Genomic DNA, 108,337 nt, shown 5'->3' with positions numbered 1-108,337 from the left:
TAAAATATTCTTCCATCAATGTAATTCCACCTCTTTTGTTATAGAATTGACCACAATACCACATGAATCACGTGTAATATTTTCAATTCAATAAAATAATATTGAATGAAGGTGAAATAATGGTGACTTTCTTACCCCTCCAGTGATAGGAGGGACACCCCCCGTTTCTTACACCGTGAAAAAAAAAATAACACTGATTTTTTAGCTTTTAACTCCACCAAAGAAAAAAAAAACACGCGCACACTCACAAAGTATTTGCCTCCAAATTAATAAACTTTGACAAATTTGATCATTAGATTTCATTTGTGTTTGGTCAAACATAATAATGTTAAGTGGAGTAGCAATTTTATCTTTACTTAAAACAATTTTCCAATACATATCATCGTAATGGATCAAATAAAATTTCTTTCGATGAACACTACTATTGTCGTTATAGTAATTGCTTACATTCTACAAAGGGAATACAAGAGAATAAAAAATACTTCGTATATACTTTATTGTTAAAGGCCCGATTCAACCAATTTAAACTTATGAACCGCTAAAAGCTACCTAAAAGCTACTCAAAAGCTCGCGCCGAACACGCCTTATGTTAAAGGACCAAGTCAACCAAAAGTTTAAGTTGATGGTTGAGATATAGGAATACGATTTATACTCTATCATTAATACGAGTATATGAGAGTGAAACAACGATATACGGTGAAACTGATATGATAGTGTACATTGTAGCTCATGGTCGAAGTGCGCAACCCACAGATGATGAATTATTGATTTATATATTCAATCTGCAAATTTAAGTAATATTTCTTGTAGTAAACTAATAATGCATAGCAAAAATGGAATATCCTACTGCGTATTCCATTTCTATTTATTTTTTGACGTATTTACAAACGGCTACTAATCGCCGCTTGCCAAATGGATACTCCAAACTTTATTTGGGCTCTCTAGGTTATTTCCAAAGGTCATTTGCCACGTAGGAGGCAGTTTGGACACCTCACTTTCGACCAATCTTTATCCTCCACATCATTTGGATATCTCTTAGGTTTATTGTATGGAAAGGTTAATTTTAAAAGAATTTCCACACATATATATATATATATATATATATTTATATATATATATATATATTTCTAAATTTTAATAATAAAATTCAAAAATGATTTAAAGGTTAAAAATTTCACTAAGTTTAGAAAAAATAAGTTTTTATAAGAGTTCATAGGGTTTGTTGAATCCCATTGTAACCCACTTATGAGTGTCCCACATTGGAGAAAGAGGAGAGAAGATTTCACTTTATAAGGTAGAGGAGTACCTCCTACTATTGCCAATTGGTTTTAGTATGGAAGCTTCAAAACCTTGTTTGTGGACCTAACTTTCCTCCTCCTTGTTCGGGTTGCCCAGGCCCATTTCATATTGTTTCGAAATTTAACATGGTATCAGAGCTCGGGTTGCGGGTCTCTTCTAAACTGAGTATTTAATCGCTACTGGATAAGGATTTACCTCGACAGGATGTCCAGCCCCTAAGAGGATTATTGATCTGGCCTTATCCAGTTAGTTCTGAAGTTCTAAGGACACTCATAAGTGAGGGGGAGTGTTGAATCCCATTGTAACCCACTTATGAGTGTCCCACATTGGAGAAAGAGGAGAGAAGATTTCACTTTATAAGGTAGAGGAGTACCTCCTACTATTGTCAATTGGTTTTAGTATATTTATTTACCGGCTATCATGAAAAGTATACCTGAATATATGAATTTTCATGATAGGTGATCTATGCTTGAACAAACAAACAAACCAAACAAGTTTTGTTGTCCTAGCAGTAAGACAGCCCCTGATTGCTCATTAAAATGGAGAAGGGGATTGGGAATATATGCCCTCTATTCCCATCAAAATAATCCCAAGGGGGGGTTGGTATTATGATATGGGAATGGGAAATGGTGGTAAAATGACTATTTTTCCATTAATGAAAAGAAAGAAGGAAAGGTTTTGGCAAGGACATTTTTGTAATATTGTTATTTAATCCCTACATATTCCCACTCAACAACCAAACAAAGACTTGGGTTTATTTTTATGAATTCCCATCAACTATTCCCAATCCCCATCCTACCCTCTAATCTCCAAACTCCCATTTCCACATGCCAAACGCCCCATACAAGTATGTTTTCAAGTACGGTCTTGAATTAAAATTAATTAAAAAAAGTTATACTTTTTATCATGTTTGATGATTTTTATCTTGCATAAATTTTTATATATGGCCGGCCACATAGTGTGACCACTTCACATAATAATCACCTATAACTATATAAGGCAATTGATTGTAGTGGACAAATGGGGTTACTTGTTTCTAAATTACTTGATTTTAGTTGTATAATGAATTTGAGTTACTTTTATGGATAACATGGAATTAGGGCCTGTTCTCTTCAGCTTACTTTCAATTTAGTTCAGTGTAGCTCCGATAAGTTTTGTTTAGTTCAGTTTAGTTCAGCTCTTATCTTAATTTCCTTCTCTCATAAAATATTCAGTTCAGTTCAGTTTAGCTCCAATAAGTTTAGTTTAATTCAGCTCAGCACCAATAAGTTCAGTTCAATCAATCAAAACAAGCCCTTACTCTTATGAAAAATTTAGATTACTTATAAATATAAATGAAGACTACTCTTAAACCAATGTGGCCACACCATGTGGCTAGGCATATACAAAACTTACCCTCTTGGTATTAATAATTTTCACCTTTAACGTATTGATTTTAATTTTCACCTTAACGTATTTTTCATTTTTTTTCTTAAAAAAATGCACCTTAACGTATATAATTTTTTTTAAAAAAATAGTATCTCAACGTATATAATAATGATAGCTTAATAAATGATTTCAATATCAGGTAATTAGAGTGCGACGGTCACATGTCAATTATAATATGTACACAATTAGCTTTCGTGATCATTCCACTTAGTTCATAACATCCAAATAAGCAACATTCAAGAATATTCATTACTCCCTCCGTATATGAAGAATATTTAGTAAAATGTTGATTTAATTGTCACGCGGTCGTACAATGATCAACATATATAGCAGTAATAGAAATTGCACTATTGGTCGATCGATTACATGGTTCTATGGTCCACTACATTGAAGTGGTCCAAAAACATCAACTCTAAAGAAGCTTTATTAGTGTAATTGTAAATGTTGTTGGGGGATATGCCCTATACTTTTGTGTTGTGGGATCATCCAAAGAAAGTGACCCAAATGACTTGGGACATTTTGTTAACCAACTCATAAAACTCGAGATGTATCTGGCTCCTAAATGCTAGGGTTTTGTCACTACCACACACATAGCTAGCAAAAACAGGATATTGAATTATTGACTTAATATCATTTTTATTTTATTTTTTATTTTAACAAAGTGACACCTTTTGTGAAAGAGTAATTGTTCTCATCTTATCCACGTTATGGTTTCATTCTCAACCATACATGGAAGCTTTCATCATTCAATTGAATGCATCTCATGGAATGAGCAACTTAAACAATGTGCTTGTGATCTCTTGTGCACTTTATCCAATCCACTTTTTCTTTTACTCCTTTTTTTTTATTAAGGAAGAACATAGTGGTCCTAGATTTGTTTTTGTTTTGTAGGTATGATGTATGTGAGTGATATTTGATATGTATTGCTAGTACATGGTTTCCATCCATACATGTGCTTAGGTTTTATCATGGAACAAAATATTACTAAGGCATGACCGTACCCCCGGAAAAATAATTAGACTATGTTGTACATATAACGCATTTGAATTATAGATACACTAATTAATTGAACATTCTACTTGTCCCTTAGCTGTAGATGAGTTACGTTATAATAGCGCAAATTCTATGCTACTCCTGGAGTACCGTGTGCATGGTACTTCAGGGGTATGAAATTTATGTTATTTTAATATGAACTTTCTGTTATTTAAATTTATGTATATGTTATTTTAAAATAAGTATATGTTATTTTATATTTGCAAGTTGTTTATGTTTTTTCAACATTGATCCTTTTGCTGTACTCCAAATTTATAAAATTCATGTTATTTTGATGTGAACCTCTTATTATTTCAATTTTTATATATGTTATTTTTTAAATAAATACATGTTATTTTAATAAATGCATGTATTTTTTTTTTTTTATACATGATGTTAAAGTAAATAAGTGAATAACATATTATTTTAGCAAAATAACACAAGGTTTTAAGCAAAATAACATAACACTTATGCAAAATAACTCAAGTATATTGGTTATGGAGTAGTGGAGTACCGTGATCCATGAGTATCTAATACTAAGGGCCTGTTCATATTTACTTAATTTCAGTTCAGTTCAGTTCAGCTCCAATCAGTTCAATTCAGTTCAGTTCAGCTCCAATCAATTCAGTTCAGTTTAGTTCAGCTCTTAATTTCCCTCTCTCATAAAATATTCATTTCAGTTCAGTTCAGTTCCAATCAGTTCAGTTCAGCTCCAATCAGTTTAGTTCAGTTTAGTTCAGTAAATATGAACAAACCCTAATTGTTATAATAGTCTTTTTAATATTAGCACGTGAATGAGCAATAATGACTTAGCTTGCCAAATTAGTAGAGAGAGTTTATGTTTATAGTTCATACTCCTATAAACATAATTTTATGAAGTTTCTTCTAAAAGAAAGGAACTTTGTTGAGTTTTCTTCTAAAAGAGAGGAATTTTGTTGAGTTATAAGTACCAAAGTTTTATTTTAAAACTGTTTCGATTGGTTATCTGATGACATTTATATGCCAATTGATTAGTCACACACGTGTAGACCACTTAATTTTGAAACTCTATAAAGAAAACTAAATTCACAAACTACAAGGAAATAACAAAGAGATAACTCCCCAAAAGGCCAAAAGCTGGTCAATTACCCTATTAATCATCTGATACATCTTATAGCAAATCAATTAAATAGAGTAGCTAATCAATTGTACGATACTTTTCTACAAATAAATCAACAATACAATATACTCCGTATACAACTTTAAAATCGTACAATTAATCTAAATAAGTACTTGTACATAATTACCGCGATACTTTCCTAAACAAGAGGTTTAGAGACAAAAACCCTAGGAGTTACAATCACCTACCTCGATAGATGTTAAACAATTGTGATTAAGGAGGTGGATTCACGTGGCTTAATTTAGACTCTACTCCATTAGTCACAAATTACAATATTCTAACCCATAATTGTAGTAGTCAATTAAGTAAAAGAAGAGGGAAACATGCGAAAAACATTAGTTTAATCATACCAAAATTTGACTATATTATCTTATTTTTTTAAAAAATATTGACCAAAATTAATTCAATAGTAATTAATTACACTAATTAATCTAGCTAATTTAATGCCTTTTCTAGTGGATCAGTTCTAAAGCATAATCCACGTCAGCTCCTCATCGGATTGGGTCACCACTACGACGCCGTTAAAATCCTTTTTCTTTAGAACAGCATTACAGTTAGAGAGAGAAAATAAATAAATTATCAAAATCTTCACAAAAAAGGAAATTAAAAAAAACTCATTTCCTTTTTTTTTTCTTTATATTATCACCTAAATCTGAATCATTTCTTAATATAATCACAATTATTAAGAGGAATTAAGATTGATATAAAAGGGAAGAAGAAGAGAGAGAATTTTTGTTTATTTAATTCGTTTTTTTGTTTTTCCGATTTTCTCTCTCTAACATTTCAGAGCGAAATCGGAGGAGAGAGAAAGAGGAAAAGGGAAATGGTGATGGAAGATAACGAGAGTAGTTGCAACAGTAGCAGGGCGGCAGCAACGGCGGCGGCGGAAACGACGTCGTCGGCGTCTGCTACGGCGGCGCAAAATTCAAGGCAGCAACGCCAGAAACTTGAGGTGTACAATGAGGTTCTTCGAAGGTTGAAGGAATCGAACAATCCAGAATCTTCTCCTCCTTCTTTCGACGACGAACTTTGGGCTCACTTTCATCGTCTTCCTGCTAGGTTTTTTTATTATAATTTTTATTATTTTTTTGGTTAATTATGTGTAATTTTTTAGGAATTTTTATTGATTTTGATTTTTGGTGGAAAAATGTAGATATGCGTTGGATGTAAATGTTGAGAGAGCAGAAGATGTTTTACTGCACAAAAAATTATTGCATCTTGCTCATGATCCAGCGAATAGACCTGCATTTGACGTGCGATTAGTTCAGGTTAGTTTTATTATGGCCAATTTCACGAATTCAATTATATTTATCTCGGATTAATTTAGTGTCTTAATGTTTGCATAATTGCACAAATTTTTGGTAATTTTATTGATTTTAATCGTGCTGTATGTGAATTATGATTATCATATGAATGATTTTTGAAATTTTAGGTTTACTATTTTGTGAAGATGTTTTCGGAATCCAGATTATTGTAGGTTGATGTTAGGTCTAGTTGTTGGTGTTAGAAAATTTGTTGTTGATTTTAGAGATGATCAGCATTATCGTATGTTTTCTTTGACGACTGTTTCAGTGAGTTTAGTATTGTAAATTTGAGGATCTTTCACGGTTTTATGTATATTTTATTATCAAGTGGGTGATGTTATTGTTAAAAAATTAAGATCCATATTCGTGTGCTTTCTATGCATGACTGGTTGTTTGTTGTTTTGGAACATGAATGTAAGCATTGATGAATTGCATCATTGGTATTTTAGATGCCGAGGAACAATTTGAGAAACTCGAATGAATTTTGTTCACTGACTTGTATGAATCATGGTTATTCATTGAGTCTGTTATTCCTTGGAAATTTGCATGCATTGATGGATTATGCTTTGATTAGGTTGCTACTGTTTCTGATGGGAATTCAGAAGATAAGGATCAAGAATCATCTCCTTCAATTCGAAAAAGGTGTGTGTTATTATGTTTTTGCTTTAGTTAGGCCTTCGGCCTTCCATTATGTCAATCTTGCTCATTGCATTGCTGATGTAACTTCCATTCCTTTTTTAAAAATTGTTTGTAGTCATCCACCACCTGCATTTGGCTCATCACCTAATCTCGAGGCCCTTGCGCTTGAAGGACACAAACCACATGATGATGAGGAAGATGATGATGATGCAAATGCTACTTCAAAGCTGTTTCGGTAAATGCTAGACGTAATTTCACCTCATTGTGTACACTTTTGTGAATATTTATTCCATGTCTAGGGAATTATCCTTTGGAGATCCTCTGGGGAGATTTCTTCTCTCAAGTTTCTCTCTCTTTTGTGTAGATACTGCTTGACTTTAAACTATGTTCTCTGGGAGGCACTTCTAGTTATAGAGCAATGTTATCGAAATGAATTTTCAGGCAGAGTATCATTGAAAGGTTGATCTTACCTGCAAAATGGCTCTATCCAGACTACTGTAATATGACACTTGCTCAAAGGAGGAGATGTCAACTGTATATGATCAAGAAAATCTTGATAGACTAAAAGGATTTCTGCTATTAAGATGAGTAGACGACACTTTGTTCTGGCAGTCATATTGGGACCCTTCTTTTTTCCTTCAATATGTAGGGCTTGAAAAGCTATTGCTGGATGATATTCATCCAGTTTGTAAGGATGTTATAATGCTGTCATCCTTATCCATTTGATATCTAATTGTGTGTAGTAGAGTTCATGTATTGCATAATTGCTCCTTTAGCACTTATACTTGTTGTTGCTGTTCCTTTTACATTCTTTTTCATATTGTACATTGATACTCACCGGTTAAGCTGATGACTTTGCAGGCCCATGCATGAGATCACCTTTTCCACAGACGACAAACCAAAACTTCTTAGTCAGGTTGGTCTTTCACGTGTTTAATTGCACAGGCATGAGATTATTGAGTTACACAATAATGATAGTCCCTTATGGCCAAATTTTAGTCCCAAAATGTTCACCCCATTTGCTTTTTCCAACAACCATTAATATTAATTTTTTACCAAAATTCCCTCCAATTTGCAACAATATTTGTGCATATTTAAGTTTCCCATGTAAATTTTGTTTTCCCATGTACTTTTATTACTTTATCCCTCCACTTTTTTACATCCCCAATGTCAATTTACTTTTCCAATGTACTTTTACTAATCTATTTGTGTTTATTAATTCCCGTGAAAAATGTCCATAAGGAACTATCAAAAGGGGACGGAGGGAGTATTATATTATCCATTAAAACATATGGTGATGTTAGATCATAATTTTGTTTTGTTTTGTGATCTCAATAACTGTGGCAGGTGTGATTATTTCCTTAAGGCTTATACTATGGAATATGTTTCTCAAAAATTTATGTCTATGTTATTTGGTGTGTTCTAATCATACACAACATTAAGATTTGAATGAAAAGGGGACGGAGGGAGGGGACGGAGGGAGTATTATATTATCCATTAAAACATATGGTGATGTTAGATCATAATTTTGTTTTGTTTTGTGATCTCAATAACTGTGGCAGGTGTGATTATTTCCTTAAGGCTTATACTATGGAATATGTTTCTCAAAAATTTATGTCTCTGTTATTTGGTGTGTTCTAATCATACACAACATTAAGATTTGAATGAGTTTTAATCATTGCAGTTAACATCGCTACTGGCCGACGTTGGGTTGAATATTCAGGAAGCACATGCCTTTTCTACCACAGATGGTTACTCTTTAGATGTTTTTGTTGTTGATGGTTGGCCATATGAGGTACTTTCATCTATATCTTTGTATTCATACAGTAAAGCTAGCCTTGGTTATGGACATTTTAGTCATCTTTGTTTATCACTTTTTGAAGAGGGGACGGGGAGGGAGATATGTGTTGTTTTGTATGTGAATCCTTGATTAGTGTTCTTGTAAAATTATTTTATGGACAATAGTTGTGACTTTATGTGTGAAATTCATGGTGGGATTCTTATTCTATCACTTATTTTTTTATCGGTTATTGTCATATCTTGTTTTAAAAAGCTAGCATCTATGTGAAATGTGAATGATATAAAGTGAGGTCCTCCAGTAATAATGTTTGTATCATTTCACATGTGTCTATGTGAAACTGTGAATGACATAAAATGAGGTTCTTTTGATTGAAGGAGAGTGTCATGTGATGGATGCAACATGCAATGTAATACGAACCATTTTTGATAGATCAGTATAGATGTGTAGTTATCTATCTTAGCTTACTGTCAATTTGAAAAATAAAAGCTTGACCTTGCAGCTGTTTGAGGTATTGTTATTTAATTATGGTTCTTCAATAAAAAAAGCACCCGCAGTGCGCAAGGCTCTTAAAATTGATTGTGTTTGGAGAGTGTCAAGGGCAGATTTTTGGAATTTGGAGTGCCTGCTCCATTAATCTTGTGCTGAACATTAATATTCTATCACTGAATGTTACCAATGTGGCAATGTTGTACTCTTAACATTCAGTAATAGGAATTACATTCAGTAATAGGAATTATACAGTGTTAGGCCTGTTTATTTTACTCATATTATTACAATTTTGTCACCATTTTTATAAAACCTTATGATTAATGATACCATAACTCTTAATGAGTACCTCATGGTATTCTAGAATACATGGGCTGCCTTCTTCCACTCATTTTACTTTGTGTCCCTTGACCCAAGCTGAACTTTGTTATCTTTTGGGATGTGTTATATGAGATGCTTTTCTAATTAGCTCAAAATTTGACATTATCATCTTCGTATTCGATTTTCTAGGAGACACTGAGGCTCAGGTCTGCTTTGGAAAAAGAACTTAAACGAATTGAGGTAATTGTATTGCTTTTATACTTCTTCATATCTTGTACAGTCTAGCTGTTGATAGCTTGATAAGGTGACATGCTTCAGGTCTATACTACTTTTCTTCATGCTATTGATGACCATTTTGAAACCTTGAAATTCTTGACATTTGTATATGTCAAAATTCTTGACCTTTGTATATGTCAAAATTCTCACCCAATAACCACCACTCCACCAGTTTACAGCCCAATCTTGGTTATTTTCTAGTTTCCAAATCAGTTTATCAGATTGTAGTTCTGATTTTCTTCTCAGTTGAAAGAACATAGGTCTCAGACTTGTAAAAAAAGGGGTTGTCTAATGTTTGTGGAAAACGACTATTTTTTGTTTTGTTGTTCTTTTTAACAATAGGGTGCTTTCTGGCTTTGCAGAATTCATCTTGGCGCAGTCAACAATCATCATCTCCTATGGATGAGCACGTGCAGTTCCCAAACGAAGCTAGTGAAGATAACGTGGTGACACCAAATGATCACGTGGCTATACCAAATGATGGAACTGATGTTTGGGAAATTGATCCTAGACTTTTAAAATTTGAGAATAAAGTTGCTGCTGGATCATATGGTGATTTGTAAGTTAGAATTTTTTGTTGGTTGTAACAATTCATTTTTTGCATTGTCTATTATAGTTGCTTACTTGTTATTTATTTGTATAGGTATAAAGGTACTTACTGCAGTCAGGATGTTGCAATTAAGGTTTTGAAGCCTGAGCGTCTTAATACAGATTTGCAGAAAGAGTTTGGTCAGGAAGTGTATATTATGAGGTGATTTTTTGGGATTGTGCTTCTGACTTGTTTATACTTTTTTATGTACGACATTTAACCTCATTTTATGCTTGTAATGATGAGGGTTTGTTGAGTTCTTTTATTTGACTTTGCTGATTGTTAGAGTTCTGATATCTTGTTTGTAATCTGCTTAAAATTGTAGTGGCCTGAGCCTACGTTGCCTTGGATAGTTGAACTTAGTATTGATTCTTGACTTGGCTCTGGTGAAAGATGTTTTCCGTTATCTATGCATGTTCTGTAGATGAAATGAAGTGTTTAATTTTGGCTGTCTTCCTAGATTTCCTTCTCACTATATTTGAGCAGAATTTTGTGTCCTGGTGCAGGAAAGTTCGCCATAAAAATGTTGTTCAGTTTATTGGTGCTTGTACAAAACCTCCAAGTTTATGCATTGTCACAGGTAACATGTTAACATATCTTGTGCTTTACTCTGTAACCTTAAATCTGGGAATTTGTGCTATAGAAGCTTTTTTAGTTCCCATGTAAAAGCTGTACCTATTTAGCATTGTGAAAAGATGGTTAAAAATTATCGGTAGAGTTTGTAGCAGATTACTAGGTCTGCCTCATAAATTATCATAATGATATACGTGGCTTTTTGGCTGTGTATTGTATTATATTTTCCACTTTTCTTATAATTCAATTATTTGTGTCAAAGCTTGAATATATTCTTTTTCCTTGGTTTTATGCTCAGAATTTATGTCGGGTGGAAGTGTTTATGATTATTTGCACAAGCATAAGGGAACATTCAAGCTTCCATCTCTTCTGAAAGTAGCAATTGATGTTTCCAAAGGAATGAACTATTTGCATCAGAATCATATCATCCACAGGGATTTGAAGGCTGCCAATCTTTTGTTGGATGAAAATGAGGTATTTACTGTGTGTGTGTGTGTGTGTGCGCGCGCGTGTGTTTTGTTTTTTTGTTTTTTTTTTTAATATATAAAATACAAATGTTTACAGTTACAGTATTAGTAATGATCCTTTATGTGTACTTATTTTGGCTAGCAAATGTTAGTATTGAATTTCTTTGATCCTGTAACTTAGGTTTTAAGTAGTTCTTGCATCTAAATTAATTATCCCAGTTCTATTTTGTACTTGAACACACCCCCATTAGAAAATTTCTTTTGTTGCTTTAATTGTAATACTAGTTTGAAGTTGGTAATAGCTACCAGCTGATAGGAGTGTATTTAGTGCCAAGACTGCCAACTACGGATTGTACTGTTTGTAATAAGCTTAATTTGACTTTTTTCTTTGTTTATTTGATTAAACTAAATCTTAACTTACTAGTCCTTCCTGGAACTATGAAATTATGAATGCATGTGTGATTATATTATGCACGAGTACCCATTATTTTATCAGCTGATTTTTTCCTAGTTAGCATCATTTTTTGAGTGCTCTACCTAACCAGAAATGCAGTTCCCCATTAAAAGTGCATGAAATTTGAGGAGGACGAGCTGTGCTCTTAGTTAAGATTCAAGATCTGATTATTTTCACTTTGACAGCAAGCTTTTTCAAAAAATGGCATAAAATTATAAGAAAAGAGTGTAGGTCTGCTCTGAGTTGAGATATTTAGAGCAGAATGTTACGCTCTGAATATTAAGTTTTATTCTTAAATATGCTAGACTGAAATTTCTATGGAGTGTTTGATTTGGCTGTTTGGATCCCTGTGATAGCTATTGACTGTTTCTGTGTAGCGGTGGTTCTACTTGGTGCGAGTTATGATGTGCATTTAATTCTCATTTTTGCTGCTATGTTTTGAATTGCAAACTCTGCTCTGGAATTATATTGCTTGTGAGTTATTTGTGAGTTATTTGTTCCTCCACCATGGAATTGCCACTTTTAAAACTGCATGACCGTGACTCACGTTGCATTTGCTTCGTTGTTCGCCTTAAATAGGAAAATTCTAAGATTAATGGCTTTTCTTACTACTACTTTTGCTAGGTGTGGCGTCTGGCATACGTTAATCTAGTGAGCGAATGCTAGATTGCCTGACAATTACAAGTGCTGCTTGTGGAGGACACCTTGGATGTGCATAGGGTTAAAGATACTGACTTTGGAGCGCTGTGTATACTTAGCTTTGGTTCATGATAAGGGCCATTAGTGATCGTTTCATGTAGCCAGAAGGTGCTATGCCTTGAAGTATATGCATCTACATAGTAATTACGAGGTTAATGAATCTAAGCAGATAACATTATCGTGGAGTAATATGGACCTGAACTTCAACCCAACCCTAGTTTGGCTTGTGGGAGAGGGTAAATGAATGATGACATTTTATTTTTGTCATGCTAGTATTTGCATAGAGTATAATTTATTTTTCTCCCTTTTAATAAATGTGACCTATATGTGAGTTGCGAGGTTGTAACTACTAATTAGACCTGCTTCTAATGTGATACGAAGTATACTTTTTGAGCCCTATAGTTTTATCTTGATATGTAATACTTGTTCAGTTTATGGTAATTTCACTTGCTATTACTTGCACTGGTTTGCACTTGTCTTTTGTTCAGAGTCTACTTCTATGCATTCATTGGTGTTTTTCCTTTTTATGGCATGTGAGCATTATTTAGACTGTAATTTATATCTAAAATATCTGTGTCGCAGGTAGTAAAGGTTGCAGATTTTGGTGTGGCTAGAGTAAAGGCTCAAACTGGTGTTATGACAGCTGAAACTGGAACTTACCGGTGGATGGCTCCAGAGGTTTGTCTCTGTCTTTGGACAGTATGTGCACTAAAAGTTGTTTGAATTACATTTATACCCTTTTTTTTTTTTTTTTTTTTTTTGTTGTGTGTGTGGGGGGGGGGGGGGGGGTGGTGTTGGTTGGGAAGTCATATATAATATCAATGATAATGCTTAAAGAGGTCAATTGCGCCGCTATGGATAGAGATCAAATTTTCAGTTTTTCTTGCAGCCTAGCCTATGTTAAGCTTATGATATACTTCTCCTGTTTTTATTTTAGTTGCACCATTTCTATTTGGTACACCTCGTATAATTTACGAGAAAAAGTAGGGGCATGTGAAGGGTACTGTAAAAAAAAGAAAATTACATGAATTAAGGCAATTGGTCATTTTATTGATAAAACTGTGTTTCTTATGTTCAGTTTTTTTGTTATTTTTGCATTGTTTTAACTTCTATTTTTATTGAAGGTTATTGAACACAAGCCTTATGATCACAAAGCTGATGTCTTCAGTTTTGCTATTGTACTGTGGGAGTTACTGACGGGGAAGGTGTGCATTCTGCATTTCTTCTTCTTGTTTTTGTTGAATTATAAAACACTAAATCCATTTCATTTTCCTGCTTGAGTGAAATTTAACAATGTTTTTTGCGCAGCTTCCATATGAATACCTAACCCCATTACAAGCAGCTGTTGGAGTAGTGCAGAAGGTAAACATAACTTTAACTATCATTTTAAGCATACAATAAGGGGTAAAAAGTTATCTGATATGCCACACCATTGTTTTTTTTTTCTTTGTACAATCCTCTGCTTTTCTAAGTTTTCAGTTTCATGCAACTTTTAGAAGTTGGAAAACCTGGTTAAGATTGTCTGGTAATTGTGATCAGGGATTAAGACCTACTATGCCAAAGAACTGTCATCCTAAACTTGTCGAGCTGCTTGAAAGATGCTGGCAGCAAGATCCTCGGACGAGACCTGACTTTTCTGAGATCATACCAATTCTGCAGCAGATAGCCAAAGAGGTAGAATTGCTTTCTCGTAGCAATTGATAAAGTATAGCTGCACACTTGCACTTGAAGCAATGACTTCACTTGAAAGACCACTCATAGAGTCATATGCTATATTTATTAATCCTTGCAATTTTTTTTGGTTGGACTGATCTGGATCATAATATATTAATTACTATAAAAAATTATCTTCCTTAACATACGGCAAAAAGTTAGTTAAGAGGCCGTGTTTAGAAAAGGAAAAGGAGAGGATGGAAAAGAAGAGAGGAAAATGCAAAAGAGTTCTGATGCCAGTAATTTTGAATATGGGAAAGCTCAGACTACAACTGAATTGATGCTGTTAGTGGTTGCTAGTGTACCACCTTTTTTTGGACTCTCCTGTCTAAATTGGCTGTATTGGAACAGGTTGCAAGTGCCGAAGGTCAGAAAGACAAACATGGTGGTGGCGGATTCTTCTCAGCTCTCAGAAGAGGTCATCACTAAATTACAGCAAGTTTTTCTGCTGCATTGAGTGTTTAACTCCTCTGTACTAATTTCTAATTGCCTAGGTCATTCTGCATATGCTTTTTGCCCATCTTATAGTGTACAGTGATTTGTCAATACGGAATATACAACTACTCTAGGGTTGCTTTTATGTCACTTAAGAAGTAAACCATATTCTTTATACTATCGCCCACACCTCATGCGTTTGTGTCCTGTCTGCAATCTGCATCCATAGAGAAGGGGCATAATGAGTTAGCTTTTTGTAACTTGGTTAAACCTTTTACGGCCAGATGAAGAAATGACAAATTACTGAAATTTTCTATTAATGATGACCATTCCAGTTTTCTATTTTTAGCTTTCAACATTTTGGTACTCTGTATATGATACTTGGTATATTTCCTGTAGATACATAGAATCTGAACGCATAATGTGTAACTCATAGAATATGAACCTGACTATTACTGTGAGGTGACCGAATGAAAAATAATTGGCATGGTTGTGGTTTATTGTAGCCCAAGGATATCCTAATTATTTTACGTTATTTCTCTTTTAAGATTAGCCGAGTTTAGAGGTAAGCTGAACTTGAAAAATTCAAAATCTTGAAAGCTCGCGACTCTGTTAGGGTAGAAGCTCGAGCATGTATTACTGTCTAAGCTTTGCAACCCAAGTTAGATCTCGGCTCAGCTCGGATCACCAATATATACACCTAATGACCTAAATGCCTACTCCGTAATAATCGATTTCGTACTCTCACATGAGCCGAGCCTGTTTTTTCTACAATGGTAAATAACTCCGAAGAAAATGACGGACAAAATCTTGGTAGTCATTGTCTTTATTGCCGCTCTTTGTCAAGGTCAACTACAGATTCACGTGATATGTCATGTTTTTGTTCAACACCCTCTGCTTTTTCCCGCCAAATAAATGAAAAAAACAATGATTCACCAAAAAACCGTTAGTATCATACTCAGCCCGCCAACTATTTCCTCTCCTTCACATGTAACACTCTGCTTTTACCCCTACACATTAAGGCATAATTTAGATTTAGCTAGGTAGATTCAGTTCATTCAACATGTGGAGCTCGTCTAGTATTGTTGGTCAAGCTGTAAAGTGATCCACCTATCACATATACATAAATACACGAAAACTTAAAGAATTAGACGTAAATAATTAAATGCAATATGACTCAAATTGTATATTCATATGCATGATATATACGAAGTTTATATATATTTTTTCTTGTTTCTACTAATTACTGTAGATCGAGCTAAATAATTACCTTTATGTAAGTATGATAAGTACATATAAAGCAGGAAAAACACGATAGCAATGTACTACAAAAAAAAAAAAAAAAAGGTGTAAATAACAATTAGACAAGCACTGATTTTGGAATCAGTTTCAAATTACTAATGCTAGCTGCCTAGCTGGTTGACTTAGTTCTACAGTAATTATTCATTTACTGTTAATCTCTTCTTTTTTTGGTGCAAATTATACAGCTAATTCTTATTATGTTAAAATTCAAATAAAGTATTGGTACAGAAAATAATTAAACTATTAATATATATAAATCTTTTAGATTATCTCTTAATTTCCTTTCTTATTACCCAGAAAACTCAAGAATCTCATGCATTTCTTATTTTCTTTACATAAACATAGAAATCAGCCTACAACCATATTTCCCCAATCACAAATTACAAATATCCCAAATACAAAAATAAAAACACCTAAATTCCTAAAATCTTGATCTTTTTTAATTTCACCTATATTTTTCCCAAATTTAGCAAACACAATCTATCTTACCTGTCCTTTGAAATTTTAACCCACTTGTATTTTGTTGTAATTATAGGTATAGAATTTGTTTTCTAAAAATGGAGTTTTCCTTAAGAAAATCAATATCCTTCCCTTTCAAACGCCATAGCTGTCAAAACATCTTCTCTTCTTCTTCTTCTTCTTCACCCTCCATTTGTGAACACCACCCCATCCTCCCTCATCATCATCACCGCCTCGACGAACACGATGATTGTTCAGGCCATGATCCTATGACCTCTACCCCTCCAGGGGACCACCAAGTCATCGTTAAAGTCGACTCCTCCGACGACATACAAAGCAATACAACTTTTAATAATGGTAATATTACCTCTTTGTATCATAAGAAAGGTGAAGAGAATAAAATTGGACGTCCTCCCTTTTCCACCATGGCAGAATTTTCCTTCAGACAAGCAGCGGTGGACGACCCCACGTTGTCGCCTTCGGATTCATTGATAGGCAAGTTCTTAGAGCAAGAGCAGGAGCTACAAGGGCTGCAACGACATAACATGTCCGGAGAATTGTCGGTAGATATCGACATAGACGACGTAGACATGGAAGATCATCATCAACGACGCCAACAACAACAACAACAACACCAACAACAATATATGAATTCACACCATGATAATAATCATAGTATTCGTCGACAAGTATTACAAGGTTTGCCACCTTTGCCTCCTGATTGTTTATCGAGGCAGAGTTTGAGTTATCGAAGCGATATTCTAAGTCCGGATATTGTTAATGGTAATGGTAATGGTAAATTAGCCCAAATGTTGAACACCCGTAGTAATAGTATTAGTAGTAATAATAACATTGATGCTGCGTCGAGGGAGACACGTGTTTCGTTCCAAGAGTCGTTTAATCCGGACAACCACCCGAACATGATAAGGCAATCTTCATCCGAGATTGATGATGATGACGACGACAATGATGATGATGCCTCCTCCTCGAAGGCGGGTGATCATGGGAATAACCATCATGAGGTGTATGATGAAGAAATTGGGTCAACGACAAGAGTTATGGGGGGTGGTGGGGTGAGTGTTCATAGGAGGAGATCTAGAAATTCGAATAAAAATTCTAACAATGCTAATTTAAAGGAAAGGGAGATGATGAACAATGCTAATAGTTGTAGTAATCATGATAGAGGGGATGATTTGAATGAGGTTATAAGGTGTACCTCCAATTCTTCGTCGAGGAAGATGAGTAGTACGGTTTCCATAGCTAAGACGAGGTCTAGGCTTATGGATCCTCCTCCTACTCCATTTGATCAAAGGTCCGCCTCAGGGGTTATACCAAAGTCGGGCCAGATCTTTAACAACAACAGCAACAGCAACCACCACAACAATAATAATAAGTCGGGTTTGCTTGGGAAATCGTCGATGGGTGATGAGGAGGAGGAGGATCCTTTCTTGGATGATGACCTTCCTGAGGAGTTTAAAAGAGGACAAATTAGTACATTACTAATTCTTGAATGGGTAAGTCTTGTTATTTTGATAGGTTCTTTAGTTTGTAGCCTTGTTATTCCTGTTTTAAGGCATAAATCTATATGGAAGCTAAAGTTGTGGAAATGGGAAGTTTTTGGGCTTTCACTCATTTCTGGAAGGTTGGTTTCGGGTTGGGTGATTAAAGTTCTTGTGTTCTTCATCGAGAGGAATTTCTTGCTTAGAAAGCGAGTTTTGTACTTTGTGTATGGTTTGAAGAAGGCGGTCCAAAATGTTATCTGGTTAGGACTTCTTATCTTAACTTGGCATTGCATTTTCGACAATAAAGTCGAGACTCAGGCTACGAGTAAGCCTCTTAAGATTGTCACAAAACTCTTGGTCATATGTGAAGGGGGTGCTGTTCTATGGCTATTAAAGACCTTAATGGTTAAGGTTTGTGCATCGACGTTCCATGTGAACGCGTTCTTTGATAGGATCCAAGAGTCATTGTTCAATCAATTTGTGATCGAGACACTTTCAGCCCCTCCTTTGTTCGACTTAAGAAGTGCTCGAGAAGAGGAGGAGAGGGCATTGGCTGAGGTACAAATGCTCCAAAATGCAGGGATCAATATTCCACTTGACCTTAAAGCATCTGTTCTCGAAAGAAGTAAGAGTGCAACCGTAGGTTTGCAGCATCTATATAGCCAGAACAGTAAGACTCTCGGGACAAGTACCGTGTCACAACCCATCAAGAGTCCCGTGAGACAAAGTGTAGGCCTTTCAGGGCCAATTGGTAGGAAGTATCACGACGAAGGAATACCAATTGATCGGTTGCATAGGCTAAACCAAAAGAATGTGTCCGCTTGGAATATGAAGAGATTGATTAGAATTGTAAGACACGGATTTTTGACTACATTAGATGAACGTATAGAGAATACTAACACGACTCATGAAGACGAGTCCACGACACAAATTAGGAGCGAGGTTGAGGCTAAAGCCGCGGCAAAGAAAATATTCCGCAATGTTGCTAGACCAAGGTCTAGGTAAGTACCATAACAAGTTGCTATAAATTTCTAGTGTTCTTTACATTTTCTTTACATTAGTTAATTGGTTCCTCATTACTTGTCACTTTTATTAATTAGTTCCCCCTTTAACAAAATCACGAACTAAATAGTACCTTATTGAGATATTATCATATATTTAGAATATTTAGATTTATTTCCATATGTTTATCTTTATTCTATTTTAGTTAATTACCTAAGATCCTACGTTATCTTGTGATACGAGGACTAGGAGTTGTATTGATTATATATTCCCAATTGCGATTAATGAGGGGGCAAGCGATTATCTTTCTAATTCTTCATACCTTGATGTAGTATTAGTTCCCCCTTTAATAAAATCACGAACTAAATAGTACCTTGATGTAGTCCACATCAATGTACAGTAGCTTAGTTTAGTTAGTTAAAATCTTACCTCGGTTTGTATATGAATGTAATTTCAGGTACATATATATGAATGACCTTATGCGATTTATGCAAGAAGACGAGGCATTTAAGACAATGAGTCTATTTGAAGGAGCTTCTGAAGCTGGAAGAATAAGCAAGTCGGCATTGAAGAATTGGGTGGTATGAACACTCACTAATAAAACCCCTTGTCAATTAAAATTAATTTCATTATACGTCCTTACAATCAACTTCATTTACAGGTTAATGCATTTCGTGAACGAAGAGCACTTGCTTTAACTCTTAGTGACACGAAAACAGCGGTTAACAAGCTACACAAGATGGTGGATGTTTTAGTCAGCATAATCATAATTCTAATTGCTGTAATTTTGCTTAACATCATACCTTCAAAGTCCATCTTATTCCTAAGCTCTCAGCTTGTTGTTGTGGCTTTTGTTTTTGGTAACACTTGTAAGAACGTCTTTGAGTCTATCATCTTCTTGTTTGTTATACACCCTTTCGATGTTGGTGATCGTTGTGAGATCGATGGAGTTCAGGTACATAACAAACACTAGAAATATATCAACTTAATTGCATAATTTTCATGCATTATTATTTTTAATTTACTTCGATTTCATCTTGCAGATGGTTGTGGAGGAGATGAACATTTTAACCACAGTTTTCTTAAGATACGACAACCAGAAGATCATATATCCAAACTACATTCTTATATCGAAGCCCATTCATAACTACTATCGTAGTCCTGATATGGGAGATGCTGTTGAGTTTTGCCTTCATGTTGCTACTCCTCCAGAGAGAGTTGCACTTATTAGGCAAAGAATAAATAGGTAAATAAAACTTGTTACTCGCATTGAATAGAATTTGTTTTTGTACTAGTTTATAATCTACCTTACAACTTACAAGTACGCTAATTATGCTTATAAATTTATGTATGTGCAGCTATATCGTGAACAAGAAGGAACATTGGTATCCAGACCCGATGATAGTTGTGAAAGACGCGGAAAATTTGTACATGTTGAGGATAGCAGTATGGGTGACACATAGAATGAACCATCAAGACATGGGAGAAAGATGGGTAAGACGCGCACAATTGATAGAAGAATGTGTAAAGATATTCAGAGAGCTGGATATTGAGTATCGCGTTTATCCTATGAATGTTAATGTTAATTCCATGCCGCCTGTTTTCTTCCCTCCCTCTAACATGGGTGCCGATCCTTTTATTGCTGAAGGAGCTAAGGAGGTTGCTCATCATTGAAGATCATAAAATTAGTGGCACATAATTTTGGTTAAACTTATTTTGTGCTATCTTAGGAAATGATTAATTGATGATTAAATGAATCCAAATCTCTTGTTGTAATCTATTTAATCCTATGTCTTCTTGTACTTAATTTTTGCCTTTGCCTTTCTTGTATACTTCTCTTCATTCATAATTAGATTACGAGTATTAGTGCATACTTTTATTTTTTTTGTAGTTTTATATTCTATGGAATGATTTATTAAGGGCAGATCAATCTCATGTATTGGATACCACCTTTAAGATTTTAACCAACTAATCTAGTTGACATTCACATCCACATTATCTAACACTAAGCCATTTTTTTTTTGTACTACCTCCTTTAATTATTATGTGCAACTTTGGAATATTTTATATCTCACAAATAATACCCCAAAGTTGCACATAATAATTAACGAAAGTGGTATATATTTTTTTGAATGCATCGGGTTAACTTTTACCATTTTGAAAAATTTACGCATTGATATTTATGCCTTATGGTGGTTAAAGTGTTCGCACTTGGATACAAAATGAAATTAGGGCATGTTCTCTTTAGCTTAAGTTCAGTTCAATTCAGCTCCAATTTATTCAGTTGAGTTCAGGAAATCAGAATAAACCCTTACTCATTGTACTCGGAGTACTATATTGAATTAAAAAGAGGGAAAAACACAGAGCGCGACACACATTCGAAACAAAGAGGGAAAAAATAATTAAAAAGAAAATCAAAACACTTCATCGTCTTCATCAGTGTCTCTGACACTAGAGCTACAGAAGAGAGAGAAAAAGCGACGCCATGGCCAGCATCTCAAGCTTGGTACACGAACTCCGTGAAAGATTCGCATCTTCATCTTCAACACCTTCCAACAACAAGCAAGACGACGTCGCTTTGGAAACCAGATTCCGCTCCGTTCTCCCTAATCTCCTCAACGCCTACGTCATCGCTTCTCCTTCAGGTTCACTTTCTCTCTCCTCGATAATCCAAATTTTACCAGAAATTAAGCATCAATTTGACCTAGGTTTTTGAATTTTATCAGAAATTTTGATGAATATTCTTCTTGATTTTAATGGTGCAGCAAATGAGAGAGAAGTAATTGCAGTATTAAAGTTGTTAAATCATACGGCCAAGAATTTTCCTGGCGTTTTCTACAACGGAAAATCGAATGCAATTTTGCCGGTTATTGGCCGCCTCTTGCCGTTCTTTGCCGAGCCGACGTTTCGGTACCGAGAATTTCAATATCTTTTGTTTAATTAGTTGTTTGAATTCAATATATTGAATGCTATTTTTGGATATTTTGATTAGAAGATTGTTAGTTGGCCGTTATTTACTGTTTGTTGTGGATATAGTAGTGGTTGAACTAGGTCATTAGATGTTTAACATTTTTTCTCAATGTGCTGATGAGTTTGATTGATTTTTGAGCTGTAAGTCAAGGAATCGTTGCGAATGCTGAAAAATAGGGTTATGTATTGTTTAATTGAAGCTTGGAATTTAACTACAAGTATTTATTATTTGATGAGTTATAACTGTATAAATTAAGACTTTTATAAGGATTGATACTTTTATAGTACTGACTTAAAAATTATTTAGATGCAATCAGAGGAGATATATCTATGTGTATGGTGTCAAATGACCTCAGCTCTCAGGTGTGCCAATGTGGGATGATTATGTAATATGATTATGTAATGTTAGTTGCTAATATGAGCGAAATGTCAGATGCTGGTTTTTGTCTTTGAGTAAATGGACTTGTCTATTACGAAGCAATAATTTTCTTGTTCATTTCCCTACTGTTGTGCTGTGGCGTAGATCCATATTTGCTCATTGCTCTGCCTGTTGGAGAACTAATAAGAACTACACAGGGATCGACATGGAGTGATTCTTGAAACCATTGGCTCTCTTCTAGCATTGCTTCGAAGTGGGGATCAAGATGCATATCGACAGTTTTTCCTAGATGCCATGTTATTAATAGAAGGTATATAGACAGTGTGATTCTGTTTTTTTTGTTTGATGATTATTTTACTCTTTCTTTAGTTTAGCATGGATGATTGCATGCCAAAAAGAAAATCAGTGGTTACTGATTTGCAGAATTTGAAAGTTGGACATCTGTACTATGGGCCTCAATTTGCTCGTTGGGTTTCAAAGATTTTATTTACCCTGTGTTGGAATGCAATGTTCCTAGTATGAAGAATGAGTATGGGAGCGTAAGTCTTTACTCTTCACTTTAACTTGTCTAACACTGATTATAGAGAACAGAAGCATGCAAATCATATCATCATGACATATCTGGAATGTGGTTTGAGAAGGTTAAACTAATTGGAAACTGTTAATTGTGCCTTTATTCCAAGACCCTTTGTATATGAGTTAGGTTTCCTCTTTTGATTCTTCCTCACTAGTCATATTGGATACACGTCCAAGTCAAATTAGGCTGGCATCTGTCTATCTCCAACTCTAAACAAATAAAGAAGTTGTTGGGGTTAGTAGGTTTAAGTGGGGATGATATTGTGGGGTTTTGGGAAAGAGGGGAGATGTTGTAACCTAAAACAAAATAGTAGGAAGCTAGGAACACAGAAAGATAAAAAAAAAAATAAAAAAAAATAAAGGAGAGATTGAAAAGGAAGAACAAAAAATAGATAGAGGGAGCACTTTATGGGTATGCTGTTTTTCTGTTGCTTCTTTCTGAATATGTTAAGGAACTTTTCTTCTGCTTAAATTACCCTTCCCATCCAATACACATAGGCTTATATTGTAAAGTAATACAACTTTTATTGAGGTTGTGGGTACTAGTTATGTTCCCCACATGCTAACATATTCAAGGCATCGGAAGAAAACTATTTTGTAGAGGCCATTCGTGCCAATTTTACGAGTCTCTTCCATTTTCTAAATTAGGTTTTTTGTGTTACAGATCTTGGGTATGTAGGATCATTACACTACCGCAAATCAAGCATTATAGAATCTGCTCAAGTGTCTCTTAAATGCTTTTCAAAGTCATTTACCGAAATCTATAATGGTGGAGCATTACTTGGTGATCTCCCAGAATGTAGCAAGCCTGGTGATGGGTATGGTATTTTAGTGGATCTCATGTTAAAGGAGAGGTGGAAATTATTTTCTACTTGGATTATTTGGCTCCTAAGTAAATGCTTGACAGAGGGAACTCTTTATGTGGAAGGACTTGTGACATCTTCTTTCGTTTTGGCTGTGTGCTCCATGTTAAGCTATGAAGATGCTGATTTGCATATGGTTGGTGGCACCTTCATTTATTTGACATTTGTTCACTTTTCCCTTTTTTGAAATTGGATTAATTTATTCATGATCTCATTCTAGTATGGCTATTTATCATGTTTTATGGTAGGCATGTTTTGATTTTGCTCGGATTGCTGGAATGGGGATGAACTATGAGATTGTTCCATATGAGAAACTAATTTTTTCCATAATAATCATATTAAGTGAAGCTGATGGAAACCTTCCTGTGTTCAGGTATGATTTTTCGCATGAAGTTGGAAAAATTAGTCTCTAGCTTCCTTAAGATTGATTTGTCAAAATATTTGTAGAAGTGGGCATTAGTTTTAAAGTTTTTGCTTTATTTTTAATTGTTTCCTCATGGAATCCTGTAAAATTTTTGCTCTTTGTTAATTTAGGTGTTGCTCCCTTGAATTCCTATAATTATGAAAAAAAAGATCCTTCCAGCCACTTGTTATCATATAGGAAGTTCTTTCATGATTGACTAGGACGTGAAAAAGGTTATATCATAATAGACACTGTCAGTATGATTGAATCTTATGCCAATATTTTAATTATTTGAAACTTCTGTTCCTCTTTGAAGTTTTGTTATTAATGAAACAAACATAGTAGTCACTGACTGACCTGTCCAGGCCAGGATGTCAGTGATTTTCTCGCAACATATGACTAAATCTTAGAATTATGATATAGTTTCTTTATTGTTCAAATATTAAAAATATCTACACAGCTACACTACTTGCCTTGACCTATCTTCCCTTGAATACACCTGTTCCTGTGACCTGTTTCATATTATAGATGGTTGACAACTCTCATAGTCTCCCAGAAGATTCCGGGGTTCCTTTCCATAGCAATACTTTTTGTAAATATCAGTATTAAAGGAGTCAGGTGTAAATTCAGGTTATAAAGTAAATTTAAAATATTTTTTTTATTTCTTGTGCATGTAAAGCACAGAGGGAAAATGCACCGCTCGACTTGGAGAATTTGATTGTGTGTGAATACAAAATATCTATTCTGCTGGTTATTTATGACAGTTCAATGGATGTGAAGGATCAAATGCCTCAGTACTTGAGATTAGCTGTTGAGGATAGTAGAATACTTGAGAAACGAGGGGACATATATTTGTGCAAACCTCACCTTCACCCTATGTTACTTTGACGCCTTAACCTACCTAAAAAATTGCGTGTCGTGTAGATGACACTTGGGTACTTCATTTTTAACTAAAAAATTGTCTTTTTTCTGCAAAATGGCAAAGTCCAACACTTGGACACCCATATCCGAGTAGACACTTAATCCTTGTCTGAGTAACATATAGGTGCCATCACCTATTACCCACTTAAGTCTCATTTGTGTATGTGCCTCTTTCCTGGCTAATGGTTGTTCTTTATATGCCTGATGCAAAAATGCAATATCCTAGAGCCCAAAATTACCTTTAACAAATAGCATCATTCTTAAATGGTCTTCAATTCTGATATAAGCATATCAAGTGTATTTTTGTTCTTTTGCCTTAGAAATATGTTGTTTTTTCCTTGCAGCAACATGGCTTTTGACTCCACTATAGGTAGCTGTCTTGATGTTCTGCATTCCAGGTGTCCTGCTGACATTGTTAGATCAACAGCTGCTGAATTAGTTATTGTGTTCTTTAATTCTCTTCCAAAAACAAAGAGTTCCGAGTTACAGGTCAAGATTAACCCCCTTTTTTCCAAATTTATTTTTTTCCTCTATTTTTTTTTAATTTTTTTTTTCCCCCCATGAAAGACAAATTGTAAAATATTCTGACTTATACACGGCCTCTTGGTTTGAAAATTATTGTTTGTATGTTGCTTGACAGGCTGCCCTGTGTAGTGCATATATCCGAGTCTGTAGAATTTGTCATCCTCGTGTCTGGAAGCCAAAATCTCTACTAAATATGATTTGTTCCTCAAGTATATGCTTAATGCTACAAGATTGCTTTGAAGTGGCTATTTCTATTCTTGGTCCTGATAGGGTTGGGGGAGGCACCGTTAGTGATACTACGAGTCGTCATTTAGCAGCATGTGACAATAGATCAGATAGGTTCAGAGTAGAGTGTAAAAGACCAGCAGAGGATTTAGAAACTTTTAAGATAAAGCGCCAGAAGACAAATGGAGAAGAGATCACATCTGACTTTGTTGGGAAGAGAGAGGATGGGTGTTTTCAGCTGAATTTAGAGACAAACGAAGAGTACACTTCTGATATGTGCACATCACTTCTTTCAGCTGTTGAATCTCTGAAACCTTCATGTCTTCTTACAAAGTCTACCAGAGATGAACTTGCTCTAGCAACTCTTAGCATGTTTTGTACAGTCTTCTGCAAATACCCAAACACCAATATATCAGCAAGAATTTTTGAGCTGATATATTTGTGGATCCCATGGATTTTGCAGCAGGTATGAAGTAGGATGAAGTTAGGTCTTGTCTCACCATTGGTTGCTACTTCTTGGTATCAATATTCCCGAGTCTGATACAATGTCTCTCATGTAGGCAAATCAAGAGAACTCTATCCGATTTGACTTGTCAAGCTATTTTGAAGCATTACACAAAACATTGTTATTGCCAAGTAAGAAAAAAATGTACTTCTCCGTTCTTTTTTTACTTTGTCTGTATCATTTATCACGCTCGCCAATGCATAACTTTAGCCTTCAATAGCTAAAAATTTGATATTATGATAGTTTTTATAGAGACGGGATTCTAGAAAGATCTCACATGAATATGTTTTTCCTTGCATATAACTCACAAAAGACAGTCAATGGAGGGGATATGAATAGTGTAAAAGTCAAAGTAGGTCAAGTAAAAAAGAACTGAGGAAGTACTATCTTTGTGGAGGAAATTTAAGAGAATGCTCTTCCTGTTAGAATATTAAGCTCTAAATGACGATAATAATCAAAGCTGTTTGCTTTTTTTTTGAAGATTTCAATCTGCACATGGACGTTTAATCTCATGTCAATCTCATGCTTGTTCTGTATGCATTGCTTGGCTGAATCTTTTATTTATTTATTTATTTATAATAATTTGGGTTTTTTTATACATACATACTTTATAATCTATCTATGATTCTATGATATATAAAACTTACCTCTATAGTTTCATGGTTAGGTAATGTAGATACATCAATTGTTTACTCAATATCCTCGTAAGAACTGATGATCATTGCTCTTTTTGAATCCTTGTTTGTGAAGTTGGCGGTAGTTTGCTGTAATGCTAGTCATCTATAGTCGTGTGACATCTAAATGAAACATAATTTTTATAGTATCTTGTTCTTTCTCTGTCTACGGACTACAGATGCTTTTTCCAAGTAGTCTTGTGCATTATGTTTCCTTGAATTTGTCACTCTAAATTCAGTTTGCTTTTAACAATATTTTCTTGACTTGTGATGTTTTTGGTAACTTAATATCTAGGTCCCTTTCCTGGAAATGTGAAACACTTTTGCAGTGACAGTGGTAACATGGATCTTATATTTTCTGTGCTTAAGCTTCCATGGACTCACTATCTCGAGGTTGTCAAAACCCAGCAGCCATGGAGAACTAAATGCCTTTCTATTCAAATCTTGTCTCTGATTGGTCCCAAGTTAGAATTTCAACTTGATGTTTTGAATTTGGGGCTTCATGATGCGGTTGAAGAAGTCAGGATGGAAGCTGTCATGTCTATGCCAGTTATTGTCATGTCATCTGGTTTTTGTGCACTCTCATCTATTTTAACATGGCTCAAGTAAGTGAAGTATGTTTTGTGCTTGCATATGATCTGAAACTGGATGTTGTCTCATACAGCACTGATGATTGCCTTTTATGTTTCCTCTTTTTCTTTTATTTTTTTTAATTCACTCTTCATGTAACATATGCTACCTACACTTGAACAAAGCATACTGATGTCACTAATAAAAATTGTCCTAATGTCCACTGTGGATTGTAGCTACAATTGAGTCTGCTTTTGTAGACCTTATATTTAATGAAATGCTAATATTGCTACTGTTTGCTATTTGTTTCTCAATTTGTAGGTATCTTGGGAAAGAGGTGCGTGAGAATGTCAGAAAAGTAATTCCTTTTTCTTTAGGCTATTTGTCATGCCTGACAGAATTTTGTCATAATTTTGATGGTAGAAGTGCACATGGTTGCAAAATTTCTTTTCATAGTGATGAAAAGCAGAATCTGATGCTGGATTCTCTATTTCAAGGATTTTGGTGTGCAAAGTGTGATAAAAAGGTTGTGCATGCTGATGCTCGGAATTCATTTATCATGCATGTTGCGGATGATTTATGCTTAAAGGACACTGCTACGTGGGACTTTAGCTACATACATTCATTGTTCTTCAACTTTCTTTTTGATGAGTCTTCAGAAGAGGTCCAAGTTTCCTGTGTAGCAATATTTCACCGAATCATCATGCATGCAGAGAGAAAAGTTCTTCTAGAAACAAGAGCCCAATGGATTAAATGTATTGAATTCCTGCTTCTCCATAAAAAGAGGTCTTTGAGGGAAGCATTCTGCTCTCAGCTCAGATTCTTTTTGGATGATAATATTTTATTTTGTCTGTTTCCGGAGATGGAGATGCCAAATGCAAGTAAAAGGCAAATGTTTTTTGATAAAATAGTAAAAGCACTTGCAACAACTGAAGACCCCCAAATTGTTGAAACTTTATTGGAGTCAGCTGCTGAGATTATGATGGCAGTGGATATAAACTGTCAGCTTTTCTTGGCTTCGCTGATTTTGCTAGTTGACAAACTTGACAATCCCCATCTGACTGTTAGAGTGACTGCTGCAAGGTTAATTGATCGGTCTTGCTATTTTCATCTTCAAGGAGGAGTTGAACTAGTCCTTTCAAAGTTCATTCATATTCGAAATGAGTTATTTGAGTATCTTTGCCTAAGGCTTGTAAGCCGGTCAGAAATGGTGAGGGAATTTGCCGAGGCTGTTCATGGTATTGAAACCAAGAAGCTGGTCCTCAAAATGATTCCGGTTGTTCTCCCAAAGCTTGTTGTAGCCCAGAAGAATGACGATCAATCAGTTGCCATTTTGCATGAGCTTGCCAACTACTTGGACACAAATATGGTGAATATGATTGTTCGTTGGCTACCAAAAGTGCTGGCTTACGCTCTTCAGCAATCTGATGGAAAAGAATTGCTCTCTGTTTTGCAATTTTACCACGAGCAAATAGAATCAGACAAGCAACAATTATTTGCTGCTTCATTACCTGATTTATTGGAGGAATTAGTATGCTTTGTGGATGGAAATGACCCAGAAGAGATTAGCCAAAAGTATGTGGTTTAGTTGTGGCTCGTAAATCTTGGTGGATGCCTCCTTTATATGATTCCAATCTATGGCTATTAAGATCTGTCTTACTTGTAGTCAAGTACTTGTATCGGACTCCGGTGCTTGTTCAGTCAGACTCTACAATTTTGTAAAATTTGCACTTGTTTTCGGCTTAAAGTGAATGTTCATAGTGTCTATACCCATGTCAGAGTGTCGTGGATCTGATACAAGTACTTGAGGTGAAATGTCCGAGTAACACAGGTTTCTTTGTGTGAGGCTTCACATGCAATTCTAGTGTAGTACAAGATGTTGTGTCTATATATATCCTTAGCTTTTTTCTTCACATTCTAGAAGCAGTTCTTCTCATAATTTAGTGTCACAGAAATATAATATAAACTATACTGTATTATTCATGTTCATCTTTATTTCATTGTGTAACTTTCTTATATTTGTTGACAGGTTGGGAAGAGTACCACAAATGATAAAAGAGGTTGCAAAAACTTTGACGGGAAGTGAAGATCTTCCTAGCTTCTTGAAGAATTATTATGTTGTCATTCTCAAAAGAATTGATACAAAAATGCTCCAGGCAAAGGAAATCTCTTGGCAGAAGCAAGCCATTAAAAGAATAGAATTGCTGATTAGATTGATGGGTCCTCACCTTAGTACCTATGTGCCAAAACTTATGGTGCTTCTCATGCATGCGATTGAGAAGGAATCCCTGCGTGGTGAAGGTCTCGCTGTGTTACATTTCTTTATCAAGCAGCTGGCAATGCTGTCACCATCTAGTGCCAAGCATGTCATATTTCAAGTTTTTTCGGCTCTAATTCCCTTTTTGGAGAAAGAAAAAGATAAGCCATCTATGCATTTGGATAAAATTGTTGATGTTATAGAAGAGCTTGTGTGTGAAAATAAGGATATACTAAAGCAGCACATTCGTGAATTTCCTCTGTTGCCCAGCATTCCTGCGTTAATAAAGGTAAATCAAGTGATACAAGAAGCACGAGGGTCAATGACTTTGAAGGATCAATTGCGAGATGCTGCTGATGGCCTGAATCATGAAAACTTAAATGTAAGGTATATGGTTGCTTGTGAACTAAGCAAACTACTGAACCTTAGGAATGAGGATGTAGCAGCAACAATTGGCACAGAAATGGGTTTAGATATTACTGTTTTAAGCTCTCTGATCACTTCTTTATTGAGAGGATGTTCTGAAGAATCACGGACTTCAGTTGGGCAGAGGTTAAAAATGGTATGTGCAGACTGTCTTGGCGCTCTAGGTGCTGTTGATCCTGCCAAGGTAAAGGCAGCACCATGTCAAAGATTCAAAATTCAGTGCTCTGATGATGATTTGATCTTTGAACTGATTCATAAGCACCTTGCCAGGGCATTCAGAGCTGCCCCTGATGCTAACATTCAAGATGCTGCTGCGTTTGCAATTCAGGAGCTGCTAAAAATTGCTGGATGCAATGCTGTGGCCTCTTTGTCACAGATACTGAAGGTTGGTGTACTGGGGTCTAAGGGCTCTAATGATTGTCAAGTGATGAGTGAAAGGGGTCAACAATTGTGGGACCGATTTTCTGACTATGTGAAGGAGATCATAGCCCCATGCTTAATTTCACGATTTCAACTTTCCGATGCATCAGAATCTTCCTCTTCTGGTGCTATATATCAACCTTCTTTGTCATTCAGAAATTGGATATTTCGTTGGATTAAAAAACTGATTGTGGACGCTACTGGATCTCGTGCAAGCATTTTCAAGGCTTGTCGTGAAATAATGCGCCATGATATGCAAACAGCAACATATTTGCTACCTTATTTAGTTCTTGATGTTGTTTGCCATGGTTCAGAGGCAGCCCGCTCTGGTATAACAGGAGAGATATTGTCTGTCCTTGATGCAGCTGCCTCAGAGAATAGTGGGGCTGCAGTTCTTGTAATTGGTGGTGGTCAAGGGGAGATTTGTATCCAAGCTGTGTTTACTCTGCTTGATAATATGGGACAATGGGTTGATGATGTGGGTCAAGAAATAGCACTTTCCCACTCTCCATTTGTTTCTTCTAAAGAAGCTTCCAAGCAAAGCAACACAACTAGTAACTCTGCAACTGATAGAGATAAACTTCGTGCACAATGCAAATATGTCTCTGAGCTTTTGGATGCAATTCCAAAGGTGACCTTAGCAAGGGCATCCTTTAGGTGCCAGGCTTATGCTAGATCATTGATGTACTTTGAATCGCATGTTCGGGTAAAATCAGGTTCGTTTAACCCAGCAGCTGAGAGGAGTGGCATCTTTGAGGATGAAGACATTTCATTCCTGATGGAAATCTATAGTGGTATGGATGAACCTGATGGTTTATCAGGGTTGGCTAGCTTAAGAAAGTCAGTAAGTTTACAGGATCAGCTGCTAATAAACAAAAAAGCTGGAAACTGGGCAGAGGTCCTGACTTCTTGTGAACAAGCTTTGCAGATGGAATCTACCTCAGTTCAAAGGCATTCAGATGTTCTCAATTGCTTACTTAATATGTGCCATCTTCAGACAATGGTTACCCATGTGGATGGCCTAATATCTAGAATTCCTCAATATAGGAAAACATGGTGCATGCAAGGGGTGCAGGCTGCATGGAGACTTGGCAAATGGGACCTAATGGATGAGTATCTAGATGGAGCTAATAAAGAAGGCCTACTTTGTAGCATTTCTGACAGCAATGCTTCGTTTGACATGGATGTTGCTAAAATTCTTCAGGCAATTATGCAGAAAGATCGATTTGTGGTTGATGAGAAAATTGCTTTATCAAAGCAAGCTCTTATTGCTCCATTAGCTGCTGCTGGCATGGACTCATATGCACGGGCTTATCCATTTATTGTAAAACTTCATCTTTTGAGAGAGCTAGAAAACTTTCGTGATCTACTCGGTTCCCATTCTTTCTTGGAAAAACCTTTTCATCTTGGACACCCAGAGTTTTTGAAGGTTATAGAGAACTGGGAGAATAGGCTAAAATTCACACAACCATCTCTCTGGGCAAGGGAACCACTTTTAGCTTTCAGGAGACTTGTTTTTGGTGCCAGTAAAATGGGTGCTCAAGTTGGAGACTGCTGGCTTCAATATGCTAAGCTCTGTCGCTCTGCTGGTCATTATGAGACAGCTAATCGAGCTATTCTTGAGGCGAATTCTTCTGGCGCACCTAATGTCCACATTGAAAAAGCCAAGCTTCTATGGAGCATGAAGCGGTCTGAGGGTGCAATTGCTGAATTGCAGCAGTCTCTCTTAAACATGCCTATAGAAGTTGTTGGGTCTGCTGCAATATCATCTATTACTAGCCTTGCCTTGATTCCACCAAATCCACAACCCTTGCATGGTGATACTCAAGCTCAAAATGAGAATCGTGATATAGGAAAGACCCTTCTCTTATACTCAAGATGGATCCATTATACTGGACAAAAGCAGAAAGAAGACGTAATGAGTCTTTATTCTAGGGTGAGGGAATTACAACCTAAGTGGGAGAAAGGTTACTTCTATGTTGCTAAATATTGTGATGAAGTTCTTGTTGATGCTAGAAAACGTCAGGTGGAAAATGTTGATACTAATCCTAGGATACCTCCTGCTTCTGCTATCATCTCAAATAATTCGAATACTGAGAAGCCTTGGTGGGTTTATCTTCCTGAAGCACTTTTATTTTACGCTAAAGGCCTTCACAGAGGTCATAAGAATCTTTTCCAAGCCCTCCCAAGATTGTTGACCCTTTGGTTTGACTTTGGAAGTGTATATCATCAGAGTGGGTCATCAAATAAAGATCTAAAAAATGTCCAGGGGAAGGTTGTATATGTGAATTCTCAAATTTCATTTAACATAGTTTAATGCTTGGTAATCTTTTTTTGACAGCACTATTACTGAATTACACAGGTAATGAGTATTATGCGAGGCTGTTTGAAAGACTTGCCAACTTATCAGTGGCTGGCTGTTCTGCCACAGTTAGTTTCTAGAATCTGCCACCAAAATGAAGAGATTGTTCGATTGGTCAAACACATCATTACTTCTGTTCTCCGGCAGTATCCTCAGCAAGCTATATGGCTCATGGCGGCTGTTTCTAAATCTGCTGTTCCTTCAAGGAAACAAGCAGCTACAGAGATCTTGCAAGCTGCGCGCAAGGGGCCCAGTCCAGACAGTCGTCGCAATGAATTTTTTTCTCAGTTTACCAGTTTGATTGATCATTTGATTAGGTTGTGCTTTCATGCCAGCCAATCAAAAGTGAAAACTATCAATATCTTAACTGAATTTAGTTCCCTGAAGAGAATGATGCCTCTAGGAATCATAATGCCTATTCAGCAGTCTCTCACAGTTAACTTGCCTACTTGTGAGTCAACCTTGACAGACTCATCTAATATCTTTTCAGCTACTGATCTTCCAACAATAGCTGGAATAGCAGATGAAGCTGAAATACTTTCATCTCTTCAACGTCCCAAAAAAGTAAGTACTTGCACATTCCACTTTCATTCCAGACTATGCTTGCTTTAGTTGATAAATATGATATTATGATGGTATATATATTGTTTCCACATTTAAGTGAGGCTGCATCAATCTCTCTGCCATCATTTTAACATGACCCAAATATGACATCAAATGCTTGAAAATTGGATATTTCAAATTCTGCAGATTATTTGCTCTCTAGATGCGTCTTTGTGTGGCTTGATTGTTTTGTGAAATTAGAGCCGTTGAAAAAAAAAAAAAATTAATGGTTGTGGTAATGCAGTCACGGCTGCAGTAACAGTAGCATAGGTGGCATATCCTAGGCTTAGGTGTCCATATTAGTGTCAATTTTTAAATTGAGATTATTTTGTTTAAAATTATTTTAGATCTATGTTTTCTCTTATTTTGTTTTAAATTTTTAATAATATTAGGAAAATGCTTTTGATTCTCTTATTTTTTTTCAACTATTTTTTGGAGAAATAATAGATTCTTATTTGTTTATAAGGATTTTTAATGATATACTATCTGTAAGTGCCCTCTATATTCCCAGAACCTTAAGCTGAAAGTTTATATTATATGATTGAAATCACCCATTAAATATCTGAAAGTTTATACTACTCTATCTACTCTGAAATCTGACTTCCGATTTAAGAGCTCATTATGTGAATAGATTGCATTGAGCTTAGCCAGTTGTTAATCACTTGGCATAACATTTCAACCTTTGCCTTATTAATGAAATGCTCATAAAGACTTGATCAGATACTAGATTTTATAATAAATTTGCTTGTGCAGGTTGTTCTTGTTGGAAGTGATGGCATTGAGCGTGCGTTTCTTTGTAAACCCAAAGATGATCTACGAAAGGATGCTCGTATGATGGAATTTAATGCTATGATTAATCGTTTACTGTCAAAATGTGCTGAAAGCCGTCGAAGAAAACTATATATTCGCACTTTTGCCGTAATTCCCTTAACTGAGGATTGTGGTATGGTGGAATGGGTGCCTCACACTCGTGGCCTTCGGCACATTCTTCAGGATATCTATATAACATGTGGCAAATTTGACAGGCAGAAGACAAATCCTCAGATTAAGCGATTGTATGATCAATCCCAAGGGAGAATGCCAGAAGATGAGATGTTGAAGACCAAAATACTTCCTATGTTTCCCCCTGTTTTCCACAAATGGTTTTTAACTACATTTGCCGAGCCAGCTGCCTGGTTCAGAGCCAGAGTTGCTTATGCACATACTACTGCAGTGTGGTCCATGGTTGGTCACATTGTAGGCCTTGGGGATCGACATGGGGAAAACATCCTTTTTGATTCTACTACAGGGGATTGTGTGCATGTTGATTTTAGTTGCTTATTTGACAAAGGTCTGCTGTTGGAGAAACCAGAGCTTGTGCCTTTCAGGTTGACCCAGGTGAGTGGAGTGCATGGTATTTGCATGTTTGTAAGAAAGTTATGTCCTGTAGTCTTTAGTGCCTTTACTGCTTTGGTGTTACCTTAATTTATTTTACTCTACTCTCATCATCTTATTGGTAATATGGTATCAAAAAAAGGATCTCCCTTGTTAAGCCTTTTGATTTCTTGATCTGAAATTTCATGGATGGTTTATGACCGGGTGACAAGTTGATGCTCTAATTTAAGCTACTTCGTGGTGAATGCAGAATATGATTGATGGATTGGGAATCACTGGATACGAGGGCGTGTTTCTCAAGGTGTGTGAGATCACTCTTTCGGTGCTCAGAACTCACAGGGAGACACTAATGAGTGTTCTTGAAACATTTATCCATGATCCTCTTGTAGAGTGGACTAAATCTCATAAATCAAGTGGAGTGGAAGTTCAAAATCCCCATGCCCAGGTTTGATAGCTTCTTCTGCGTACTCAATCTTACCTCTGTTTAGTACTATGGTATTGTGTTAAAGCTGGTTCAGCTGTTTATGTAAAATAAATTGGTATTGAAAAATCTAATCTCCTGTAGCAATAATATACTCACCCCACAGGCCCACACTAGAAAGGGAGAGAAATTGACCAGGGTCACCTTATGCATCAAAATAGCTACCTCAATATACAAATCACCGTTCTCCATTAATCCGTGATACTCCTTTTACTCTGGCCATCCATAGGATTTGGGACCTCATCCCAAGGTTGATGAAGGTTGCTAAAAACCCATTCATGTCTTCCTTCCTTGGCCTTTTCTTTGATAGCACTGTATGCAAAATTGAAGTTAGGTTTGGCTTGAGCATCTATATGTGGTTTGTTGGTCTTGAATGAATATAATTGTCTTTTACATGAAGAAATTGTTGGTTTGTCTCATCAAGGTCACTTCTTCTTGATATTGCCGACAGACATTTGCTCTTCATTTCCCCTTCTCATCATTCTCTAAAAGTTATTTAAAATAAAATAAAATAAAATAAGAAAAACTAAATTTTAAATAAGGCTTAGTTTTGGAAGTATGCGTTTGCCGCTAAGTACGTGAAAGAAAGAAGGGGTCGGGCAAAGGATGAATTCTTTTTGTTCAAATCAATAAATCAACCTGTTTTTCACAAGGGAGCCCCAGTTAATCTCTCAAGTTAATCTCCTCTTACAACTTTATGCATATTATTCTGTGCCACTTTACATTTTTACTTTTACTATTTAAAAAATAAAAGTAAAACAATATATTTTTTAGAGGAGATATATTCTGTGCCACTTGAATTTTCCCGTTTTCACGTAATACTATAACTGTATCAGTGGGTGGGATAAACTCAAATCAATATTAAAGGTGCAAATATTACTAATCTGATGCAAAAATCTTGTGCAATTCATGCTGTTCCTAGAAGTTAGCATCTTAATTATGCAAGAGCTAAGAAAAGGTAAGTTGAATTGAGACTAAGGAGGAATTTGTTCCTTGATGATTGTTTATTGTGAGAAGGGAAAAACTTACGGCTGTTGACATATGTAATCTCATACAGAGATAATGGGCAATATGACAACTCAGACATTTAGAAAAGTTAGTAGCACACGAGCAAGAAGACTGAGTGCTTTTATTTACTATGCTTTCCTAATTCTTCTCAGAGTGCTGTCATGCAATAACTATATTGTGTTCTGATGTGTTTCAGTGAAGTGTCTGCTATCCAAATAAAAAGAGAGTAATGTTAGCTTCAGTAAGACAGTAATTATCAAGTGAAGATAACCTTTAAAAAGTAACAGGCTATCAGCAAACTAATACCCTTACTGAATTGCATGTTTGTTAATTGCAGCGAGCTATTAGTAACATTGAAGCAAGGTTGCAAGGAATTGTTGTTGGGGTTGCAGCAGCACCATCTTTACCTTTAGCTGTGGAGGGGCAAGCTCGTCGGTTGATTGCTGAGGCAGTTTCTCACAAAAACCTTGGGAAAATGTACATTTGGTGGATGCCTTGGTTTTAATTGCAGTTTCTCTTGAGTCTACTGATCCTTGAGGTATTTTAGCTGAACTTTTTTTTCTTTTAATTATAATACTTATACTCCTACTAAACATAATTATTGCTCATGCTTTCTATTTAGAATGCCCAGACATATGTATGACCTGCTTTTATGCAACATTAACATTTGATCACTACCCCGGGCCGGCTTTTCTCGAGTTGTGGGGTGCCAAATATCCAACCTCATTCTTCTGCTTGTATGCTATTAACAACTATATGTGCCTGCCTGTATCCTTAGAAAATACTGTGTATGGTTCATGTTTGAGATTGGTAGATTTTTACAGGAACTATTACCAACTTGTTTGGATAATTCCTGGGACTCATTTTGCTGCGGGTAATAGTGACAAAAATTTGTGCCTGCTGGAATTATATGAATTGGTGTTAGTGTTACGATGAAGTACAAATTATGGGTTTTGTGCAAGACTCATTATTGCAAAAGAATGCACTACTTTTAAAGGTGGACAGTTATGCCTAGTTAAGTGTCTCTTTGATTAAGCATATGAGATATCTTCTGTTCATCATATACTGTGTAAGTAGATTATCGACACAAAGTAATGTATCTTTAGTGATTTTCAGGTTTAGTACAAGTTTGGAGCTTGATATTGGTTTGAGTAATGATGCTATCTTTCTCATCATTAGCTACAAAAAAGTATATGACGTGTATTGGTGCCTCCAAAGTCTTCCTGGATACTTATAAGCAATCAAATCTGAAATCACAAAAGTTTAGGGCTCCATGTTTCATTTATCACTGCTGCTAAAGGCCCAGAGCAACATTGCATTTCATGTTTATTTGAAACTGAGGTAAAACCTACTAAAATCCTTGTGCTTAAGGCATATTATCAAAATTGGTCTTCTCATGAAGTTGCCATTGAAAGTGAGATTTGACCTTTTATTTACCAACTAATGCAGGTGTAACCCTAGTCGGGACAATAGTTTCGACATCTATCCCTTAATCTTGGCGGATACTCCGATGAGCTGTTCATGAATTGTACATATCTTATTGCAGTCATTTATCACATGCTATACCTGAAGACTGTTGTATTGTAGGGGAAAAAACTATGGTAAGTTTTTATGCTAATTCTGACAATTTTTGGCTTGAAAGCAGCCAAGAAATTAGCATTCCATATTATTGATCTTAGCACCCAAGTAAATCTGGGTGCCACATTCAGTCTCTCTAGAAGCTCCCTCCCTAATATTAATGGAGGGGAAGGAGTTGAAGGTGGTTACACTTTGCACATTGATGATGTATATGTAAACAAAAGACAAAGTAATTAGCTGGAGTTTAAATTCTTAACTTTTATAAATGATGATGTAAATTTTGGATATTATATGGCTTAAATAACTCAAATTTTGTCTTCATTGCTCAAGAAAATATTTTATTTTTGACACTTTTATTTTTCTAGAAAATATTTTTTGTGGGCCCCAAAAAGGGAAAATACAGGAAAAATGGCAGTAATTGGAAAAATATGAAAATTTGCTGAAACAGTCCAGAAGATGGGGAAATAAGAGGGGGATGGGTTTAGAACAGTTTTTACATCCCATATTTCCCTTATTGTGCTTTTTTCGAGGTTCAGGACCGGGATCGAGACCGAGAATATTGTGATTGACCCCAAAATGGGGTGATCGTGGGACAGTTTGGATTGTTAGTGATTGTTTACATGAGATAAGATATGATACTTACATTACAAACATGAATAGTTTGTTCAAATATATCAATTTACTCAACAGAATACATCACACATCATATCAATCAACACATATGAAAATAGTAATAATAAATAGTCACTATTGTCAAATCAACACACACATGGGAATAGTAAAAATGAATAGTCACTATTGTCAAATCAATCATCATATCATATAATGTGTTTACTTTCATTACTATTGTCAAATCACATCACTATTATGGTTATATCACATTACTATTTTACTCATATTACATCACTTATATAGCATAATTATACTTTTATGACATCATTATAGTCAAGTCACATCATTTCAATACACTTATATAACATAACATCATTATATATATATATATATATATATATATATATATATATATATATATATATATATAAACTCACATCACATTATTACACTTATATGACATTACTACATTTCAAGAATTTCAAAATAGAGTCAAAACTCATTCTTGGTATTTCATTGACATATATATCGGTGTCTTATGGATTCAAACCTCCTTATATGACCTTAGGAGTCATCCAACAAATTCAGTTCATTTTTTAAAAAAATTCAAAAATAGATCCGAAATCGTGTATTAACCTTCAATTTTGGGCAATTTTCCACTTATCTTGACCCAAAATTAAAAATTTCCGAAATGCTTAACATGGACCCTAATACACCTCGGGAATCTATTTGGGTAGGTGCATCCATCCAATATGCCTTTAAACAATCAATTTACCTGTTTCAAACTTGTAGCGATTTTGTAAGCTCAAGTCTACCACGGACATTTATGACAACATATAACGGTCATATACGGTTCCAAAAGTCATTACATGACCCTAAGATGAATCCCCTTGCGTCTCAAGATTTTACGCCACCAGACCCCTTAACCTCAAAAATTCCTCAAAAATTCCTCAAAAAACGTGGAATATAGCCTTCAATTTTAGAATGACCTTTTTTCGCCCGGAAAGAAAAATTGTTGACATGTTAAGCATGGTCCCTGATACCCTCCGGAAGTCCGATTGGGTGGGTGGAACCATCCAATTTGCCTTAAAATGGTCAATTTCCCCGTTCCAAACTTGCACTTATTTCGTAAACTGAAGCCTACCACGGACATTTTTGACAACATATATTGGTCATATATAGTTCCAAACTTCATTATATGACCCTAAGATGTTTGCCCTAGGGTCTCAAGACTTTTCGCCAACAGGCCCCATCACATCAAATATTTCCTCAAAAAGCCTGGACTTCAATTTTGGAATTTTTTTACCTTTTCCTTACCCTTTTAAGAACCAGAAGTTGTGTTACTATTTGAAATCTACAGTGTGCTTCCGTTTATACCCTCAAGCTATTTTTTTATTTTCGAAAATGCCCATCATGCTTGATTTCAGCACTTTGTCTTCTTGGTCTTGTTTCAGTCCTGCTTTTTCCCCTTTTCATGCTTCACCATTCAATTCTTCGATTTTCTTTCTCTCTCCTTTGAACCCGTCTTTCTCACTATCACTCCATCAGATGGAGTCCATCTTTCCTTTCTCACTTCATTTTCTCTCTCTTCATTCTCCAATCTGCTCTCATGAAAGAATGTTGAATTTTGCTTCAACATGAAAGACCTCATCACCAAGCATAGAGATTTCAATTCTGAATAGCAAAAGGTTTGCCTGATCGCTGCCATCTGTTGTATTCATCTGCGGTTCTAATTAAGAAGAGTGGCAAAAACAATTTCTCTCGTTACCTCCTTAATATTTTTCTTCCAGGTTAGATTGCTCTTTTGTATTATTTTTGGCAAGTATATTCATGTGAGTAGTTATAAGTTTCACTTTTACCTCTTGAAATTATATGACATTTTTTGGGAAGTTGAAGATTTGTACAGATTTTCTATTTTATTTTGTGAATTTTCTGCTTAATTGCTGGTTTTGTGCGAAATCCGTCGAATCGGATGGAAGTCTGGTGAACGAAGAGATCTTCCAATTGGGAAGTTGAATCGCTGATGTCGGGGGTAATGAACCCGAACCCTTTCCAGCCATTGAACCGCTTGATTGTGTGAACTTGAATACTTTGTTGGTAAAGCTGGATTTTTTTTTTTTTTTTTTTAAAAAAGGAAATTGCTATTGCTGCTGGCCGAAAAAGTGGACTGAGTCCTCTATTCTTGACAATTGAAACTTGAGTCCCCTGGTGTCGTCGAATAGCTCGTCAAAGACATCGGGGTATATGTCAGTTGATAGAGTATTGTACCATAAACCTATACAAATATGGCCAGCTTCATTTTGTACAAGTTTCTCGTTCAAAATATTCCCTCATTTTGACCAGTTCAATTATTCTGGTGATGGTATGACTTTTGTTATGGCTCAAGATGATAAATTTCTTTTAAATATTAGCCGTGGTGCTTATCGCTTCCCACTCTAATCCTAAATTTTGACTTTGTGGCGAAGAGATTTAGTTTAATTTCATATTAAGTACTGTTTAATCTGTTGATTCTAAACTATTTATAGTATAATTGGTCAGTACGTACTAATTTAAAGAGCATCCATCAAATTCTTGAAGGAATGGTGCTACTACCATACATGGACAGCTACACTGATGTTCATGCTATGTCAGATTATGACTAAAACTCATCTAAGCAATTACCCTGGCTAGGATTCAAGGCTGTGTTTTTATCCTTCAGTTGGGTGATCATCTGAATGAACCTCTAAACAATTGTCATATATAGCAGCAATGCCGGATACACTTTTCCTCATGAAATCTCGCTATACACTATCTTCTTGTGTTTCCTTGTATATTTTTCCCCTTTTTGATTGTTTGAACTTTGCAATGATTAACTTATTAGTAAGTGGTCACCCTCTCTGTTGATAAGTTATTAGATGTTTGAATACAAGGGCATATTTATAGTTTACTTTTGGAAAATGCTATTTAAGAATTCCATTGTTTTGTCAGATGATCAGAAAAAGGTTGAACATTTGTTGGGGTTAGAAGGTGCAAAAGAAAGACTACACCTATTTAAAGCAAATTTAATGGAAGAGGGTTCTTTTGATTCTGCTATTTCTGGTTGTCATGGTGTTTTTCATACTGCTTCTCCGGTTCCTTTTGCTGTCGATGATCCCCAGGTTTTTTTTGTTTCTTCTGAATTTTCTTATTGCCTGTTTACTTAATTTAATTATTAGTATCCGTGCCAAGAGGATATGTTGCGAACATTGAAAAAAAAAACTCGGAGTAAGTATCAATATTAATGATGGAATGTTACAGTGTTAGGATTCTTAGAAGACTTAAAACAATGAGCAAGTTAGAAAATACTCGATAGAGGGATTATTTGCTATTTTTGGTAAGTGGGTAACGATGAGACTCGAACTTGCGAAGTATGTCATAATTTGATTTTTTTTTTTTTTAAACTGATCATAACCTAGCTCTAAATCGTGATTAATTTGATGTTTTTCCTGAAATAATATATGCATATTCATGCTTTCTGGCTAATGGAATCTGCTTTATGTTCCCTGTTTCTATTGTTTTGATTGGACCTTTGCTTGAAATTCGATTAAGCATCAGCGTTCTATAAGGTTTACTTTCTGCTCATATGTGTTTCATGAACTTTCAATGTAATTTTATAGAAATGAATGGGTGAACTATTTGTTTTAAATGATTAATGCTTATCAAATTATATTTAATTTGGCCAGTTGATGTAAAGATGCTATATTGAATTTGACAGTTGGGTGAAATTGGTATTTAGTAGGATCAATTCATATTGCAGAACAAAAAGGTTACAAATTTTTGCCAAAATCTGTAATATTTTGATTGATTATAGAGTTATTGTTAATATGTAATGATTTGGGAAGTTCATGTATTATGGAAGATGAAGGATTAAGAGCTGATGATTCTTACAAGAGAAATGGGTGCCTAGGGTGCAAGCCCTTTGATTTTTTTTGGATTTTAAGGGAGCTAAAGGATCTATTAATGGAGATGATCCTTCTGCATTTGATTAAAGGTAAACATGCTATTTTATTCTATCAATGGAGATGATCCTTGTATCTTTCTACATAAAATCATGCTATTTGATTATTTTTATTACTCTGGTGTTGGCTATTCATATGTTTGTTTCCGATGTTGGGTATATCGCTTTCTGTTATCGTTTTTTAGGTCTAATTAATTGTCTTGAAACCCGGATAGGAAAAGCTATGGAGGTACGATTTTATTTTTCGTGCCCTTTTCCTATAATTTGGGTTATAATGTGAGATTAATTGGGTTATGTTTGTGGGATGAACTGGGTTATTTTTCTTGCCTTAAAAAAGAGATATTTGGGATAAAAAAAAATACTACTATTGAAATCAATTATAAAATCAGAAAGTCATGTTTAACCGCATGGATTAGATTATATTACCCATTGCTGCATTTATAACCTACTATATTACTCAATTGTGCTGCATACTTTATTTGGGCATGCTGTTGCCTAGCATGGCTATCATGGATCTCGTTGGAATGATTTTTTAGTTGCTGTTATTGTTTGGTACAGACTTGATGCATGGATTTCTATTGACAATGCAGTTTTTGTAGTTTGGAATGTAAGCTCTTCAGTTTCACTGTTTCTAGATTCTGCTGCTTCAAATTTAATAGATTTGAGTACTATGATGAAATCATTAGCTTGCTTAATTATTTGATGTCATTTCTTGATTGCTATGCCTGTGATTTGAACATGATTTGAAACATATGATCCCTGGGATCTTTTCTCATGTGTGTTCTCATTCTATGGAGTTCTCTATCAAATACTTATTCCTTTTATGTTCTTGTCAGAGATCTCCTTAAGCAAGTGATTTTGAAATTGTCCCGTTTTGTCTAGGCGGTCGTTATAGCACAGAGAAGGACCCTTTTCCTTTGAGCTGATGTGACAATAGAATGTGTGTCATTTTCTCTCTTGTGAAATATATCTTCAATGATCCTGAACATATAACGTTCGTGGCTGAACTATGGCGTGTGTTTTAAATTTTTAATAAACAAAGATAACATCCCTAACAGTTTATTTATGAAACTTGGACTTATGTGGTGAAACATGGGTCTCATTTCCATAAATTCTGTTTGACACATATAAGTATATAACTATTTATAATAAAGTGTGCAATAAGGTAATGATGTAAGACAGGTTTTTTAAAAAATAATTCAAAACTTGTTTATCTCTTCGTAGAAGCATATTTTTATGTTTTATTGGAATTAGTTTCTTATGGAACTTGGATATCCCCAAATTCCTATTTATTTGCTTGCAGCAAACAAGGTTTATTTAGATGCTATTCTTCATGTCAAGTTGCCGCTTTTTTGATGTTGATATACCAGACCTGGTTGATTGTAGTCACTGTAGATGTACTTTTAAAAAATAGCGGTGTTACAACTTCTCTAGGGTGAATGAGTTGGTTCAAAAAAAGAATTCTATAGTTTACATGTTGTTAAGTAGAATGACTTTTAGCTTTGGAAAGCTAAGGCAGCTAAAAGAAATAGCCAGTGTTAAATAAATAAGCCTTTGAAGTTGATGTGAATAATCCTACAACCATATTGAATGGGACCAAATGCTTTAATTAGAATTGTTAATTTTCATATGTGCTCTCTTGATTCCTCATTTATGATGGAAGCAAGGTGCGTTCAAATATGTGAAAGGTGTACATCAGAAGATGAACTTCTGAACTTAATTGTGATGCTGAGCCTTAAAATAAAATAATCAGTGCCTTCCAAATGCATTGCTGTGTTTAACACGTATTGTAGATTGCAAATATATATAATTACAAAAGCCTACAAGCTCTTTTTGTTGTAATTTTTTTTTAAAAAAAATTGTAGATGCTTTTGGTGCATTGAGGATTGAATATCATGTACTCAGCAACTATGGATGAAAGGGACACCCAAGATGTGGCTCCCATTAGTCAAGCAGCGGATATTCGAGCCCAAAATAAAGAAATTGAAAATTTGGTGGAGAGCTACAATGTATTGGAACCACGGGAGAGGGTTGCTAATCTACAGGTTTAATTTTATTCTTTAAATTTTGCATATTATTTTCCTTAATTTAGCTTTATTGTTATGTGACATTATGAATCATTGTTTGATTTTATACTGTTAGAATCTTTTTAGTTTGATGTTTTAAAGTCTTTTGTAGTGATTCACATGAATTGTAGTGATTCTCATTCACTGGGGAAAACAAAATCTATTCATATAATTCAATTAAGGTGTCTAATAAACTTGTATCCATGGTCTAAGGCTTAGTTGTTGGGGTGAGGATCTTAAATGACTGAGAAACCGAATAAACTTCACTTATATATCTCATATGCAGCTGCATATTTTGATGTATGTAGTATCCTCTGGTCTGAAATGTTGTTCTCTGGTTTGTTAAACCATATTGAGTTGTAGCAATCTAGCATAGTTTTGCTCTGTTTCACTATAAGCATATGCAAATTGTTTAGATGTATGTATATATAAAAATTATTGTTTTGTTTTTTTTATTCCTATTAAATTTCTCTCTATTTATGTTGTCCCACCTAATGAAGCTTAAACACTTCTCCGTCCCCGAAAGAACGACCCATTTGGCCTACCTTTAGTCCTAAAAAGAATGACCCATTAGCATTAAAATACCCACCAATTTGCAACAATATTTTTGCAAAATTAGCTTCCCCATATAATTTTTTTTTTACATATACTTTTATTACTATCTCTCTTTACTTTTTTGTAAATCCCATTTAAATTTATCTTTCCAATATACTTTTACTCCTTTTATTTAACTTTATTAATACCCGCGAAATCAACCTAAAAGAGTCGTTCTTTCGGGGACGGAGGGAGTATGTAATCAAGGAGTAGGAAAACAATACTTTTTAAAAAGATTTTAAATAATTTTATTAAACCATATAAGTCGAGTATTAAAATATAAAGGATGATGGAAAAAGGTGAGACCAAATTATACCCACCAAATTATCCATACATTGGGGAGTCGAGAGAGGGCGTGCCAAGAGAGAAGAGGGCATACCGGGAAATGAAAGGGGCCGAGAGAGAGAGAGGGGGGGTGGGGGGGCAGGAGACAAAGTGAGAAAAACAAGGGCTGGGAATGAGTTGGAAGAAGAGGGAGAGGGAGAGAGAGAGAGAGAGAGAGAGAGAGAGAGAGAGAGGGGGAAGAGGGGGAAGGTGAGGGAGAGAGAGAAAAAATAGGGGCATGGATGGGAGAGAGCGAGAGAGGACCATGGATAGAGGCATGCATCGAGAAAGAAGAACCCAAGATTGAGAAGGGCAGGATTCCGGGAAAGAGATATCGGAAGAGAGAAAATGGGTCAGGAGCACTATTACCAAATTCGTGGTTCGCTTCGATACGTGGTACGGGTACGAGTTAATGGTTCGTGGCTTGGTCGATTTGGGGTTTGCTAGATTTTTGTATATAAAGTATTTTTTTCATATAAAAAATAAATAATGCAGTCTTTATTTATTAATAGTTTTTCTATAAAAAAAATTAAAATTCAACAAGTATAAAAGGGATAGCTAGAAAAGGTGGCGATCAGAATAATTAAAAAAATAAAATTACTTAATTGACCGGTCAAGTTATGTACTTGCCACATGTTTTTCTCTCTCCTCACCACACCCTTCACTTTAATCGTTTCCTAACTCTGTTTTCCCTAGCCATTTTCAACATCATTCTCCACCACTTCACATCGGAATTTTCAATGCCTTTTAGAGGATAGAATAGAGACAAAGGATTAGAAAGAAAGAAAGAGACCAAGAGAAATAGTATGTGGCCATGGGCTAATAAAGGAATGAATGAGTGATATGGGAACAATTTTGACCTATAATTTTCATAGGCATTAAAATGAGAGGCAAAATAGAAAGGAAGGAAGAGATGAGAAACAATTCGAGATACTGAGTGTTTAATTGTTGAAGAGACTTAGAAGCTATGGAGGAAGAAAATGGGAAAAAAAAAGGGATAAGAAATAAAACAGGTAAAATTGCGAGTGGTTTAAAGTAAGGAAAAAGGAATGAAAACTGTTTAGGGGACCATCTTTAGTATGTAATCAAGGAGTAGGTTAACAATACTTTTCAAAAATAATTTAAATAAGGTGAGACCAAATTATACCCACCAAATTATCCATACATTATTGGGAAGTCAAGAGAGGGAGTGCTAGGAGAGAAGAGGGCATACCGGGAAAGGAAAGGGGCCGAGAGAGAGAGGGGGGGTGGGGGGGGCAGGAGACAAAGTGAGAAAAACAAGGGCTGGGAATGAGTTGGAAGAAGAGGGAGAGGGAGGGAGAGAGAGAAAGAGAGAGAGAAGGGAAGAGGAGGAAGGTGAGGGGGAGAGAGAAAAAATAGGGACATGAGAGAGAGCGAGAGAGGACCATGGATGGAGGCATGCATCGAGAAAGAAGAACCCAAGTTAGAGAAGGGCCGAGATTCCGGGAAAGAGAGAGGGGATCGAGAGAGAGAAAAAGGGTCAGGAGCACTATTACCAGATTCGTGGTTCGCTTCGATACGTGGTACGGGTACGAGTTAATGGTACGTGGCTTGGTCGACTTGGGGTTTGCTAGATTTTTTTATATAAAGTATTTTTTCATATAAAAAATAAATAATGTAGTCTTTATTTATTAATAGTTTTTGTATTAAAAAAAAATTAAAATTCAACAAGTATAAAGGGGATAGCTAGAAAGATGGCGATCAGAATAATTAAAAAAATAAAATTACTTATTGACCGATCAAGTTATGTACTTGCCACATGTTTTTCTCTCTCCTCACCACACCCTTCACTTTTAATCGTTTTCTAACTCTGTTTTCCCTAGCCATTTTCAACATCATTCTCCACCACTTCACATCGGAATTTTAAATGCCTTTTTAGAGGATAGAATAGAGACAAAGGATTAGGAAGAAAGAAAGAGACCTAGAGAAATAGTATGGGGCCATGGGCTAATAAAGGAATGAATGAGTAATATTGGAACAATTTTGACCTATAATTTTCATAGGCATTAAAATGAGAGGCAACAGAGGAAGGAAGAGATGAGAAACAATTCGAGATACCATTTTGAGTGTTTAATTGTTGAAGAGACTTAGAAGCTATGGAGGAAGAAAATGGGAAAAAAAAATGGGATATGAAATAAAACAGGTAAAATTGCGAGTGGTTTAAAGGAAGGAAAAAGGAATGAAAACTGTTTAGAGGACCATCTTTAGTATGTAATCAAGGAGTAGGTAAACAATATTTTTCAAAAAGATTTTTAATAATTATGTAAAACCATATATGTCAAGTATTAAAATATAAAAGATGGTGTAACAAGGTGAGACCAGATTATACCCACCAAATTATCTCAAGAGAGGGCATGCCAGGGGAGGGTATTCTAAAATTGAAAAATCATAAAAGGTGAGTGAAAAGCTGAAGAGATAGGTAGTTTAGAGGATAGAGAGATAGAGGGAAGAAAAAAAAAAGAGAACCTTTAACCGATTAGTTTGAAGTATAGGACAACTACAAGCAAGTAGGAAGATACTTCCTTAAAATTTACATAGCCTTTTAAATTAATGTCGAGGAGAGCAAGGTCATTGAGAAGCATGCTGCTGAGCAGTGCCTGTTGGCCGAGGACTGTGACCAACCTGACTATGTCTAATTGGTCAAAGCTCTGTGTGCTGAGCACAACGTTAACTTGCTTAATGTTCCAAGCGCCAAGACCCTAGGCGAGTGGGCTGGTGTAAGTTACTCTACTATTGAATTTCTTTATGTTAATTTTCATTTGTTGACCTTATTTTGTTGTTTGGATGGATAATGGGATTATTGTTTGCAACTCACACATGCTTTACAAGTGTTAAAATTTCTGATTGAGCGTTGTTATTTGATGTCAGAGATATCTTTCATCTTTAGATTAGCTAGCAGTTAATTTGGATATCATCCAAGCATAGATTTCTTCTTTTATATACCACAACTTTGTTGAGTTTTTGAGAAATATGCACAATGATGACCTTTCAATAAAGCTCATTTATGCTAATTTTTTTCCAATACTTCTGCAGCTTTGCAAGATTTATTCAGAGGGGAAAGCAAGGAAAGTTGTCGGCTGTTCATGCGTAGTAGTTAAGGTAGAGATCCCTTGTATTGTCTTTGTTGGTTGCTTGAAGAGATACATCTTTTTTGTGGGCTAACCATTTTTTTTTGCTTGCTGTTTCAGGACTTGTGCAGCAGCACATCAAGTCTCACTAAATCGCTCACATATGAGATTCCTTATCAGTTAGAGGGCTTTAGCTCTGTAGTAATTTTTGTTTTGGAGTTGTGATTTGACCAATTTTACATAGTCAGGTTGTTGTGCAGGTTTTTTTTTTTTTGAAGGTACATGAGCTGTAAATGTGATTATGTGAAATGATATCTGAGCACAGTGCTGGAAGACAGAGAAATTAGGGGTTAATATTATCAATATTAATGTAACTAGGAAAAACTTGTATTTTATTTTATATATATATAAAAAAAAAGCATTCATTGTATTTTATTATTTTTATTTTTATAAAATACGACGCTTAAATACCGAGCCCATATCCGTTTTTTAATAGAAAATCAAATAATGCAACATTATTAATAATTAAATAAAGCGAGTGTATCTAATTTACTTAGAATTCAAAGTACGTCGATAACAACACAACTCTTAGATATTAAAAAATTAAATAAAACGAGTATACCAAATCTACTTAGAATTCAAAGTAGTTACATTCGATAACAAAGCAGTTCTTATCCACAACCATTTTTTATAATAAGTAAAGCGAATTTAAATAACAAATTTATTAAACCCTGGATTTATTTACATCCAATTTTTGATGATTGGGCTATCGCGCGCGTGCGCGCGATGGCACAACTAGTTTCCTCCAAAAATAAAAATTGCTGAGATGTTAACCATGGTCCCAAATACCCTGTCCAACTGGGTGGGTGGAACTATCCGATTTGCCTTAAAACGGTTAATTTACCCGTTCCAAATTTGCACCTATTTCGCGAACTAGATCCTACCACGGACATTTTTGACAACATATAATGGTAATATATGGTTCCAAACGTCATTATATGACCTTAAAATGTATCCCCTAGGGTCTCAATAGTTTTCGCCAACGGACCTTGTCACATCAAAAATGCCTAAAAAAACGTGGATTATAGCCTTCATATTTTGGAATTTTTTGACCTTTTTTGGTCCGAAAATAAAAATTGCTGAGATGTTTACCATGCTCCCTAATACCCTACAAGAGTCCAACTGGGTGGGTGGAACCATCCAATTTGCCTTAAAACGGTCAATTTACCCGTTCCAAACTTGCACTTATTTCGTGAACTGAAGCCTACCACGAACATTTTTGACAACATATAATGGTCATATATGGTTCAAAACGTCATTATATGACCCTAAGATGTATCCCCTAGGGTGTCAAGACTTTTCGCCAACGGGCTCCGTTAAATCAAAAATTCCTCAAAAAGCGTGGATTATAGCCTTCAAATTTTGGAATTTTTAGACCTTTTTTCGCCCGAAAATAAAATTTGTCGAGATGTTTAGCATGGTCCCTAATACCCTATGAGAGTCCAACTGGGTGGGTGGAACCATTCGATTTACCTTAAAACGATCAATTTTCCCGTTCCAAACTTGCACTTATTTTGTGAACTAAAGCCTACCACGGACATTTTTGACAACATATAATGGTCATATATGGTTTCAAACGTCATTATATGACGCTAAAATGTATTTCCTAGAGTCTCAAGACTTTTCACCAACGGGCTCCATCACATCAAAAATTTCTCAAAAAACGTGAATTATAGCCTTCAGTTTTGGAATTTTTTGACCTTTTTTCGCCCAGAAATAAAAATTGTCGAGGTGTTTACCATGGTCCCTAATACCCTCCAGGAGTCCAACTGGGTGGGTGGAACCAACCAATTTGCCTTAAAACAATCAATTTACCCGTTCCAAACTTGTACCTATTTCGTGAACTGAAATCTATCACAGACATTTTTGACAACGTATAATGGTCATATATGGTTCCAAACGTCATTATATGACCCTAAGATGTAATCCCCTAGGGTCTCAAGATTTTTCGAGGACGGACCCGTCACATCAAATGTTCCTCAAAAAGCGTGAATTATAGCCTTCAAATTTTGGAATTTTTTGACCTTTTTTCGCCCGGAAATAAAAATTGCCGAGATATTTAGCATGATCCCTAATACCCTCCGAGAGTCTAACTGAGTGGGTGGAACCATCCGATTTGCCTTAAAACGGTCAATTTACTCGTTCCAAACTTGCACTAATTTCGTGAACTGAAGCCTATCACGGACATTTTTGTCAACATATAATGGTCGTATATGGTTACAAATGCCATTATATGACCCTAAGATGTATCCCCTAGGGTCTCAAGACTTTTCGCCAATGGGCTCCGTCACATCAAAAATACCTCAAAAAGCATGGATTATAGCCTTGAAATTTGGAATTTTTTGACATTTTTTCGCCCGGAGTAAAAAATTGCCGAGATGTTTCGCATGGTCCCAAATACCCTCCGGGAATCCAATTGGGTGGGTGGAACCATCCAATTTACCTTAAAACGGTCAATTTACCCGTTACAAACCTGCACCTATTTCGTGCGCTGAAGCCTACCACATACATTTTTGACAATATATAATGGTCATATATTGTTTCAAACGTCATTATATGACCCCAAGATGTATCCCCTAGGGCATCAAACTTTTTGCCAACGAGCCCAGTCACATCAAAAATTTCCTTAAAAAGCGTGGATTGTAGCCTTCAATTTTGGAATTGTTTTGTCCTTTTTTCGCCCCGAATTAAAAATTGCTGAGATGTTTACCATGATCCCTAATAACTTCCGGGAGTTCAACTGGGTGGGCAGAACCATCCAATTTGCCTTAAAACAATTAATTTATCCGTTCCAAACTTGCACCTATTTCGTGAACTGAAACCTACCACAGACATTTTTGACAACATATAATAGTCATAAATGGTTCCAAATGTCATTATATGACCCTAAGATGTATCCCCTAGGGTCTCAATACTTTTCGCCGACGGGCCCGTCACATCAAAAATTCCTCAAAAAATGTGGATTATTGCCTACAATTTTGGTATTTTTAAACCTTTTTTCGCCCGCAAATAAAAATTGCTGAGATGTTTACCATGGTCCCTAATACCCTCCGAGAGTCAAACTGGGTGGGTGGAACCATCCAATTTGCCTAAAAACGATCATTTTACCCGTTCCAAACTTGCACTTATTTCGTGAACTGAAGCCTACCACGAACATTTTTGACAACATATTATGGTCATGTATGGTTTAAAACGTCATTATATGACCCTAAGATGTATCCCCTAGGTTCTCAAGACTTTTCGCCAACGGGCTCCGTTAATTTAAAAATTCCTCAAAAAGGGCGGATTATAGCCTTCAAATTTTGGAATTTTTTGACCTTTTTTCGCCCGAAAATAAAAATTGCCGAGATGTTTAGCATGGTTCCTAATACCCTCCGAGAGTCCAATTGGGTGGGTGGAACCATCCGATTTGCCATAAAACGGTCAATTTACCCGTTCCAAACTTGCACTTATTTCGTTAACTAAAGCCTATCACGGACAGTTTTAACAACATATAATGGTCATACATGGTTCAAAACGTCATTATATAACCCTAAGATGTATCCCTTAGGGTCTCAAGACTTTTTGCCAACAGTGTCCGTCACAATAAAAAAAAAAAAAAAAAAAGGAATTGCACACTTTATAGTGGTACTTTAAAGTTTAAACCAAAGTTGCACCTATAGGTTGTGAATTTGTGATGGCATAAGAATTGTACTGCCAAGCTCTAGAAACCCCTTTTTCAGTTTTAATTCTCAACAAGATCCACCTTGATCATCTTCATCTTCATCTTCATCTTCATCTTCTTCTTTATATAATTGCAGGAATTGAATTTTTATCCCTAATTTTCATATATAATCAATTAAATTTCTCTAATTATTGGAATTAATTTTGGAATTGGAATAATATATCAAATTAAAGATGGGTGTGAAGAGGCCGAGAAGTGGTCATGACAAAGCAATTTTGGATGTTTGGCGAAGAGAGGTCGGACAACTCTCTTCTAGAAGCTTCGCTCATCGTCTCACCGCTTCTGAGGTTACTTTCCTAAACCCTAATTCTTCTGCTGTTGATTAATCTTTTATAATGCATTGATTAATTTAATATTTAGTTTTTTTTTTTTATTTTTTATTTTTTTATTAATTTGGCTTTAATTTTCAATGATTGTGTCTCAATTAAATTATAGTAGTGATTATGTTGGCTTGATCACTGGTTGATGCATTGACATTGTTAAAGTTACAAATTTGGTTAATTGGAACATAGTTATTGTAGAATCTGATGTATTGAGTATATTCAGATTGCAAACATTGCGGTTCTAAGGTAAGATCATGAGAATCGGTGTGTTTTCGAGTTCGTTCATCTGCCTTTGTAAAGGAATTGATGCATTATACAATGTGATTTTGTAACCAATGTAGGATATTGCTTAAACTTATGTAGTAAAATGTTGTTTGATAAAGTTTCTTTGTTGCATTTTTCAGTTTATATGTACTTCGTATATATTTGTTGGATTTATAGTTATGTTCCAATTAGATTAGCTGCATTAAAACTGTGGTTCTGGTCCAGGATTTTGTCCTCAGACTTGATATTTTGAGGAAGTTGGTGAAGCATAGAGGCTGTGTTAATACAGTGAGCTTCAACGCGTCTGGTGAAATTCTCGTGTCTGGTTCTGACGACAGGAGAGTTATACTATGGGATTGGGAAGTTGGCAATGCCAAACTCTCATTTCATTCTGGTCATAGTAATAATGTGTTTCAAGCTAAATTTATGCCTTTCAGTGAGGATTTCAGCATTGTTACTTGCGCAGCAGATGGCCAGGTATTTTTCTCCCCAAACTCTTAAAGAAGGTGAGTGTACATTAAATTTTTGTAAATCGGGAGTGAAGGTACTCTGATAAAATGTAATTGTTACCTATATTTTATTGACAAAGTTGCTCTTATTACAAAAAAAATTACCCCTTAAAAATCTCTCCTAATCGAATATAGTCATATTACCCTTTAAAATCACTTCTAATGTATCAAAGATTATCAAAGCAAGCTAAAGTCACCCCAAATATGGTTAAAAGTTACCTTAATATATAGCATTGAACGGTAATATTATTGTTTACACCTGAGGCACACAAAAGGTTATGATTTCCCTTGGGGTTAGTTTTGGGGGTGCTTTATTTTTTAAATGTTGTTTGTGAAGCTAATAAGATTATTTGTTGGTTTTCTTTTTTTTTTTTTAAGGATTTGGTTTGCAATGAGCCGAATGAGGCTGATCTTTGTAGTTCACTAATTTAATCTGGGGAATTTGGCTTTGCTTTCCTGCTTATACCTTGTGCTTTAGACATTCGACGTTAGCAATTTGTTTACTTATTTGCAATAAACTTATGCTTTCAGGTTAGACATGCACAAATTCTTGAAGGTGGGCGTGTAGAGACCTCTTTGCTTGGTAGGCATCAAGGCCGAGCTCATAAGTTGGCTATTGAACCTGGAAGTCCTCACATTTTTTATACTTGCGGTGAAGATGGAATGGTTCAGCATGTACTTTACTCCATCTCTTCCTTTGACTTTTGTCTTTCTCCCCGCTCCCACCCCCACGCCCCACCCTTGCAAAAGAATGTTTTAAGATTTAATACACTTGTTACTGCACAGGCACTAAGCACATTTAAAAACAATGAGTAAACTATCAGAGGTGCAGCATAGAATGTAAAGTTAGTTTCCTGGCAATGCTTATATATTTGGAAGTTACAAAAGTCCTACATACTTTTCTTGGCTGTCCAGATATTTATCACCTCTTTTTTTTGTACTGCTGCCCTCAGTAGAATCTCACTAGAATTCTGTCCCTTTCTATCACATCTTTTTGTGTGTGTGTGTGTGTGTGTTGGGGGGGGGGGGGGGGGAGTAGTTAAGCGTTTGTAGTGTAAGTGCAGTTTAAACATCAAGGATTTAATGTTGTGGTCAACTTCCTGTACAGTGCACAGCTTGTATAACCTTCACATTTTTCATTTAGGCCGTAGTCACCTTTCATTAAGGGCTTTTAGGAATCGTAACTAGCCATGCTGCTCTAATGATTGCCTTCACCAACACTGAATCTTTTATTTCTATGTTGATGCAGTTTGACCTGAGAACTAAAGCTTCTACAGAACTTTTTACCTGCCACTCACATACTAAGTGGGGGAGTGACTCTACAATAGTGCAACTAAACACTATTGCAATTGACCCTAGGAGTCCTAATCTGTTTGCAGTTGGAGGGTCTGATGAGTATACTCGGATTTATGATATTCGAAGATATAAGTGGGATGGTTCAACTGATTTTGACCAACCCATGAACTTCTATTGTCCTGAGCATCTGGTTGGTAATGTGCAAGTAGGGATTACAGGTCTGGCATATTCTGATCAAAGTGAGCTTCTTGTGTCCTATAATCACGAGCATATATATCTCTTCGCTAAAGATATGGGATGGGGACCAAATCCTCATCCTGCTCCATCATCTCCTGATTCAACATGCAGTGATACTGATGAACCTGGCCATAATGACTCTTCAGAGGCAGCTACATCCGTCATGGATACAGAAAAAAAGCCTGCTCCCCTAGTATTCAAGGGCCACCATAATCGTGATACAGTCAAGGGTGTGAGTTTCTTTGGGCCGAAAAGCGAGTATGTGGTAAGTGGATCTGATTGTGGCCGGATATTTATCTGGAGAAAGAAAGATGGAGAGCTCATTCGTGTCATGGAAGCTGATAAGCACGTGGTTAACTGCATTGAGGCACATCCACATACTGCAGTTCTTGCCAGTAGTGGAATTGAGAGTGACATCAAAATATGGACTCCAAAGGCAGAAGAGAGAGCTGCTTTGCCTGCCAACATAGACGAGGTATTTCCTCTCTTCGATTCTTTGAATGTTAATATCATTGTGGTCTTGTGGAGTAAATTCATTTTTGTACATTAGCTCTCAATTTAATAAGCTTAAGATTGGGACGTGCTACTCTAATGCTCAACACCAAATAACTTAGTGCTGCTCCAGAGTTGTACATAAAAAAATCTAACCAAAAAAAGGAATCATGTGCTTGTATGTGTTGTTTTTATTACTTAAAGTCTTACTCCCTCTGTTCCTTTTCTAAGGTTAAGTTTGGGTTTTTCACAGATATTAGAAAAATGCTTTGGGAGTAGGTAAAATGGAAATGTTTTGGTAAATGGGAGTATCTGCTTTGGGAGTAACATTGTAGTAAATAAGAATAGTTGCTTTGGGATTTTGTAAATATTATGGTAAATGAGAAAAATTACATTGGAAGTAGGTAAATATGAGGGTAAATATGTTAAGTTATTACTTAAAATAGATCGTAACCAAAGAAAGGGAGCACTCTGAACTTGAAAAGTAACTATAGAAAAGGAACGGAGAGAGTAGTTGCTACAGTCTATTTGAAAATGCTGGAATTACAATTTTTAAAAAATTATTCTAATTGGTTTCCTTTTTGGTATTTTTCGAGATGATTTACGTAGATGTCCTTATTTTCGCCACAGTTGATGCACTGCTCCTTTAAAAACTACTCCGATTGGGTCTTTTCTACTTTAACTAGTATTACCATGGCCACGGTGTTTTTGTTTTGCTCTCAATCAGAAAAAGAACATTGACATACTTCATGTGATGCTGAGAAAAAAATTTCAAATAAGATTTCTTACTCCATTCCCAAAAATAGTGTCATATGCTTTTTGCACTTGTGTTTTAGGAAGGTGAATATATATAAAACAAGAGGTGAGATTTGGTTGAATTAAAGTGAATAAAGTAGAAGATAAGTGGTGTTTGGTAAATTATAGGTAAATTAAAATATATAGGGGGCGGGGGGTGAGAAATGATACTTCTATTGGGGAGATTTCTTTTGAATGAGATGAGACTTTTATTTTGGGATGGGAGTATTTTTAACATTGTACTTTTTACTTTTGAGTAACTGATGGTTATTGCATTTTTTTTATGAAAAACGTAAATGGAAATAGCCTTTGTTAGTTACAAGGTACAGTTGTGTACAAAATGACCCTAATTACCCTGCTAGTGACTCAGTGAGAGTCTTGTTAACAACATTGTGGTAATGTCAGATAAGTGGCGGAGGTAGTCTAATTAGTCTCTGCATTGCTTTTCTGAAAAGGTCTTGATAAGTGATCGATCTTATATCTTTGAGTTTGGTGATTCCGATGATGATGATGATGATTCATCTGATGATGATGATGATGATGACGACGTTGGCGAATCTGAAGATGATGGCGAAATGTATGATGAGGTTAATTATTGTTATTATGAAGATGATACTGATGACGACGATGAGGATGATGATGATGATGATGAAGATGACGATGACATTGATGAAATTAATATGGATGATGATAGAAATATTGACAAAGATGATAGTTTAAATGATGGTAATAATGATACTAATGACAATAATTTCTAATCCATTTCCAGTTGAGGCCAAGGCAAAGGGACTGGATGTATCATGTGACTTCGCCTCAGGAGCTGCTTTTGCAATTAGTTTCACTGGAAAATCGCCTATCAAGACCAGAGCAAAGCGGTAATTCTGGTTCAGGACAGGATTTCATGGAACTCATACTGTCACTGAGCAGGCGCAATGGTGATTCATCTGATGATGGAGGAGATCATGACAGTGGCCCTGAAGATTTCTTCAGCTGATTCTACTTGATATTGCAGGGTCATCTTCCCTTTCTTGGAAACAGATTTTTAACTTAAGTTGTAAATATTGACATAGCGAATTATTGTCAATTACTTCTTGTAATTGTTTAAAAGATTTATCAACTATCACTTTTTTTTAAAAAAAAAATAAAATTGTATCTTTAGCTTTTGCTCCTCTGATGTGTATATATATAACTTTTCTTTTCCTGATTTTTCGCTTGCATTCTGATAAGGGTTTCAGGTCACTCGCATAGTCGCATTGTTTGCATGGGTTTATTAAATGGGAACAACCCCTTAAACCAAGCTTGCATTTTCAAGTTATGATAAATTGTATAGAGTAATTTTTAGCCACATTCCTCTGAAGAAATACTCCCTTGGCATAACGGCATCTTCTGGATATTGCAATCAGGTTATTAACAATCTTTATTTCAGTCTTTAGCTATTTTGTACGGAAATGATGAAACATTGGTGGTTTTGGAGAAGAATGTTTTCTTAGCTCTTGGCGTTTGGCAAGTTAAATAACACATTGGTGGTTTTGGAGAAGAATGTTTTCTTGGTGATTCACAAGTTAAAGAACTAATGATTTAAAGCAGTTATAAGTTATAACAGAAGCGACTTTTTGGAGCAGAAAAATCAATTGCTTTACATTCCAATCCAGATAATTTTTCCCAATATTACAGGTGCGAACTATAAGCAGCACTCAATGAACTAAAGCTAAATCAATGCAACCTCTTGCTTGCGAATGTCGACTATAGCACTCTGACATCATGGAAAAATGGAATCAGGAGACAGCACTGAGTGCTGGTCCACCATCTAAAATTGGCAAACATCATTTGAGCCTTTGAGGTCTTCAAAATTTTATGCAGCCAAAGATCTGCACAGATTACAAAGCAATTAGTCACTTTACGACCAATATCTTTTCCAATCAGTTGGTATCATGAAGAGTTACATCAAACCTTTCACGGGTAGGTATGACTTTTACTGCTTTCCCAATGATTCACACGACCTATCAAAAATGCTCTGCCATGACCATAGGACAGGACTCCATTCTTGTCATTAGTTACTGGTTACCCCCTTGGGTATTCAAAGACGAGACCTTCTGCTACACTTCTTGCCCTGGCATGTCCGAAAAGCTTGCTCACAATAGCAAGGGCAAAGTCAGTTGCAGTAATTAGTCCCTTGGACGTAATTAGCTTCCCATCAATCACTACCTTGGCACCACCAACCATTTCGATTTTTCGCTCGTCTAATAAGGAGGGATGAGCAGCTACTTTCTTGTCCTATTCACCATCGAGTAATTACCATCTCTTAGCATAATACGAAGTAATAAATAAATAAAAACACTACCCCTTTTTTTTTTTTTTTTTCTCTTTTTCACCAATGCAGCAGACAGATGTAAAAGCACATACCAGGTCAGAAAGAACTAGCTCTTACCTTGAGCAGCCCATGTTTATGCAGGAGTGTCAGAGAGGAGCATATTGCTCCATACATTCTGCCGGCAGATTTCTGTTCTTTAAGTAGCTTCTTAAGAACCTTTGACTTACTTAGCCTCTTAACCCCATTAAGGCCACCCTGTAAATACAAAAACCGTTGTACAAAGTATTAGGGAGGTCAGAAACAAGTTAATTTCTTCTTGTAAAAGATAATGAACTGATCCCCACCACCCCCCCACCCCTTCCCAAAAAAAAAAAAAAAAAAAAAATAAAATAAAAAATCCCAAAGAAAAGGGAAAAAAGAGGCTGCATTCAAAACAACAGGTCATAGACTTCTAAGTTTGAATGGTTCACTTCTTCCCAGCTCCCAACCTTTACTTCCCTCGAATGAGCCAGTCTTCTTAAGTCAGCCAACTATAAGAGAAGAAATTATGCATTACCCACCCTAATATTGTTATCATTCAGGTTTCATTTGCCGACTGATATATTAAAACACCTGCATGCACTTGCCAATTGCCATAGCCAATTGTGCAACTTATGCCCCTGATATCGTATAGCTCTTTTATAGTTTTATTCACTTTTCAGTCACACACACCTGCTACTGATATCAAACTCATTTTCTAACCACAAAACAAGAGTCTTGACAATTCAAGAAATGTAGTATTCTATTGAAGTTGAGAATAAAGGAAACAGCTCTCACCGGAAGAACAATCAAGTCATAAATGGACTCAGCAGCTACATCAATTAGCTTGTCTGCAATAATATTGGTTCCATGAGATGCCAGAATTTGCAGTGACTTTTCAACTGAAGCAACCACAACATTAACTTTTGCTCTTCTAAGAATGTCAACTATGGTCACAACCTCTGTTTCATCAGATCCATTTGCCACTGGAATGAGTACCTTTGTGGCATATGACATTAATCAGTGAAGGCATTTCCAGAAGGAAAAAAAAAAAAAGAGCAAATACAAGTGAATTCTGCTATGTAAAGGTCAAGACTACCAAAGGTGAAAGGCCATCAACAATTATAGAATATGCGAACTTTGTGTAATCAAGGACACCCAAATTCTGCTTGATTATCAGGGTAATTATAGGTGAAGCACTTACAACCAAACTAAGGAAATGATGATAAAAAGTAAACTTCCCGTTTTTCAGTCCCTTAAACAGTGCTGTGCCATTAGAAGATATGCATTGCTACAGAAACATTGAGCTTGATGACAAAATTCATAATTGGCATTCAAACCAAACCTCAGGTACTTGGTATAAAATTGCAGAAATAACTGGACCAAGTTTTACTAAGCTAGCATTTGACAAGAATAAAAAGAAGAATTACAAAAAATAGTTGAATCAGAACATGCTCATCAATTAACTAAGGATTTGCCAAGACTCCCAACACCTATAGCAATTACCACTCCCTCTTTTTTGACGTGTTGGTCTTGGGAGATGGGAGTTGAGGACAGGGATCACCAAATTATGCACAATGTAACAGTGTGACACAACATTTTCAAAAGGTAACACATTCAGTTCTGAGATCAGAAAATAACACATACATTTACTTTACAATCCTACAGCGGAATTTAAACTGCACTAACAATGGCGGATAGACAGTGTATGCTACTGGAAATAAGAATGCAGATGGATTTTAACAGTGTAAATTAGGGGCAAAACTAAACCATCACTAAAGATAAATCTGCTTACATGAGGAGGGTGATCAAGCAGCCATTCCACTTCATTGAACTCTTTTCTAGGCTGATCTTCACTAAGTAGCTGAATAATGAGTCCAAAAATACAAGGATTAGTAACAATTACATTAATTTATGCAAGTACGAATGTGGTTAGAGAATGTTGAGTTTTCATAATGTGCAAACTGATCAAGAAGATTGATTCGGGGCAAATTGATTAGGAATATCTAGTCTCAACTTCTAAAAGTAATAAAGGGTAACATTTTTTAGAGGTATAGATCACTAGAAAACACAATTAATCACATGGACCAGTATGGTCAACACCATGTTTGATTGGTTCATCTGCTCCATATGACAGAAACTAAACAATTTACAAGATAACCATAATGAATGGAAATTTAACATATGGCACGCAGTAGTACCATCTTCGTCAATTCACACCTACATGATATACAATTTGGGATTTCCTTCTTTGTCCATTAGTCGGTCACATAAAGACCCTATGGTGGCATATAGCCAATGATAGGAGGTGCATACAAAAACAACCTTTTTTACTATGTAAAGGAAAAGTAAACAGTTCCAAACACTCAGATGGCCTCCCGGGTAGTTGTGGGGTCCATGCGAAAAACCTTGACTTCTATCCTTTCTGGGTCATAAAAAATCCAAAATTTTCCAAATTTAAAGGCTATAATCTACGCTTTTGGATAAATTTTGGAGATTTCGGGACCTAGTGTTGAAAAATCTCAAGATTGTCGGGGGCACACCTCGGGGTCATATAAAGTTGTTAAGAACCATATATGATCATTAGTCAACTTCATAAAGGTCCATGGTGGCTTTGAAATAATTAAGAGGGGTGTGTACATAACTGGTTAAATTGATGGTTTATGGCAAAGTGAATGGTTGGAACCACCCAAATGACGTTACAGGAGGTCCATGGGAAGACCGCCGACCAATATTCATTTCACGGTTGAAAAAGTCCTAAATTGCCTAGAAGTGAAGGCTATTACCCACGTTCTTGGAACTATATTAGAGGTTTTAAGACCCACGAATATCTCCGGAGTGTAAGAGATGTATAACAGGGTCATACAATATTGTTTGGAACCATATATGACCGCTTGTCGGTCATATAAAGCCTTATGGTGGTCTTGAGTTAATTAGAGGGGCGTAAGTTGTAAATGGGTAAATTGGCAATATAAAGACAAAGTGGACGGTTCTAGCCACCCAAATGAACTCTCGGAGTGTCTTGGGGTCTGTGGGAAGCATCCTGACTTAGGTCCCAAAATATCGAAAATTGTCCAAATTTAAAGGTTATAATCCACGCTTTCGAGCTACTTTTGGAAAAATTTTCCAAAAATGAAGTGAATATGTGAGGTGTCCCTTGGGGTCATATAAGTTGGTTTGGAACCATAAGAGGCTTATCAATTAGTCTATAAAGTCCCATGAATGAGTTTGGTTCAGTGTGGCTATTTTGGAAATATGTTGCATTATTAATCGATGTGATGTGAACAAACTACTTATGAAATGTAAGCACCATTTCTTATCTTATACAATCAATTACCTTATTCCCTCACCACCAACATTACAAACAACCCCCAATCACTCTATTATGTGTCAATCACCCTATTTCCCCAATACATATGGCACGCAGTAGTACCATCTTCGTCAATTCACACCTACATGATACACAATTTAGGATTTCCTTCTTTGTCTATTAGCCAGTCACATATAGACCTTATGGTGGCATATAACCAATGATAGGAGGCGCATACAAAAACAGCCTTTCTTACTATGTAAAGGAAAAGTAAACAGTTCCAAACACTCGGATGGCTTGCTGGGTAGCCGAGGGGTCCATGCGAAAATCCTCGACCTCTATCTTTCTGGTCTGAAAAATCCAGAATTTTCCAAATTTGAAGGCTATAATCTACGCTTATGGATAAATGTCGGAGATTTTGGGACCTGGTGTCGAAAAATCTCAAGATTGTAGGGGGGCACACCTCGGGGTCATATAAAGTTGTTAAGAACATATATGATCATTAATCAACCACATAAAGGTCCATGGTGGCTTTGAAATAATTAAGAGAGGTGTGTACATAAGTGGTTAAATTGATGGTTTAAGGCAAAGTGAATGGTTGGAACCACCCAAATGACGTTCCAGGGTGTCGTGAGGTCCATGGGAAGACCCCTAACCAATTTTCATTTCACGTTTGAAAAGGTCCTAAATTGCCTTGAAGTGAAGGCTATTACCCACGTTCTTGGACCAATATTATAGGTTTCAGGACCCACGAATATCTCCGGAGTGTAAGAGATGTATAACAGGGTCATACAATATTGTTTGGAACCATATATGGCCGCTTATCGGTCATATAAAGCCTTGTGGTGGCCTTGAGTTAATTAAAGAGCATAAGTTGTAAATGGGTAAATTGGCAATATAAAGACAAAGTGGACGGTTCTAGCCACCCAAATGAAACTCTCGAAGTGTCTTGGGGTCCTGGGGTCCGTGGGTTGCATCCTGACTAGTTTCCTTTCTAAGTCCCAAAAAATCGAAAATTGTCCAAATTTGAAGGTTATAATCCACGCTTTCGAGCTATTTTTGAAAAAAAATTCCAAAATTGAAGTGAATATGTGAGGTGTCCCTCGGGGTCATATAAGTTGGTTTGGAACCATAAGAGGCCTATCAATTAGTTTATAAAGTCCCATGAATGAGTTTGGTTTTGTGTGGCTATTTTAGAAATAGGTTGCATTATTGACCGATGTGATGTGAACAAACTACTTATGTTATGTAAACACCATTTCTTATCTTATACATATAATCAAATACCTTATTCCCTCACCACCAACATTATAAACAACCCCCTATCACTCTATTATGTGTCAATCATCCTATTTCCATGTGTTCCAATACATATGGCACGCAGTAGTACCATCTTCATCAATTCACACCTACATGATACACAATTTAGGATTTCCTTCTTTGGCCATTAGCCAGTCACATACAGACCTTATAAAAAAAGCCTTTCTTACTATGTAAAGGAAAACTAAACAATTCCAAACACTTAGATTGTAGGGTCCATGCGAAAAACCTTGACCTCTATCCTTTCTAGGTCCGAAAAAATCCAAAATTTTCCAAATTTGAAGGCTTTAATCTTCGCTTTTAAACAAATTTCGGAGAATTAAGGACCTGGTATCGAAAAATCTCAAGATAGTAGGGGGCACACCACGGGGTCATATAGAGTTGTTAAGAACCATATATGATCATTAGTCAACCACATAAAGGTCCATGGTGCCTTTGAGTTAATTAAGAGAGGTGCGTACATAAGTGGTTAAATTGATGAATAAGGCAAAGTGAAAGGTTGGAACCGACGTTCCAGGGTGTCGTGAGGTCAATGGGAAGACCCCCGACCAATTTTCATGTCACGTTTGAAAAAGTCCTAAATTGCCTAGAAGTGAAGGCTATTACCCACGTTCTTGAACCAATATTATAGGTTTCGGGATCCACGAATTTCTCCAGAGTGTAATAGATGTATAACAAGGTCATACAATATTGTTTGGAACCATAAATGACCGCTTGTCGGTTATATAATAAAGCCTTGTGGTGGCCTTGAGTTATTTAAGGGGCGTAAGTTGTAAATGGGTAAATTGGCAATATAAAGACAAAGTGGAAGGTTCTAGCCACCCAAATGAACTCTCGGAGTGTCTTGGGGTCCATGGGAAGCATCCTGACTAGTTTCCTTTCCAAGACCCAAAAAATCGAAAATTGTTCAAATTTGAAGGTTATAATCCATGCTTTCGAGCTACTTCTGGATAAATTTTCCAAAAATGAAGTGAATATGTGAGGTGTCCCTCGGGGTCATATAAGTTGGTTTATAACCATAAGAGGCCTATCAATTAGTCTATATAGTCCTATGAATGAGTTTTGTTTAATGTGGCTATTTTTGAAATATGTTAATTATTGATTAATGTGATGTGAACAAACTACTTATGTAATGTAAGCACCATTTCTTATCTTATACATATAATCAATTACCTTATTCCCTTACCACCAACATTACAAATAACCCCTAATCACTCTATTATGTGTCAATCACCCTATTTCCCCAATACATATGGCACGTAGTAGTACCATCTTTGTCAATTCACACCTACATGATACACAATTTAGGATTTCCTTCTCTGTCCATTATCCAGTCACATTTATGGTGGCATATAGCCAATGATAGGAGGCGCATACAAAAACAGCCTTTTTTACTATGTAAAGGAAAAGTAAACAGTTCCAAACACTCAGATGGCCTCCCGGGTATTTGGGGAATCCATGCGAAAAACCTCAACTTTATCCTTTCCGGGTTCGAATAAATCCAAAATTTTCCAAACTTGAAGGCTATAATCTACGCTTTTGGATAAATTTTGGAGATTTCGGGACCTAGTGTTGAAAAATATCAAGATTGTAGAGGGCACACCTCGGGATCATACAAAGTTGTCAAGAACCATATATGATAATTAGTCAACCACATAAAGGTCCATGGTGGCTTTGAGTTAATTAAGAGAGATATGTACATAAGTGGTTAAATTGATAGTTTAAGGCAAAGTGAATGGTTGGAACCACCCAAATGACGATCCAGGGTGTTGTAAGGTGAAGTGAAGGCTATTACCCACATTCTTGGACCAATATTATAGGTTTCGGGACGCAAGAATATCTCTAGAGTGTAAGAGATGTATAACATGGTCATACAATATTGTTTGAAACCATATATGACCGCTTGTCGGTCATATTAAGACTTGTGGTGGCCTTGAGTTAATTAAAGGGGCATAAGTTGTAAATGGGTAAATTGACAATATAAAGACAAAGTGCACGGTTCAAGCTACCCAAATGAACTCTCAGAATGTCTTGGGGTCCATGGGAAGCATCCCGACTAGTTTCCTTTTTGGGTCCCAAAAAATCGAAAATTGTCCAAATTTGAAGTTTATAATCCACGCTTTCGAGCTACTTTTGGAAAAGTTTTCCAAAAATGAAGTGAATATGTGAGGTGTCCCTCGGGGTCATATAAGTTGGTTTGGAACCATAAGAGGCCTATCAATTAGTCTATAAAGTCCCATGAATGAGTTTGGTTAAGTGTGGCTATTTTGGAAATAGGTTGCATTATTGATCAATATGATGTGAACAAACTACTTATGTTATGTAAACACCATTTCTTATCTTATACATATAATCAAATACCGTATTCCCTTACCACCAACATTCCAAACAACCTCCAATCACTCTATTATGTGTCACTCATCCTATTTCCATGTGGTCCAATACATATGGCACGCAGTAGTACTATCTTCATCAATTCACACCTACATGATACACAATTTAGGATTTCTTTCTTTGTCCATTAGGTAGTCACATAAAGACCTTATGGTGGCATATAGCCAATGATAAGAGGCGCATACAAAAACAGCCTTTCTTACTATGTAAAGGAAAAGTAAACAGTTCCAAACACTCAGATGGTTGTGGGGTCCATGCAAAAAACCTTGACCTCTATCCTTACTGGGTCCGAAAAAATCCTAAATTTTCCAAATTTGAAGGCTATAATCTACGCTTTTGGATAAAATTCAGAGATTTCAGGACCCGGTGTCAAAAAATCTCTAGATTGTAGGGGGCACACCTCGGGGTCATATAAAATTCTTAAGAACCATATATGATCATTAGTCAACCTTATAAAGGTCCATGGTGGCTTTAAGTTAATTAAGAGAGGTGTGTACATAAGTGGTGAAATTGATGGTTTATGGCAAAGTGAATGGTTGGAACCACCCAAATGACGTTTGAGGGTGTCGTGAGGTCCATGGGAAGACCGCCGACCAATTTTGATTTCACGTTTTAAAAAGTCCTAAATTGCCTAGAAGTGAAGGCTATTACCCACATTGTTGGACCAATATTATAAGTTTCGGGACCCACAAATATCTCCGGAGTGTAAGAGATGTATAGCAGTGTCATACAATATTTTTTGGAACTTTATATGACCACTTGTCGGTCATACAAAGCCTTGTGGTGGCCTTAAGTTAATTAAAGGGGCGTAAGTTGTGAATGGGTAAATTAGCAATATAAAGACAAAGTGGACGGTTGTAGCCACCCAAATGAACTCTCGGAGTGTCCCCTGGGGTCCGTGGGAAGCATCCTGACCAGTTTCTTTTCTGGGTCCCAAAAAATCGAAAATTGTCCAAATTTGAAGGTTATAATCCACACTTTCGAGCTACTTCTGGAAAAATTTCCAAAAATGAAGTGAATATGTGAGGTGTCCCTCGGAGTCATATAAGTGGGTTTGGAACCATAAGAGGCCTATCAATTAGTCTATAAAGTCCCATAAATGAGTTTGGTTTAGTGTGTCTATTTTGGAAATATGTTGCTTTATTAATTTATGTGATGTGAACAAACTACTTATGTAATGTAAGCACCATTTCTTATCTTCTACATACAATCAATTGCCTTATTCCCTCACCACCAACATTACAAACATCCCCCAATCACACTATTATGTGTCAATCACCCAATTTCCCTATGGTTCAATACATATGGCACGCAGTGGTACCATCTTCGTCAATTCACACCTACATGATACACAATTTAGGATTTCCTTCTTTGTCCATTAGCCAGTCACATAAAGACCTTATGGTGGCATATAACCAATGATAGGAAGCGCATACAAAAACAGCCTTTCTTGCTATGTAAAGCAAAAGTACACAGTTCCAAACACTTAGATGGCCTCCCGAGTAGTTGTGAGGTCTATGCGAAAAAGCTCGACCTCTATCCTTTTTGGGTCCGAAAAATTCTAGAATTTTCCAAATTTGAAGGCTATAATCTACGCTTTTGGATAAATTTCGGAGATTTCGGGACCCGGTGTCGAAAAATCTCAAGATTGTAGGGGGCACTCCTCGGGGTCATATAAAGTTGTTAAGAACTATATATGATCATTAGTCAACCACATAAAGGTCCATGGTGGCTTTGAGTTAATTAAGAGAGGTGTGTACATAAGTGGTTAAATTGATGGTTTATGGCAAAGTGAATGGTTGGAACCACCCAAATGACGTTCCAGGGTGTCGTGAGGTCCATGGGAAGACCCCTGACCAATTTTCATTTCACGTTTGAAAAAGTCCTAAATTGCCTAAAAGTGAAGGATATTACCCACGTTCTTGGACCAATATTATAGGTTCCGGGACTCACAAAAATCTCCGGAGTGTAAGAGATGTATAACAGGGTCATACAATATTGTTTGGAACCATATATGACCGCTTGTCGGTCATATAAAGCCTTGTGGTGGCCTTGAGTTAATTAAAGGGGCGTAAGTTGTAAATGGGAAAATTGGCAATATAAAGACAAAGTGGACGGTTCTAGCCACCCAAATGAACTCTCGGTGTGTCTTGGGGACCGTGGGAAGCATCCGGACTAATTTCCTTTCTGGGTCCCAAAAAATCGAAAATTATCCAAATTTGAAGGTTATAATCCACGCTTTCGAACTACTTTTGGAAAAAATATCCAAAAATGAAGTAAATATGTGAGGTGTCCCTCGGGGTCATATAAGTTGGTTTGGAACCATAAGAGGCCTATCAATTAGTCTATAAAGTCCCATGAATGAGTTTGGTTCAGTGTGGCTATTTTGGAAATATGTTGCATTATTGATTGATGTGATGTGAACAAACTACTTATGTAATGTAAGCACCATTTCTTATCTTATACATATAATCAATTACCTTATTCCCTCACCACCAACATAACAAACAACCCCCAATCACTCAATTATGTGTCAATCAGCCTATTCCCTATGGTCCAATACAACCCCCACCCCCCCCCCCCCCTCTCTAAAAAAAAAAAGCGCAAAACGGGCCATCTGAAATCTACCAATGTGTCAAAACACCCACCCCTCTTAATATTTCCAACCTTTTCCCACCTTATGTGATTGTTCCCCAACTGTCCCTGTTTTTCCTATTATTGTCTTTTTTTTTTCCATATTTTCCCTTTTGAGGCCCATAAAAATATTAAGGGTTTTATTATCACAAATTTTGACCCATTATTGTGTTACTGCTAGTTGATACGGAGTATATGATATAGGATTTCCTTTTTTGCATAGGTTACATACTTTAGTCATGGAATTTATAAGAATGAGTTGATAATATGTCATCATTTATAATTGGTTTTCCTTTTCATGCATCATCCTGCATAATCGCAAAGTTTCAAACTCCCTCAGTCCCTCTTCATAAGCTTATTGCTTACTGTCTCCTACTCCGTATTAACACTGCATTCCTCACATACCTCATCATATGCACGGTTAAAATCAATAGACAGGTACAGGTTCCATCTTATACCCATAAAAACAGAAAAAAGAAAAAAGAAAACGAGAATATCAAAAGATGATACAGAATTTCCTTAAACCAAACAAATGCAACAAGCTTACCAGCAAACCTTTGACTTCCTGAGCAGCAGACTCGCCATACAATTGTTCTACCAATGACAGGGCGAATTCAAAAGTAGTTCCTGGGCCACGACTAGTTGTAAGCTCTCCGGACACTTGGATGTTGGATTTGACAGCCCAAAAGGAAGAAAGCTTGCCCATGAAAGCAGGGTGACAAGTGATCTTGTAGTGAAAGGTAATGAAAAATTAATCAGCTACATTAATTTGACATGAGACACAAGGTGTGCTTCAAAGAAAATCAGAAAGACCTACAAGAAATGCCAGTATGCAATATATACCCGCTTTCTTTTTAGTAGTCCCCATGGTTGGAGGGTAACAGCTGGAGCAGCACATATAGCACCATATAACCTTTTCTCCCCGGCATGTTTGCTAGTAATATCGCGCAGAACTTCACAATCTCTCAGCCGAGCAGAACCAGGCATACCTCCCTGCATATATGTCAGTAAACTCTAAGAGGCACAGATGTTGTAGAACCAAAAGGAGGCAAATGTGAAACTTACTAATATACACTCGCCATTCAAAGTCATGCAACTTCATATCACTGATATATTATTTTGAAGATAAAATTTAAGGTACATTCAACTTATAGCAACACATAGTGAAACAAACTGCAAAAGAACTAACTGGTAAGGCGATAAGATCGAATATCTCATTAGTGCAAGAATTGATAGAGGTATCAGCAACAAGCTTCACACCACCAAACGCCTCGACCTCAAGCTGTGGCTCAACCGAGGCCACAGTCACACAAGCACCAGCTTGGCGCAAAATTTGCACCAATATCACAGCTTCCATTTCTTCTGTTCCATACCCAATTGGGATCAAAACCTGTCAACACAATTACATTAAGCACTTATCAAGACACAAGATATAACCCATTTATCCTTGTATCCAAATAATATCAGAATTTCATAATACAAAGCAAAACCTTTTTAGGAGATACAGGGGAATGTACATCAGGTCTATCTGTTTCCACTGCTTCAGTTACAGCAGCTGCAGCTGTTAGACTTTTCTTCAAAGTGGGTACGCCACCGCGAAACGGCACAGAAAAGGAGGATGAGAATGAAGGGCGGAGACTAACTGAACAAACCGTGGAAATTGGGTGAAAGTTGAGGTATGGTCTATGAAAGCAACATGCTTTTGGAGCCAATACTGATGATAAACACTCCATTAGTATTCTACCTCCACTCAATTCCACCTATCTTCTTGCTTTTTAAACCCCAAAAGGAGTAAACTTGCAAGAAATAGCAGAATCAACACTCAGCTGTGTGATGATGTTTACAGAGTATACTTAGCTAGAAATGTCTGTCAAGCATTTTATCGAACACATGGTGGGCACTTTTCGAAAACTTTCTATACACATGAAGTAAATCTGAAATTTATAGATGGGTGTTTAGCTTCATCATCTCACATACATGAAGGGAGAATTCGAGCTCGAATAGCACTTTAAAGAGTGAAGGGGTTGGCGTTTTCACGTTGTTAAAGAGATTGTGAAGTGAAGTGAAGTGTTGGGTATTACATTATCCATAGTTTGTATTAATTTTTGTAAACAATTGCTTACTACGGAGATATTTAAGGGTGTTTATCCAATACACTCCGGTGTAAAATTGCACACTCACTGTCTCGTAAATGCCTTCTTGACTTGATTATATTTGAGTGTACTCATGTATCTAGTAGAGGTTAAACTAACGAGTCTGTTTTAATTACCGTGTCCTATTCAACTTATTCAAGTTGAATTTAATTTGTTTTGTAAATAATCAAATCAGATAATATTGGTTATAATCCCACCATTAGTTAAGTCTCCATGGTTTGATTTCATGTATTATAGTCTTCAATTTTGCCTTTAGATAACTTATTTAGACCCGATATGTTTATGGATTAAAGTACATCTCAGACTTCCGCTGTGATCCCAAGAGAGAGCATGTTCTATACACCCCGATATACTGTATCTCCGGAGTCATTTGATCATTTAATTTATTTATGTAACAAATTCTAATTAATTCTTTACTTTACACATAATTGTCTTTCCGTCTCTAAAAGTTTTTTCTAGACTATATCTTTGATTCTTCGTTTAACCGACCTTAATCCATCCAAAATTTTAGTCCTTATGCTAAGTTATCACGATTCCATGTCAACCATAACAACCGGATATTTGTATGTTAGAAAGCTGACAGTTTAGTCCTTATTATTTATGCATGCTATTTTCTCTCTCTCTCAATATTCTCTTCCTCAAATTTCTTGCCATTTTTTTTTCTGTGATCACCACTTTCCTTTCCTCCGTTTACCTCTCTACGTTTCTTCTTCAAGCTAATCAAATTCATGGAAACCCTAACCATGTCTTCTGCAACTGCTATTCTCAATTCATCTTCTTCTCCTCTCTCCATCTTCTCCCCTAAACAACCTTCTAGGCCTAATCTTCTTCGTCTTCCTCTCGCTTCTAAAGGTGATCGATTTTTTTCAATTTCTGAGCTTTTATTTGTTATGTTTTAGTTTAATTTTGATTTTTCGCCCAAAATTTGTTACAATTGCTGATTAATTACGAATTTTGAGGATTGTGATTTTGATTTTTTTAGCAGGCAGAGATGATGAATCTGATGTTCATTCAGAGTCCAATGAGCTGCGGATTGTTCCCGTCGTTGATAATCGAAGCCTTTCTCTCTCTCCTCTTTCCAAGGTAATTGAATATTTTTCTTGATTTTTTATATTATTTTTATTTTATATATGTTGATTGAGTTGCTGCTGTATTGAAGAGGACTGCTGTAGAAACAAGGAAATATATGCTTGAATTAGTTGCATATATGTATATTGGAGTATCAATTTGATGTAATCTACGCATTTTTCTGTTGCATTAGGTTTAGATATAGAAATATTGATTAGTTTTCATTCTAAGCTTGAGTAGGGCTATATTTGAATAAAGTGAGGTGTAAAGTCATGAAATGGCGAAGGATGAGGAGAAATGGAGTATCTTGAAGTGTAATTTGTATAGTAAAGTGAAGAAAGTTAACAAGATAGATTTTTTGAAGATAATGAGGGAGATACATTTGGTATTGAGCTATATGTTTTGAGGTGGCAGTCATTTCAATGGGATCAAATGCTCGCGTTTTTAGTGTAGATTTTCTGGTCCGGCCAAATAAGCCATAAGCTATCCTGTATCAGATTTCAATGTTCACTTTTTGTTACATCAATAATCGTGGTTGTATGGTTGAGCATATACTGAGTAATATATTTCCTAGGAAGTTGTTTTTCCATATAGCTATATTTCCTAGGGAAGTGCAGTTACCTCCGCTTTGTGGGAAGTAGAAGTTCCTAGGAAGTTCCTTTGTTTTTTCAGCCAAACTATTTCACATTCTATGACTTCCTAGGATTTCCCACATTAGATTTGAATGTTCACTTCTTGTTACATCAGTGACTTATTAGCAGTTATTATGATTGTATGGTGTTGTTACTGTTTTGTGTATGTATTATTGGTTACAGGAATGGTTGTATGTTTATCTTGATTACTCTAAAGTGTGTTCTAGAGCTAATATAACCCCACGTTCTTGTTCTTATCAATCTTTACTCAGGATACTGCAATGGGATTGGTATTAAGTGCTGCCACTGGCAAAGGGTGGACAACGGGATCTGGGATGGAAGGCCCCCCTGAGTCTGCTGGTGATGCTGAATCAAGTGCAGCAAAGATCTCCACTTTCCCCTGGTCACTCTTTACAAAATCACCTAGGCGAAGAATGCTTATTGCCTTCACCTGTAACATTTGTAGCCAGCGAACAACTCGTGCCATCAATCCTCATGCGTATACTGATGGTACTGTCTTTGTTCAGGTAATGTTGTATGCACCAGCTATATCTTTTGGTGACAGTTCTCTGCCATTTTAACCCTTGTTAGTTGGTGCTTAAGAAATGACCAATTCACCATTCTATTTATTTTTGGAATGTCTTCGAAACTGGTCATGTTTGGGACGCTGTGTGAAATTCTGTTGAGATTCTATTTTCTTACTACTATTTCTACCTACTTGCTTATTAATCATATAAAATTTTTAAATTTTAACTGGAAGACTGATTATCAGTTCATGCTGAAATTTTATGTGATGAAATACTTTATACAATAAGTCATGGTGTTTTGTCTTTCTCTAAGCATTCATCATTGTCCTAAACTCCTAATCCATATTATTCTGTGTTTTTTTTTTTTTCCTTTTTTGGCAGTGTTGTGGCTGCAATGCATATCACAAACTTGTTGATAATCTGAATTTATTTGATGGTATGAAATGCTATATAAATTCAAGCTTCAAATATGGAGGCAATGAAGCCAATGTTGATTTTGACTATTGGGATATTGACGACGGCAGTGACGGATTTTATGGAATATAAAACAATGGGACATATGCTACTATAGAGTATGTACATTCTGCATCTATGTATCTGAATCTCAATAGTTGTGACATAGGTTTATTGTACTTGTAAACATTTTCTGTTAAATTATCTGCTGTGTTCATATAGCTCATCAAAGTGTTTAACTGAGGTTGAGAATGAGTCACTCGTACTAAATTGGATTAGTTTTAGTTTCCTGTTTAAGTTATACTGCAGCTTGGATATTTCCATGTTCTAGAGATCTTGATGAGCATGCATTCTGTTTGGGCTTCATTTTTCACTCTATGCTTCAATTTGATGCTTGAAACCTTGCCTTGTGTAGGAGGATAATTTGAATTATTATAGTGTTGCATATATTTAAATTAAATGATTGGGTTTTAGGAATTAAGTGTTGCGGAGTATCGTATTAGAATTCTTATCATTAAGGATTCTGTAAATGCATAGACACTTTTACCTAAAATTGATATCCTTGCGAAGAGTGTAATATACCTTTGCACGGGAATAGTCTTCTGTTGGATATTATGTTCATTTGTGTGGAAGTGATTTGTCCAACTGTGAATTTATATGTATGGTAGGCTGGATGGAAATCAGCCCTAAAAGGTTGTGTTGAGTGAAGGGTGCTTTTGATTTATGTAATTCTGTGGTCTAGCTGCACTTGGGGATTTTAATCATCAAAAAGCCTTTTAAATTAAGAGATTATCTGGCTAACCTATATAGAAAAACACAGACTAGCTAAATTGGGGTCTTTTATAACATTGCCCTCTGTATATACAAGGTAATCATGGGAAATCTGATGTGCAAGCCTTGGTGATTGCCTTCTGACTTTGGTTCCTTATACTGGCCTGGCTCCTTCTATCTTGGCAGCATACCTCAGTATGTATACGTCACTCTTCATTCTGTAAGATGCCTACCTTACATTCTGAAAGAGTAGATGTTATTCTTACTAGAACTCTTCATATCTGTGGCCTAGGCTACCATGTTGCTTGAAATCTTCGGAGTTGCCCTTATCATTAGACTTTGGAGGAAAGCCATTGCCTGCACCAAAGTTAGCATTTTCTTCAAATTTCTTGGTAAAATAATGAATTTTATCACCCATGAGGAAAAATCATATCTAGTCTTTTAAATTTCTCTTGGTCATTTTCATGTCATTCTAGAAGGTAGGAGACCTTACCGTGCATAACGCAATACACAACAGGCTGAAACCAGGGAAATGGAATGGTGCTTTGTCTGAGAGGAAGGTAGCTGACGGCACAGGGAAGAAACAATTAGGGTTATTTGCTCCTCTTTAGGGAAAAGAAAAGAAATTTGAATTTGACCTACCAGTTAGAGGGCTAAAAACCAATGGAGAGATGATATTGGCCAAAGAACCTATTCCTGAGATGCATCCTTGAGCCTTGCCCTGAGAACAGCAAACCCGAGTATAAAAATGTGACAAGATAACAATTAGAAGAGAATTTTCTTTATGGGAAACAGTATGTGGGAGCTTGGAGCATTTGACCTTGCTAAATAAGAAAATTAGAGAAATGGTACTTGAATCTTTAGATGTGTCAGGCATTTTACCTGTTCACTTTCTCCTACTTGTTTGGAGGCAATGCTACGCATCTGCACACATTTAGCAGTCTCTGTTATGTGCTAGAAGACATTAGAGACAACAGTGAAGGTAATGAGAGACTTACACAAGGGTTTGTGAAAACAACGAACACCGAAAGCCCAGCTACTGCATAAATGACCTGTGCAAATAGTTTTGATGATCTAATAGTCAGCAAAATTTCAAATATTTTCAGTTCTACTTCTAAGCAAAGAAATGTCATCAATTATGTTAAAGGATGAAAAGTTAGCTGTAGCTATAAGTAAATCTTATTGCATATTAGTGTTAGTTGTACTGTAAGTAAATCTTATTGCACACAAGCATTAGTTGTTTGTGAGATTGGGTATAGTCTAGAGAAATTACCCAAACATCCCAAGCGACGCTGTTAAGAATCATCTGCAAAAATCAGAAGCTCATTTAGCAGTATGATTTAGAATGTGATATCTGTTATACAAATAATGAAGAGTTAGGTTTTGGAAGGAAGGAGAAAGAGAGAAACTACGTTTGTGCTCGCCACCAAGAGCCCAAGTCTAAGCAACCATTCTTCTCCTGTTACTGATAGTAGCATGGGCATCAAAACTAGCTGCAGAATTTGAAATGTTCTGATATGAGAGGTGAAAGAATACAAACATTTGAAGCTCTGAGAAACATTAAGTTGATTTTAATACCTGTGAGACCATTCCGGCAATACCAACTATCAACATCAGGTCTGCAAACTGGTTCTTGCTGAAATGAAATTCTGCTCTCAGGAAGTACTGCATCAGATGAAACATGTTTCTGGTTACATATTACATTATTGTCTAATCTTACTGCAAGTTTAAGATCCTGCTATATAAAAAAAGGTTCTTAACATTCTATGTTTCCTGGGTATAAAGGTTGTGCCTGTCACGTTGTTTCTTCTGCTGTTTTTATATTTATGCTACTGTTCAACGTATGTTATTGCTAAACTATGCATACCCCGGTCTTCAATTGTGTTAGATATTTAGAGTTCGCATGTGGAATTAGTTCTGTTTTAGAAGTTGCTTGTAATTAGGTTGGTTTGAGTCATTACCATCAATGAAGCCTGTAGGCCACCCTCTGCTAGACTATTGAATAATACCATAACTGCGATCTGTGAAAATGTTTTGCTGCATAAGAAAAAAAATGTTTTAGATGGGTTAATCAGTTGATATTGAGAAGGGAAACAAAATCTAGACGGTCAAGTTTTAAGGCTGATGAAACACCTGCTTCCTAGTAAGCACTTTATATCATGAAAGGTTGGGATCTTCTTAAAAATCTGAACCTTCTTTGTCAAATCATCATCTGAGGAGCTGCTTGGCTCAGATTTCAGGAGTGGCTGAATTGAAGCATCAGTTTTACGTGTAGTTTCTTGAAGGAAAATCCTCATGTAAGCTGCGGCAGCCATGGCTGAAAATGCTGCAGCCTGTGAAGGTTATGTTCATTAGTCAGAGACTGTTTGATGAATGAATAACGATAGCAGGTGAAAACGAACGAACAAGAGAGAGTGAGAATGACCTGAAATGTTTGTGCTGTGGAAAGAAACCTAGCTGATAATGTACCACATACAAATGCAGCAGAACTAACCCCTGCAAGAATACCAAAGGCTGATGCTCGTTTTCCTTCTGAAATTTTGTCTGCCTGGGGAGAAAAAATTAAGAACTATTAAGTTCTAAATTAAACCGCTAGCATTGATACTGCTTTTATATTTCTCCATATTTTTTTTTTTTTTTGAGGAAAGCTTTTATATTTCTCCATTTATCTAAAAAAAATTTGCGAAAATTAAAAACATATATAAAGTAACATGTTCTAATGGCTTCGAAATCCCCTATTTTATCTTTCATGATTTCTTTGTTCATCTAACTTAACTAGGTTAAATATTAAACTTAAAGTAAGAAATAGTTTCTTTAGTATAGTTAACATGAGCTTAAAATAAACTACAGAGAGCTAGTTACAGCTTGATTGGTAGTGCGGTAATAATGTGCAGCAAAAGTAATTAATATACAGAACATTATCAAGTCTTGGTGTGCTAAGAAAAATTTGTTATGTTTAAAATCTTTTAATCCCATATATCAAAGACTCAAAGCTCTTAATTTCATTATGCTCTACATCAAAATAAAACAAATTAAAAAATAAAGTATATATTTCAATTATATATCGAAGAAAGAAAAGTAAAATGGGAGAGTTAATTGTTTAAGATAGGATTTGGAAGTAAGTGTCTATCCCACAATTTGATATAATTAAACTAAATAATGACACAATAAACTTAGGAAGGTGCTTGTATCATGTAACTTTAAGAGAAACAGATATTTCATTACAAAACGGAGTGTCAATTATCACTTCGATAGTAAAAGAGATGTGTCCAAAAAGGGAAGCTGCTGGAAGGTCAAATTAGATCAAAGATCATTTGAAAAACGCCAAAAATTACTTGTAGATGCCACTTTGTATGATTATAAGAAGCTGAGGCGTATATTCATACTAAAGAAAGCGACAATAATCTCATACTTCGAATCTCCCCAAAAAAGAAATCAAAGTTGGGAAACTACTAAATTTGTTTGGCTTATAGTGAATTTTTTATTCAAAATTCCTCTAGTTATATAGAGTTATGAATATGATATGAGAATAAAATAACTACTTTGTATTAAGTAAAATCAATCTTTATTTTGTCATGTTGGTAAGAGACTAAGAGTGTACCACTGTCATATATAGACATAAGGGGGGAAAACCCTGATATTTTCTTAAATAATATTGGTTGATTATTTCTTATAATTAGGTTTATCTATTAGCAAGTATTCTCTTGTGTAATACTTTTAATCTTTTATCATGAAGGGTGGGGTTATGGGTTAGTATGATAATTAAGGTTATAGATACTACGAGTACTATATACTAGCTATTTAGGTAGTATACATTTGAGTGGGATTAATTAAGTGGTATTGTATTGTGCACACATCAACATCGCATAGTCACGTAGAATGCATGTACACATGAACATGTGTCCGAGCACTTGGACATACAAATCAATGCATAACAATCAATAGATGATGTGTTCTAGATAATTCGAAATGGAGAGATCTATCAAAGACATTAGAGAGAAGTAATAGAAAGGGATATGTAGAGATCAAATTAGAATAACACGTACAACATAAGCAAGAGAGAGACAGTGAATAGCGCCTTCGGATATCATGGATGCCAATGTTCTTAGCACGTAATAGGCGTAGAAAAAGCTCGTTTCCCTACTATATGCCAATACCACTGCATTCAATTAAGAGCAACAATAATTATTTGTCATGGTGTTGAAAATTTCTTCACTTGAATCATCAATGTTGGCAAATCAATAGAAAGTTATAGATATATTACAAAGTAGTAGACATGAGTGCAAACAGCACGCATGCTACTAGAATTTTATCATTTCACCTCCAAATTTGGAAAAGATTAAAATGAAAGAGACAAGGAAGACAATTGCATTCCACTTTGCATTGGGATTTCTCTATCTACCAGAAAGATATTTGTTGTATTTCATAAGTGTTTCAAATTAAAAAAAATAATAATAAATAAAAAATAAATTAAAAAAAAAATCATAGGAAAGGTACGTAGCTAATTAAAATATTAATTTTTACAAAGTTAAAGAGATTCCTCATCACTAAATATTTAATAAAAAAAACAAGTCAGCAAAATTAAATCAATTCAGCAAAATAGTCACTTTATTAAAGTGAATCGGTACAAATAAATTATAATCAGTAAACACTAAGTTTAATAATAAAAAAAAAAAAATTATAAAATTCATAAATAAAAGGAAAATTAATTTCAAAAACAAAAATTAGAATTCAACAAAAGAAATTTAGTTACCCTTTTAACATGTACAGTAGCATACTTTTTTTTTTAAGATCATGTCAATTAAGAAATAGGATAATCTTTTAGAAAAAAAGAAAAAAAATGACAAATTAAACTGACTATGAGAGTATAGTGTTTGACTAGACAAATCAAGAGAACCCGCATGTCATAGCCGCAAGCCCACAAGACATATATACGCATATTCATACTTAGCTCAAAAATAGCCAACTATTACAAAACAAAATTATTTTTCAAAATTATTTGCCACCTTTAATAAGAGAAAATGATATTTATATGTGTCACTCTCCTATACGTTTGGAACGTTATTGATAAAGAAAATAAAACTCTTTCTATTTATAAATATAATCACCCACACAATTGTGAGATCTAAATTAATTGTAAGATATTCTAAATCAGATACAGTAATAATTTTTATTTTTTGGGTGCGCAAATCATATCATAAATTTAAATGTGAGTAGAATGCAAATAATAAAAGAATTTGATCATAACCATTATAAAGTCAAACTGTTTAAGCAAAGCATTAGAATTTATTAAGAAAGTAAAAAGTACTGTAACAAATTACCTAGGGGAAGAATATTGAGCGTCAAAGGAAGTGTCAAAAGTGATTTTCTGCCGTTAATGTCCGATAAATTACCTATTAACGGAGTCATTAACACTGACCCTATCCCTGAAATCTGCACCATAATATTTACGTAGTCAATAAAAATTTAATCAAAATCTTGATATATATATATATATATATATACAAATATTATAAAACACCCGGTATACAATAGCATTATTGTAAATCAGTTCAAATAAAGTAAGTTATCATCTGTCTGTTTGCACCTTCTTCCTTATTTTTCATTTTCTGGATCTTTCTTTCTTCTTTCATTTTCTCTCTCTACTCTTACTTTCCTCTCTCTCCTTCATTACTCTTTCATTTTCTCTTCATCTTCCATGCCTAAGAAATCACTTCCTCTATTCAGAAATTTTCAACCTACAATTAATCTTTTATCGATCAAAAATTTTGACCGTAAAACCAATTTCTCAAATGACGATTTTTTCTCAAAATTTTGTTTAAATTGAGTTTTTGATTTATATAATTGAAATTCAATCGATTGTTTCTATCAACATTTATGAACCTCCACACACAAAAATAGATGATTGGCTTCATCTCAAATTATTATCAAAGCGGCACAAAAATGGCTATTTGGTATGGCAATTTAATCTACGTTTCTTTTCGCTACGGTGTTAGTCTTCATTATGGTGTTTCCCACAAACATTTACAATGATTGTTCCGGTGAATCTGGGATTTTTTGCTTCTCGAATTTAAAGCGAATGATAGTGGTTATTGATGAAAATTCCTATGTTACTTCTCTGTTTTGTTTTGTAAAAAAAAAAAAAAGGGTCACTTTTTTGAATAAAAAGGATTACTTTTGTGAAATAAAAGGGTAACTTTTGTAAAAAAAACAAGGTCATTTTTGTGAAAATATGGGTCGCTTTTGTAATAAAAAGGGTTACTTTTGTAAAGAAAAATAGTCACTTTTCACAAAAATGTTCGATGTACAATAAAATTATTGTAAACCGGGGGCATGCAAAAGTTTTTGATATATATATATATATATATATATATATATATATATATATATATATATATATATATATATATATATATATATATATATATATATATTAGCTATTTTTGTGTCTCATCACTTTTTTGTACCCTTTTATTCTTCCTTGAATCTAAGGTTTAGTATCTCAATTTTGTTGGAGTTTAAGGAACGTCATAAAACTAGGTTTGAAATCGTTTTCCTACAATCAGTTCTAGCTGTTGAAAAAACTTCTCTGGCCTTCAATTTCTAGCAAATATTAATCTCAAAACTTAAGTTGTATTTGGGGAAGTTTAACTGTTTAAGTCATTCATATGTCTTACATCATAACTCCATCTGTCTTTTAAAAAAAATTAACAAATAAATAAAATAAAATAAAAAGTAGTGGCGAAAAAAGCTATATGTCCATTCAAAACGTATCATGTACTTCCTCCGTTTTCTTTTACTTGCAACACAGCCTTGTGGCACGTGTTTTGAGCTCTGGTTTATGTAATGTAAATGGACAAATTTTACATTATAATTTTTACAAATGATACTTAACTCTATTCTAATTTTCGTGTAAAAATTATATTGATAAAATCGCTCGTTTACCCTCACTAATCATCTCCTAAAACTGCGTGCTTAAAAGGTGTGTTGCAAGTAAAAGAAAACGGAGGAAGTATGTATTTGTTTGTCTTTTTTTCTAAATTACATTTTTACAATATTGTAATTAAAATATCTCAAGCTACGGACTATAATACAGGGTATATTTTATTGTCCATCATCATAAAAATCATAATACATATCCACAAAACACTTTAATTTATAGTTAAATAGTCATCCAAGTATTGATTCATATGTTCAATTCAAACTCTCTTTGCTTTTTCATAGAAGACCGAAACTTGTTTAATATGATTCTCTTACCATTAATAAGAAAGAAACAATTAAGTAATTAATAAAGCTAAGTTAAAAAGCCACATAATGCTAAGAGTCAAAACAATATTAGTAGAGTATCTCTTAGAAGACAAGTGTTTATTATTATTATTATTATTATTATTATTATTATTATTATTATTATTATTTTGTGCGACTGAAAGTATGTATTTTTTGTCCATGAAAGAGATGTACAGTTATTGATTTTGTTGCCGACATATAGTGTACGAAAAAAAAAAAAAAAAAAAAAAAAAACCAATAGTATTGCCAAGGAAAAAAAACAACGAAAGAAAAATAAACATTAAAAAAAATAAAATAATGGACGAAGATATCTATAGAACTTTCGTTTTTTAACGTTTTTGTGAAGATATACAGTAAAAACGAGAATAATTTCGGCAAGTAAAAAAACAAGAGAAGGAAACTTCTTTCTTACATTCACATGCCAATATGTCATGATTTATTGTTTAGGCAGAAAATAAAATAAAAAAAGCAGACAAAATTTACAACAACGTACATGAATAAATGAATAATATAACTACAAGTTAAATTATAGTACTTCAAAGTACGTGTAAAGAGACGTTCAATTTGTACACTGCTGAGGATGAAAAAGAAGAATAAAGAGTGGTACGTTATTCCTTTAGGCAGGGTTAATTAAAACTTATGAAAGTTATTATATAAATATGTTGTAGATGATTATTTTGACGAGTTTTTGGTAACTTTTGTAGTCCTGTGAATCTTTAATATTGTACCACATTTACGTTAGTTATATGTCATTTTTGTAAAGGATAATGATCCATTGATTTATTCCTTAATTTACTCTTTAGATCGATGGTCAAAGATATCCCTTATTCTAAGTTAATGTACCTAGACATGTACTCTAATGTATCTAGTCGTATTATATTGCTTACTCATGTACTATATATACTCATGGAATTACGTCAATATAATTAAGCTTTCCAACATTCTCTTTCTCATAACTCTATCATGGTATCATAAGCTTTTGATCCATCTTTTCTTGCTTCCGCTACTACCATGGTTACACTATCAAAACCCTTTGCCGACGCCGACAAATGATGGTGACCATATCGAACTTCCTTCCCGGAAAGATTCAAACCAAAATCACACTTCGCTCAACTCTTTTGACATCCCGTATTTTGTATACCAAGGGATGTCAATTATCAATTTTTTTTTTCTCCAAACCCCTTCCGGAGAAACAATCCCTTTTCGGCATCCCGTAGTTTACCTACCAAGTGTTGCCAAACATGCAATTCTTTCTTCAAAATCATTATGGAGAAACATAACATTCTTTCCGTTCTAAACCACCATCAACACCATCATATTTTTTTTCTATCTCGCCTTCAATAGTTGTGAAGGAAACCCTACATTTTTTATTCTTCTCCCAATCTCCCATATGTTGCAAGCACATGCTAGCAAAAAAAAAAAAAAAAAAAAAAAAAACTTCTAATACTCCCCTCTCTCCAAACCCTCCCGGAGAATCACAATGCGATGCAACCCTTCTCACATCACCTACACTTCACTTCCTAACAAGATTTGCGAATTATAATCAAGATCGGCCTCTCATTCTGGACGTCCATCTTGCGGGGGCGTGTAAAGGATAATGATCCATTGATTTATTCCTTAATTTACTCTTTAGATCGATGGTCAAAGATATCCCTTATTCTAAGTTAATGTACCTAGACATGTACTCTAATGTATCTAGTCGTATTATATTGCTTACTCATGTACTATATATACTCATGGAATTACGTCAATATAATTAAGCTTTCCAACATTCTCTTTCTCATAACTCTATCAATTTTCATGTAATGTTGTCGGAGCAAACTAGCTAAGTGAAGTGAAAGTGAGGGAAATCCCTAATTGGTAGTTAGCTAGCTAGAGGACGTGTTTCGGTGTTTGATTGATCAATAGAAATGGATGCATGATTATTGAATGCAATTCATGTTGTAAGTCATATAATTAGAGGACCAAGTACGTTGAGAATTGAAACCTAAGATTGAGTTATATACTTTATGACGCCCCCTCAAGCACTCACATGATTACTTGTTAAGGTTAAACCGTGGATGTAACATGTATGTGTCTTCCCATGCTAATCGCTCAAAATATTCCATAACCTTCTTATTCTGATGACCCTTGATAGCATGTTATAAAACCAACTCAACCAAAAACTTAATCTAATGGTTGAAGCTTAGGTTAATTGGTGGATTAGTCACATATATTATTTTTATCTAATATTACAGAGCATTATTTTTATTTTCTATCTTATTTTCATGAAAATTATACAAAGTATTGGTGTGAAGTGTAGATTGAGAAAACTAACAAAATTGCTAATAATATAAAACGAAGGTAGTGAATCATTTGGATTTATTCAAAGACGGATAAGAATGAAAGTTAACATTTAGGCACGTAAGAACTAAGAACAAACAAAGAGAATCCAAATTATATGAAATGGGAGAACATACAAGTGCATGCAATTTCTTTAATAGGAGTATTTTGCGTTGATCACTACTTGATACTACAAGTCTACAAAGCTAAGGCAATCAACTTAATTTTAAGGATGGTCATTACAGTTTCTTAAGTACACTCGGGTACACTACCTAGACTTAAACACACGAAGTACTTAAAAAGAGTGTTCTTATTCATTTTGATCATTTGAATTTATCCAAACGGACAAAACTATCATTTGAATAATGGAGCCAATTATAGAAATTATTTAAGCACAATGTCAAGTTATATAATCAAAAAAAGTGTGAATGTTTTAAAAAAAAAACATATACGCAATTACTATAAACAGGGGAGTTATTATTAGAGTATTCTTAGAGTACTTAGCTTAACTAACTTTTCATGCTACAATATTAATTATCATGGTTAGTCGGGATCAAATGAATTAAATTAAGTACGGTATAATATTAACCTCAGTCCCTCCTATAATAAATTGAATATTTGTAATTTGTTGCGTTACTTAACAGTTAACATGTACTTCATAACCAATTAAAATCAACTATAATGAATAAAAAAACAAATATACAAAATTAATACCACTCTTTAAGAAAATTAAGGAGATACATAAATTATGAAAAAAAAACACCCTTAGGAGAAAATTAAGGAGAAGCATGAAAAAATAAAAAGAAGTTAGAGAAAAAACAGGAAATGAAACGACGTACCGCCTGCTGGAAACCTGAGAGATAAATGGCAAGAGAACATTCATCTTTGCCAGGACAAATTGCTTCCATTGTGACATCTGTTAAGGCCGGCATCGACACGACACCGGCGAACGAGGCCAAAAATAGCGTGACAAAGAGGTGTGTTAAGCATCCAAGCTTCTCCATCTCCATTTCCATCTCCCTCTCTTTCTCTTTACGTTATAATTTTATTATTTTGTAAGGAAAAGGCTCGCAAAGAGTAATATTAAAAGAAAGGGAGATGGTAACTAAAACGAATATTAACCTTTGCTTTATATAGTGCTTTTAAAATAAAAAAACAAACAAACAAACAAAAAAGTATTAAATTTGTACTATTTTTATGTATATATGAATGAGTGTCTATGATATTGTAGAATTATGACATCATATAAAATTTTGGAAATTTGAGGAATATAATTGAGAATAATTGAGGGGGTTGATAAGATGTGTCGTTTAGTTTTATGGGGTTTTTTTTATGTTATTTTATGCTTTTGCTTTTAGTACACTTATAGTGGGAAGGACGAAGCAATGAGATATTCAATAATTCCACGTATACTATAACTCCATCTATATAAGTCTTTTCATTCTCTATGTCATGAAAGGGATATTGAGATAAAGATCGAGGCCGGTGGTAAATAAAAGTAACTTTTTGACTATTGGTTTATTAATTAGCCCGAAAATAATTGTTACATATATTACCAGTATAAAAGTAATTTATCGTTGATGTATACTACTCATAGTACTTTAATTTTTAGCAATAAAGAGTGAGAATGGACCAACTATGATAAGAAGTACGTACTATTTACATAAAATTGTAATATAGACATATACTCCACAGTAATATGTTGTAAGATGAGCATGGGTCGAGTATGATATTTGAACCATATTATAAATATTGAATTGGGTATATAATAATAACTAATGACACTAAAAATGATACTCCGTATTTATGAACTGAGACAAAAATTAAGTTGAGTATCTGGATTTTCAGGTCGGAGTTCAAATAGATACCCCACTTTAGGAACAAGGTTATCCAGTGACGTAATTAAAATATAAAGAGATAAGCAGTCACAAGTCTTAAGTAGTAGATGGAGTGTTAAAGATCTGCTTGCTGGGAGGAATGCGTAGCGTCAAAGTTATGTAGTTGAAAAAAGAATGGATATTTACTGCTAAGTTTTAATTTTTCTGCCTTTTTTTGGACCTACCATGTTACCAATACAACGAGAAAATATTAGTAGAAACTCTTTGAATCTTTGAAAAACCTTTTGAAATTATTCAACAAATTCTATACTTAGTATTGTTGTTCAAGATATCTACTTTATCTAGCAATCTATGGATGTAACAAAGGTTACCAACTCTTTACATTTATGGTTAGTAAGCCACTATTAAGAATGGAACGTCTCATTATCATCGTTCATTTCTTAATTACTCGCATATGTATTATGGAATACATTTTACCTATTATATGTTCAGAAAATTGATAAAACATAGTGTATCACTTACAATGAGTACCTTAATTAACTCGAAAATGGAGTAGTTTGCTAACGTACTGGCAATATAAAGCAACTAAAAGTGAATTCTAATTAGGAATATTTGTGTAAAACTACCCTAAAGATAGGGTCATTTGTGAACAACTACCCATTTTTTTTATTTGTTTAAAACTACCCGTAAGTTTGGAAATGTTTGGGTAGCACTACCCACTAACGTTCTCCGTCCAATTAAAATGTTATGTTGACCCAATTTTTCACTTTTATCAATTACAATGGCCAATTAATGCTAAAATAAGCAAAAACCCCAATTCAATTAAACCCCCAAACCTTAGATCAAAATCCCCAAATAATTTTACACTCATGAACCCTAAAATGAATTCTAATTAAAACCCTAATTAGGTTAATTAAGGTGAATTAAAACCTTTAAACAAACTCGGAGAGTTAATTGGGTGGCAAAAGTGAAAAAAGTGGGCTCCGATAACGTCTTAATTGGACGGAAAATGTTCATGGGTAGTGCTACCCAAAAGTTTTCAAACTTGTGAGTAGTTCTAAACAAATAAAAAAAATGGATAGTTGTTTACAAATGACCCTATCTTTAGGATAGTTCTACACAAAATTAATTTCTAATTAAATCCACACTTAAAATCTTTAGTACTATTTGACAACCTAAACTTGACTTAATTAGAACAGGTGAACGGACTATTTGCCGACCATTTATAAATATTACTCCGTAACACAAATTATTTTAGTTAGAGCTGATACAGATAGAACAAGCAAACTAGAATCAAGCTAATACTAGGTTTACTGATTTAGTACTCGTACAGTCGTACTTACTAGTATATTGATTATAAATTGTACTGTAATTATGATGTTAGCCTAAATTTTGAGATCAAAGAATATATATGTAATATCTTCTTTTTCCAACTTAATTGGGGAAAAACTTTGCCATATCTCAGAACGAATTCCTCTAACAGGAGGCAATCTAGGCATTAGGCGTTACGCATGTATCACTCTATCACATGATAGATAGATTATTTAAATATTATTAAGTGAATAATTATGAGATACCAAGATTAGTGAAACATTAGGTCCGGTAATTGCATGCTTAAACTTTATGCCAATAAAAAAATCGTTCGTTTAATTATGTTAAAACAAATGGTAGGAGTAGCACATTTGTAGAAAGTTATTTGGTTTTTTTTTTTTTTTTTCGATGTGTATTAAAATTAAAATAATGTTATGTGCATCATGTTTAGACATAATGTTTGCACCAAAATAAATATTTGTAGTTTTTTAATTAGCTACGGAATATATAAGACGACTTTTTCAATCTTTTGATATACTATCTCTGTTAAATGTTATGTGCAACTTCGAAATATTTTATATCTCACAAATAATACCTCAAAGTTGCACATTACATTTAACGGAGGTAGTATATGTCCTTAATGCTGATTTTAATATTGCATGTGTTTGTTCTTCTATTGATAATCACAATCGCTTGATGTACCAGGTCGAATATCTAAGTGTTCCAGTGTGGAGGAAAGAAAAGAGTCACTAGGTTTTAACTTTAAGCAAAGTGTAACCCAATATCCCACATAACAGATTACATAGTAGAACTAGTTAAAAGTTACATACTTACATCTTAGATGAAGTTATCTTATGTATAGGCCCGCCAAAGTAACTGAAGATCTAATAGAAAGGTATCTAAGTATCTTGCTCGAAATCATTCCTTCTAAGAGAAGCCAACTTTATTACGTTACTCTTTACTACTCATAGAAGATCATGTTATACTGCACTCAACATCTCCAAAAATTATCTAGAAATCCGTGCTTTTGTAAATGATACATTTAAAAAACGAAGATATATTGTCACATAAGATCTTATTTCAAGTTTTTAAGGACATATATACTCGTGTATGTCATTATCAACTTAAGATGATATATTATCATTTTGATCTTACTTTAAACTATAGAAAACAAAAACAAATAAACAAACAAAAACAAACAATATAAAATGATACGGAGTTTAAGTATAATTAAGTGATAGATGATGTACATATATGCTCCCAAAATGAAGCATCTATAAATTTGCAAGGACCATAATCCACATCAAAAGGAAGGATCAATAAGGCTTTTTGTTGTGGATAATTGGACCAATAGAAGTATGTGGGCCTGTTTAGCCAACCAAAGCCCAATATCGGTAATACATACAAAGTATTAACTTTTGGAGGAATTAACGTGAGTCTAAGACCATCTCCAATGTTAAGACTCAAGTTTGACTGTTTGAGTATTGAAATACAAAATGAATTATTATTTTTTACCTCCAATGGTAATACCATACGTCCATACCCACTTCTCAATTTAACAACTCATATGAAGTTTAATTTCCCAATGATGAGACTCTCTTAAATATATAAATGTCACTTTCAATTTATGGCTCACCAAATCCATTTCTTTTTTAATATCAAATATTATAAGATTAAAAAATAAGAAAAAAAAAATAGGTAAAATTTAAATAAATTGCAAAATATGTTACTGTAGAATATTGTCAAGGGGTCAACATTTTTTGTCAAATGAGACTCAAAGTTGAGTATATAAACTTCACAACTTTCTTTTGGAGTTGTTAAGTTTAGATACCAACTTATTGATATACAAGTACATTACAAAAAATACTCTCTCTCATAAAAATACTCACTTGAGTCTCACCATTGGAGATGGTCTAATATCAGTATATTTCGGGCCTGCTCACTTCAGCTTAATTTTAGTTCAGTTCAGCTCCTAATTTCCTTCTCTCATAAAATATTTAGTTCAGTTCAGTTCAGTTCAACTCTAATCAGTTCAGTTTAATTCACTTCAGCTTCAATCAATTCAATTCAAATCAATTCAGTTCAGTAAACGTGAACAGACCTGAAATCTAAGGTACTTATTTTACTTGTATATGAGAGAATCCACCAATACATATGGAGAAATATTACTAGAACGTCTAAGAGTATGCTTTTTCTAACATTGTTGTTAAACTCACAACAACATTATCAAAGCTAGTGAGATAGTAAACTTCTATAACTTGTCCGTCCATCGTTAAATCTAATACTTCTTATATGGTAGATGTTTATGTAGATGTTTCTACCATAGAATTTCGGGATGTGAGTGTGAAACAACTTGCTCGGCTGATCAAAATGTTAAAGCAAATATGTTGAGACCAATAAAATGACTTTTTTTAATTAAAAAATAAATTATTTAATATATTATTTTTTAAAGTCCTTTATAATAAATTGAATACACAAAATTTAATCTGGAATAAAAGCCAATCTAACTAGATTTTAAATACGATTAAATTTGTTATTAACTCCCATAACTTTATTTATTTGTCGTTCAAAAAAATAGATATATACTTTATTTAATAATTATAATAAAAAAGTATTATGTGTTGTGACGTCTTAGATTAAATTTTGTATATTAAAACATGTATTTGCTTTGTAAGTGTGGAATCTCATTTTTGCTTATATATGGAAAGGATATACATTAACAAATTATATAAAAATCATTACAAGAATTAACAAATAACATGAAATTTCATTTCACTCTATAATAGCTAATATAAATTGTACAATTGTTGAATTTGATGAAATTGAACTTCAAAAACATTTACGATTCTTTCATCAAATGTCTTTTCAATTGTTTCTAGCTTTTTCCATTCAGTTATTGGATATTCAATGAAGACACTTTTTGCAGGTGCAAACTTAATAAACACTCAATAGCATAGTTCACACGAATTTTGTTATAAAAGTCAAATTGTTGTACTTTGTCGTAAGCAACGACATTAGTACAATAAAAAAACTTGCAATCATCCACAATTACAATACTACGATACTTGTCTCTAAGATAGAAATCAACATAGAATTTACTAGACAAACAACGAGGGCTTTTAAAATCGAAACTTAGGAGGTTTACCGAAGAGTCACTTATGCCATCTAAATAGATAGATTTAGCCTCAACGGACTTTCTTTTAAAGAGAGTGAATTTATTACCATATTAATCAATGAGAGAATATGACCAAATTTTTCAACACAGAGAGCCTTAGACTTATCACCAACTTCCATCAATCCGTGCTTACTTAGGCTCAAAGACAGTAATTCTAACAAGGGTGATCATTCGATAGTAAAGTAAGTAGACTGCCGAGGCGGTGATGTTCATCTCTTAATACAACTACCATTTTGGAGAGGATTTTCCATTGTGTCTACCATATATAAATTTCAGACAACTATTACGATTTCGCACAATAATAAAGAGAAGAGGTCTAATTTCATAGTTTAATCCTAAAATTAAAGGATTCTGCAATACATTAAAAGTCAAATTTGATTCAATCAATAACTATATACTAAAAGACACACCAGCAATGACACGTGTCAATTTCTGGTTTGCCCTCAGTATTTTTGTTTTGTTTTTTTTTTTTTAAAAAACAACCCTTTTATAAAACTTTTATATATAAGGAAATTATTATATACAATAATAATTGTCATAATTAACCATATAAAATAATTAAAGATCTTTTACATTCTATAGATGGGTTCACAACTATTATAGGTATGCGTTTTGGCAACATTACCATATAATTATTTTGAAAATGCAATCTTTGTGAATTTTTTTTAAGAATATATAACCTTAAGAATATACTGGACAAGAATAATTACTAAATTAGGAAGAAAAAAAAACCTATATAATTTATACATACTTCTTTGATTAATTGTAAAAAATAAAAAAGATACATCAATTTTGTCTTTGAAAAATTAAAATAACGGGCATCAAATTAATCGATAAAATGAATGTTAGCAAATGATTATAAAAACGGTCGTTAATTACCGACCGTTTTTAAAATCAGTCATTCAACATAATTTTAATATACTCATTCGACTAAAGTACTAAACAACTCTTTAACGTGGTATTAATACAAGTATTTAAATATTTTTGTAAAGACATGATATAAGAAGAAAATAACTATTTTTTGGTAAAAATTTGATCACGATAGTTTTAGAAATTTTTTAATTAAAAATAATGTTATTTAATGATGAAAAAATTACGATATACCGTGCATGGCATGGGACCTAACCTAGTTATCAAAAAAGGCTTGTGATGTTAGGGATATTCAGTTCAATTATCAAATTAGGCTCATATGTTTCGTAATAATAGTAATTAGGACCCATAGTTTGGATTTTCAAACCCTAACTAATCTTACAGCACAGACATTTAAATCAAATTATATCAAATATAAACCCTAAATTGTGAAATTGATATGATGAACAAAAAAAAGGAAACAAGAACTTACCATAGAATCTGCTTCAATGAGGGTCTTAGGGGATATAAGTATGGAGAACGTGAAGTGCGCTTCAATTTTCGTAATAATAGTAATTGGAACCCTTAGTTTGAATTTTCAAACCTATCAAATATTACAGGACTAACAATAAAATTAAATTAGGTAAAATATAAACTCTAAAATATGATATGGATATGATGAACACAAAAGGAAACAACTTACCTTTATCTGCTTCAATGAGGGTCTTAGGGTATACAAGTATGGAGAACGTAAAGTATGCTTCAATGAAGTACGTAGAGATCCTACGATAGATAATTCGTTTTTTTTTTTTTTTTTTTTTTCTGTTTTTCTTCTTATTTAATATTGACAATCAGAGCAATTCAATGTATTGGAGGCTTGGAGCCCATTCCCAATAATAAATGGGTCATATCCGTCCAATAAATAAATGGGGTGGCCGAGTTGGTCTTTCTACAGCCGTCAATTATGGGTCCTTCGCAGGTTAGGTTATATAAGGGTTTGAAATTAGAAATAAATCTATTTTACAAAGTTATTTTCCTTTCAACCCTTCTATTAGCTTAGATAAGAAATACGGATACTAAAGTTTGTATTTATTCTGAAACGAAGGGAATATTACATCTTTCAGATTGCGCATTTTGTTTACATTGGTGACAAAAACACCAAAATTTACATTAAAGGGCATCAGTTCCATGATGTATATAGCAAAATAAAAGTGAAGGAGAGTAATCATCTAATGATCAAAGGGCCTTTCCATAATTAAGACTTTAGTTGCTTCTTTTGATTTTATTTGATGAACTATACTTAATAATTTGCTCTTTAATTAGGCATACTCAATTTCTTTGTACTTTTCACTCCAAATCAAAATTTAATTTAATTCAAAAAAACAATGTTGTATTTTATTGTAATGACTTTGAAGATAGAATAGTTACAAACCTTACAGTAAATATTGTACGAGTAACACTTCTACAACAAACCCCGCTTAAAAGAACCCCACTCGGCCATCCCAAAATAGGGAAGGGGCAAAAAAAGAGGGGTTAAGAGAATGTTTACAAAAATTTAGGTGCATAAATACATATGCACAATAGAAGTTGAACATGATGTACAAAAAAACGAGAAGTTTTAAAATTTTAAACTTCGGGAATGCAATTAAGAGAAGGGCTCCAAGGATGATTACACTTTACTTTAATACCCGTTGATCCTTTTACTCTTTTTTGCTTGATAATAACAAGATCATGTAATCGCTTTTCCAAAATAGAGGATGATCCGGCAGCTGAAAATGCCTTTGTTATTTCAAAATCAGTGCTCTTACCATCTTTTATGCCTTCTAGGATTTGATTTAAATCCTGCCTTTTTACCACAAATTTCACTCTTAATGATCTTCTTTCTTCAATAAGTTTAGCAAGTTTGGCATTTAATCGTGCCATTAACTTTATATGTTGGGTTGAGGTGGCTTTATTTGGAGTATTTGTTTGTAATCTCTGTATTTGCTTTTGCTAGCTAGTATTTCTCAAGTGAATGATCTAACAATTATGAGACTTATTTATATAGTAGTACACTAGTACTAATACATGATATAAATAGTACTTATAAAGTTATAATTGATAATTATGAGCCTATTATTTATATAATGACGGTAGCCTAGCAATGCCAATTTGCCGTAAACTGTCACGATTAAATTCCCGGAATACCCTTTCTTTTTAATAACGGTGGTCAAGTATAAGAAAGTCAATAGGGTCCTAATTGTCCAATTAGGGAATCTTTGCAATTTGTAATTTTCTTTTCTTATTTTGATTTTCTGATTTTTGGTTGTATGATACGAAGTAATTGATTAGTGTAAATAAAAGAGGCAGTTCACATTGAATTTATATTAATATATCCGAATATGTCATATATTTGATCGGATGACTAGTCTTAAGTCATGTACAGTGAAAAATAAGTTAATATTCATCATAGATAACTCTTAGCCTCTTAGGCTATTCATGTAGTACGTCAAGTTAATACAAATCTAAGTTAGTTAAATCGGACTCAATATATTTAGGTACAATATGAATTTGATATGATAATTCGAATTCGAATAAAAAGCCAACAATAGTAAGACTAAAAATAAACCGAGTAAACCTAACCCACATGGAAGCCACCTTAGCTAACCCATATCCTCTACCCAACTCACCAAGCATAACACCACAAATAATCCATCCACCCAATCAACTATATATGATCAATTATATGCCCATATTATACTACGAGGTGAATTGTGAGCCACATTATATTATATAAAAAGTTACAATTATATTAAATATTACATAAATAATTAAATCATCTCTCCTTAATTAAGCATGATGGTTAAAAAGTATAAAAATTGAAGTGTTACCATTAAAATCTAATTATCTACATGATTAAACCTTAGTTAGTGGCATCAACCTAGCTGGAACACGACGAAATAATACCAAACTTTTCATATGCGAAGGGCGGTTCACTCGGCAAGAAATTGTACTATAACAATTACAAATTTGGAAGTAAGCATAAACACCATGTATATGTGACGTCGTTTTAGAATATTGGACAAATATAATTATCATAATGATTGGATTACTGACTCAAGTAATTTCATGCGACTCGTATTAGAAATGATTAATGAACTTTCCTAAAGACAAAATAAAAGAATAATTGAAGATTGATGAAGAATTAAAGAAGATACTATTCTGTTAATTATTCTGTTTTCACATGAAGAATACTAATAGCTTCACAGAGTCCAGTGTAACATTTTGTCATGACAGTATTAAAAAAAAGTCTTCCTTAGACAACATCGACATGGGTAGTACATTGGGTCACAACAATTTTTCATCGCAATTCATAACCTGGACATGCTACAAACTTATTAAGTTATATTTAAATTAGTTGATTACCTCAACAATTTTGTATCCAATTTTAATTAAGTATGTACGTTTTCTTGAAGAAGAATTTATCGCATGCCTTGTCATGTTTTAACCTAGTTAAATCACCGGGTTTGATAAATAGTGCTTAGGCCGACATGAAGATAGCTGAGGAGAGATTAATCAAGTAAAAGCTCAATTAATAAATTAAGATCTAATATCATAACTACACTCTCACTACTTAATTATTAAGAGATTATTAGTAGCATTATACTCTAATTATTACACATAAAATTATGAGCTAATTATTCCTTATGATGCGGACCACAATGTGCTGAAATGCTAATTAATGGCTAGGCTTGCTACATATATATGCATGCCTTGTACTGTTTCTCGATATATATGATTTAATTTCTGAAGATTCTGATCAATCTTAATGCTCGATCAAGGCCAATAATTATGATATTATTATTTCACTATTTTGTTCTTAATTAATTGGCTCGATCTCAGAATTATACTCCATAGTTTGTATTAAAAGGATTCAAAAAAAGAAATACATTGAGCTTAACTAGCTCTTACAATTGCAAAGATACAAACACAATCCATTAATTTGAAAAACGATCCTATATACAATTGTATGTTATGTATGGTATGACGTTAATTTTAGACTTGTGAATTCGACAAATAGGAATGTTATAGTTACTTAATTAGAGATTAATCTCCTTCACGTATGCTTTAATGGGGAGTCGAACTTAATAAGACCTTAGCATACATGATCCAACTCATATAAATAATATTGATAAATTGATACGGTTACATATCTATACCAATCAGAGTATTTGATATTTATTAAACGGATTTCGATTTTTGCTTACTTGTTGTTCAATAAATCGGGACAATTATGATCCAATTGATATCTAGCTACTCTCAACATCGATATGATCCTTTGTAATAATTAAACCAATACAAATTATACAATACGTAATCCAGAAGACTTGAAATTCCTAATACAGTAGAAATCTTAGCTGTAACCCTGATTAAAAGGGAATGTGTTCTTCCCCTAATTCAATTTATTTAGAAAAACTATGTATTTCGTATATATGAAGTTGCCAACAAAGTTCCTTGATTCCAGAGTATAATCCATATTCACAAAAGGAACAAATGTCTACAAGTTGCATGCAATCATTAGAAAGAATAACAATTAGTCGAAATAGTACATACTAAAATATACTAGTACTATATACTAATTAATTAATTTTATTATATTATACAATATGGTACAGTGTTATACCGTATATATTAAGATTTCTCTGTAATACGCGGTCATACATACGTACAAATAATCTTTCTTCACCGAAACAAGCTCCGGCTTTCATGTTTATCCTATTCCACTTGGTGTCATCATGTCATACATATGCTAACATCATATTATCTGGACTCTTAATTACCTATGTTTTTCTACTAATTGCCTATTATTGTAATATACGAAGTAATTAGGACTATAAGGGGAAATTTTAGAAGGGTTTATTTCTCAATTTGTAGAAATGAAAGGGTGACTATAATGTGGGAATGAATTGCATGCCTAAATTTACACTATTAATTATGCAGACGGACTAGCTAGCTTAGTTAGACCGCGCATCGATCACACAACTGAATTGATATTCCAAGTAGATTTTTTTGAATAAAATCCGAACTATTGATGTTGTCGTAGAAGATAAATAGGGCTTAAACGTACAAAAGCCTGACACGAATGGTCATTGATTCAACATGAATTAACTTTAATTAGCTCTAAAATTTATTGTACTTAATGAATAAATATTATGATCCAACGGAATTAACTCAAACCAAAACAAAAGACTTATTACTAATAACTTGAAATAAATTGAACTCAGTTAACTCTAATCTTGTCACCTCTAACGTAATGTAGATGTATTAATATTGTGCAAATTGAACTATTTGATGAGATGTACTATAGTGATATATATTACAATATTTTAATTAATTAAATATTATATCCAAACCTCAATTATTTAAATTTCCAATGGGACATTTTTTTTGTTTTTCTATCAGAGGGATGTGATGGTTAGGTAACGTCTATATATACGGCCTCATTGAGTACAAGATTAACATCACACAAAACACCCCAAATACAAAAGAAAACAAAGCAAAAATATCTATCAACACTTTACATATATACATACACATATACACTACTGATACATACATACAATTTTATTTGCAAACAAAAAAAATGACATTGATGGTTGAAGAACTCATAGCCACCATCTCTTCAAAGAAGGAAGTTCGTTCCGCGGCGAAGGGTAGCAATAACAACACCAAGATTGTCCGTAACACGGCTCTACTCGAGGCTCTTGCCAAGGGAGGGTACATAACTTCGCACACAACCGAAGATGGGAAGGTGAAGATTAAAATTTTGGTGAAGAAACAAGATTTGAAGCAAATGCTTGATACTTTGGATAAAAGTACTAGTAAGAATTATGTTAATTCTACACTTTTGCCTGCATCATCACCACCATCGTCGTCGTTCGAAATGCGGTTGTATGAATTAATGAAGAAGAAGAGAGCTAGTCAAGCTAAAGAGCGTCATCCAAACTACTGGAAGCCAGCTCTTTTGAGCATTCCTGAAGAACATTGAAGATGTTATTAATATTCATTATTAACAATATTATACGTTGTATAATTTAGAAAATAAATACATATATATACAATTATTCTTTAATTAGGTTAGGTGATGAAAATAAATTTGACTAGCCTAGATTATATACTACAATACAAGTATATACTACGTACGTATGATTCTTTATAATAATGTTAGAGTGAAAGATTGTATCTATATTGTTATTTGTATTGTGTTACAACCATACTATACAAATTTAATTCAATTGATCCAATTCTTTCACACTCTTTGAGTGACGGCTCAACCAAATCGTGAGTCTTGGCATTTTTAATTTGCATGCATTCTAATTATTTTATTATGTCGATCCAACATAATACTTTTATTACTACATACATATATTTTTCGTGCCATAAATTAGTGCTATATATACGTATAAAAAAAAATGAAGTCGTTATTAGCTTTCATGCACATACATTTTCCCTTTTCTTTAGAGAATTGTAATTTCGGCCTAGCTACAATGAGCAACAATGCAAATTATGAACAAATTTGAAGTCCTAAAATATTGATTTATTATTATGGTAAGGAGAAGAATCCAAATAATTTGAAAGCTTTCATAGGTCAATTCAGTCCAATTGTATAATTCAGGCTCATTAGAAGTGAGAGAGAGATTATTAGGGAATCCTCGCTTCTAAAGAGCCCCTAGCTTGATTGAAATGCCAAAATATCTACGTACTTCAATTTGTTCGATCTTTAGGCACTATTGTGTGGCTGTAAATAAAGTTGACGATATCGAATAATTAATGATATTATGCAAGCAGATAATCATGATTAAGGTCGATAACGATAATTATAATATTGTATGGAGTTGCTAGTATTTTTTAAAAAAAATTAATGGGGTTTTAGTCGTCTAATTGCACGTCATGTGAGATTATAATGAGATAGAGCCTTGGTGTCTTGCATTGTGATACGGAGTAATTGACTACCTTTAATTTGTTATAAAGTTTGATCTACTATACATTAATACATACTTGTATACATTATCATCAATTTTAATATTTTCAAATTTTTTTTCCTTTTCTAGATAAGGTCTCATGACACGATTCATATTTGAAGGGATGTAGCATACTAGCATGTGCTTTCCGATTGTGAATTCATGCTAGCTTAGATATAATTGACCAAAATTCCATGTGAAAATTATTACTCCGTACTAGGTATAATTGAGCTTGGTGAATGATCATCAATATTTATGTATTTTGCTAACTTTGTATTGACTATTACTACTAATATATGAGAAAAATAATAATTTAAATTATATAAACTTTTTTTCTCTGAAAGCAAATTATTTAAACTTTGTATTCCTAATTAACTATATAATTTCACAATTATGTGATATAACAACAAAAATAAAAGGTCAAATGTATTTAAATATGACCAATTAATTTAATTAATGACCTACTGATGACTAGAGCTGTCAATTCGGGTATTCAAGTCGGGTTTGGGTCGGGTCAAATTAGGTCTCGGGTAAAATTAGGATCAGGTTATGTCGGGTCAATCTAGCTTCATACCAGGTTCAAGTCGGGTCAATTTCAGTTCAAGTTATAACGGGTCGTTCACCTTTTCGGATATAGGTCGGGTTCAATTCGAGTTAAAATCAGATCGGGTTTAATTTCAGGTTTGGGTTGTGTTGAGTTAGGTTTGGATGGGTTAAAAAGATGGTACATTCGGGTTCGGGTTAGTGTTGAGTCGGGTTCTAGTTCAAGTTCAATTCTAATAAATATCGATGTGGCCAAGTTAAAGTATATAATTACACCTTCCATAATTTGATCAAGTATCATCAAGATTTTATTAAACCTATATACGAGTTATAGAGAACAAAAGTTATATAAGCTGAACAAAAGATTTTATTAAATCGGATTGAGGGTTTACAGAATTAAACCAATATATAAGCTGAAAAAAAGGTATATAAAATTTTATTAAACCTTCCATGACTCTGGTTCATGTTTTAATTGGGTCGGGTACTAGTTTAGGTTCGAATTGTTTTCGGGTCGTATTAAATCGGTTGGCGGTTACTATCAGGTCGGGGGCAGGTTCGGGTTCAAGTCATAAATTATTGGATCAAATGGGTTTCGGTTAAGATCAGGTTAAGACCAAGTTACAGGTCACTAGTTTCACCCCATTTTTCGAGTACAGTCTGGGTTCAGATTTGTCCGTTAAGGTCGGGTTCTCGAGTCGGGTAAGTTTTTGACACTCTAGCTATAATCCACACTTTTTAAGGAAATTTTGAGGTTTCGAGACCCGGTGGAAAAAAGTGTTGAGACCCTAGGGGATATATCTCGGGGTCATATAATAATGTCGTTTGAAACCATATATGATCATTATATGTTGTCATAAACGTACGTGGAGGCTTGAGTTTACGAAATCAAAGCAAGTTGTGAATGGGTAAAATGACCGTTTAAGGGCATATTGGATGGTCCAACCGACCCAATTGGACACCCGGAGGGTATTAAAGACCATGGTAATAAACATCTCAACAATATTTATATCCGGGCGAAAAAAGGTGAAAAAATTAAAAAATTGAAGGCTATAATCCATGCTTTTTGAGGAAATTTTGAGGTTTTGGGGCCCGGTAGCGAAAAGCCTTGAGACCCTAAGGGACACATCTCGGGGTCATATAATGCCGTTTGAAACCATATATGATCATTATATATTGTCATAAACGTCCGTAGTAGGCTTGAGTTTACGAAATCGGTGCAAGTTGCGAACGGTAAAATGTCCGTTTCAGAACATATTGGATGGTTCCATCCAGCGACCCAATTGGACTCCCTGAGGGTATTATGGACCATGGTAAACATCTCAGTAATTTTTATTTCCGAGCGAAAAAAGGTAATAGAAATTACAAAATCGAAGGCTATAATCCACGCTTTTTGAGAAATTTTGAGGTTTCGGGGCCTGGTGGCGAAAAGTATTGAGACCTTTGAGGATATATCTTGGTGTCATATAATTTCGTTTGAAACCATATATGATCATTATATGTTGTCATATACGTCCGTGGTAGGCTTTAGTTTACGAAATCACTACAAGTTGTGAACAGGTAAAATGACCTTTTAAAGGCATATTAGACGGTTCCACCGACCAAATTTGATTCCCGGAGGATATTAAAGACCATGGTAAACTTATCAGCAATTTTTATTTCCGGGCGAAAGAAGGTCAAAAAATTACGAAATTGAAGGCTATAATTCACGCTTTTTGAGGAAAATTTGAGGTTTTGGGGCTCAGTGGCGAAAAGCCTTGAAACCCAGAGGGATACATCTTGGGGTCATATAATGCCGTTAAAAACCTTATATGATCACTATATGTTGTCATAAACGTCCGTGACAGACTTGAGTTTACGAAATCGGTGCAAGTTGTGAACGGGTAAAATGACAGTTTAAGGGCATATTGGACGATTCCACTGACCCAATTTAACTCTCGAAGGATATTAGGGACCATGGTAAACATCTCGACAAACTTTATTTCCGGGCCAAAAAAGGGCAAAAAATTACAAAATTAAAGGTTATAATCCACGCTTTTTGAGGAATATTGAGGCTTCGGGGCCCGGTGGCAAAAAGCCTGGAGACTCTAAGGGATATATCTCGGTGTCATATAATGCCGTTTGAAACCAAATATGATCACTATATGTTGTGATAAACGTCCGTGGTAAGCTTGAGTTTACGAAATCGCTACAAGTTCTGAATGGGCAAAATGACCGTTTAAGGGCATATTGGATGGTTCCACCGACCCAATTGGAATCCGGAGGCAATTAGGGACCATGGTAAACATCTCAGCAATTTTTATTTTCGGGCGGAAAAAGGTCAAAAAATTAAAAAATCGAAGGCTATAATCCATGCTTTTTGAGGAAATTTTGAGGTCTCGGGACCCTGTGGCGAAAAGTGTTGAGACCCTAGGATATATATCTCGGTGTCATATAATGCCGTTTGAAACCAAACATGATCACTATATGTTGTGATAAACGTCCGTGGTGAGCTTGAGTTTACGAAATCACTATAAGTTTTGAACGGGTAAAATGACCGTTTAAGGGCATATTTGATGGTTCCACCGACCCAAATTTTAACTCCCGGAGGATATTCAGGACCATGGTGAACATCTCGGCAATTTTTATTTTCGGGCGAAAAAAGGTCAAAAAATCACAAAATTGAAGGGTATAATCCACGTTTTTTGAGGAATTTTGAGGTTTCGGAGCTCGGTGACGAAAAGCCTTGAGACCCTAAGGGATACATCTCGGGGTCATATAATCCGTTTGAAACCGCATATGATATTATATGTTTTCATAAACGTCCGTGGTAAGCTTGAGTTAACGAATGAAATCACTTCAAGTTGTGAACGGGTAAAATGACCGTTTAAGGGCATATTGGATGGTTCCACCGACCCAATTGGAGTATTGGAGAGTATTAGGGAGCATGATAAACATCTCGGCAATTTTTATTTTTGGGCGAAAAAAGGTAAAAAAAATTACAAAATTGAAGGCTATAATCCATGCTTTTGAGGAAATTTTGAGGTTTCGGGGGCACGGTGACAAAAAGCCTTGAAACCCTAAGGGATACATCTTGGGGTCATATAATGTTGTTTGAAACCATATATGATCATTATATGTTGTCATAAACATTAGTGGTAGGCTAGATTTTAAGAAATCGGTGCAAGTTGCGAACGGGTAAAATGACCGTTTCAGGACATATTGGATGGTTCCACCGACCCAATTGGACTCCCGGAGGGTATTAGGGATCATGGTAAACATCTCGGCAATTTTTATTTCCGGGCGAAAAAAGATAAAAAAATCACAAAATCTAAGGCTATAATCCACGCTTTTTGAGGAAATTTTGAGGTTTCGGGGCCCGGTGGCGAAAAGTGTTGAAATCATAGAGGATGTATCTCGGTGTCATATAATGCCGTTTGCAACCATATATGATCATTATATGTTGTCATAAACGTTCATGGTAGGCTTGAGTTTACAAAATCACTTCAAGTTGTGAAAGGGTAAAATGATTGTTTAAGGACATATTGGATGGTTCCACTGACCCAAGTAGAATCTTGGAGGGTATTAGGGACCATGATAAACAACTCGGCAATTTTTTATTTCCGGATAATAATAGGTCAAAAAATTACAAAATTGAAGGCTATAATCTACGCTTTTTAAGAAAATTTTGAGGTTTAGGGGCTGGTGGCGAAAAGTGGCAAAATTGAAGGCTATAATCCACCCCATTGTTCGAGTACAAGCTGGCGTTCAGATTATTGTCGGTTAAGGTTGGGTCCTCAAGTCGGGTCAGTTTTTGACAGCTTTAGGGTCTCAACACTTTTCGCCACCGGGCCTCGAAACCTCAAAAATTCCTTAAAAACTGTGTAATTTTTTGACCTTTTTTTGCCCGAAAATAAATATTGCCAAGATGTTTACCATGGTCCCTAATACCGTCCGAAAGTTTATTAGGTGGGTGGACGAACCATCCAATTTGCCTTTAACTGTTCATTTTACCCATTTCTGTACATGCCTCTTGTATTGGCTATAAGCTTTCACGGGGCCTTTATGTCGCCGGGTAATGATCATATATGGGTCCAGATAATATTATATGATCCCAGGATTCCTCCCCGTAGTGTTCCGTGAAATTCTAATACCAGCTCCCGAAACCTCAAAATTATATATTTGTACTTTTTTAGTGGTGGGATTGTGGGTAGTGTAGCATACTTTGTAGTTTCCAGTGAGCAATGATTTAATTAAGTTATGATGATTACTAATTAAGAAAAAATTAGTACTTGACAAGCTTAATTAGGATAGGGACGCTACAACAAACTATGTATGTGAACAGCAAATTCTTTCAGAGTAGACGACTTTGAAGAAAGAAAAATAATACTTCCTCCGTTCTTTTTTACTTGACCCGCTTTGACTTTTACACTATTCACTACCTCTCCTTTGACCGTCTTTTGTGAATGATATATAAGGAAAAATATATTCATGTGATATATTTTTGAATTCATATCAATAAGTACTATCATAATATACAACATTTATAATTTTTACTTATGGAAATTTAAAGTTATTGATCACTAAAGTTTTGCATTGGCAAGCGTGATAAAAGAAACAGGTCAAGTAAAAAAAAACAGAGGAAATATACCCTTAAACTTTGATCATTAGATTAGGGGGGGTGTTAAATACCGCCATCCATAATGATCAAAACCGCCCTCATTTCAAGTTAAAGGACTTTCTTGCCCTTAATAAATATTTACCCAATTGCTTTTCTTAATATTTCTAACTTTAATTAATCCACGGCAATCACCGCGTCAACCACCTAGATTGGACAACCACCACGAATAGATTGGACCACCACCACGAACGGAAAAGACATCGGAAATGGATGATAATAACGGTAGTTCGTCGGAAAACCAACCGCAATCTCAACCGTCAATTTTTGAACAAGTACATTTCGCAATTTAGACTTTAATTTGACTCGAAAATCAATGTGTGACGAAGGTCAACCGGTGCCCGAAACCGGTCATCCTTTCCGGTAACCGGTTTTGAACGCCGGTTGACCGGAATGGTTGACCGGATTTGGCCACCGGTTGGCGTTGATGGTGACCGTTTTTCGGTGCCGGTTACCGTGGTCAACCGGTGCTGAAAACCGGTTGTCCGTTACGGTCAACCGGTGGTCAAATCCGGTCAACCGTGACGGTCAACCGGTTTCCAGCTCCGGTTGACTGCTCCGGTTAGCCATCGTTTTTGTTTTTTTTTTAATTAATATTATTATATCGATTATTATTATTATGAATAATAATAAATATTATTCTATTTATGATTATTATTATAATTATAATTGATAATGTTATATTGTTCGTTATTATTAATATAAAGAATATTCTATGTGTATCAGGCGTCATTATCAGATTACGGCGGTGATGGTGTTGATTATAGCCTGCATTTTCAGACTAGAGAAGTATTCCCGACCTATGAAGCAGCTGTTAATTGGGCTAGAGAGATTGCCACTCCATTAGGGTTCTTTTTAACAAATTCATCGTACAAGAAACAGAGAAACGAGCTTCCAATTAATTATATGAAATGTGATCGGGGGGAGAGAAACAGAGGGGAAAATCGGGACCTTGAGAATGCCATACGCAAGAACACGAAGAGCAAGGGTTGTAAATGTACGTTTCAGATCTCAGCTCGATGCTTGCGGGACATGGAAGGATGGAAAATTATATCTAAAAAGGGTTTGAAAGGCATGCATAACCATCCGCTCATGGTATATCGAGAAGGTCACCGACAGGTTAGTGGTTTTAGTCCAGCTGCTAAGGCGTTTGTTATTGACATGACTTCTGCTGCACCCAAGCCATGCCACATTATGGCAGCTGTGAAAGAGAAGTTTCCGAATGAGAACCCTAACAAGAGACATATCTACAATGTGAGAAGTCGTGCTCGGCTAGATTCTTGTGAAGGTCGAGATGTTGCGCACCAGTTTGTTCACTTGGCAAATGAGTACAAGTATGTCACTTGGATAAATGTTGATCCAGATACCCGTGCCATCACCCATGCTTTTTTGGCCCACCCAGAGATGGCTAATATGTTACGTACGTATCCACATGTCATTGGGATGGATTCTACGTACAAGACCAACAAATATAACATGCCATTCTTCGAGCTCGTTGGTGTCACGCCTACAAATCAAAACTTTTTGATTGGATACGCTATATTGAAGAGCGAAACTTATGAAAGCTACAAGTGGGTTTTGGAGAAATTGCAGTTGTACATTGGATTTGAGGTGGCTCCGAATGTTTTGTTACTGATCGTGAGTTGGGATTGATGAAGGCTTTGAAAGAGGTCTTTCCAAATTGTGCGCATTTATTATGCGGGTGGCACATTAACAAGGATGTGTTGGCAAGGGCGTACTATTGGTGTGGGAAGGATATGTTGATGGCCGAGAGATTTCGAAATGGTAGATGGAGAAGAGTAATGTGTTCGACCACTGTTGCCGAGTATGAGTTAGAGTTGCATACTATGAGAGCGACATGGGGAGCATCGAACCCACCACTGGTGAAGTACGTCGAGGAGCAATGGTTGGTCCACAAGGAGAAATTTGTACGAGTTTGGACGAATTTGGTGATGCACTTCGGCAATGTCAACACATGTAGAGTAGAGAGCGAACATTCCGTACTTAAACAATGGTTCGACAATTCTACAGGAGCATTGGACACTATCTTCCGTCGTGTGCACAGCAACATTGAGGGTATGCTAATTGAGATTCGTCACCATTTAGAGGACTCGAGACGGCGTATGGGGTCGCAGCACAACATCATGCCTTTGCTTCATCTTAACGACTTTATGTCATTTCGAGGTCTTGATATTTTACAGGAAGAGTTAAAGAGGATGAGAGAGTTATCTGATGATGTGTTAGATAAGTGTGGGTGTGCGTTGCTGACGACGCACGGTCTCCCATGTGCATGCACCATGTGGACAGCGATTCTTGCAGGGACAGGGTTGTATTTGGATCAGGTCCATCCATTTTGGAAGACATTAGTGATTGGTGACGGCGTTGACATTCCCGTTTTTGCTGAGGAGTCAGAGCAGGATGCAGCCTTGTTTAGGTCTTTGGTGGATGAGGTCTTGGATCGTGATCCATGCTTTGTGCGTGGTATCAACCGGGTCCTATTTGAGGAGCTACACCGAGATCAGACTGATTTTACTGATCCAGAGGTCAACGAGACAACAAGGGGTCGACCACCGACAGGTCAATGGTCTGCGTCTACTAGGCGTAATCGTAGCAGATTTGAGCATATTTTGGGTTCTCGTGGCCGTCGAGGTGGTCGTAGGGGTGGTCGTCGTGGTGGTCGTACGACACCGACTTATACAGCTTCAGGTTCTTAATTATTTTTTTTATTTCAAACAAATTATTATTATTATTATTATTATTATTATTATTATTATTATTATTATTATTATTATTATTATTATTATTATTATTTATGGTTAATTTGTGCATAGGGAATGATTTGAACTTGGAGGAATTTGCATATTTGGATAAAGTTCCAGCCTTCATGCTTCCATTTTTACGAGGGTGGAGTGATCCGCTTGGTGATGGTAACTGTGGATTTCGATGTGTTGCAGATTTCTTCATAGGCGACCAGCATGAATGGATATTAGCTCGACGATCGATTGCAAATGAGGTTGGTGCTCATCGAGACATTTATTCTCGAGTATACAGAGTTGAACAGTTAGATGTTGCAATCAACCGTATCACATGGACAGGAGGGAGATGTGGCACAGATCATTGGATGGTTGCTTGGGATGACTTGTTTCCGATTGCTAACTTTTATAATGCCGTTGTTATGTGTTTTGGTGTTGGTATAGATGGTCGTGGCGTATTCCCATGCATCACCGTGCTACCTTGGACTGCTCCGTCAACAGCAACTGGTCCGTATAGGGAGTTTTGCATATTGTCTTTAGGGTGGCATTTTGTGCGATTGGAGTTTGAAGATAATTTCCCAGTTCCTCCTATTGCTACTGCTTGGTTTGATATACGTGACGATACCGTTACAGGTTGGGAGGATCGATATCAACATAGGCGGGCTACGTGGAACACTCTAGCTAACAGTCAATGATGTTGATAGGAGATTTAATTGCATTGTTACTACTGAACTCTGAATTTAATAATTTTAAAGACACTATCTAATTATTTTTTCATTTATCAACTAAGTCTAATAATTTTTTTTTCTTATGAAAAAAAGACAAACCAAATGATGTCTCAATTATTATTAACTCCAAAATCTAATAATTAAAAAAAGCCAAATCAAATTATGTCCCAATAATTATTAACTCCAAATCTAATAATTAAAAAAAAAGCCAAATCAAATGATATCCAATAATTATTAACTCCAAATCTTATAATAATAAAAAAAAACCCCAAATCAACCAAATCTAATAATTAAAAAAAAAAAAAAAAAACATGTCAATCTTCTAACATGTCATTCCACAACTTGATTGCTTCCTGCGCCTCAATCACTGTGGGGGTGATGTTGCCTCCTTGCTCAGCTATGAACTTGCGTAACGGAGACATGAATAATTGCACCCACTGCACAAATTAAATAACATTATTAAATGACTAAAGGTAATGAAATTAAATATGAAAATAATTATTTAAATCAAATTAAATAAATGAAATTAAATACTGTAATAAACTTACAAAATCTACGTTCGTCCAATCGGGTCGAGGTGGTGGGCCAAGCACTGCATCATGACTCATAAGAAGTGGATGTGAGTGCGTGTAGAACCAGTCCTCATAATCATCAGAACAAGTAGGCTCCTCGTCCAACAACGACAAATAGTCTGAGAAGGGTATACAGTAAGTACCGACATTAAATCTGTCCCAGAACTGTGGTGCACTGGCGGAACTAACCGCGTAACTCCGCGTCTCATATGCCGGTCGGCTCGCATAATCGGGTGTAAAACAGGGAGGAGGAATCCCCTGAATGAACCCAAGCTGTCGTACAACTCGGTCAGGGTGGTATGGCTCAACAATATCTCGATACTGTATCCAACCAAGATAAGTAGTTCTCGGGACCGAATGAGCTGGACTTAAAGTATAGGGCCTCCAAATAACCTGCAAGCAATTAAAACAAAAATTTAAAAATATAATTATTAACTAGTAAGTCTAACAATTAAAAAATAAATATGTAGCAAAAAAATATACCTCACGATCTGTCATCTGGTTAAGGCGTCTACGAAAAGAAACTACACGATGGTAGTCCCTTTCCTGAATCTGTGTGTCCCACCTGGCGGCTCGAGCATCAGTCGATGTTATGGCTAAACAACCCTGAACAGGTCGAAATGCAGGAAAATACTCATAAATCCAAGACTGTAACAACGTCAAACACCCTGCAATCTGTCTGCAACCTATCCGTGAGGCAACTCCTAACTGCCGATACAAATAAGCAAGGGTAGCTGAACCCCATGAATAATGAGAAAGATGAACATCCTTCTTCTTCAACTCTAAGATGGAAGAAGGAGGAATACGACTACCACTCTTATCGACAAAAATAGTGCTGCCTAGAACTAACAACAAGAACCCCTGCACCTGGATATCAACGTCTCCTCTCTCTGCCAGGCATCTCTCATATATGCCTGACTTGACACCCCCCCATTATCCCAAATTGGTGCCGGCTTGGCAACAAGTTTATCTGCTCCTATCCCTAAAAACTTCTGAAAGTCAACCTTCAAAGACGCAACATCACTTTGCTCTACAACAGCATTACCCTCCACAGGTAACCCAAGTATGTACTGGACATCATGGAGCATAATAGTCATCTCGCTGAACGGGAAGTGAAAAGTGTTTGTGTCAGGCTGCCAGCGCTCTACAAACGCCGAAATCAGGGCCCAGTCAATGTGATGATGCATGATGTTAACTAGCCCACTCAAACCAGTACTATCAACTCGTCTACGCACATCATTGGCCATATTACTGTGCATCTCATGTAAATTTAGGCACCATTGCGTCCTAGA

General features: G+C 35.1%; 9 protein-coding genes and 1 pseudogene across 17 annotated transcripts; 8 read left to right on the top strand and 2 right to left on the bottom strand.

The window, feature by feature from the left end:
• Window positions 1-5,472: 5,472 nt before the first annotated feature.
• LOC145621559 (serine/threonine-protein kinase STY46-like) lies at window positions 5,473-14,995 on the top strand. The gene is made up of 16 exons (XM_081676288.1): window positions 5,473-5,977; window positions 6,072-6,186; window positions 6,797-6,864; window positions 6,977-7,096; window positions 7,723-7,777; window positions 8,546-8,656; window positions 9,659-9,709; window positions 10,108-10,304; window positions 10,389-10,496; window positions 10,841-10,914; window positions 11,206-11,381; window positions 13,110-13,205; window positions 13,652-13,732; window positions 13,836-13,889; window positions 14,067-14,201; window positions 14,592-14,995. The coding sequence occupies exons 1-16, from the start codon at window positions 5,742-5,744 to the stop codon at window positions 14,667-14,669; spliced, it is 1,755 nt and encodes a 584-aa protein (XP_081532414.1). The 5' UTR covers window positions 5,473-5,741; the 3' UTR covers window positions 14,670-14,995.
• Window positions 14,996-16,288: 1,293 nt separating this feature from the next.
• LOC145620255 (mechanosensitive ion channel protein 6-like) lies at window positions 16,289-20,804 on the top strand. The gene is made up of 5 exons (XM_081674894.1): window positions 16,289-18,939; window positions 19,398-19,521; window positions 19,602-19,895; window positions 19,984-20,186; window positions 20,299-20,804. The coding sequence occupies exons 1-5, from the start codon at window positions 16,535-16,537 to the stop codon at window positions 20,612-20,614; spliced, it is 3,342 nt and encodes a 1,113-aa protein (XP_081531020.1). The 5' UTR covers window positions 16,289-16,534; the 3' UTR covers window positions 20,615-20,804.
• A 621-nt stretch (window positions 20,805-21,425) lies between these two features.
• Window positions 21,426-38,295, top strand: LOC145620139 (serine/threonine-protein kinase ATR-like; annotated as a pseudogene). The gene is made up of 18 exons (XR_014108183.1): window positions 21,426-21,585; window positions 21,706-21,850; window positions 22,487-22,599; window positions 23,188-23,229; window positions 23,518-23,864; window positions 23,977-24,101; window positions 25,397-25,541; window positions 25,693-26,268; window positions 26,363-26,438; window positions 27,277-27,586; window positions 27,873-29,126; window positions 29,581-32,929; window positions 33,017-33,580; window positions 34,373-34,996; window positions 35,244-35,438; window positions 36,820-37,020; window positions 37,599-37,823; window positions 37,932-38,295. The product of XR_014108183.1 is annotated as a serine/threonine-protein kinase ATR-like (transcript).
• Window positions 38,296-40,140: 1,845 nt separating this feature from the next.
• LOC145619148 (uncharacterized) lies at window positions 40,141-49,151 on the top strand. 6 transcript variants are annotated; one of them, XM_081673763.1, is made up of 6 exons: window positions 40,143-41,809; window positions 42,374-42,456; window positions 42,550-42,681; window positions 44,514-44,693; window positions 48,687-48,752; window positions 48,842-49,151. In XM_081673763.1, the coding sequence occupies exons 4-6, from the start codon at window positions 44,544-44,546 to the stop codon at window positions 48,944-48,946; spliced, it is 321 nt and encodes a 106-aa protein (XP_081529889.1). In that variant the 5' UTR covers window positions 40,143-41,809; window positions 42,374-42,456; window positions 42,550-42,681; window positions 44,514-44,543; the 3' UTR covers window positions 48,947-49,151. The 6 variants fall into 6 exon arrangements, with proteins under 6 accessions (XP_081529887.1, XP_081529889.1, XP_081529885.1 ...); XM_081673761.1 differs by adding an exon at window positions 43,207-43,255 and having other exon boundaries at window positions 40,141-42,681; XM_081673759.1 differs by having other exon boundaries at window positions 40,143-40,462; window positions 41,640-42,681.
• Window positions 49,152-52,454: 3,303 nt separating this feature from the next.
• LOC145619420 (uncharacterized) lies at window positions 52,455-57,625 on the top strand. 2 transcript variants are annotated; one of them, XM_081674105.1, is made up of 5 exons: window positions 52,455-52,792; window positions 53,318-53,569; window positions 54,133-54,276; window positions 54,851-55,609; window positions 57,191-57,625. In XM_081674105.1, the coding sequence occupies exons 1-5, from the start codon at window positions 52,679-52,681 to the stop codon at window positions 57,413-57,415; spliced, it is 1,494 nt and encodes a 497-aa protein (XP_081530231.1). In that variant the 5' UTR covers window positions 52,455-52,678; the 3' UTR covers window positions 57,416-57,625. The 2 variants fall into 2 exon arrangements, with proteins under 2 accessions (XP_081530231.1, XP_081530230.1); XM_081674104.1 differs by lacking the exon at window positions 57,191-57,625 and adding an exon at window positions 56,877-57,179.
• Window positions 57,626-58,014: 389 nt separating this feature from the next.
• Window positions 58,015-70,576, bottom strand: LOC145620989 (protein DJ-1 homolog C-like). The gene is made up of 9 exons (XM_081675728.1): window positions 69,899-70,576; window positions 69,598-69,798; window positions 69,252-69,401; window positions 68,956-69,135; window positions 60,546-60,614; window positions 59,549-59,749; window positions 58,850-58,987; window positions 58,372-58,695; window positions 58,015-58,289 (listed from the first exon to the last, which is right to left on the bottom strand). Exons 1-8 carry the CDS (start codon window positions 70,139-70,141, stop codon window positions 58,483-58,485), a joined length of 1,395 nt encoding a protein of 464 aa, XP_081531854.1. The 5' UTR covers window positions 70,142-70,576; the 3' UTR covers window positions 58,015-58,289; window positions 58,372-58,482.
• Window positions 70,577-71,164: 588 nt separating this feature from the next.
• LOC145621067 (uncharacterized) lies at window positions 71,165-73,480 on the top strand. Of its 2 annotated transcripts, none has more exons than XM_081675801.1 (4): window positions 71,165-71,413; window positions 71,547-71,644; window positions 72,534-72,788; window positions 73,170-73,480. In XM_081675801.1, exons 1-4 carry the CDS (start codon window positions 71,290-71,292, stop codon window positions 73,332-73,334), a joined length of 642 nt encoding a protein of 213 aa, XP_081531927.1. In that variant the 5' UTR covers window positions 71,165-71,289; the 3' UTR covers window positions 73,335-73,480. The 2 variants fall into 2 exon arrangements, with proteins under 2 accessions (XP_081531927.1, XP_081531926.1); XM_081675800.1 differs by having other exon boundaries at window positions 71,544-71,644.
• A 475-nt stretch (window positions 73,481-73,955) lies between these two features.
• Window positions 73,956-84,866, bottom strand: LOC145619406 (uncharacterized). Its single transcript, XM_081674089.1, has 14 exons — window positions 84,461-84,866; window positions 79,334-79,445; window positions 78,059-78,171; window positions 76,438-76,560; window positions 76,146-76,345; window positions 75,974-76,049; window positions 75,591-75,677; window positions 75,425-75,505; window positions 75,286-75,318; window positions 75,011-75,064; window positions 74,895-74,936; window positions 74,655-74,733; window positions 74,506-74,576; window positions 73,956-74,369 (listed from the first exon to the last, which is right to left on the bottom strand). The coding sequence occupies exons 1-14, from the start codon at window positions 84,635-84,637 to the stop codon at window positions 74,301-74,303; spliced, it is 1,317 nt and encodes a 438-aa protein (XP_081530215.1). The 5' UTR covers window positions 84,638-84,866; the 3' UTR covers window positions 73,956-74,300.
• An 18,335-nt stretch (window positions 84,867-103,201) lies between these two features.
• LOC145620138 (protein FAR1-RELATED SEQUENCE 5-like) lies at window positions 103,202-104,645 on the top strand. Its single transcript, XM_081674780.1, has 2 exons — window positions 103,202-103,267; window positions 103,719-104,645. Exons 1-2 carry the CDS (start codon window positions 103,202-103,204, stop codon window positions 104,643-104,645), a joined length of 993 nt encoding a protein of 330 aa, XP_081530906.1.
• On the top strand, window positions 104,645-106,440 carry LOC145620137 (uncharacterized). Its single transcript, XM_081674779.1, has 2 exons — window positions 104,645-105,698; window positions 105,824-106,440. Exons 1-2 carry the CDS (start codon window positions 104,645-104,647, stop codon window positions 106,438-106,440), a joined length of 1,671 nt encoding a protein of 556 aa, XP_081530905.1.
• Window positions 106,441-108,337: the final 1,897 nt, after the last annotated feature.

Source organism: Chenopodium album, chromosome 27, assembly GCF_948465745.1.
Source record: "Chenopodium album chromosome 27, dcCheAlbu1.1, whole genome shotgun sequence".
Taxonomy (NCBI): domain Eukaryota; kingdom Viridiplantae; phylum Streptophyta; class Magnoliopsida; order Caryophyllales; family Amaranthaceae; genus Chenopodium; species Chenopodium album.
Note: the sequence above shows the minus strand (reverse complement) of the source record. Positions and strands in the feature narration are given on the sequence as shown.

Coding starts and splice junctions, on each gene's coding strand:
- LOC145621559 (XM_081676288.1), top strand. CDS start 5,742: ATGGTGATGGAAGATAACGAGAGTAGTTGCAACAGTAGCAGGGCGGCA. Junction 8,657..9,658: donor TTGATGGTTGGCCATATGAG/GTACTTTCATCT, acceptor TCGATTTTCTAG/GAGACACTGAGGCTCAGGTC. Junction 13,733..13,835: donor GGGAGTTACTGACGGGGAAG/GTGTGCATTCTG, acceptor TTTTTTGCGCAG/CTTCCATATGAATACCTAAC.
- LOC145620989 (XM_081675728.1), bottom strand. CDS start 70,141: ATGGAGTGTTTATCATCAGTATTGGCTCCAAAAGCATGTTGCTTTCAT. Junction 60,615..68,955: donor AGGAAGTCAAAGGTTTGCTG/GTAAGCTTGTTG, acceptor CTCATTATTCAG/CTACTTAGTGAAGATCAGCC. Junction 58,696..58,849: donor ATAAACATGGGCTGCTCAAG/GTAAGAGCTAGT, acceptor GATGGTGAATAG/GACAAGAAAGTAGCTGCTCA.
- LOC145619148 (XM_081673761.1), top strand. CDS start 44,544: ATGTACTCAGCAACTATGGATGAAAGGGACACCCAAGATGTGGCTCCC. Junction 44,694..48,686: donor AGAGGGTTGCTAATCTACAG/GTTTAATTTTAT, acceptor ATACTTCTGCAG/CTTTGCAAGATTTATTCAGA. Junction 48,753..48,841: donor GTTCATGCGTAGTAGTTAAG/GTAGAGATCCCT, acceptor TTGCTGTTTCAG/GACTTGTGCAGCAGCACATC.
- LOC145619406 (XM_081674089.1), bottom strand. CDS start 84,637: ATGGAAATGGAGATGGAGAAGCTTGGATGCTTAACACACCTCTTTGTC. Junction 76,050..76,145: donor AAGTGCTTACTAGGAAGCAG/GTGTTTCATCAG, acceptor TTTCTTATGCAG/CAAAACATTTTCACAGATCG. Junction 74,937..75,010: donor TTGTTTTCACAAACCCTTGT/GTAAGTCTCTCA, acceptor AAATGTGTGCAG/ATGCGTAGCATTGCCTCCAA.
- LOC145620137 (XM_081674779.1), top strand. CDS start 104,645: ATGAAGGCTTTGAAAGAGGTCTTTCCAAATTGTGCGCATTTATTATGC. Junction 105,699..105,823: donor ACCGACTTATACAGCTTCAG/GTTCTTAATTAT, acceptor ATTTGTGCATAG/GGAATGATTTGAACTTGGAG.
- LOC145620255 (XM_081674894.1), top strand. CDS start 16,535: ATGGAGTTTTCCTTAAGAAAATCAATATCCTTCCCTTTCAAACGCCAT. Junction 19,896..19,983: donor GTGAGATCGATGGAGTTCAG/GTACATAACAAA, acceptor TTCATCTTGCAG/ATGGTTGTGGAGGAGATGAA. Junction 20,187..20,298: donor ATTAGGCAAAGAATAAATAG/GTAAATAAAACT, acceptor ATGTATGTGCAG/CTATATCGTGAACAAGAAGG.
- LOC145621067 (XM_081675800.1), top strand. CDS start 71,290: ATGGAAACCCTAACCATGTCTTCTGCAACTGCTATTCTCAATTCATCT. Junction 71,414..71,543: donor TCTTCCTCTCGCTTCTAAAG/GTGATCGATTTT, acceptor TGATTTTTTTAG/CAGGCAGAGATGATGAATCT. Junction 72,789..73,169: donor ATGGTACTGTCTTTGTTCAG/GTAATGTTGTAT, acceptor CTTTTTTGGCAG/TGTTGTGGCTGCAATGCATA.
- LOC145620138 (XM_081674780.1), top strand. CDS start 103,202: ATGGATGATAATAACGGTAGTTCGTCGGAAAACCAACCGCAATCTCAA. Junction 103,268..103,718: donor AACCGTCAATTTTTGAACAA/GTACATTTCGCA, acceptor TATGTGTATCAG/GCGTCATTATCAGATTACGG.
- LOC145619420 (XM_081674104.1), top strand. CDS start 52,679: ATGGGTGTGAAGAGGCCGAGAAGTGGTCATGACAAAGCAATTTTGGAT. Junction 52,793..53,317: donor ATCGTCTCACCGCTTCTGAG/GTTACTTTCCTA, acceptor GTTCTGGTCCAG/GATTTTGTCCTCAGACTTGA. Junction 53,570..54,132: donor CTTGCGCAGCAGATGGCCAG/GTATTTTTCTCC, acceptor TTATGCTTTCAG/GTTAGACATGCACAAATTCT.